The following is a 144,179-nucleotide window of genomic DNA, read 5'->3' on the forward strand; positions in this document are numbered from 1 at the left end:
TTTTTTCTGATAAGGTTTGTGAATACAAAACGAAGTGAAGAAGGCCTAAGTATTAATTCCGAATATTTTTCAGTATTATTATTTATGATCCACTTCTCAAACGCAGAAAGATTGTAACTGCACATGTGATGTAAAAAAAAAATAATTCCGCTTAAGCTACAAGTTAATTGTTTTTTATATGCTATGCTATTAGAAAAGTGACTGAGAATCATTGTAAACCCAACGTGAAGCTGTCAAGCCTACATCAACCTTTGCTTCTGATATGTATAATATGTGCAGCATTGGCAAGCGTGATAAGCGATAATTACTGTGCACGCAACGCCTGTAAAGGAAATGTGCCTTTAATATGGCGGGAATTCATAATGTTACGGCTGTATACAGCTGCAGCAGAAAAGACGCGAAAGCAGTTTTTGATGCTCTGCAACATTACGACCATGTGCGTAATTTGAGGGTTTTAAGTACACGCAAAGAACACGATCTCAAAAGACGACTATCGTTAATCAACTTCATTGACTTTTTCTGCCGATGCTGTCTTTTGAACCCCCGCCTAGAATAGGTTCTCAGGTTCTATTTAATAGGTATTGGTACTTGCTAAACGCATCCTCTTTAGTTTCCATTGACAACAACATGGGAGGAGAATGGAAGCGATGAACGCCCTCGCTAAAAGACGCTTATCGTAAGACGCATTGCGTGCCCGCCTACAATAGGTTCTCAGGTTCTATTTAGGTATTGGTACTTGCTAAACGCATCCTCTTTAGTTTCCATTGACAACAACATGGGAGGAGAATGGAAGCGATCAACGCCCTCGCTAAAAGACGCTTCTCGTAAGACGCATTGCGTGCCTTCTTTTCTTTCTACTGTTTCCTATTGTTTATGAGTTAAAAATTGCGGCAAACCACAACGCAGCCGACACACAACGCGTACCGACTCATTCATGCGGCGGCAGCGGCACGGACACAAACGCGCCGAAGTTTACATTCGGGCTGCCGTATTGGTCAGAATCGTTAATGATAGACCTGTCCTGCGACTGGTTGATTATCTTACATACCCAAGCTATCGCCTTATACGGTAGTGCGTGCGATGGAGCGTAAACGCCGTCGCTAAGCAGGACAGTTGTATTGTTTCGTCCCGTGAAAGAAACAGGTTGTGAGCATGAACATAGCCTGAACTTTGAGAGCGATTTTCTCCGTTATTTAGAAAATCAACTGACATAACAAACGTGGTTAATATTCGTTTTTATGATCTATAGGGATGTCGAAATTAGTTGTATTACATATCAGTGTAAAGCTTAGAGTCTGTAGAATTCACTTATAGGCATAACTACGATTTCATTTTTTGCGACTTTTGACTCATTCCGACGGAGCGCCACACATATAGCACCCATCAGCAAATATGTACATCAAGGCATATGCTCATCAATCGGTAATATTCAACTCCAGTTGAAATTTTTTGGCTGTGTGTGTACTTTTCACAGAGATCAGTGATTAAGCCGTACACAGTTCGTTGCAGGATGCTCAAATATATATCCAGCTTTCCCACTCTGTGGTATCCTTGTGCAAACTTGGTTAAAAACAATTGCCCCATTATGGTGATTTCCAATTTTCATAGATTTCGTTTAGTGATTAGATACTACACTAATACCCCATATCCTCTTGTAATTTTCATACTTTTTTTTTCATGGGGAAGATACAAGTAGGTAAACTAGGTAGACTTTTAGGAAGGCCACATTTCATTCTGCTTACTATGGTGAGTGGAATTGCAGCCTTTGTAGAGATTGGAGTCTGCCTATCTACTCTTGCATGCTTTGTCAAGCATATCTCTGGAAATCTGTGTAATTTTTCTGTTTGATGAAATGTAACCATGCATCACAAAATGGCATGACCCAATTTTACTGAGTGATCAAAAAAGGTGAAATGGGTCAACCTAGTCAAGGTTTAGCTTTCTTTTTTTTCTGACAGAGCAATTCTTTTTGTATATAATTATGAATTTTGGTATCATGAAATGAATGGAAAATTGTCTTCTTTGCAGTTTTCCTAGAACACATTCTTTTACCGCCTGTGTGATCAGATATATTGAAGAGGTCCCCTTTTCACTTCTTGAAAACCCTTTACTTACTCTTCACTTTCAACTCTAGTACCTTTTGAAAGGATAATGCTTCTGCTTTGAAAGTTAGTATTAGTCATGAATAGAAAGTGCTAATGGAGTGTGCAAAATTTCATCTTTATCTGATAATTCCTCTATTGCGGTTGCTATGGTGTTTTACAGTCTACTTTTTGTCCCATTCATTGAACAGAGCATGGCTTGATAAGATTAAGCACTTGAATAGACCCTAAGCTTCAAAGTCTCTTTATTCAGTAAACACTTTTCTATAGTGTGTACTTTCTTTCCATTATTTACAAACTGTAGATGGGTTAAGAAAGTCTATTTATATTGATTTATTTGTCATTTTCCAGCTTAGAGTTTGCTCTTTCAGAATCTGCCCTTAACTGGAAATCCATGTCTGACCACTTTCTGGTGGTGTTGTGATGCATGGTCACAAATGGACTCTAGGCCTTAAAAGCTTTACATAACTGCTACTCTATATGCCATATATTTAGCAAGTCTAATTTTTCACAAAATCAGGACTTCCCAACAATTTCACAAGTGGTTAAATTTGCGATCGCAGAGTACAGTAAATGAAAATAAGAATGTATGTGTGTACATTGCATTGATCATTGATCGACATCAGAGGTAATAATTTCATGTGTTTTTAAATTAGTGAAAAGCACTCGTGAAATTTAAAAACCTCGCAAAATATATGGCGTATACAGTATATTGAGTCCAGTATACACGTATTAACCCGTTGAGGACGAATCCCGAGTATACTTGGGCATCTGTCTATGGGAATTATGCGTGTTGCAGCAAAATCGGTCCGTCCTCAACGGGTTAACTCAGTCATACTGTAAAAGTGGAAATTTTCGCGGTGTTGAAATTTTCGCGCATTTCGCGCAACCAGAAACTAGCGCGAAAATAAAAACACGCGAATATTTTTGCTTGCCATACGTTCCTGTGCGTGATGTCTTGATTCCGCGAAATTAAAAACACGCGAAACTCTTCTGACCCGGCCTAGCGCGAAAAATTAGTCGCGCGAAAATACCCACTTTTACAGTATACCGTAAGTTACAGCACCTGCCACATAGGCCTGCATAATTTCTGCATCATTGCCATATTATATCACATATTGGACTCAACTTTCATAAGCCATTCAGTTAACAAAATTACTCTTTATGTGTAGAGTAATTCTGACTAGTCATTAAGTTTCATCATGCAAGGCATTTTAGTGTTTGCAAATTAAGGTCTTTTCCATTCCCAAACCACGGAACAGGCAGAAGGTATGTCTTGATATGTGTGTGACGTGTGCTAGAATCATTGGTGGGTGATGTCTCCAAGTATGTTAAAACTGCTGCTGTGACTACCTTAAAAACTCCTCCAATGAAGGTGGTCAAAGGACCTGGATCCAAGTCTTCACCAATGGCGGTATCCCTACACTCTATGCTGCCCACTACATCCTGGAGTCGGGATTGCACGAGCAGCCGCTGGACTTTGCAAACCACTTTGCCCTGACGAACATCGCCCTCAGTGTCCTGTGTGGGATAGCCTGTGTGTGTGGGGATACCTGGGCATCGGAAGTTGGCAGTGTGGTTGGATCTGGGGATCCTTTTCTTATCACCACACTACAGAGAGTACCAAGGGGTGAGAATATCATGTATGTTATTCCGCTTTGCCTCTCCCCACTTTTAGACTTTGATATACTTGTCTGGAGGGTTCATTTCTCCTAATTCCTATATCTTCTGGACTATTGCTTTTTTAAAGGGTGTAAATATGCCCCTGTCATGTGTTTGTAACCAATGAATATTAAAGCTCCTCATTTTCTATTGTAATCTTTTATTGCCCTTCTCTTCCACCAAGAAAACTGTGACATGTGATGGAACTGCAGTTCAAAGCCTTAGGATGCTAGTTATCAACATGTTGTTCATATTGAACTTTATTACCATTGCTATCCATATTCCTCATAGCCATAATATTTTCTGCTCTTGTCTTATTTTTACCTTTAGGGACAAATGGGGGTGTGTCATTTGTTGGCACGGTGATGAGTGCTGCAGGGGGCATGGTGGTGGGCCTGGGTTACTTGGCTGGCTCCTTCCTGACGTTCTCTAGGGAGGCGCTGGAGAATTCTCCTCCCCAGTGGCCCGTCATCCTGTTTTCAGGACTAGCTGGGCTGATGGGCTCTCTCATCGATTCACTTCTGGGTGCTTGTTTGCAGTACTCAGGTATGCAGGCATCAGAACATTTCTGTGCACGCTAGTTCATTTAAAGAATGCTTAAAATTTTCATTTCCCTGCATCTCGGCGTATTCTTAGTGATATTTTTCAGCAAAATACTGACAATATACCTTTAAGTTTTAGTAGATGATGGTATTACTTGACAGCATTATTTACTCAGCAGTTTATCCCATTTGATGCCGCTCTGATTTTCCTGTCCTCTATTTTTAAGGCCAGAATTTTACTCTGCTCGTTGAACTTCACTGAATTCTCTTTGTGAAAAGATGGATGTTTTTCAATTTTCATGCCCTTGCCATTATTTACCCAATTTTACTGAATACCTGACAACCTAACTTTCATTGGCATGTTTTATGACATAACTTTGGTAAAGAAAGAGTGTATGGGCTGTTTTGACAGGAATTATTGACTCTTTGGGTCAGGTGTTTGCACTGTGTGTATTATATGGCTTTTTAGCAATTGGTTAACTTTTTGGGTCTTATCAGGATTAAAGTGTAAAGTTCTGCTGTGTGTACATTAATGTCTGCACAATCTGTCATCAACATCTATGTTGTTACATACTTGCGTGTAATTTGGTCACAGTCTGAGTCAAATCCAACAGAAATGGAAAAAATACTTTCGACTTATATGAACTCTGGCTTATACAACAGAATTAACGCAGGTTTATCTCAGTCCGAAGTATAATTTGTTGTTGACTTCAGCAACTTTTTTACTTGTGCGAGGTCAACTTTGGTAAAGTTAACTGTAAGAAGTTTAGTTAAAAATTGTAATTTGACTGTTATAGTTACTGTTGTCATTAATCCTAATCATTTTCATTATTATTATTATTTAGTGATTGCTATCAGTGTGATCTCTCATGGTTTGCAGGTTACTGTAAGAGGCAAGGCAAGGTGGTCCATCAGCCATCATCGACCACCACCCACATTTCAGGGATGGCAGTACTGGACAATGAGGGAGTGAACCTGGTCTCCTGCTGGTTGACGGCTCTCATTATGCCCCACGTCTGTTGCCGTTACTGGCACTGGCTCAGCTGAGCAGATCTTGCATCATGCTTTATACAAATCTATGTGTAGGTGTGTGTGTCTGTGTTTGTTTGTGTGTGTATGAGAGAGGCTTCAAGCTAGCCTTCAAGCTAGGCTTCAAGCTAGCCTTCAAGCTAGGCTTCAAGCTAGGCTTTCACAAGGTCTGTTGGCTTAGTCATCTGAGGACAGCCATGTACTGTGCAGACCAGACTGAAATAGATTGTTCTGTCAAAGGAGACTATTTTCAACCAACAGGCAATGTCTGTACCATCTGGTTACTGCATCAAATGTGTACCACCTGGCACATAGACAAGCAAAAATGCTGTAAGATACTTGTTGCCATTCCTGATATACTGCTGCATCAGCGGTGTATTCTTGCTAGTGATGTAATGAGATGCAGTGGTGAAAAAAAAAATCATTTTCAGTGAAAAGTGCAGTTGCGCCATCTAGTTTGTTACATTCTCCTGGAGGTAACGTGAAAAATAAACTCCATAATGTCTTATCTGGTACAAATAATTATGCTGGTGCATAAATTTCTCTTGGTTATCTTTTTTTTTTTTTTCTTATTACTGAGTACAGTCATAACAATATCTCACAAAACCCACAAAAAGTTACACAGTTCAATTATCCAGTAAAAGTGAAAATGTGTGCTTTGGTCAACAAGGGTTTTGAGTTTTGACTGAACAACACTTTTTCCAGTCAAATTTTGAAGCATTGAATTTAGTTAAAGCAAGGAGGTATAGTTCTCTCATACCCTCTTGGTTAAAGCAGTGTTTTAGCACTTTCTCTTGACCTGTGTTGTTTTCTGCTGCTCAAGTCTGTGTTCTCCATTTTCCACACATGGGGTGTATGGAAAGTGCATGGAATCCCTACAGAAACTTGAAAATGATAGCCTGTAGTAGCTTGACCTGGATGTTGTTATGAATAGAATGTTGTTACTGAGTGCCAAGTTTCAGGTTAGTCTGATTATTTCTTCATAGTGGTTGCCGTGGGGTTTTAGATTTAAGTTTCTTCCACTTTCAATAAAAAATGAGCCAGTGTGCATGCTTAAATAGACCCTGTAAAGCCCTTTTTTTCTAGCTTTCCTACTAGTTGGATTTTCTGTCACTAAGTTAAATGAGTGAGGAATAGCCAATTTGGATAAGGTGCATATCATTTTGAGGCTGAGACTATCCTGTTTCAGAATATTCATGATGGAAGGTCCACTATATTCCAACGCTAGCTATTACAGAGTGCTTGTCTTTCTTCCAAAATGATTTTGGCATGTGTAGCTTCTCAAATATCTCTCATGTTGTAACAATGTGACATTTCTTCCCAAGGAAAGGCCAGCACTGGTTCCCCGTGATAGTGGATCTAGTTTTTAGTTTTCTCTCTCATATTGATAATACTGTCTCTTTCTCTCTGTAGTCTGTTTTCCCTCTCTTTCTCTCTCTTTGAATATCTCTCTGTGACAATTACGAAAACAAAATGAATTAACAGTATTCCAATGTACAACACTCAATCTTTTCTTCTTCTTTTTGAGTGTGTGTGTGTGTGTGTGTGTGAGGCATTTGTGTCATTTGATTTGTGGTAGATATTTCTAAGTGTTATATATTTCTGTACTTTGAAAGCAATGGCCTTATCAGCACAGTGAGAATGTTGACAAACTAAAGGTTTTGTTACAACTATTTCCTTGAAAGTGAGCATTGCAGCTTTCTCTGCTGCTTCCTGTATCACAATGCCTGAAGTTTGGACCAAAGTCTTCCTTGATTTTAATTCTGTTTTGCTACATAGAGTGTGCTATGTGAAGGAGAGCAAATGTTGAGGAAATTACTTTTGTGCCCCTGTTCGGAAACAAAACCAAATCAAAACTCTTGAAAGGGTTGCATTTCAGGAGTTCAATAAAAATCTGCTACAGTAAACTACTTAAAGTTCATGTCAATGCCTGTTATTTTTTTTTATTTTTATTTATTCATTTTTTGTTTGTTTGCCATTTTTATATGTATATTATTTTATGGTAACATCAGCACTGAAAAGAGTGCAGGCTGGAGGAGCATTCGTGGTTGGTTCTATGTGTTCTGTCAACAAGCAACTTGGTGGGCCTTGCGAGCTGTCTGGCCTGGCAAAGATTTGTGAGATGCTCGTGTCTATCTGAGTATGATTCCCATGCTTTAAGTCGATTTCTGTGCCGGAATGGTACTTTCTCACTCCACGAGAAGGTAGGGTGCAACCTGGAGCATAGAGAGACGGCCACAGAAAGTTTCTCCATGCTGGATGGATGCTGTCCTACCAAAGTCTTTGTTTAAAGGGCTCGTATAGTTTTGGTTGAGACCTAACTCCAGGTTGTTATCATTTTTGGGTGAGATAATGATAAACCTCTTATGAAATACGAAAGAGCATGTAATTCCAAGAGGAATTCAACATTTGATGAAAATTGGTTATGAAATGGCTGAGATACCCAAAACAGAGCAATACTAATAAAATGTGGGACCCACATTTTATTATGATCACTTTGTTTTACTTTGTTTTTGGATGTCTCAGCCATTCCAAAACCGATTTTCATCAAATAAACTTTGAATTCCTCTTAGAATGGCATGCTCTGTACCATTTCAGAAGTGGTTTCTTGGTATCTTGCAAAAAGGTTAAAAGCCAAATCCTCAGCTCCACCAATACTGTACCATCCCTTTAATAGTCCACTCTTTTGAAACCAAGCACTTGAAACAAAGCAAGTGGGGTCATATCTGTCTACACTACTTACTGTCTTACTTGTATGTACTGGAAAAGTTTGAAGGTTGTGATTTTTGCCAGGGTGCCATGAGCCATTTTTTTGCAAATACCATGTATGTACATAGGAATGATGACCAAGGTGGTACAGTGTTGATTTCCTGATATTGATGTAAGATGGGATTTGATCTCAAATGTTGTGAGAGTAATGGTGTGTACAGTTTACATGTATATTTTATTATAAAGATTTACCATTATTTGGTTGCTGGGTCTCGTGAGACCTACACACAGAAGTCGAAGTTCTGTACATAGTTATGTGATCGGTCAATCCCTTTCAGTGTATTGGCGCGGATTATTTCCTTATATGATGCTGAAATCACCCTGATGCTTTTGAAGGAACCCTTTAAGAAAAGGGACAGTGGTGAAGAGAAAGGAAAACAAAGTAAAAGTACTTAAAGCTAAAGAGATAGACTATGCAGAATGTTTGTATTTTTAGCTGGATGTAGCTATTTCTTGTTTGTTTTTCTGCATAAGTGTAGTAAGTATGCAGGTTAAATTCTGTGACATATGAACATCATAAACGCTAAAAAAAAATCTTCGATTTAGATTTATTCATTTTTTCCACACATGATTTTAAAGAGGTGAAATCTGGACTGAATTCTGATTGTTGGAGAAAGGATTGTTTTCCTTTTTTGTTGGTTCCAATGTTGCGATGTGGCAAGAATCTGCTCATGGCTATACCTGTGTGATGCCAGGATTACATAAACTGTTGTCATCATCCAGAGGGCATCACAGCTGCACAATTCATGATTTGAACACTATTCCATCTCCAGGCTTAAAAAAAAATCATCCTTTTGAGGAAGTTGAATTGCTCGCTTTTTAATCATTTATGGCAGAGTCTGGGTCATGGGTCTCTCTAGTATTTCAGCAATGACTATTTAGGTCCGACGTGCTCATACCTTAAGTCTTTCTTTCTTTCTTTTGTGAGCATCACATATTTTGATGTATCAGTTTCCTTTGATTTTTCTCCCTCTAAAATGAAATTTGTAAGATCATGTGTCACTGCTGACAACTGAGGGATAGCCTGATGGTTGTGTAACTGCTGGAAAGCAGTAGATGACAGGTTCGATTCTCACTGGTTCCTTTTTTTTTTCTGACATGTTTGTTAAAATATGTAGATCAGCAGTTGCCATTTTACAAATGTCATTTGTACAGAGATTGTACAGACAAATTGAAAAAAAAAAACTCATACCTCAATCTTCACCCCTCTGAGTATTAATCTCTTGCATTCATCACATATCTTGACATGTATGCAGATGTAGCAAGTCTCCTTTGTTCTCCAGGAGGCTTCCTGAAGACTTGCATGTATCTTCATGAGCTGACCAGAAAATTTAAAAGCCTCCTTTTTTTGGAAATTGTTTTGTGCTTATTGAGATGCACATAGTGCATGAGTACCTCCCTGATTGCTCATAGTGTAACCACTCTTATTTTGATGTGTGAGTGTTGGCAGCCCTGTGTTTGTCTTGTGAACTGCTATTTACCTCAAGCATGCAAGGGAAGCAGATCAACAAAAGCTCGAGTTACATTGGGCAAATATGAAAAATATTTTGACTGCACGAATGTGGATAAATTAATCTGTTGATGTACCTAACAGTCACCTTGTAGCATTGTAGTAGTCTTGAAGGTAACACCATAATGTTGCTCACGTAAGTGCTCTTCGTATTCTGTGTATTTAGCTGCTGCAGTTCAATTAATCAGTCTAAAACTTTTGAAATTTCTTCTGAAATGAGCTTTAGTACTAAATCTTGTGTCTATTTTAGACTTGAATCAGCATACGCTTGGTATTTGCGAGCAAAATTGAAAAAAAGGAGACAAGTCCCACTGAAGAGATAGTTTCTCTGATTAGTTGTATGCTTAAAATGATGATGAAGATCGTGACAAGTTAGGAAAGTTATTTCAATCCTTTAGGAATTCGATGTGACAGTATCGTAGCATTATGTCATGTGACAACGTGTTAGCATTATGGCACACTAATAAACAGTAAATACTTCACTGTTTACTAGTATTTTTCACAAAGCAGCTGTTGTGCATAATGGACTTTGCTGTTGTTATTTGTCAATGATGTAATGAAAGTTTCTTTTGTGGAAACTAGAAATAAAATGGAAAGAAAAAGATCGGTTGTGCACAAGGTTTTTGTGGTCTGCTGCCATCTGTTGTTTGAATGCAGACAGTGTAAGCTAGAATGATATGGAGAGGGGAAATGATTTCTGTGGTGCACCATTTGTTGCTATGCCAACAAGGTAGTATACATAGCCATGCCATATGTGCATGCCAATGGTAAACTTCCATTAGGTGATTTTTTTTAAAAATTTAATTTAATTTGATTTTTTTTATTTTTTATATATATATATTTTTAATAGTGGAAGATTGACTTATTGCTGAGGGCATGGGAGTATGGGGTGACAGTTCCACAATTGCTAGATGTTTTGGTTGGGAATTACTGTCACTGATGCTGTATGTACATAAAGAGAAAGATGCTCTACACTTGCAGAGGAGGAATGATGTTGTACCCCTATTAACTGTAAGGGCTACTCTGATACCTGATCATTCCTCTTTAGCTCTTCTTCTTTGATCCATTGAATTTTGTGTCACATGGTGACTCCGAAGCAATGATTGTGCAATTCCTTTTCAAGGCCTAGTGTAAATAGATTCCTTCAAATTTCAAATGGGTTGCCGATTTGTGTAAGAGACTACATGTGTACCAGGGGATGGGTATGATGATTTGAGGCACAATAAATTGACATTACAGGCCTCTGAATTTGTGATGTACACAGTACATGGGAGCAGAGAAAATATGATGAATTTCACTAGTGTCATCTGAAGCATCAGTTAACAAAATGTTGACAAATTTGTATATGGGGTTAGTGGTATTTTAAGTCACCTTCAGTTGTTGACCACAGGTACATTGGTAGAATGATAAGAAATTGACTGCTGATGGTATGAATCCTGTTACTTTTTAACCTTTACTCTATAGAAGATACCTTTGGATTGTAATTAAAGACAAGTTCAGTCACAAATCTTATACAGTGGTAAATTAATTTATTCATGAGCTTATTTGTGCATGAATGATCTGCTACATTACCTTATTGTACCAGCATCTGAACATGCTTGGTAATCAACTATGGCTTGTTGTGTACATGCATGTACTATTATCACCACTCTCGATGGTATTGTTAGAGACAAAGAATAAGATCACTTTGGGGATTTTCCCCCACACTCCAGTCTGACTACAGGTTTCAGAACAGTCAAGACAGTGGACTTCAGTTATAGCAGACATGGTTATAACAAAACTCTCTTTTACAAGGAAGTAAATATTTAGGTCCTAAAATTACAGTCTATACATGTTTATATACCTTATTAATTGGTTATAAGAAATTTTGATATACATGTATCTTACTAGAGAAACACTCTGAGAGCGCAGACCTTTGCCAAGCAGCTCATTTCCACCACTGATCTTGTTCTTCCATAGAGATCAGTGATTTCCACCCATACATCTTGTGTGCGTGCTAAAAGTCACCCGATTTCCCAATATAGAAGCCTTTTATGTCATCAACTTGCAACTATGCGGCACGCCCTGCCTTAGCAGAAACTGGAGCACACACTTGAGTGCGCGTATGAAAACCTAAAAAATGCGCAGCGTGAACTCTTAAGTTCATTGACCCTACCTGCCAAAATATCGAAAATTCTTCGTGATATCCACAAAAATTGCCAGATCACTACCAAAATTTAAGTATCTGATACTTGTGTAATTCTCAACCTTTCTTGTAAGTTTCATCCAAATCCGTTCACAACTTTTTGAGTTATTTTGCACACAGACAAAGAAACTAACAAAGCAACGCCGAAGAAAACATAACCTCCTCCCTTGGTGGAGGTAAAGAAGGTTGGTCTCAAGGACTTCATCATAAGTGGAGTCACCTGTATAGTAGCAGCTGATCAAGCAATGCAAGTCAAGAAGCATCACACACACACAAATACTTACTGATACTGTACCGTGTACCCTATATACATGTTGCATTGTGGGCGCAGGTTAATGCCACAGAGAAATAATCCATATTGCTACTAGCAGTTGTCTTGTGTCTATTGTTTGCAAACTTATGCAAGGTAATTAACATTAAATTTCCGCACTCGGGACCAAGAGGTAGTGAGGCCAAAGGCGATATGTGTGTTGTAAATGTTGACGTACATGTACATGAAAATTTCTCAAGAAATGAAATGGAAAATAATGAGGGCATTTTTATTGCATTGATAAATGCATTCAGTCTGTGTTCCTAAATGTTGACAAAGGGAAGTTACTACTGAACATTAGATGTGAAGTACTATGAATATGAATGATATATTGTATTCTATCAGTGTCATCAGTTTCACAGTCCAACTTTGGTACAGAAAATACTTCTTTCAGGAACATGTTTTAGGAAGATTAATCAGTCATTCCAGCTTAAATGTGTCTGTAGTGATTACAAAGTAAAATCAAACACGAGCATGTACAGTCTGGTCTATATTTGGGTTTTTATGCCTCCGCCACGAAGTGGTGCCAGAGGCATTATGTTTTCGGGTTGTCCGTCCGTCCTTCCGTCTGTCCGTAATGAATTTTGTGGACAGCGTAACTAAAAAAAATCTTTTGAGGTATCCTAGTAAAACTTGGCATGTATGTGTATTAGGGGGTGAAGTTGTGCCTATCAACTTTTGGGTGCACATGCTCGAGGTCAAAGGTCAAAAGGTCAAGGTCAAATACATAAAATTTCACTATTTCCACCATATCTATGCAATGCCTGAAGATATTTTCTTGAAACTTAGTGTATACATGTATTACCCAATTTAGATTCTCTGGTGAAAGTTTGGGGTCATGAGGTCAAAGGTCAAAGGTCAAAAGGTCAAGTAAAAATATTAAAACTTCACTTTTTTCTCCATACCTTGGAAATTGTTAAAGGTATCTTCGTGGAACATACATGTACTGACTGGCAGTGCTTATCTAGACAATTAAGGGTTCATTGGGTCAAAGATCAGGGGTCAAAGGTCAAGGACAACACTTCAAAATTTTACTATTTCCCTCATGTTTATGCAATGCCAGCAGGATTTTTATTATTTTTTTTTAAACACTTGGTGTATGCATATAACCTAATGGAGATTCTCTGGAATGTTTTTTTTTTTCTTTTTTTTTTTTGCCTCAAAGGTCAAAAGGTCAAAGATCAAGTGAAAGTGCTGAACTAACTTTTTCCTCCATATCTCGGAAGTGGCTCAAGTTATCTTGAAACTTACTACATATTTATGCATGTTCTGCCTGACAGTGATTATCTTACGAATTTTAGGGTCAAAGGCCAGATGAAAATGGTAACAATTTACTATTCAGTACAGAAATTGCACTTTTTCTCCATACCTTGAAAATTACTCAATGCATAAACGTATGAATGGGTCAAAGTCAAGTTAAATTCCTTAAATCCCCAAATACATGCTCTCCTATTCATCCAATTAAACCTAGGTCAAGAAAGGTGAATATTCAACACATTTGTGACAAACTTGTCATTTTAATATTTTGCCAATTTTGTGAAAATGTAATCACACATTGTCCACATGTACTATCTAGACCTATTAGGAGAATCATGCATTATGGCAGAGGCATACCAGTCGCCATTTCTTCTTCTTCTTACCAGCACAACTCTCAACCAGTGGAATGAAGATAGTGGACAAGAATCACTAAATGCTATGAGACAAACACTGGTTTCAGATATTCTCGTGAAATATCTACCTGTATGACCTACTCAAGATTACAAAGCATTGTAAAAGAATGGTCTTACCTGCTAATTGAATAAACTTGGAATTTGACATGTGTTAGTTGTGATAATTACACCCTATGATTCTTTCATTATTAAATCTTATGCCTTCTGTCTTCATGATTTGTGCAGTCATTGCCTCATTCTTATGAGTGATTTTCATCACCTGTGCCTTTATTTTCAAAATCTATATGTATCTATACATAAGAAAGCTCACTAAAGTCACATGGGTCAATTTTATAGTCGATCTGAAAGTATTTGTTTGGGTAAAAAAGGCCGACTTCGCATTTTCATTGTCTGAGAGAGAGCGACTTGGTTTTTTTTTTTCTGAATAAATTCAAAGTTTGAAAGCATAACACGAATTACATGCATATAAATAGCAGCAGATTTTGTAGATCTCCCCCCCCCCCCAAAAAAAAAAAAAAACATCTGAAATTGCTTTTCTCTGTTTTTCACCCATATGGTACATGAAGTGTGCATGAACACTCTTAAACTACAGAAATATCCAGTAGTAGATTTGATACTTTAGCATGTCCATGAGTAGAATTTTGTTCATGCATATGCATATATGCAAAGTTTCTGGTTTGTCGTAATCCCTTCTCTATGGTTGCAGATTCTGCATTAGCTGTTATTTTCACAAGGGTTTAATTTTCGTGAATTTCGCACGTCACAGTTGGACCATGAAAATGTCACCATGCGCTTCCATGTATGATGGCCTCTGTGTCAATTTGCGAAAACAACATCTTGTGAATATGTCTGTGACCTCATAGTGAAAATATTAATATGCAAAATTAACAGGGTATACAGTAATCCTTTACTTTTATAGTTCAATATACATTGTAGAGTGTTGGCATGCTATAAAACGCTTTAACCTCGAAACTCTTTTCCTAAAAGGTAATGCTTCTGCAAGGATTTGCTGTTACATGTACTTATTCTAGTGGATTAAAGCATTTACTTTAAGTGATTATCTGTATGTGTATATAATTCTATAAAGCTGAAAATCTATTTCAGAATTTTGATATCTTCTTTTGGGTATTGAGGCAAAGTCAAATATCTTGATATCTAATGCATTTTCTTTTTAGGGGATTGTTGATTCCTTACACATCAGACTTGAAGGAGTAGTTTTTGGTTTTTTTTCTGCTCTTTCACTTATTCAGACAGTTTGAATTTAAAAAAAAATGTCTCATCTGACTGCAGCATTACAACTCTTTAATAACAGTGCTAAGTATCAATTGAAATTTGGGTCTAATCGTCTTCGACATATGTGCCAATATACATGTACTTGTACTGTATACGTGGTGCATCATCACGTTACGCATATAAAGTCAGAGATCATGAAGAGAAAATTTGCATAAAGCCGCCTTTAATAAACAATAATTATAACCTTTACAGTTTTTGTTAATTCTGATTCTGTGTAAGGAAGTAGAGCAAATCTTACATCAATTCCAAGCTAAGCATCTAAAGAATTCAAATCTGTAAAAAAAAAACTCTAAAATACTATTTCCCCGGCATGAAATGACTTTCCTGATGACGCATCACATACAAACACATACATACACACTCACACACAACACCCAAACATCTCTGCCTGCCTGTCTGTCCATATATTTATATATATATATATATATATATATATATATATATATATATATATATATATATATATATATATATAGTTGAAAGAAATTGGACTGAGGCGGGACGTTGCTCCGCCTCAGTCCAATTTCTTTCAACTATATGCATCCAACAATGCGGCACCGCATACGTTTGGGACCCAGGGAACTATTTCTCACATTATATATATATATATATATATATATATATATATATATATATATCTATATATAAATATATAAAAAAAAAAATATATATATATATATATATATATATATATACAGTTGAACCTCTATTATCCGGCCTCCCTTTATCCGGATCTCTCTATTATCCGGACGCAATCTCGCCGTGATTTATATTAATAATTACGGGAAGAAAGGGGGATTCCCAACTCCTTGAGAACTCCTACCCAAACACACATGAATTACATATTACTTCCAATATGATTAACATACATTGCATCAAATTTCCTTCCAAATTGCTTACCTTCAGACATTTCAACATCCCGAAACATCCCCAAATGTAACAATGAAAAGGTTGCAGTATACACATTACTACATGTGGTACTACAATGCGCTACATCAGTACATGTGTATGTATATGTACATGTATAAAGCATTGAGTCTCCCGTATCCGGCCAAATCCCTTATCCGGATGAGCCCCGGTCCCGACTTGTCCGGATACGAGAGGTTCAACTGTATATATATATATTTATATATATATATATATATATATATATATATATATATATATATATATATATACATGTAGGTAGATTGATACATATAGATATATGGAAATGAGCAATATCAACATTCACTCTGGTATTAACATTAACAACAGCTATTTTTATTCCATATCAATATTTAAACACAAATTGTGAAATTCATTCAAGACATGAAAATATATAGAGTGATTACAAGTTCTGTTAAAATTGCATTGTTAATACTTTGTAATAGAGAATAGGTACGCTCCTCAGGTACATATAGTTCATATCTCAATATAACCATGTGTTGTACAGATTTGAGTCAGATATTGGAATCTATTCATATTGGCAGTCAATGTGGAGAAAGTTCATTCTCCTACATACCGGTACTTTTTGATAGAGAGAAAAACCAAGTGAATGGCAAGAAAGTATTACAAAATTACAATCTAATCCACAATGTGACAATGTGGGGAACAAATACAGTACTATTAAGACATTTTCACTCCAATATCCATATATAATACAAATAATCACAAAAAAGAGGGTAAAGATAGCACAAAGTGTGTAACAGAAATATAATAAATAACTGAATATGTGCTTCCACTCCTTCACTGTCTCCAAATATGCAAGACTTTCACAACATGAAGACTTAAAAACATTAAACAATAACATACGTATGCAGCAAATGAAACATATCTATTTTTTTTTGTGCAACTAAGACAACTGAGTCACAAATATATAGGAAACGTTGTGAGAGTAGACTGTTACAATGGTTCCTAGAACACCAATGCTCAGCACACTCTTACCAGTAATCTTGAAGTAAACTGACATATACCAAACTTCTGCCACAATCCATAATTTGCAACATTCTTTCTTGCATTCACTGGTATGCACTCTTGTCAAATACACTGAAACAATTCAAATAACATAATAAATGCTCCTTTTCCTGTCACATCACACTGAACTAGAATCTCAGTAACTTGCCGTAACTAATCAACTTTATTTCTTATTCATTAACAGTTAAGAATATACTTGTTTTGTTTTTTGTTTTTTTTAAAGGGACTGTACAGTACTGTTTGAGGTAGGGATTCATGTTTTGAACATTTCTAAGTGAGATAATGAAAGGCCTTTTATGAAATATGAAAGAGCATGTAATTTCAAGAAGGATTCAACATTTATTTGATGAAAATTGGTTTTCAAATGGCTGAGATATCCAAAAAAGTGCTAATAATAAAAGGCGACATGCCACAACTTTATTAGAATCTCTTTGTTTCACCTTGTTTTTGGATATCTCAGCCATTTCAAAACCGATTTTCATCGAATAAACTTTTGATACCCCTTAGAACTGCATTCCCCCTTACATCTCAAAGAGTGGTTTCTGAATATCTCGCAAAATGTTAAAAGCTAAATCTACACCTCGACCAGAACTGTACACACCCTTTAATTTCAGACAGTTAACTTGTAAATTGATTTGCCTTCATTAAGCTTACAAAAGCCCATCAGAGGTTTGCAACATAAACAAACACTTGATATGACTACCCGTGAGTATGATCACACCACTGCATTCCTGCACATCATGCCAACTGTTCAGTACATCTTCTGTTTTCAGAAAGCAAGGCACATTCACACTAATCTGCCATTGAACGATCAAATCTAATGCTGTATTGATATGACTTTTTTTCTCATGACTAGATCCTATATGGAAAAGGGTGCAAAATTGATACACTTCCTTATTAATATTGACACAGGAAAATAATCAACCTTGCACTGCAAAGGTTCAAACAGGACCCAGAAATGTTCTAAATGCAACAATCTACATGAATAAGTCACTCAACAGTCAACTGATGTTATGAAACGGGTCATTTAAATTACGAAATATAGATATTTTCCTTGTAGAAAATGTACCTTTAAGCTACCCAAAAAAACAACATGAAACCTGTTTTACCTTTCTAATCAAACTTGTCATATTTACCTAGGTTTTTAATCTTCTATGTAGTTGTCCATCACTCAATGGGGGACCAAGAAATACAGAAATTAGATTAACAAATTGAATAGGGTATAAAAAAAGAATGCAAAGGGAAACAATTCACATTCAGTCTATATACTTGAGAAATGTTGCTAACAAAATATTGATGCAGGTACAGATTTGCATTTCTGATAGAATTGTATGAACGCTCGCTCACTCTTATTCTCACATCACACAGCCACTTTTATGCATGTTCCACTGTTTGCTTCAGGTATAAAGACATTTCTGAGCTCATACCTGATCAAATATATATTTTGCTGATTATAAATTTGCTTGAAAGCCATCTTGTCTCTACTATATTTTTGTAAATGCATTTAAAATTCACACATTAGATAGTCGAAGGCAGCTAATAATTCTATTGTAATACTTTTCTTCTATTCTGAAAGATTTTATATCTATTATATGCATAGCTATTATTTCTCCAACATTTCTGCAAAATGTTCCTCACTTCTAGCTTCACCAAATATACTATCTGTAGCAGACCAAGAAATGTGCATACATCGATTTCCATCAGTTTAACAGTTGTCTTAAAAACACATCTAATTTTGATCCACTCATAACTGCAGTATATGCAATTCGTAATAACATCAGTAGAAGTGCTAAAGTCATCAATCAACCACCAATTTCAATGCATCACAGTATCAAAATGAGTTTGACTTTGTATGAATACTTCACAATCAATGCTACATGTGGCTGGAATGCTTACAGTGCTTTCAAGACATTTCATATTATAAACTCTTCAAAAAATGTGACCAAACATACTTTGTACATACCAAACACCTGACAATCATCATACAATAATCCATGAAGACTCCTTCCACTACAAAAATGTATAGCTTCTTTTTTTTTCTGCCAAAATACATCACATTACTTTCATAACAAAAATGATAAAACATTTGATTGTATGAAAAGCATAATCTATGAATTCAGTCCTTGAGCAACAAATCAGTACAATTCTCTAACAGTACATTCAGAGACAAAATGAAAATGATACAATGTACTGCCATTATCACTCTTTTAACAATGTCATTTATGCAAAAATCTTATCACTGGAACTGCCATAGACAAAAGGAGATTACATTTGCTGAAACACTGCTACCATAAGACTGTTGGTGATGAGGTCAGGTTTACACAGTGAACATATCTTTTGTAACACATGAGCAATTCTACATGTACTCCATCCACAGATATTTACAACACCAACAAGTTTACTGAATAACACTGACCCTTGATGGAAAATGTTTGTATGCAGTATGAAATAGAAAAATAATCATCTAATAACACACCTGAGCAACTGTAAATAGCCTGCACGCCATCAATTTCCTCTCTCACACTAATAACCTTACACTGGAAAAAAAGTCCACAAGAATAAATTTCTTCCTGACTTACGAAGTAAAGATAATTCTATTTTGGCAATCATAATTGTGTACATCCTTGCCTTTTGATACCTATACACCACGCATGCTTAAGTCAAGGTCACATCACACTTTAAGAATCTATGAATCATGAGAGATTTGAAGCGCGCTGCTTCAAACAAGAGGTTGAAGTACATACAAATAAAATGTTATTGTTTGTTTTGAATGCTGCAGCATATCACATCACTTCTCCCTTGTTTGTTCAACAGAAACAATCACATGCAATGTTTCAAAACACAGCTAGCCTACATCCTTCAGTGGGTACAGCCTTCAGTCACAAACCGTGGGGGTGGGGAGGCATGAACATTCATCTGTTCACAATCAATGGTATAAAATGCCAAGTACATGATATGAGTAAACACTAGATGTTGCAAAACAGAAGATTAAATAATACTTTCAAAAGTATGTAAAGATTGTCAAAACATTGACATTTTCTTGTAGTTGCACAGGGAGGCTATTCTAGTAATAACTGCTAACTATAGGCCTACATGTTAAATGACACAGAATCAAACATCCCGTAATCATAATATTACCAACAGGGAAGTTGTTGCCCATAAATGATACCAATGCATACAACTCGGCAGAGAGTGAGAAAAAATATGTGCATACATTTTCAGCGCTGCCAACATTGGAAACTAGTTGAGAGTGAGACTCCCATAGGCCAATGCTATAATTTAGGAGTCAAAATGAGTGAGATAATAGAAATGCATGCAAATGAAATAAAGTTTTATAGTGAAAAAGGACCAAAATGAGTGAGAGTTGGCAGCCTTGCATTTTTGTAGGCTGCTGCAAAAGTTAACAGCTACCAGCAGCCTACGTTTAATCTATCTGACCCTTCAAAAAATGATGTATATAGGCAGCTTCAAAGAACACTTCTTCATTATGTTTTCTCATGTCCGTACAACTGAGGGGCATGTCGACATACTGTGCTCTTCAGAGCATACTTAATTTCTATGAAGCATGGCTCATCTACTTTGGAAGGACTTTAAAGTTATCAAGGGGAGAAATCAAAGGGTGTGGCAGGAATGGTGCTGGGGGGGGGGGGGGGGTGGGGGAGACTTAAGAAAGATAGCTGGTGAAAATCTGACAGGAGATGTTAATGATTCAACCTGGGGCAGAATGCAGGAGAAATGTTATCCCATGGGATATGCCCTCTCTCTGGTGACCCAACATTCTTTTCCCTTTATTTTAGTTTTCAATCCCATTAGGGGAAATGTGGTCTTCCAGGTTTAGCACGCTATGCCTGGGACTTGTGTATATAATACACTTTCTCAAATGGCATGACTGGTTTATAAATGCAGCTACAAGAAATCTTAAAATTCCTCTTGAAAAAACAAATATGCACGATATTGTACAGATATCTTATCCAGCAAAAAGAGAAGTTTTACAGGACACGTGAGCACTTGTCAGCTCCCATGCTCAGAATAAACTTGCTGAAAATGAAACCAATTGATGCATTACCAATTTGATAATCTCCTCTTAGCCCTTGTGTAGCTGACTTCCCTTAGAATCAATACTGATGAATGCCCTTACAGATTACAGCAAGAGTCACATGATTAAACAGGTATGCCTTAAATGGAATGAATGAGACACCAATGCTTTTAGTGCAGGTTTGGAATGGCACTTGTTTGAAATGACAATCTCTGGCATTAACAAAATATATGGTTCTTAACCCATGGTTAATGAGAACTAAATAATCTGTGCATTAAATCTATGGAAAATCACTGTGTTTGGGTGGTAATAAGATGAGGTTCTCTCAAATGCAGATACATGTATTTATTTTGATCTATGCACATGTGATAACAATGGTAAATACTTGTGTGTTGGTATGTCTCAGATTTAGTTTGTAACAACAACCATTTAACACTATGCTCCACTCTGCATTATTAACATGACAAAATGCTTTCATATTCATTGCTATCAGTTTTATCAATGGACATGGAGCATCAAACCTCTCAAGAAATCAGGAGGTGATCTAACTGCACACAAGATGTTCAGCTACTCTTTAATATAGTTTTCCCAGAGATCCTTTATTTCAGATTATATCGACTGTAATATCACCTTGCTGTATTTCCGTTCATTCAGCATAACATGAGATACCTCAACAGAAGGAGAGCAACAAGTAGATAGAGGGACACACGGACAGACTACAAACTGGTATTTACGGAAATCATATTCAGAATAAACAGATTGCTAGCTAGAAATGCAAAAATAGGAGAATATGACAAGATATGGCAACAGAAAATGAGAGGGTGAAAGGGAGAGAGAAAGGAAGGAGAGCAAGATTGAGGCAGACAGCATGTCAGAAAAGAGAAATTGAGAAAGGGGGAGGAGAGTGGAGAGTGAGTATTGATGACATTAAAGTGGGATGGGCTGTCCTTTTCAGAGGGCCCTTGGCTAATGACAGACTTAATTACCATCTTCATCATGCAGTTGAGATGATTTTGCCAAGACTAAATACTTTAAGGCGCTGTAATGTGCCGTAATATGTCGAGACAGTTGCTTTCATAAATTCCTGCCGTACCTCGAAGTTAGTCATCAGGGATGTGATTTCCTCTTTGAATTGAAGGAAGAGGGCTAAAATTGGGTAGAGTTGCCATCCTAGGTCAAAACCAACGTAGGTGAGGTACATCAAGGGACAAGCCAAGTTTGGTCATACATGTATTTTAGATTATTTACCTCGTAAATACTATGGTTGGATTGTTAATATGGTTGTAATGTATCAAACTTTCTTCCTCAAGCTACACTCTGAATGCATTTATGTTTGTATGACTTTGACCTTTTCACACATATTTGATCACAATACAATCACTAAATTGGTGATGTTTGTTGTGTTCCAAACATCATTCAATCTACTGATGTGCTTTATCGCGGGTCGCTTATTACAATTGTTTCGAACCATCAGCATTGATAACGAAAGCCATTCAGGTGCCTCAACAAAGGGAAAAAAAATAGCTAAATGGAAACAGAGACAGTTAATCACATAGAGGAAGAAAGAGTCGAGTAGGTTGACAGATAGGGTAAGATGAGTCATATACCATAAATATATGAAAGGATAAATGGATCAATAGATAGAAAAGAAAAGAAATGATAGATAGATAGATAGATAGATAGATAGATAGATAGATAGATAGATAGATAGATAGATAGATAGAAAGCTATCTAGACAGAGAGATAGAAAGATTGGCAGGCATGTATCTGAAGAGATGCACTTATACACAGTAACACTGATTACTGAATGAGACAGGAAGAAAAGATTGGTAAAGAAGTCAAACTATTTCTGTAGTGGAATTGATTAAATAAAAAAAGAAATAACTTAATGACAACACAGGAATATACAGATAGAAAAGGTGTACAGATGTGCTGTATGGTTCTGTGTGGTGTGTGTGCAAGAAAAAAGGGAGAATTACTACAGGTTGTAAATAAGCATAAAGTCTATAGACTTTACAGACTCTACAGAGACAAAAAGAGCAGGTGCACACATCAAGCAATGTCACATCTTACCATATTGGTCTTTAATGTTTTCTCCTCTTCATATCAAAACATTTTCACATTTAAACATTCAACATGCATACAAAACACAAGAAATTGCAGGGCTAATCATTTTTTTTGCAGGTTTTGGCAGAACAAATACATACATACATATACATACATACATACATATCACTACAAAGTTTGTAAAGCAAGAGATAAGGATTTAAATAGATCTCAAAAAACAGTACCAAAAGATTTAATAGCAAGAACAGGCCCCATAAGAGAACCTCTATACGGTCACATAAGAAGCAGAAGGGTCATAACTCCAAAGACTGAGTATAAACTGAATGTCCTTTTGTTTCTCACATGACAATACCTAATTTCCAGAATGTTTAAGCATCAATTTTTGAATCTTTGGGCATGCAATATGAATTTCAATCTGACATGAATTTCTCCTGTTATTCTGTACAATTATTGACAGAAATCTACAGCATCATACCATGTTTTTCAATCTGATTTGTGCTTGAATGTTATGTTTTATTTTTCGATGTTCATGGTAATTTTCACAGTAATTTTGGAATTGTATCACTGCTTTGCCATCTTTCCAAATGTTTTCATTTCAGTCATGTAGGTAACATTTGCCCTGTATTATTGCAAACGTACTTCATATAATACCCTTGCAATTTAACTTGTGATAGCACAACTTTGAAGAAATGTGGAAATATTAACTAAAAATAATCAGTTCAGAAACCTTCTAACATGCAGGAAATTTCTTTATTTCAAACTGTAAAGCCACAAGCTTGTAATTCCTCTGGACTTTGGCTTTAGGACACTGTGGTATTTATCAAGAGAATTAATCATTATACACGGCATACAAAAAGCTCAAGTATACTAATGAGGGATCAATCTAGAAGTAGGTAGAAAAATAGGATAGAGTTGATATATGAGACTTTTTTTTTTCATATAACTGGATGCACATCTTCTGCTCTGCTATGAGAGAAGTCAGTTCAGAAAAGTGATGTAAGGATCTTGACGACAAAATAAAGAGTGTACTTGAACATTCTAGAAGTTAGCTGTCATAAGTGTAGGATGAAGGAGGGCTATGGCTGGGAAGCTGAAGGCAGTGTCTTCAGTGGTACTTTTTATATAGAGAGAAAGGCACTGAATGTGTACTCATGCTTATATCCTGAGTGTTGGTTTTTGTGTGTGTGAATTCTCTGGTGATCTTACCTTTAATAGTGAATCTAGAAACAGAACGTAAATCACACTGTTCACTCACCATCTCGTATCTAGACATCAAAGACAACATAATGATTCATGATCACAAGTTCAAATAAAATCATATGGTTATTAGCTATAAACTGATTTACAACTTTCATGACTCATTTCTCAATGTCTCACTCAACGTGGACTCACGCTCTGCACAAATGCAAACAAAGTCTAGTTGGAGGATTGATCTATGAACAACAATCATACTCAATGTAAACTGAAACACCAAGGTAACTAAAAACATGTTTAACATTAACACAAAATATTTCTGTCAATATGCAAACAATTTGTTAAAAAGAAAAGATGTGGAATATCACTTGAATGATTCGGTGCAGTTGAGGAAACCATCCATTCATCTGCCAATATTATATCAGCGAACAACATCATACCCATTCACAACTTTGACAACTGAAACAAAAATATTTAAATATTTAATGAATAGTTATGAATATAGACTATATATCTTTATATTGTGACAAAATAAGATGTGGTGATATATTTCATTTGTCTCAAGTCTTCTACCACAAAATGTTACAAGATAATTGCACATGGCACACAAGGGTGTATATATAAAGAATAAAGAACATGAAAATCTCTCCAGGAGAAATTTCGTTCTCTAATTCATATCACATATACATGATTAGATGCATCACACCAGACTTTCCAATTACCACTGAAATTCATGTTATACATCAGTCGATTACTACCTCAACATCTGGAGAACCATTTCACAACCTTATATATTATCCTTCTGCAAACAAAAGACTGAAATCACAAAGTCACAAATCAAAACGTTAATCCTTCTTTCCATTATTGGTTTGTCAAAAACTGTCTACAATGTACTCTGACCATGCTATTGTCAAGAACCTCAAAGACCAACACCTAGACCAAAATCAATGTGAACCAAAAGGCAAAGTTGTAGGCGCCCACTTGATCCACCAAAAATCAAGACTACATCAAAACCCAGCCTTCTTACAGTGATGCTGTGACATATTTGCACTTGGTATTACATTTAAAACTGAACCACAAAGAAAGAAAATGATATACAACTCAATATATGCACAATGTATAATGTACAAGAGTCTTTTGTGTGCTGTGTCATGAAACCTCAATCATCTCACAACTGCTGCTCAGAGACCGTTGGCTACTCAGGGATCGTGTGTCAAAGTCCTCCTCATCCTGCTCCAGCGCTGATCGCCCGAACTCCAGGAGCTCACGCCTTGTGCTGACAACGATCTCAGATGCCACGGCCTCTCGCGAGCAGGAACCAATCTCCTCGCAGGACTGGCTTCGGATACTGGGCTGCAGCTTGGGACGCTTCTTATTATTGCACTTTTTCTTGCTCGGGTGTGTGGCTTCTGAGGAATCAGAGTCACTCGCTTCTGGAGAACCAAAGTTACATTTTGTGATATATGTTGCTACACGGTCCATTGCCATTGTGGGCGACTGATGCAGTCTTTGGACATGCCCAGTCTCATCCACACTGTTGCCTGATTCTTTGCGTTTCTGCCAGACGATGCTATCACCGCGACTACTTGGACTATCGTCTCCTTTAACCTGAGGGAAAGCAAATGGGTTCCAACCAGAGGGGAGGACTTGGGGAGTATCCAGGTCAAGCTGTCCTCGCGCCTTGGGATGTGGGTGGGGCTTGAGATTAGCACTGCTGCATGTGCTACTGCTTGCAGAACTGAGATTTACGTCAGGGGAAATCCCCGAACTTAGAGAGCTTTGTCGGTCAAGTATTGGGCAACTGTCCACGGATGGGGATGCTACACTACTCAAACTCAAGTCACTGGTGTATGACTGTCCACTACTTTGGCGGGTAAAGAGAGGATTTGAGACATTTCCTCCTGAACTCAGCACCTGGGATGCTGGGACAGGTGGTGGAGAGTTTTGAGGTCCGAATGTAGGCTTCTTCAGAGCACTTGGCTTTGTTTGGTCCTTGTGTTGCAATGAGTGAGAACCTCTGCTTTGACCTGAAGTTGTGTCATCATTGATTCTCGAGCGTCCAAACTGGAAACCTACAGATATTTCACTGGGTTTGTGACGCTGACTCCTAACCGAGGCAGGCGATGCTGGGGTGTTAGGGGCAGACATCGTCGATGCTGCAGCCTGGTTGGAAAGATTCTCTGCAGCATGTCGATGAACCTCTGCACAGACTGCCTCGTGGTTGGAAATAAGTCCTTCTAGTTTGAGTTTTGTTCTCTCAACTTTACTTTTGGAGCTCTCAGTTTGGGATCTTTGGGCATTCACACTTTGTGCAGACTGCTGGGCATGGAATTTGGCACATGCCTCCACAAAAGGGTTGTTATTGCGAACTTCAGGGGAGTGCATGCTGAGGTGACTGGTGCCCCATGCTAATAATTGATCTAGGACTCCTGAAGGGCTATTGCAAAGGGAACGAGGTTTCTTAGAATCACCTGGGGAGTCTAACAGGAGGGTTGTCTTCTTCACATCAAGGCCTGTGGGCCTTTGTAACGTCCTACTAGGAACACTCTTCAAGTCCAGAGTCAGGTGGCTGGTGGAACGCTTCTCGGGAGTCAGGGTCTGTGTGCTGACTTCTGTCAGGGCATCACGGCTGAGGGACCGCTTAATTGATTTTGATTCTGAGGTAGGTGTGGTTGGCACATCGGCAAACGTGACGCGGGGAAGAGTCCTGCTCAGACGCGGGCTGGCTTTGCCCGGCATGTAGGAGCACTTGAGGGGCAGTGAAAGGTTCTCTAGACTCAGCTTCCTTGAGTGTTGCTTGCTGCCCACCTCCTCCAGACCCTTCTTCAGGACCATGCCCCTCAATGAGTCCTCCTTAGGTGAGCTGGAGAGACTGGCCAACCCACTGGCACAGGCTCCCTCAGCCTTCTTCTCCACGGGTGGGACGATGTCTTCCTTGGGGGGTGCCTTGGGCTCAGCTGGGACCTCCAAACCTTGCCGCCTTCGCAGGACCTTCTCATACTCCAGCAGCTGACCCAGGAAGTTAAAGTTTGGAGAGATGGTGGCCCTTTTCTCCTTGACATACCTGAGGAGGCATCAAATGTGCATAAAATTAACCTATTGCTCAAGAAAACCAGGAATGCCTTGCATAAAATCCCTATTTAGGAAACTTATATTTGAGAGGTAAAGCGTTTGCAACCACAAACAAATAAATCTATGGCAATTTTAAATGTCAGAAAAGGAATCTAAATCAACTTTCACCTAAAATTCTTCATAATCTTCATCACAGATGAACAAGCTTTTACCATTAGTAGTTTTGACCAATGGATTACTCTTGCTGTGTGCAGGATGAATCACCCTGTTCATCACTCCACAGACAAATGACAGGCACCCATGGCCGACCAACCAACTGACCAGCTAAAAATATGCTGGGATCTTATTATTACATCACATCCCATCCCATGACTTAATGCAGATCACTCCCCCCCCCCCCCATTTCCTTATCCTTCAACCTCAGCTGCTGTGATAATCACTTCAACATATATCTGGCAATAGAATCCTGCTTTACAGTAGCATGGATGGACTTGCCTAACAAAGAAGCGAGGAATAACCTTTGCATTTATGGAATTTGCATAAATGGCAGCACACATGTTTCTAAGGATCACAATCTTCCCGACCTCAACCCGGTTTCATGATATATGACAAGTTTCAGAATACACTGTAGGATGAAATCACAGAGTATCTCATATTTTATCATCATCTACCATAATCAGATGTGATGTGGCATCAATACACAAACCTCATCAATTATTTCAATTGTTGCTGAATAGAAACACAGACTTCTGCATTGTTGCACTGTTAGAATTGACCTAGAGCCACAGAAGTCATGAAACCCACAGCACACAGCAAGCACTCTGGTTTGAGGTTGCTAGCAACTAGTAAGGAATAAAACTCACTTGTATGCCTCATCAACGTTCATATTCAGGTAACGCATGATGAAGGCGATGGCAACAGTCGGAGATCTCGAGATTCCAGCCACGCAGTGGACGATGACACTCCCACTGGCTGACCGCACCTTGTCTGCATGGTACAAGTAGAAGATATATCCTCTTTGATAAATACTGAAAACTTAAATAGCCACAGTAAACACAAAAGTCCATAAGAAGGTATTACACTTATTATATCATGACAGAGTATATAAGATTACAAATGTGAACATATTTGACAAAGGTAAATGACCCCTGACTCTCTATGGAATTATTGAAAGACATGATTATTTGATGAATAGACATCCCTTTTCAAGAAGAACAAAAACAGAAGCAGAAAAATTCAACAATACCTTGTAAGAAAGGATCCTAAAGACATTTTCATTGAATGTGTTGTAGGGGGAGTGACAGTAGGAGGGACAAAAAAAATGTAACTCTGTCTCTAGCTGTGTATGCATCTTACATTGTATATGTGAAACTTAAGGCATGATCACTGATTGGCTGGGTGTCCACAAATACAATTGATGCAATCGCAAACCTCAGTAAAAATCCAAGCAGCTTAGATTAACAGCTGCAGACAAGCCACAGAGAGAATGCCTGGCACTGCCAGATTGCCTCTTCATGTTCACTACACGTATCCAGGCAGCTTGATTGGCAACAGGCTGCCATCCACAAACCACTCCTGTGTTTCTCACCATCTATCTGCCAGAAACCTATCATGTGGCACTGAATCTTTCTCTGTATTTCCCCATGCCCCTCTCCCCCTCTCTCTTTACATTCACTTTGGCATGGCTGGGGGTCTATTTTTATGGGTTGAATTATATCCTGCACAGTAACAGACATGACAAAGCAATATGCATGTACATGCATTACACAGGTAGTGACTGGTGCGTAGCCAACAGGCAAAATTTAATTATGTTGGGAGTGCTTTGCAATATCATGGCTGTTTGGTGTATGGATATGGATCAGGGTTGCAATGTTGGAGAGGGAGAGAGATGGAGACAGAGAGGCGTCTTGCTGCCTCTCCATTAGATATCCTAGAGTAGCGTAGAACACAGCTGATGATATCAGCTTTATCAAGTTTGATTCATTAACTCTGAGAGCATGGAAAAGCTCGAAATGTCCTTGGGTATATTCTCTGTTAGATTGAGTGTGTGTGTCTGTGTGCATTGTATAATGAGCAAAATTATCTCACTGAAGGCTGGTTGTGGAGGGCATATTTAGAAAACATTTATAGTGTCCTGTGGAGAAATACTGTACATGTCTAAGCTCAACACAGGACACAAAGTTCAACGTCTAACAACTATGCAAGATTATGTCAACGATGGTTTTTCTCATTATAATATCATTTCCTCTATTTTCCGCCCATGATACATGCTGACAATGACTGTATATGAGTGTATAAGGTTCTCCGAGGACCTATATGTCTCTTATTCCCTCCTTCCCATTGGTGATTCATTCCTGGTTCGTCTATGACTTAGTGTGAATTCCCGATCAGATTAATTAAGACTGCACCATTCCGATGCGAGTAGGCAAGAAAGCAGTGGGTGCTATGCACGCGAGACATGCTGACTGACCAAAACTGGATTTACCTATGACACCATGTTACTATGAATAAATGAGGCGGACAGGCAATGAGAATGCGGGAACTTCCTGTAACACAGGAGCCTGAAGAATCAGTTTCAATGTGAAGTTTACTAAACCCACCCATGAGATTAGAAGCCCCATATGCTCTTTGCCTGTCTCATGATCTTTTATTATTCACCTCGACTGCAATGGCAGAATCACTACTGAATTGTAGCGACATGCATTGTATGTCGCTCACGACATGCAAATTGAGATAGTTGGCTGAAAAGTACTTAACAATTTTCTTAAATATAAACTGGATAGTATGTGGCTGAGAAAGTTTGCAGTAATGCGAGTTGCTGTAGTACACTATGTTATATACACTACTGCAAGAGCTGTGTTCGCATGTGGACTTGCTACAATGACTACAAAGTTTTGACTTTGGGATCTAACAATTACCATAAAACCAGAAATATCTGCGGCATAAAATTTTCATAAAGTGAAGCTGACGCCTGTTTTTTTTGGTGGCATGAAATGTTTGCGAATTGTGCCTGGCATTCAATGCATAGTGTAGACAAAAACTTTTGTGTGAATATGAATTTCACGAATCTTGGCTCCTCGCGAAATTTTCATGAAACACAAGTGATGCATGCAATAATTAGAAGTGGAGACTCTGTGCAGATGCATGATGAAACAGAAGAGAGAACATGGAATGCTCTACTCACCGATGAATTCAAGAGCCTCGTCAAACCAAGGAAGAATCTTCTCGGTGTGGTTGTCAAGGACTGGGATGCGATGAACATGGGTCTGGGGTAGAAACTCTGGGACGGGGCAGGACTTACTAACGTTGAGGACATAGTTGATGCCATTGCGCTTCAAACACTCCTCTGACATCACATCCTGTGTAAAGGAGAAATTGGTCAAGAATCTCATTAGAAATAAATAAAATCTTTTCAGTCTTACCATTTGTCTAATTGTATATTCACATTTCAAGAGCACAGAGAACTGAAAATCTCCTTTGATATGAAAATGTTGTACAGAAATATATTGTACAAGACTATGTATCCTATCATAAACTCATTTATTTCTCCTACTTAGTGGACACTGCTCGAGAATTACCCTTTTGGAAAATTATCATTCTGCAGAGTAAAGATGAATTTTACAATTATTATAAAAAAATATTTGAAAAAAGTATGTTAAAATTTGATACATCAAATATTAGAAGCAAATCTGTACTGGAAATTCATCTGAAATTGGTGTTAGACTTTTCATACAAAATATTTCAGATGAATTCCACAATTTGCAATGCATTCATGACCTATATTTTTTCTCCTGATGGATGAAAAAATTTGTGAATTTTTAGTTCTTAAATGTATACTTGTCAGTTAAATGACTTCCAAGTCACTCAGTGTTTTTCTTGTGTCACCTATAAATGTTTCCCACTTATCAAATGCACCACATGTAATTTTAACAACACACCAGAACAAGGTTGCATCCTTGAAAAGTTTCAATAAATTATAGAGCACCAGTGCCTGCTACAATATTGCAGTATATTTCAACACATATGCCAAAGCTGGATAGAAAGAGAGTGAAAATAAGCCAGCATGTAATATAACAGGGGAGAGAGTTTAGTGTGAAGCCTTATCTCTCTCCCCGCTTCTCGCCTTTTTATTTGATCAGGATGTGACTGGCTTACCTCTCCGTCTCTGACTCACTCCTGCAAAAGTGCATAGCCTTATTGCAAGGCACTCTACCTTTATCACTCACAGTGCTCAAGCATGTAGGCCTACTGGTGAAATATCACTATCTTGTACCAAACATGCCTAAATTGCAATACTTAAACAAACACTACATTTGTACATAGTGAACTTAAAAATTGATATGAATTCACCAGCTTGAAAAATTCCAGCGCAGTTTTGTTATCAAATGCAAATATCTTTGTATCTAACTTTATTCTAACTTTGCCAAAACAACATTATCAACTGTTAAAAACATGTATAAAAATATTATCACTGATCAGTATTCTACATTATTTTACTAGCCATTGTAATATTGAAACTTTGTGGCAAGATTTGTGCACATTTAAGGCATCAATTTTTTGAAAAGATTTGCATAATTTCAAAAGAAATTTATGAACTCTGAACTGATTCATCACTACATTCCTGGAGTATCACACTAAGCTATTTCTTGTGAGGTTTGAAGACTTTTCATGCTCAGGTATTTCTTTTCTTATCAGCAAAGGGTTATAATAAAGTATAAATTTAACAAGATTGTTCTGACATTCAAAATTAAGGAAATGAATATTGTGTTTGTAATATCAAATTTATCTCTATCTTCATTATGATTAAAAGTTGAGTGAAGTGAGTTGACAAGATCTGCTTACCTGCTGTGACCCAAGGTACAAGAAACCCAGCACCCTCGTTGGGCCTGTGTTGGCCACTGGTAGGCAGGGCTGAGAGAGGGGGGCACGGGCAGGGCAAGGGGGTCGGTTCTGAGACTCACAGAGGTAGGGGAAACAAGACTGGAATGATGGGAAGCCACCTATGAGGTGCATGAAAGAGTAAAAAAAAAAAAAATCATATGAATTAAAATGCAATCAAGAATTAGTCACAATCAGACCAACTTTCTGTCATTTACATATGATGGAAACAGCCTGAACAATGTTTCTGAATAAATACCCACTCGAGTCATATTGGTTGTTTGGAAACAATAGAATTTCTGTTTTATCAGATGAAATATTTGCAGTATACACACTGTACGGCACAGCTATACTTGAAACTTTCAAATCATATTTAATGTAGTTTAAAAACCCTCCAAGAAGGCCTTAAACAAATAACAAACCTGCCAAAACCCTGGTCACTCATCAGTAAGTTTTTTTTCATGGCAAAAAAAGACAACATCTGGTATCTGCAACTACCAAAATGACCATATTTAGAAAAACTGAATGAGAGTTATAGTGCGTGTGAGAGAGCGAGCGAGACAGAAAAAAAAGTGACATCACCACAGCCCTGTAATCTGTGGTGGCAGGTACATGCCATGGTTTGGGTGACTTTTACTACTTCCTGTGTGCCAGGATGAGTACGCTTGGCCTACCCACCAAGTAGGTAGAGGAAATACGCACACTTGCGATTTAACATGAACACACAGGAAAAGTGTTGCGCACACTAGATTACACAATACCAGTATCTCTGCCATGCATTGCATGAGTAACTTGAACAAAAATATCCCATTATCAGAGTCTGAAATCAGTCGACATGGTTGGAAAAGAATGCTAGCATGCTCACCACACATGATTTGAAACTGCAGAGATTAGATGTATGATTCAGATTTTTGACAGTTTGACAGAGTAATGGGAATCTCTGAATTTCCAAGCTAAAATCATCAATACATTTTTTTCCTCAAGATCTCAGCCACACAGAAAAAAAAAAACCCATTATGGTCAAAACAATTACATAAAGTTTTAAAAAATGACAGGATTGACAGCTTCGGAGGTATTATATGTAAATCAATTTTGTAAGAGTTTGCAGCAAAAAAAAAAAGATAGATATATAGCGATGTATTGACACGCAATATGCAGATACCACAGTAAAACAGAAAATTCTCTTCACAATTTGTAAAGAAGACTATTGTCAGTCTGAAACATATAAAGTGTGTAGTACTTTCTCCAAGTAATGATTAGGAACTCGGCGTGCTAAAATAGATTGCATACATTCATGTATGAGAAGAACTTACTGACTTGTACACATACCTTATGTTTATGTTTTAGGAATGCTGGCAATAAAACAAAAATACCACATAACATGTCTACCACTAACAAATCTTTAAAAAAGTGACAAAAAATCCTCATCACAAACAAAATAAACTTGAAACTTAAACATGTCTCACGATGAAAAAAAAAAAATGAAGCAGATGCTGCTCTTAAGTCTTACCGCCAGCGGTGACGGTCTTTCTCTCCACCTGTATCACCATCCTGCGCTTATTTAAATCCACAACTAAAGATCCAGCGACATCGAAGGCGATGTCACACTCAGCACAGTGCTCTCTCCAACGATCAAACCAACTACGTCTCCCTAGCACCAAAGTTTGCATCAACAATGCCGGGCTGGGAACCAGAACGCTCATATACCCATTCTGCTCATCTACTCTGCTTGTATGAACCTTGGCCCAGTGTCTGTTCACTAGCAGGAGAATCTCTTCCACATAACATGCACTGCCCAAAGAAGGATACAGAGCATAGACTTTGCATTTTCACACACACACACACACACACACACACACACACACACATGTGGTGCACTGTCAACAGACAGTCATTACACACACCAGATAATCAGCTGAGAGGGAGGACAGCCCCTATGAGTCATCCGAGCTATTGGCCAATCAGAGCAAAGTGAGGTGATGTCATGAAGTGGCCGGCCAATCTGTCCTTCTCCTTTCCCAGCTTCGTTATCCAGCACATGTTGTATTTGCCAGTCTCGTGCCTGTGTGTGCTTGTGTGTGCGTGAGTGAGTAGTCACTGCAGCTTTGTATTTGTGCACCTACTGTGAATGGACACTCATACCTCCAGCAGGGTAGTGAATTACTCAGGGAATACGCATATGTGAGTAGGGAACAATATTGCTGGTACATTCCAGGATAATTCTCTGTATCTACCCTGTTACAAACTGGGTATGGAGGTGAAAAGAATTAATTGATTTCTGGCAAACTGCTTGACAATGTGGGATGACTTAGCTGATCATTATACACACAATGCCATCTTATCTTTCTGTCTGTCTCTCTGTCTCTCTCTCTCTCTGTGGTAATATAATAGATAACTCATATACAAATTCTTCCACCTCAGACTACTAGGCATCACAGCAACCCCACAACCTGCTTCACAAGCACTCAATAATAACTAGTAACAGCCTGCACATATCAGCATTATGAGCAGCATATGAGCAGCATCACAGAAAGGAATGATACATGATGGTTTCTGTGGCAGGTGAGGCTGAACTGGATGATGACTCCCTCCCTAATCAGTGATGAGAATCATTGGTTTTGTCAGACATTACATCCTATCATGCTACATCATACCAGAGCTGAAACATTTCTTTCAACAGTCATAGGGGTTCAATGACGGATCGACTCCAAACAGGGTGGTAGGAAAACAGGGAGATTCCATTAATTGGGTACGCCCAGTTGGTAAGAAGGGGTGTGTTTCGCAGTGAATCAGTGACTCCAGTTTGTGATGACACGATCATTGATCATTAATGTAGGATGGTAGGGGATACAAGCCCGGTGAGGTGTGAAGTCGTTGGAGCGACTCATCCTAAAACAGACAGACAGCATCCTGTAATCATGGATCTCTTCTCCCCAATTGGCAGGCAGGATAATTGCCACTAAGGACAAGGACCAGGATGTACTTACTTTCGCTAGAGATCAAGCTGATCTATAGCTGCATCTCTACCACTATAAAATCAAATGTTGTCATGTACCTCCTATGACCACAAAAAAAAAATAATCATTCACAGAAGAACTCATGCCCTGGTGACAAACAAAACAATATCAATGACTTAATATCACATGACTTTACATGTCACTACCAAATAAGTTAAATTTTATGGTAGGAATTATGTATATGGGGAGAAAGTCCTTGACTAGGATGTTGCATCTTAAGCAATCTGTAGCTCTAAATTCAATTTTCCTTGGAAATAACACTAATGAATGAGAAATGAAGCACAATGATTTAATTTAACAAATTCCTTGTCAATTCATGAAAAAATGATAAAAAATACACATCTTAGATTTGGACAGTGCAGAGAGGATCCTGCTGGAGTTTGACAAAAGCATACACTGCAGTGCCTACAGACATAATATCATGGAAGTCTACAAATTTATATGTTTTTTGATTACACTACTGAAATTTAAGTAAACAGTAAAACAGGCTCTCTTTCGATCAACCATTTATTTATTTATCTATTTACTTTTTGCCAGGAATAAAACATTACTTTCTTCAGATGAATTCATCACTGTTAAGTACCATAATTATGCCATCCATTTGAAAGCAGATGAGCATGATGATTTGAATTCAGCCCACTGGATTCCTGCGAATGAACTTTTTCTATCAACTTTACAACAGCCAAGGATCACTGCTATATCAAGCTTAAATTCTTCGAATCAAAAGCTACGATACTTGAGTCAATTGGCTGCAAACATATCGAAGTTGCTCACTGCCACCTGCATCCCATCTCTGGGGCAGTTACTGGACGTGAAATTGAGAGAGAGCCCTCTGGTGTCGATTCAAAAGCAGAAAACATACACCCCTGATGTTGAGCCACGTCAACACTCTTTGTACACACAGTGAACCACAAATCTGTCTCTGCGTTCTCAAGCTGCGCATTTCCCCTCACTCATGCAGCAGATGGCATTCCATCCAGCTCCCCGATTGGGTTTGCTGCCAACATCCATCTCCAGCTGAAGATGCCATCCCTGGCAGCCAATCATCAGCAAGGAGTGTGTGATACATCCCTCACAGTGCAGCATCTCATCACAGATTATCTCAGACAACATCCTCATGATATCAAATTAGTCCCGCCTCGGATTACAATGGATGATTACTGGACTGCAAAAATCACAGATGTGGGTTTACTTCTCAATACACTGAGAAGATAATGAGATGATGACATGCTGTCTACAATCATGTCTCATCTATATGATAGTGGCTTCCAAATTGGGCTTTCAAACTGTTGACGATTCAATTTCTTGGATATGTGCTATCTCTAGATTAACATAAAAATATCTTTGATAAAAATGACTGTGTGATGCATGTTGTTTCATTATACACACACACACACACACACACACACACACACACACACACACACACACATAAAATTGCACCACCCCTCCCCCCCCCCAAAAAAAAGTATATTTACACATAATTAGCACAAAATCACTTCCAAGGAGAAATTGTAACATAAAATCTGATGGAAGGCAAGGGTCAGGATGAGAAGGAAATCTTGACATGTTTGTCTTTACCTGAGAGGAGAGACACATTCTTGAAGGCATCGTTCAGCTTGCTCAGGAACACCCCCAGAAAATTGTCCGAGGTCAGAGCGGCAATGTCCGAAGTGACTTGATCGTAGACTACCACCTCACTTGCCACATCCATGTCCACTTTGCAAGAAGTGACCAGCAATTCCTTGATGGTCAGCTGTGGAGGTCACAACAGAGCAAATAATATGTTTAATTCCAGTTTGAATACAGGAGTTTACATGTTTGTAAACATTGATCAGATATTCAAATTTAAAAAAAAAAAGTCTTTCATAACAAAACCAAAACAGCTATTTTATACACCATATAGAATAGGATGTAGAATAGGATGACATAGCATTTGAACAAACCACATCTTGAATCAGAAAGAAGGTGATGTAATAAGTAACTCACATTACATACCCTATATTCACCTTCCCCCCCCCCACAAAAAAAATAATAATAATAACACACACACACAAAAGTAAAATGAAGTCTGAATGACACTTGACAAATACATGTAGTACATACTTTTGTATAAGTTTGAATAAGCCATCTTCTTGCAAAATGAAATGTGGGTACCCTCACCTCACAAACTTAGTCAGCACCCGACTGGTGCATCAAGTGTATATTCTCTGATAAAAGGTTAGGGAACTGCTTAACATTCTGGGGATTACAAAAACGAGGGAAGAGCTTGCTCTGTCAGTGGTCATTTGTTTCATTTTCCAGAACTTTCAGCTCACAGAACTTTTCAGATATGAATTGCCACCTGCTGCAAGACATTTTCACAAGGTCTTTCTTTGCAATAGGTGTTGGTCAGGGAACATGGTATAACTAATATATAAATAACACATAATTTGATCAGGGAAAAGCAATTAAAAAACTGTTGTACATTAAAAAACTGTCTAGGATGTTTTAATGACAATGAAAAATCCAACTAATACAAAATAGATTTTTTTTTCTTATTTTTGTTAGAAATGACTCAATAACATTGATTTCTATCTTCTGCTTTTTCTTTTGCAAATGAAGTACAAAAAAAAAATACACAAAACTTTAAGTAAAAAAAAAGCACTCTGCATTTTGACTAGTACCACCACACAATGGACTGAAACATTGATGAAAGCAGGATTCAGAAATGTACCATCACTCTGCATAATATTGGCACATTGAAGATAGATACAAGACAAGACAAAAGGTCTGTGCCAGTATGCATCATACAATCTCCTTCCCCCTCCCCCAACACACATATACACACACACACACACACACACACACACACACACACACACACACACACACACACAAATCAGCTGATCCATAATGCCATCTACATCTCCATTTCACATAGGGCCTACTATAATCTTGTGTTGTGGGAAATCTCTGGCATTATGCTTAAATTCACATTACGGTCAATTCTGACAGATTATAAAAACTAATGGTTTACATTAGCAGAAAAATGATAATCAGTTACGCAGAAGAGATTTTTTGTTTTGTTTTTAGAGAACATTTTGTGGGCAGCTCGATTTCTGTATCTGTTTGTTGATGACTCATATGGAAACAGCCAGTAGCCAACCAGCATATCTGAGTTACATCAGAGAAAGTGCAAAGTCCATGTGTGTGTGACGAAGCTCTTAAAAATAAATGGGGCACTCAAAGCAGATGAGAGCACCTCAGTTAGCAGCTGAACTATTTGTTGCTAGTACCTGCCACATTTGCCTTTTTTTCAGCCTCAAAACAGATATGATAATTTCTGATCTTGTCATACTGCTGTGATCAGTATGTCACAATTTGGCTAAAAATAAACAATGTAGGGTCTTCCTCCCCCCTCTCTGTTTTGTTTATAGGATATATGTACAATATTCTGAAATTGCTAGAAAACTTAAATGTCAGTAAGCTTCCTTACCCAATACATATATTACATATTATGCCTTACACTTTACAGTATGCACTGTTGTCATTTTCCTGCCTTCAATTATTATTTTAAAGAGCATTGCTGTAAGGAATTTTTCCTTCATTTGTTAATGCAGTCCTTACCACTATCATTACGGTCAAATTATAGCGATCGACCATAATTATCCCAATGCAAATTCATCCCTTTTATGATGTATTTAACTGAAATGCAACAATAATGATAATACTTCTGAAAATCTTTTCCATACCTTTTTCTAAAAGTATTATCCTTCTGGACAGTAATATAGATAGACAAAAAAGTGTGTGCATATGTGTGAATATGGACAGGAAAGTGTCAAATTTCTGGGTTGAAAAGAAAATTAGTTACTAGCACAAAACAACTTTGCAAATAGCATTATAAAGAGAATCCTTTATTTTTGCTAAATTCAACGTTTGGAAGAACACAAATGCATGCCATTCTCCAGGTCAAATATTCCCATTGCGTGACAAGTAAATTGGTCACAGCTTGAAGTCAGAAAATAATGTGAGCAGTTCAAAGCACAAGGCAACATCACCTATTTTCGAATGTTGGGCACACACAATTTTTTTTATGATTTTGCACATAACTTGCCATCTACAATTTACGGTATGCCTAAATAGAAATTTGCCTGATCGGTGACACATATTTGTGCTTATTGAATCACACAATGTCACTTACTTTTGGCTAAAACTCCTTCCAGGCAAGCTAGGTATATATATATATATATATATATATATATATATATATATACATATCTTTTATCTGCATTTTCTTCACGCAGAGAAATTATATGCTTCCCAGTGAAATACCAGAAATACCTGAAAATACTGTAAGGATGCCTTGTCATCAGCATGAAAATCTTACTGTCTATTAAAATTTCTTTATGTCCCAGAGAGATATGTGTTCATTGACGAAAGGATATGCCCCAGATGGGAGATGCCAAAGTCAATTTTGTAATGCAGCATTGGGAAATAACAGCACCCCAAAGTTAAACATCACCACAGACAAATCAACAACCATTCATTTTCTGATAGGTATACTTGTATGGTATACTAAGATTATTATACACTAGTTTCACATTTGAGAAAAGAAAACAAATGGGTACATCAGTCATTGACCTCAATCATGTGATCTGCATAACAGAATATCCCATAAGACAGCAGCTTGCCATACCGAGGCTGTGTTTATCTAACTAGAGAGAGAGTCGCATTTCAAAACATGTTTAGAATGTTGTTTATAATGTGGTTAAACTTCAATCCCTAGTACGCTGTTTATCTTAACATCGTATATGTGTGGCGCTCCGACAAAATGAGTCATAAGTCGCACGGGGAGTTTTCCCGTAATGAGCCGAAAATGAAGGGGAAGCAGTGCTCGGGTCGAAATTTTTTGATGACGGATTTTGATTCCTTGAGGTTTTATCTGTTTGTACAGAAAATTTCAGCGTGTAAAAATGAGTACAAGTGTCCCAAATCACAGTTTTTCTGAGACAAATTTTTTCGGTTACATTTTTTTCGAACGCTCGCCTTTGCGTTGCGTTTCGCACCTATTGTTCTTGCCCGATCGAGACTCCGCCTCCGTTGCCAGGGTGTATGCTAATGAGGCATTGCTCTTGACCCCATTAAAGACAAAACAAAGCATGGTGCGCGCGGCGGCGTCGGCGGCCAAGCGGCGAGGGCTTTAGAATTACGCAATAATAGTGAGCTGACCAAGGCTATCGATTGCATGACCAGCGAGTTTCGTTTGATACATGCACTCCATTTCATGAAGTGGTGATTTATGTGACGCACAAATCGCGCTGAAAACTTAATTTCAACGAACGATCACGCAAGATTTATGATACTTTATCTATGAGCTAATACAATTATCACATATCGAACTTGAAACCTCTTTATGCGTGTGTGTACTCTTTCAACGGTTATTAATTGGCCTCATTAATGAATTCATTCAAATAATCATAACTTTCGTTCCCTGGTATGTGACTTGCTGTTTAAAGTTCATCTCTGGAGATATAGTAGGGCCTAAGTTGTCAATTATTCTCGTTTTTATAAAGTCGACAATGCGTGTGATAATTCGCCAAATGTATGTAATGCGTACTATTATTTCCCTGGTTAATAAAACTTATTGCCCTATTTCTTATAATGGTTTGGGCCGTGACGGCATGGAGAGAAATCGGAAGACAAACATTATTAATGCCCAAATAGCTCGTGTTCCCTTTGGAGGATATTCTCACCCTTGTCATCTGTGTATTTATTAGAAGTAGGACCTGTTTGAGAAAGGGACAGAAAGCTGTGTCGCTACTCAAAAGTGTGCTTCTTCATTTTGTTTTGTTTTTTAATCAGAATGTTTGTAATGATAGCTGTTTGTCGTGTATTGCATGTAGCTGACATGTGAGAGGTCAAGTCTGCAAAGAATTTGGCTAACAGCTTTGCGAAGTAGCAGCGCTAATTGCCCATTGAATTTCGTATTCTGCGGAATTTCGAATGAAAGAACTCGGACGACACTGTTCACGCTTTGTATCCGAGTAAACCCCGCATCAACGAAGCCTTAAACAATGAAAGGTAAACTTCCTGCTATCAAGGCGTGGATAGATTACGCAACCAGTATTCTTTCTTCACCATTGATAGCAGAATCAGTGACGGAATGGAGCAACAGTGTTGGAGGATCGGCATTATGTCTGCTAATTTGTAAAATAATTTTTCAGTCCCCTTTTGTGTTCAGAACCACAGTCAGGGACGCTAACTTCCCTATCTCCTACAAGCTATCGTTACTATCTTAAAACGTGAATTTTATGAAAGGTTAAAAGTGATCGCGGAATCAGTTCTTCTGCGTGACACATGCAGGCTTTTATAATAGGATACCAAGCTTACCTGTATAGAAAGGGCGGGGATACACACTTATCGCAATCATCCGGATTTGAGAGTGATACACTCTACTACTTTTCTTCATCTTTCCCCCGACAAAGACCATGGTAGTTCAAAACAAACAAACAAACAAACAAGCAGTTGCATTATATCAGAACGTACAGAATTTTTGTTTCATGTATGTATAGGTCATCTCTTGATGTATAGTAGGCATTTGTTGTCGTTTTTACAGCGTTTCCTAATAAATGCCTATAGCGAAAACCCAACACAACTTTTATCAAGGAGGGAAGGGAACTTAAATTTAGATATAACATAGTTTACAGAAATCAGACATGTAAATAAGGCAATCATATACATCCGCACGGCCGAGTGTAATCTCTTACTTTGATTATCAAACATGATCGCCTGCATTTACGTGCTTTTTTCTAATTTCTTGAACTTTGCCTCATTTTCTCTTTTTTTAAAACAATTGATCGAAACATTTAAAAAACGTAACACAGTCTGCTGTCCCACAACATAACATTCCATTTGATTTGCCACTTATTGTTGGTCCGGTGACGCCAAATGGTGGAATCTCGAGCGATGATACACGGTATTTTGTTTGTTGGTTTTCGTCTCATCGCTCTAAAGAATTTTGACTACGATTACAGAGGTATCATCTACAAGACATAACTGATGGTTTACAGAAGAGATCATCAATTCAGTAAAAATTAGTCAAGTCATGAATTTACTTTACCCATCATGTCTAATCGACCTACGACATTGTTTGGGTAACCGCGCCTTTTTATTCTCATAGTTCAAACTAATTCTTGACATAATCAAAACAAATAATTCTTTATAAAATTTCTCAAAATACTCAAAAGATGGCCTAAGTCAAAACTTTCTACAAAGATTGCATACGGCAATCTTTACTAGCCTAAACAAGTTTTCTAGAGCTATCAGTTCCCCCTATGACGATGACTTCGATTGCGTTTTGAACTTGTATCGAACTACTTTCAAAACAGCTGTTACCTTTATAGTTCGATGAATAAACCAGTCTTTTGAATTCATAACCAACATTCGTAATCGTAACCATACAGTAACATAATACTGCATGTCAATAAAAGTTGAAAATGTAAATGCTAAAATAGTAGCGCAAAATAAATGAGTAACGATTATCTTTATACATTCTAATTCCTAAGTGATGTTGCTACGAAAATGACACATGGTTTGACGACTGCTTCTAGCAAATTAAAAAAAAAAAAAGGAATGGGATATACTTCTAATGATAGTTCCACGCCGTACAATGCATTTCACTGTATTTGGTAACGTTTGGTTACGTTTCTGTGCGCTTTACGTACGGAAAATAAAAGGCAGATTGATGCTATTAACATGCTAACACACAACGCATTCAAAATGTTGTTTTTTTTTGAAATACACCGTGTACTAATGTTTTAGTATACGGTTTGAAACTTTTAATTTGCGAGTCCTTTATAAAGTTATAGCAGGGTTATTACATTATCAAGCAAAAAGTAAAGTATTTAGGGATTCGGATTAGCGCAGAAGACTAACCGTGCTATATATGGCGATCGTTCGCAACAGAGACAATCCTCTTCAATAGATATACAATGTAATTCTGTTTTTATGAATTGAAAGAGAAACGAAAAGAAGTCAACTTTTTAACTTCATTTAGCTTTCTCACCAATTGGACTTGATTTGATCTGCCACGCAGGATCGCCGTGTGTTCTATTAATTCTATCAAAATATTATTTAATCGGCTTGCTTGTTTTTTATGCAAAATGTCACAGGTAAGTTTAATTCATTAAAGTTCATAATGTTTGTACATATGGCGTATTCGTTGTTTTGTATTTTTATCTTTATAATATATCATGTGTCCATTATCTGATTCTGACCACGAAAATATGGCGACTGTTTAAATGCGGAACATGTACTGGAAAACTGTAATGTCTCCTGCCAGTATAGACAAACTAATTTCTAGTCTATCCCCGCTTGAAATGGAAATGAAATAGAAAAAAAAAAAAACGAAGTTCGACTTTCAGTAGATTTCAACCGTTTTGTATAGTGCCTGATTCATGTAATGAACACAATATTCTTTAGCACATAAGCAATCACACAACTTTCGGGAATAGATGTGTGTCTTAACGATTGTATCTCATGGAAGAAAACTCGTCATCTTGCCTGACTTTTAGCTTTTTCCTGTTCAAGCTTGCGTGAAAGAAATAGTTGAACATCAATCGCAATCATTGAGAGAGGCACACCCTTAAAAGTAAGCACAAGAGTACTGAGACACACTACGAAATAAAAACGGGCCTTTCATCACTATTGACTACGCATGACATTGAACTACAATTGATTATTCTGAAGGTTCGTTAATCACACAATGAAATATGGTTCACTATTAGCTTAGGTTCGTTAACAAGAAAATTAAATGCGGTTCCTTTCCGGTCATTGCCGGTGGTTCCTTTACCCGAAGTAATCAAGCAATCATTTTTTTCTAATAAGGTTTGTGAATACAAAACGAAATGAAGAAGGCCTAAGTATTAATTCCGAATATTTGTCAGTATTAATATCTATACTCCACTTCTCAAATGCAGCAGAAAGATTGTAACTGCAAATGTGATGTTAAAAAAAAACATTCAGCTTAAGCTATAAGTTAATGGTTTTTTATATGCTATGGTATCACAAAAGTGACCGAGAATAAGAAGTATATTTATGATACAATCATTGTAAACCCAACGTGAAGCTGTCAAGCCTACATCAACCTTTGCTTCTGATACGTATAGTATGTGCAGCATTGGCAAGCGTGATAAGCGATAATTACTGTGCACGCAACGCCTATAAAGGAAATGTGCCTAATATGGCGGGAATTCAGAATGTTACGGCTGTATACAGCTGCGGCAGAACAGACGCGAAAGCAGTCTTTGATGCTCTGCAACATTACGACCATGTGCGTAATTTGAGGGTTTTTAGTACAGGCAAAGAACACGATCTCAAAAGACGACTATCGTTAATCAACTTCATTGACTTTTTCTACCGATGCTGTCTTTTGAACCCCCGCCTACAATAGGTTCTCAGGTTCTATTTAGGTATTGGTACTTGCATACTAAACGCATCATCTTTAGTTTCCATTGACAACAGCATCGGAGGAGAAGGGAAGCGATGAACGCCCTCGCTACAAGTCGCTCTCGTAAGACGCATTGCGTGCCCGCCTACAATAGGTTCTCAGGTTTAGGTATTGGTACTTGCTAAACGCATCCTCTTTAGTTTCCATTGACAACAACATGGGAGGAGAATGGAAGCGATCAACGCCCTCGCTAAAAGACGCTTCTCGTAAGACGCATTGCGTGCCTTTATTCTTTTTACTGTTTCCTATTGTTTGTGAGTTAAAAACTTGCGGCAAACTACAACGCAGCCGACACACAACGTGTACCGACTCATTCATGCGGCGGCAGCGGCACGGACACAAACGCGCCGAAGTTTACATTCGGGCTGCCGTATTGGTCAGAATCGTTATTGACAGACCTGTCCTGCGATTGGTTAATTATCTTACATACCCAAGCTATCGCCTTATACGGTAGTGCGTGCGATGGAGCGTAAACGCCGTCGCTAAGCAGGACTGCTGTATTGTTTCGTCCCGTGAAAGAAACAGGTTGTGAGCTTGAACGTAGCCTGAACTTTGAGAGCGATTTTCTCCGTTATTTAGAAAATGGACTGACATCATAAACGTAGTTTATATTCGTTTTTATGATCTATAGGGATATCGAAATGAGTTGTATTACATATCAGTGTAAAGCTTAGAGTCTGTAGAATTCACATATAGGCATAACTACGATTTCATTTTTTGCGACTTTTGACTCATTCCGACGGAGCGCATCACATATTAAATGCCGATTCTAAAAATCCTACTATGATGTTCAAAACCATTTGAGTATTTTCACTGTTCAGCTGCTTGCTTTGCACTGTTTGAAGTGGGGAAATAGAGGTCAACTGAGGTGCGCGCTTCTTCACAATCGACGGCATATACACGTACACTTGAAGTTGCCCATGGCATCTCAGAGAAACACATTTAAGGATGGCATTGTGCTTATCTACTCATCCTTTGCCCTTTGAATGGCGTTTCTAAACATGTTTGAAAAAACGGCTGCATTTATCTATCGAGCAAAAATGCCTCAAATGTGCTTAGGATCATGATTCTGCCTTAGGAAATTTTCAGATAAATGCACCCTAAGGCAAGGGTGGGTGATTTGTTCATGTGACTGTCAGATGTCTGGCATTCTATACAATTGTAGTTCTAAAAGAGTAAAAATCATGGTATGAATAATGCCTGTGATAGTGGTGTTGACTCTGTCCCTAGCTTCTGAAAATGTTTCTGAAACAATATTATCACAATGTACAACTAAAATGAACGAAGCTGCAGTCCCACATGGGTTTAGCTTTTTAAGTTTTCTACCTAGTGATTGCTTGAGTGAGGAAGACTTCAGTTTTATTTTGTACATTTTTTCTCCCTCAAGGGTAAGGAATGACACATAGTTTTGATGAAAAGCTGTGATGTCCCATATGGTCAAACCTAAGTATATTACAGATATTTTGGTATATCATCACACATGGCCACACACCTGACAAAAAAGTAAATTATTGTAAAACCACAAACATTCGTGGCATAAAATTTTAGTGATTTGGAGCCAATGGCCTCTTTTGTGGCATGAAACTTTTATGAATTGTCACTGGCATTCAATGCACTGGGTAGACAAAACATTTCACAGGAATTTTACTTTCGCAAAGCTTGGCTCCCCGCAAAATTCACAAAAGTTTCTCGCATGCAAAAATTTTTGGTTTTACCATACTTAATCAGGAGACATTCACCATACTACAGACTTATTTGTCTCCTTATAAAACAAACTATGTCTATCAATCCTCTTCCAAAATTGATTACCAACAGGCCTCATATATCCAACATTTCTATCCACAGTGAGATTTTTAAATGAGACATTGAGAATGGCTAGACTACAAGTGTAGAAGTAAGCGCTCCATTGAAAAAAAAAAAAAGTCCCTCCCGGGGGAGACAGAATGAAGGCAATGCAGTCATAACAAAACCAGCAGCATGGAATAAGTGACCACAAAGGGAGGGTGGAAACCCCCAGCAACAGGAAACCACAATTTTTGAGAGGAACTAGAAAAAAAACAAAAAAAAAAACAAAACAAAACAACAAAAAACTCTCTTCCTCCAACAAAGTCCCATCACCTATCATCTGGTGGTGGAGGGACGTTCCATTGTTGACAAACCCTCCCAGAACTGGCACAAAGAGCAGGACCATGTGCAGCGTTCCGGCAGGTGCCAGGGTTAGGCTGTGGAAATTGGACTTGACTTCCCATTGAAGAGTTTCCCTTTGTACATAATCTACAGTCCATGCTAACCTCACTTCCACCCAATTCTGACTGGGAGCAATTTCATGACTTGCATGAAGTACATTACTCATCTATAAGACATTTTGTTACAAACATATCTTCTATTGTAATGTAGGCCTACATCGCAGTCATTATGCCCATGGCACAAAGTACAATAGAAATTATGGGGAAACTGACAATTGCTCTACTGACAATCAATTCTTTACTGTACCTCCATGGCACAATAAAACACTTGACCACTTCCTGAAATTACATCGTTCCTAACAATGTCCTGGAAAAACTACAATGCCTCACTAGGTTTATAATGTGACAAGGTAGTTGGCTATAAATTCTAACTTTATAAAGCAGGGCAAGGATTATTGTGAGCCCACAGTTGTACAATGTAAGCTCTAAGAAATGTTCATGGCAGGTTAATGAACTCTGACAGGCTCAAAGTAAATAAAAACAGGTGTATACCCCATGGATGGAACCTCTTTGAAAACATTTAGACAAACAATAACAGGAGCACAAACACACCACAACATACCAATTTACAAAGTCAGCATCATCCTATGGGTTATTACCTGAACAGAAACTACCTCTCTCCCTCTCTCCTCCCATCCCTCCTATCTCTCCATCTCCCCCTTTCCTGTAGTTTCTTCTAATCTCAAAATCCCTGCAACAATGAGTCAAGAGAACAAAAACTTGGCAAGCAGAGGTTTTGACCTGGACTAGATACGTGTCTGACTGGTAGATGATGTAGCTGTCATATTAGTCATATTTGGTGAGACCCAGCTGGTCCTACCAGCGCAAAGTCGAAAATTACTGCACAGCTCTCCTGCTGGTCCTAGTATAACAGCCTCTGGTTATGAGTCAGATTTGACAATTGGGGTGGCCCATTGAGTGGAATGCCCCTCTGAGTTACTCCCATCTCGACCGGGATCATCCCAACAGGTGTAGAAGTATGACCAAACTGAAGGCTTACCTGAAGACAAAGCTGGAGCATTCAAGTAGATGTTAAGTGTGTTTTGACAGGCATACAAAAACTATGAAAACTTATGGTGGTATTATCCAGTAACATCACATTATTGACTAATTCTGCCAATTTGCCACCTCTACGCAAATTCTTATCTCTTTGCCATAGTAACAAAATAACTAGGTGTTCAAAGATTAGGTGGATTGGGTGACAAATCATTGGAAATGTGTGGGTTAAAGTCTCCTTCCTTCTTTGTGTTTTTTGTTCTAACCAGCCTATTTCCTTACTGTGTTTGTTAAGAAAACATAATACACACTCATGGACTTGGTTTGGAGTGTAGACCCAAGAGGCTTACCTAGCAAATGGTGTGAAAGCAAATGAAAGAGGAAAAGGTAAGACAGAGAGAGAGAGGGAGAGAGAGAGGGGGGGGGGGGGAGAGAAGGAGAGAGAGTGAGGGAGGAAAAACACAATGGTTGGTATCTGTGGTTTGTGATGAAATGCATCATTCTCAGATATGTCTTTGTGGTCCATGAGTGAGAAAACTTGTTGTATGACTAAGGGATACTACTGGTGGTACCAGGGGGCTATAGCTCTGGCCTGGGATTACTCATAGGGCAACTCACTCCTCCTCCCTAAAAAAAAAAAAAAAAAAAAAAAAAAAAACATAACGTAACACAACAAAACAAAACAAATCTAATCTTCTGCACCTCCAGGCTTCACATTTGCACATATGATTATGACCAAGATTCTATAACCTCAGTCATACCAAAATTCAGTAGATTTCAGGGGACACCAACATACATGAGAAATGCCAGTTGGATGTCAGTTCTCCAATGAAGGGCTAGAACAGGGTCAATTTTCTCCTATACCCCTTTCACAAGTGAAGAGTTTGTTTGCAAAAACCGATAAGTCCATATTTGTCAAATGGAGATATTTGCGATTAAAGGTCCAGAAAAATAAAGAGAATAATAAGAAAATTTATGCTTCTTTTCACCATAACTTCAAAAATGTACCCTTATGTGTAGTGACCAATATATCATTTAAAAGGTATTATTTTGTATCTTATGACAAATACCGTACTTCAAAATCTTCAAAAATGGACTTATCGGTTTTTGCAAACAAACTCTTCAAGTGCACCCCAAATCATCTGCACAAGAAAAATGTGGACAATTCAATGAAAACTGTGTTTACAAACTCTGAAAATAATCCATGCCATCTTTTTTTTTTCTTTTACAAGTACCCATTAAAAAACAAGAAACCCAGTGGATCTAGCGCTCACTTGAGTACAACAAAATATGGTAATTCTTAATGTTAAAAAAAAATTTATATCTGGCAGCTACTGTCCATATCATGCAAAGCACATGCATACTAGTTTATTCATTCCTTCAGAGGAACTCTAGGGTCTAGGATGGAAAAAAAGACCCAATTTCATTGAAACTATGACATGACTGGAACAGCTTGGCTTCTTCTAGCGTGACTTGAAGAAACTCCAGATATTGTTCATTTTTATTGCCATGAAATACATCTTACCCTGTTAATCCATTGATATGTTGTGAGTCATAAATTTGATACCAAGACAGGTCCTGATCAGTAGGCATGTATTCTATTAATATATACACTGTATTTTGATCTCTTCTCCATAGTGTCAATCATGACACATCATAATGCATCATAGTTTGGTTTTCCATATACCCAGCATGACCATTCCCACTTTTCATAAACATTCCAGTGTCACCAGTTTGAAAGACATCATGACTGTTTTTATTTTCAACTTCAGGTACTCACAAAACATAAAATCCTTGAGCTAATTAATGGCTTAGAAGTCAGTTTATAAAATGACAAAATACTACCATAATCACCGATACACCGTCATGACAGAGCTTTTCGAAGCCTTGTTCCGACAACATCAGGACAACCTTAAGAGAACAAAACTCATCTCCCTGGGCAATAAAATCGTAAGAGAGAGCAGAGGTACGTCTTCACAGACACACACCAAAAACCTTTTCCGGGTACATGTTTCCATAACAACCTACCCATTTGTGTGCTATCCAACCTAGGCGGGGGAATGGGATCGCACTAGCCACGCTTTGTACTAACAATCAATGGGGTTGCAATCAACGCACAATTGCATGTTCAGCAAATGGCGTGCCATTCTGCTCGGACTATCGCACATGCACATTGTGCGTATCAGCCAAATCCTACCTCGAGAGCGTCTCAACAGGATTGTTGATACGTTTTCTCTGTAATGTTGGGGTAATTACTGTATACGTCATATATCTAGCGAGTCTAAATTTTCAGGAATCAAGACTTCCTGACAATTTCGCGAGTGGTTAAATTCGCGATCATGGAGTACTCTACTGAACGAAGAAATGTATATGTGTGCATCACATTCATATCGGGATCAGAGTCAATATTTTGGTGTGTCTTTAATTTCGCGAACTGCGGCTGACTCACGAAATTCGCGAAAATAAAAACCCACGAAATTCGCGAAAATAAAAACCCGCAAAATATTTGGCGTATACAGTAGCCTAGGCAGGCTCGGGTAGAATTTGGCAAAAGTTACTGTAACAATGTCCGGACATCACTTGGCATGGAACATGTTAACAGGAGGCAGGGGAAGAAAAATAGTGGGGGCGTTGTCTGGGGTACTGTAAAATATGATATATTCGTGGCATGAATTTTTGGCGAATTGGAGCTGACGGCCTTTTTTGCGGCATGAAATTTTCGAGAACTGCCACTGGCATTCAATGCATATAGTGTGGACAAGAACTTTCGTGTGCATTTTAATTTGACGAATCTTGGCACTCGTGAAATTCGCGAAATTAAAATGCACACGAACATTCCTCGTTTTACAGTAACTCTGTTTTGAAAATCTCTTAGCCTGTTGAGGACGGGCTGATTTTACGACAACACGCATTTCCCATAGACACTTGCCTGAGTATACTTGAGACTCGTCCTCAACGGGTTAAGATGGGGTATCAGAGGGCAAAAAGTAAAGAAAGTTCCATCTCTTCTCTTTCTCCACTCTTGCTTTCTAATCTATTTATCTCTCTTTTGTTCTCTCCTTCACTGTCTGACACTTTTTTTTAGTTTGTGTCATTGATTACTTTCTTTTCTTCTTGTCATACCCACGAAAAGGGCTTTTGTCTATTTCAAGATTCCTACACTAATTTGCCTCTTCTTTTCCTCATCACTTTCCCTTCAACTTTCACTAACCATTTCCCTTTCCACCACAGTAGTTTAATACAGAATCTCTGGGAATCTGAGCAGGTTTCATTGCAATCGTGGTTTTACTTTAAATCTATTGCCTATTACCTTATACTCTTTTTTTGTTCTGGTAGGTCATACATTTAACCACATATGTGCAAGATCCCAAAATAGTTTTCACATTCAGCTGGTAACCATGTGGCTAATTACTGTCTTTCTGTTCTGTCACGTTCGTCAGTGAGGTTCTGAGCAGCGATGACTCCGCAGTGCCGAGCTGAGGCGGGATAGATCCTGTATCTCTTTCATGCTTTCTGGGGATTAATAATTAATTAGTCATCCAGAGAGAATCACTCCTTCAGGGGACCATGCCCTCAGACAGCTGGCAATAGTTAGTCTAGTGATTCAAACTCTTCTGAGGGATGGATATTGATATGTGTTGCCAAGGCATGGCTTGGGTCGAGTATTCCCAAGTGAATATGAAATACACATCTAGTTCCCTGAAGTTAAATGTATCCACACAAACAAACAAAAACTGGTCAGAACAAACATACAGCATCAATATTGTTACAATTGGCTCAGTTTTGTATTACTTCATACTTCAAATGTGTCTATGAGCACATAATGCAGATTGTATAAGTTTGGCACAAAACATCCTCAGAAGAAAATGTCATCAAGCACATGTTTACACACATTTTGCTTGGAAACAAAAATATTCTTGGCACAGGTTGGTTCAGAAAACATACTTGGCACACACATCAGCTTGCACAGTATTGACCTCACGCACATTACCTGTGAAAATCTTTGAAATGCTTGACAAGCTATCCAGTGAATTTTACTCAAAATTGAATCATTACTAAGGCTTTCTTTCAATGGCGGCAACATTAATTATGCCTGCGGAGATAAGTGAGCACATGAGTTATCATGCCAAAATGAGCATCCACAACAGTGCAAGGTTCATGAAGTCACGTAAGCCCTGCCTAGCTAGAGCATTTTGTGTGAGGGACATGTTAAGATTTTACTCCAGAGATGTCAGTCATAAACACTGCATGTTGAGAGCTTCATTCAACTGTGTTCTTGCTAGAAATTTTTGTGCCCAGCATGCATTCCCTTAACACATGCTTATTGCAAAAGGACGTGTGTACCGTGAAACAATTTTGTGCAGGGAATTTAGATTTTCTACATGAACGGCAGGCATATGGGTGATAAACTTTGGCATAGACATGCTACTAAACCTTGCCATTCTCTGACATAAGAGAAATGCATAAATTTTGAATGTATATTATGTGCTGGAGAGTAGCCAGTGTTTAATCAAAGAGTGCTGTAACACTATTTCAGTCAATGACTTCCTGAGTCTATATATGTCGATAAACAGTGAGCTGAAATTACATACACATCTGTGGTTTGGATAGTCCTCCTTGATAAAACGAATATAGAAAGTACTTTATTCAAAATTATGTTGTTCAACATATCAGCATTACTTTCCTCCAGAGTGAATGGGACGCATTTTCCCCTTCAATTAGTGAGTGGGTAACCACACACCATGCAAACATGTCACAATCACTGCATGTTGGAAATACTGAGGACTAGTTCACAGACAGTTATAATTATTTTGGATTTCTGACTTACTTTTCTACAGCTACACAAAGTAAGCCGTACGTATCACACATCAAAGGCCATCAGAGCTGGACATAGCACACATAACATTCTGTGCATTGAACACTTTTGTTCATCCATATTGTCAGTCAAATATTCTCCTTCTATTTGGACTGCAAGAGAATTCAACTGTAACATTGTCATTATGTTACAATTTCGGTGCTTCATGACATGTTTTGTCTTCATTGATTTTGCCAAAAAGAGACCCATATAATCTCAAACAACTTACTCTATAGATTTGGAAAAAATGCATTGTTTTCATATGTATGCTTTCATTCTTTTTCCCTAATGCTTCTGTAACCCTGAGGTCATCCATGATCCTTTGGGAAACTGCCAAACAAGAGGTCTGAAAAAATAGACTGCTTGGCAACCTCCACAGACATTGTGATGTCACCCCATGATTCATGATTGGCTGGAAGTTCTGGGATTCCCTCCAGCCTGGTACGACAGACATCATAACTTGATCTAACTTGATCCAAAACGGCTGTAATAATGTGTCACTTTCAAGGGACTGGAAAACGAATCCCTTTCACTATTTCTGACCTTCAATTGAGCCCCCAAACTGCAGCTGAAAAGCATTCAGGGCATGTCATCAACAGTGCAGCGAATGAAAAGAGGGGATTATGCAATCTAATTTTTGCAGTACTCTGCTAATATTTGGGCTAAAAGGGGGGATGAATGTGCAAGATGAGTCAGCTCTCAATGAGTTGTAAAAATCTTTCCTGCTGTGAATCCTGTCTTCTCAAAGGGGGACTATGTCAGGCAATGTCATAACTTCCTGTCTGACTGAATAAATGGCACTTGGATGAATTATACGTAGTGAGCTTCTTTTCCCTCACTAAACTGCCACCATGGCGAGGAGAAATTTTATGCTGAGCACCAGAAGGGCATAACTTCAATCTTTGAACATTGCTAAAGGCCATTCTGGTATCAAAATATGTGAAATGTGAGTGCATGAAGCGATAAAGTTTTGCTTAGATATCTAACTAAGTGACAAAAAGTTAAAAATGGTAGCAAAGGACAGTTTTAAGTACTGGAGAATAAAACAGTCAATCTACTGCTTACAAGATTCTGAAATTCCTATTGACATTATAATGTACTTTTCATAAGAAATGAAATTAGAGGAATTCTCTCTATATATTTTGTTAAGGAAATCTTGCTACAAACAAATTAACAAAATGGAGCCCAACGTTAACTATACAGGCTTAAAAGATGTGACTGGAATCTGCAAAGTTTTTGCTGTAAACATCTATGAACATTGTGAAGCAAATAGCATCTAGAATTAGTGACTAATGACTTATTTTACATTTGATTTGATTTGATCAATCGAAACATCAATGTCTCATTTGAAAGCAAAATGGCCTGACAGCGCTTTGAGGGCAAGGCCAGTTGCTGAATGAGTGCTCACATTCCTTGCAGACTCTTTGACATTTAATAGCTGAGGTTTTCCTTCAATCTCCATGATTTGGGGTGTGATGATAATAACATTTTACAGTCTCTGAGGACACATACAGATAAACAAAACAGAAACTTTGTTCACTTGGCCTGTGGATGCACGCCAAGGAAAACTAGGCCAGAAGGGTTTTATGTATATCACTGGGCATCAATCCAGATTGTCTTGGAGCACACTATCTGGCACACCTACAAAACCTGTACGTATACATATCACACTGACTACATTGACGCTTATTCTGCCTCCAAAAGGCATCTCACTAAAGCGGGAGAAGGATATTTCATTCCCAACTTTCTCCAGACTGGAGCCCCGGTGACGCCGTGTTGGACATAAATAGCAATTAAGGGCGGGTGAGAAAGACCAAGCCTCGAAGGGAAAAAGCTCGATGGCGCCGAGGAGTTTGAAGAGACTCTCTAAAATCAAGTAGCGGCTAGAGGATGGCAAAGGTGCTAACTATGCACGGTCAGAGTCATGAATACACATGGATTAAAGATAGAAACAGGAGATAGGTGTCATGTGAAATTGGAAAAGACAATAAGAATACAACAAGAGAATGCAAGCTTTGATGGTACTGTTTCGTGTTGATTTACAGACACAAGACAGAGGGAGGGGCCAGGATGGGCATAGAGAAGGCACACCTACAAAAAAAAAGTAGATGGGAGAAAAAAAATAGCTTGAGCATTAAAAACTTAAGTGGAGAGCCTGACATGAAGCCTGTGTTGATTGACTTTAATGTCACACAAGAAGCACTGACTGTTTCAACAAGATCTTGCTTGGATACACATCCTAAGGCTCTGTGTCATAAATTTTCTCAAAGTTTGTTCAAGATATATTTGGCTGCTGAGCAACTACCTTGGTATTGAAATCTATCTTTAGCTCAATGGCAAGTCTGTTCAATTTAGAATTGGGATAATATGAACTTTCAAAATTTGATACCCTTTGCTTCACAATTAGTTAAAGGCTAAAGTAGTGTTTCAGACCAGCCCCCACGATGTGTTTACGAAATGACTGTTTCAACCTACTTCTAACAGTTGATCTGCCATCAAAGGCATTGCCAGTGACTTAGAGAATCTTGACAGCCTTTGCTCTATGACTTACATGTATGACAGACTTGTAAACAAGGTATGACTTGGTGTTATAAGCTTGGCAGAAGTCCATTTACATATTGGCCACTCCCTACTTTCTGTACTTCTACACCAAAAACAGAAATATTGTATGAGCAAAACTATCAACAACAACAAAAGCAAAAGCACCTAAAATGTCTGTTATCACAGGCATTTTGCCTGCAGTCAACAAAGAGCAGAGGATTTATGAATCAAAAAGGTCTTATTCAGACTCTAAATCAGGTGCAACAAACTATTCTTACAGTGGTTTTTCAACAAGGGGGAAGTTTTATGTGAGGACATGGCCCATTTAGGTGAGATGTCTCGCAGTGTTCTGGGCAAGCACTCAAAACACTTTCACATCTTCAAGAGATGACACACAGCCTTCAAGATGGCAGAGTGAGGGAAAGAAGTGCAGAGCACGGGTGATAACCTGCCTGATAATGATGCGGCTCTATGCCTGCTGCTACACGACTGACCTGAAAACGTGTCAAGCGAAAGAGATAGGGAGGCCACGATGGGAGGTACAGTGGACAGGTGAGCACAGGTAGATGGTAATTCAAGGTGAGAACCTACTAGCGAGTGCATGTTAGTCTCACACAATCAAACCTTTTCCTACATGAACCGCCAAAATGAAATTGATTTGGAGCTCAAAAACACAGTTATCAATACAATGTTCTTATCTTGAAGTCACATATGACACAATGTATACATTCTCAGGTCTGCATGCAATAAGAGTACAACATGGATATGAATACTTAATAATAATTCAATTGATTTCCGATTCCTGAGAAAGTGGTGCCTAAAACCAATAGACTAGAAATAGGTAGAACGGCAATAAACTACTGTATAATGAGGTCAGAAACGGGGACTGCAGGGGTACAAACTCAAAGAGGAGCTGTGATTAATCCACCTGTCAGTGGTCTGAAGAAACCAATTTCTCAACTAAAGGAAATAGAAGACTTTTATTCTGCTTTATATACAGAGCTTGGGGTCAATGAACACCAATGCAAACACTTGTGCACAATTATATACAGCAAGAGACTCTGTCATTCCAAAACTTGAATCGAAGTGACCTACTGTAAGTCTCACCTGATGTTAAAGTATTTGGTCAATTTTCCTCAAAACAGAAATAAGAAACATGAATCTTAAATACTAATGGCAGCTCTATTTTATGTTGGTCATTTTTCCTACATTAAAAAAGGGTTTCCTAGATTAGGGGACAAATTTGAAACATCAGTTTTCATATTGCTCAAAAATGTCTAAATACCCTTAATCTTTAATTTTACTAGTTACGGAAAAAATGGTTATAAAACTGTTAAGGACAATAACAATGGTTGAGATGACACAGATGATAAAATATGCACAGGAAGAAGTTGGGAGAATGCTATTGCACATGCAGTTTTTCCTACCAGCTCTCCAGTAATCATCAGTAATACTTCTCCTTAATAGTCTTTTCCCCTAACAATCATTAAACCATACCAAGTTACTCTTTCATTCAATTCTTGCTACTAATGTTTTCTGTTTTTTCTAAACATATGGCATGATTTACCTTCAATCATGCTAAAATTGTCCCACAATTTTCATCTTTCTGATGACTGTTTCTTCCTCAGTTTAAATCTTTTCCCTCACTCTGCCCCTCTCATTATTCTCCCTCCTTTGACGTGTCTTCATTGAAGAAGAAAAAAGAAGAAAATGAACTAATTCATCATCAACTAAGCTCAGTAAATGCTTCCCTTCCCAAACAACAGGCAGGCATCGATTCCCAGGGAGTACTTTTTTTTTGTCACATGAGTGAAAGCCTTCCTGTTCTAATTCAAAGAGATACCTACGATGCCAATAGGAAAGCATTCAATCCTACACGCCACAACCTCTTGTCGAGTCAGCCGTGCTTCCACGGCGATGATCGGAGGTGGATCACTCTAGTTTTGTGGCGCTTCTGGCTCCGCAGCACGGAGGAGGCAATTGATGAGGCATTTCAAAAGAATCAGGCGTATCCCCCTTGTGTGCCCCCCTTCCTCTGATGTCACTAGGTGTGACCAACAAACACTCAAATTTCCTTTTCTACTGATGTATCTTTGACTTCATTTCTCTATGTCACTCATTCCTCAATCAGTTTAACTATAACCATAGCTTTTACTGCCAAAGCTACAAAGTTTATTCCTCATGGTTCACATCATATACGATCTGACACATTTCTTTTGTCATTCTTCCTTCATATATATTGACTGCTTGTAGAATATGCAAATGAAAACACACCCATGTATACATTTGTATCACACTAAGTACATTTACATTTTCAAATACACATTATATTCTCTCTTTTTTAAAAGAATTCTAACCCTCTTGATTGTATTGGAGTTCTGCAAATGACTCCTAACTGAATAAAGGCACATATTGGGTCTCTGCTGCTCGATATCATCTCATCCAGCTATGATACCATACAGCTGAACAAAAATTTGACAAAGTTAGAGAGAATCCCCAAACTCTCAACTTGTATCTTGTAGTTGAGTAAGGGTGAGGGCTGTTCCAGGTGAAACACCTGCCAAGTGCATTTGTTGGTGTTGTAACTGATGAATTCAATCCCTGCAATAGCCTTCCTGCGACTCAACACCTTTCTTCCGCTCAAGGAGCCCCTCACTACCATAACACAACAGTGACAGTGTGGGACCATGACCCTTCTTCCTGTGAGTAAGGTTACATCACAATCAGAAAAGAAAGTAGTCTCAACTCAAGACAGTGACATTCTGTCTTCATGACATACCCATCATATTGTTTTTCATGCATTTCTTCTGAAAGTTCTGCAACTGATTCAAATGCTCTCAAAAGTTCCACTCCTCCTCCTTAACTCTCTTTCACATGACACCATCATTTGCTTTACAAACACTCATAAGAACTTGTTTAGGATTGATTGTTGTTCAGACAGGATCTTATCCAACATGTGCCATCCCATAGTAATTTGTGCTGGAGAAGTATTCTGTATCAATCAGACACTAATAAGCTTTTAGGGTTATAATGAGACAGCTGCCTACAATATCTGCACAAAATGTCCCATTATCACAAGTGTTTGGCAGCACTGCTGTGTCACGCAAGTAATTAGTGTGAGCATCTAAAGCTCACATCATCATCAACCACTGTGGTAAATGCACTTGAGGACTAACTTGCCATCTGCCTATCTGACCTTTTCTAACACTGAAATTAATCGGTTAACCAAGCATTTCTCGTTCAATTCTGCACCCCAGTTATTACACTGATGGAAACGTGCAAGGCTTGACTTCTAAATAATTACCAGCTGATGGCATGTGCAAGATTCTATACGGTAAAACACACACACACAAGAAAAAAAAAATGGTCTTAGGCGGACAGGGCAAATAAAAAAACAACAACAACTATTTGCCAATGGGTAACAAGTGGCATCTGGAAAAGAAAAGCAGTATCCAACTTCATCTGCCATTTCTGCAGTTTCCTTCTCCCTTTGGCCATTGTGTCTGTGTTCATCTATTTCCCCCTGTAATGATGAACATTTTGAATGTCAAATCAAGAGTAGATCTTCCCCTATCCCCCCATAGGTGTCAAACACCAGCTGTGCTTCCTGTATGTAAATAATCAGACAGAAACTAATCAAGACATCCTATCATAATGTACATGGGATGTCTTTGGCTGTACATAGATGGCAGTCTGCGACAACATATGCAATCAGTCTGAAGGATGTGCTAACTGTGCAATGAGCCCCTCTCAGGGCCAAAGACAGAGTCCCTACACCCCTCATCTCCCCTCCCCCCCCCCCCATCCCAACATGAAGCATGAGATCATTCTGACTGGCCCTATGCATTTCCTCTGACTAAGATTGAAGTGCACATCATTAGGGAAAGAAAGGAAATATGGATAGTGGCTGATTGTGATTTCTTGGAACAGTTTGCACACTAGTTATCCTCCTCCATTCACTGCCGTCTTGTCTCCTATGGCAGCCCATGTGGCTTGACGGCTGAATCACACCACCTCAAATTTGTTGGTTTAGGATTTCGCTCCAGGAAGTTGTCTATGGTCTCCATAAGAAATGCAAGGCACAAGGTGGACAGCAATACCTCATATCGTCTGGCTTCATGTGTCTTTTCTCTGAAAGTATTCACCCATAAATAAAAGAACTTCCTCATATCAGATGCTGGCACAAATTGCTAGTGTTATATCTCATGGTATTCTCCCACAAATAGTCCCTAAAATCATTTGGTTTCTAGGTATGGTACACCTTGTTTTTTTCTTGTATACTGAAAACCAAAATAGCTTGCTTTAGTCAAATCACATCTAATGAAGTTCTTTCCATCATCTCTGCATCCAAATAATATTTGATGACATCATGGACATGGGCACTACCACAGCCAAGACACTTTCCTAACCCGTCGAGGATGGACTGATTTTGCTACAACACACACTTCCCATAGACCCCTGCCCAAGTATACTTGGGACTCGTTCTCAATGTTTGGCTGATCGCCTAGTGGAAGAGCTTTGCTTGCTCGACTTTGCTTGATTTCAAGCATGCCTTGGCAATCTGATACCTCATTCATACTGAGCAAAAAGCAGGTTCTGAAGCCTCAGGCAGCACTGAACAGCCTTTCAGCTCAGTATAAACACACAGAATATGGAAAAGGAGATCTGATCTGACAAGGCTCTGAAACCATCTACGAGGTGTGGTTTGAGAGCCTCCTACAGCAGCCTTGAAGAGCCTGAGCTGCAATATAAACATGGGTTTCGAGAATCAGCTATTTTGCTGATCCAGGATTTTATCACAGAAGGTGATCGCTATTAGTTAATGTAAACCACCACTGATACTTACTCACTTTTATGCTCAATGACGTTTGCAGAAAGTACTAAATTCAAAAGCCCACTCTGTTATCGGCAAGAGAACTTGGTTACCATGAAAATAGGGCCACGCTAGCCAAAGCCTGCTTTATGCAGGCAGCCAGAGCAGTATAAACAGGCAAGAGACTGCTTTTATGAAAGGGTTTTTGAAACGGTTAGAGGAGTATCCAAATTTTGGCTGAAGTTTAAATGAGGGTATGAGTGGTTTGATCTCTGGAATACTACTGAGAATATCATTCAGAAAGTGGAACTCAGCTTGACCTTGTATTTACTTACCCCTGGTATGCACCTACTCTGGCATGCAAGCATATCAGGACCCTGTTTTATGAAGAGTTATGACTGATTATATAGTTGCTTTCTATCATAAGTCCATGGCAGCCTGTGTATAAAGGAAATTCATATTCGATTTTATCTTCTGATAAAACGGGGCCAAGGAGTTGGGAGTCATGCCGCAGAGGACAGTGTGTGACACAGCAATTTCAGGAAATTGCGTATATGCATTAATGGTCAGCACAGAAACTCATTCCAGCATGTCAGTGGTTCATAGCTCTGACTTCATGTTGCAGAGCATGAATACAAATCAGCATATATGAAAAGCTGAACCCTTTCTCTGTCTTGTGAGAAGTTTTCAGGGAAGACTGGAAGTCATCTGTCCTCCAAGGGGGCCAGTGAGGTCATCCCCAGTGAGGTCATCCCCAGTGAGGTCATTCCCAGTGTCCCCTCCCCAGCTTCCTGTGAGTAAGCCATGGAAACAATGGCAACAGGGCTGACACAATCACGGCGATGACAGACCGAGCAATTGTAACTGCGACAAGCAGTGTGACACATTTCTAAGTCTCCTCAGTTTTACAGTGACCTGGTCAGACTTTGTCTCATGGACTTACCCCCTCTCTGAGTCCACAATATTCAAATAACATCATTTGAAGGGGGACAAAAAATGAAATGCATTTGCTAGATGTACTGAGGGAGTTCAACAGGTCTCTGATGAAGAACCAATTTGGACATTTGGACATGTTCTTGAGCAAGATACAAACTTATCCTAGTATTACTTCTTATACTTTCCAGGGACATGGATTGATACCTAGTATGAAAGCATTACACAAGGCTCTTAACAACCCCCAGAAAGTAGGCATGGAATACTTGTTCTGAAACATGGAGATGGTGAACATAAATTTTTGGTCTCAAGAAGGTGAAATCTAAATGCAAGTATGAAGCTCTTGCTTGCACCCACTCAGCTGAAACACTCCTCAACCAGGCTCAACTCTGGATGACCTAACCAGAAGCCACAAAGCACTCCACTGGGAGCCAAGGAGTCTCATGACAGACTCCCTGGAGGACCCCAATTATGGCTAAAATGGTTTGATTTGTATCACTCTCATACACTCAGATTGCCCCCCTTGTAATAGATTGTGTCAAGATAAATATCTTGTTTTCATGCTGATTGTCTTTGTGCTTCTATAAGACTATATTCTCTTTCAAGACATGGGAAAATGTCACTCATCTCTGTTGAAGCACAGATATCATGTACACTGGATATGAAGGATTAGATTGTCTTTGTTCAAAAGCACTTCATTATCTTGAGAATACCACCTAAACTTTATTGGTCAATAGCCATTTTTTTTTTTTGCATACTTTTTATCATCTATGGAACCAGAAGAGATGATCAGCTCAGATATAAAATTGAATAGGAGATAGCTATCATACAATAAATTCTAGGAAAAGAAAGCCTCAGGAGTGTAGTGAACACTATTGGCAACTTAAAGGCACCACGAGCTAGATCATCCCCATGGCAGATAGCTCTCCATCACCATACTTCAGGCAGGTGTCTGTAGTTCAATGCTCTTGCACCTGTTCATGAAAGAGCAGGATGTTCCCCACAGCATGTGAGGAGGAGCTCTTCACTGTTCCCTAGACTTAAATGCTTCAAGATGTTGAGAATGATCAACACTAGGCACTGCACCCTCAATGTGCAAGCAAGCTTCTTTGCTGGAGAAGTGGGTGATAGAGTCTACAGGGCTGTAGACAAAGGATGAGAGAGGAAAGTTCACTGACACCCCTCACCGCCAGCCAATCAGCCCTCTGGTGTATTGGTTGTGGCCGGGAGGCGGAAAAGCTTGCTGGGATGGGCAAATTGCGCCAGAAGGAAGAGGCGCACTTGGTCTACACGTGGAATGAAAACCACTTTGTTTTCTGCAAACACTAACAGACTTCCACCCCTCCTGCAGTAAATTTGCCCCTGTCCTATTCCCAGGTGGAATAGCCCAGCCATTGTCATCAGCTGTCACATGGAAACCTGTATGGGTGGGGGCTACTTGCACCCAGGAGAAGTTGTGGCATCTGTCTGAACTTGGGCATCTTTTGCACTTCTTCAGCCTGGATCACGATTTTTCTTTTCCATAAGGAGTCTACAGAAAGTAAGGAAAATCTGCTGTATTATCTCACTTTATAATGGTGAAACAAAACAAAATATTGAGGATAATATTGGGTCAATATATGTCATGTCCATATTTTCATTTTCTTTAGATAATGAAATTGATTGAGATCATAATAACAGAAGTAAAATTTTCAAGAATCAACTAGTCACATAATGGTTCAGATGATTTGAATGTTAGTCACCACATTGTATGTATATAGGGTTGTTAAATTACTGATTTTGGTAATTTGACCATGGTGATGCTTGCTGCATTATATCCATTTCTATTCATATTTCTTTTTATATCCAAAGGGAAAATCAATGTTTTCTTTTAATATTATCCTCCTTTGTCAGTGATATGTACTGCATTACTACTGGTAACTCTACAATCAATGGTAACTACCACAGCAGGAGCACTATTCCACAGCCAACCAAAGCCAAGAAATCACTGAAGGTTACTATTGACAGGAGAGTTACCATGTGCACTCATCAATGTTTTATGCAGCAGAGCCTGGTGTGCATGATTCAGGTTTGTGGATGCAAACCTGTGCACAGGTGACATGCCAATCCCAGCTGAAGGAAGCATTATATACTGTGCATTCAGATGATGTGGGAGATGTGGGAACAGGCCCTGGTCGTGACAGCTAATACTGAAGGCTTCTGTTGACATGGGTCTTGTGACAACGCAAGGTTGTGCAAGGGTGATATGCCATCATTGCATTTCAGGCTGTCACAATCTTGACCGTGTCCTGACACCTGTACAGAATGTACGTGACCTCAGTCATTTTAAGGGTTTTCACTTGGCAATCTTTTTAAATTCTTTGTTGGATTTTGATTACTACAATTTGGCCACTTTTTTCATAATGAGCAATTAAGATACTGCTCTTGTGTCTCTTAACAACCAAAACATATTTACTTCTTGCTGCCATGGCAGATACAGCATGTGTTTAGCTAACACCAAGCTCAGACCAACTCATAAAACCAGAAACATGGTTTGGATATTAGGCTAAGCTTCAAGTGAACCAGCTCATATCTACCTAGCCTTAGCATGAGCTTAGATCAAGTTTTGAACTATACCCACATAGATCAGGTCGAGATCAATCTACCACAGATCAAGATCAGACCCATTCACACTGTTAGCTGTGCTTGACCTCTACGTGACATTTGGCCAGGCATAGTGCCGCCATAAAATTGGTAATATGAATGGGGTACAAAACAGCCAGTAAGGATGACTAGATAAAACAGAGTGGCTCCTTTGTGACAATAACATCTTACGTCACCTAATGATTTTTATGAAATGAAGTAAGTCATGCAGAATGCTGACTGAGATCTGGAGACTCCCTGGCTAGGCCCAGTAGGCTAAAGGCAGACTCCCTGGGCACAAGTGACTTGCTTGTCAACCAATTGTCTGGTGGTCAGTAAAGTGAGCAATATCTCAAGGGGAAGAGAAAGAGATACAAAGAGATACAATCATGAGGCATGTGTGAGAGGGTGGGGTGGAGAGATAAAAAGATAGAAAGAGAGAGAGAGAGAGCAAGACAGGGGGAGAGAGAGAATCACATAGAATGACAGCAAGCTGTGACTGAGACAAGAGATATCAATATTGTAAGATATAAGATATCCCATGAGAAAGAGATATATTTATAATATTTATAATATGAATAAGATTGTGAGAGATGGAGACAGTGAGACAGAGAGAAATATAGAGAAAACACATAGAATGGAGAGAGTGAACAGGAAGGGAAACAAATAAAAGCTTGTGCTGTGACTGTGACTGACAAAAAAAGAGACAAATATGGAGAAATAGGTTGACTTTCACTTTAAATATCACCTGTGTGCAAATGTGCCCATGCTTATAAAAGAATATCATTACTTTTTTTTTCATGAGTAAATAAAAAAAAAACAATATTCAAAACACAAAGGAATGCATCTAACAGCATGAAAGCAAAACACATCTGCAGAATCCGGAATTTAGATTATGACCTAACCACAAATCAATGTTCTCTCTCATTGTTTTTTTTTTTTTTCAGTGATCCTCTTCAAACCAAAGAAATGTCATTAAGCTTCATCCAATCAATGGCAACAGGAGTCAGAGAAGCATTTTTTCTTTTTCTTTTTTTTTTTTTTTTTTAGGTGAAAGCCTGCCTTCCTCCGTCATGTGAACAAACAATTATTCAGCATTCAAATTAAGCAAACTCGATATGTGTTAAAGCGGCCTATGATAGAAATAATGTTACTTAAATGACTTGCTGCTTCCTGAGAATACTGAATATTGTTTCAGTCACTGATGGGAAAAATAGATTACACAACTCACTTTAACACCAAGAATGCTTAAAGTCTATCAAGACAAAATGATAAAATAAATAGGATCTACTGAGAGAGCTGCTTCCATCAACAGAACCTTTCAATGTGAAGTAATTCATTTCTGCCTTTAAAAATCAATTACTTCACGTGGTTCTACAGTGGGTTTTGCCAATGTGTTAAACCAAACGCAGAGTTGTGTGAGACAGACACACACACAGCAGAGTACTGAAAAATCCCTGATCTTTGATCAGATAGGAATGAAATGATCTAGTTTTTGTTTGTGGTTGGGTTTTTTTTTTTTTTGTCAAATTGAGAGCAGTGGATCTTGAGCTGCTGCTGAGACGAGTATTTCCGCAAGTATGCCACAGATCTGACCAGTGGACATTGACCAGTGACAGACTGTCATTTCTAAACCTCAACCACCAGTCACTCTCTTCTCTGACAAGTTCTCTTCTCTAACCCTCTCTGTCTGTCTGTCTGTCTGTCTGTCTGTCTGCCTCTCTATCTATCTATCTATCTATCTATCTATCTATCTATCTACCCATCTCCCTTCGTTGGTAATGTCATGATATCAGACTATATGGAAAGAAAAATTATCAGACAATCAAGTTAGTCACAGGAAATCAAGGCTTTAAAAAAATCAGCTGCCCATCAAAATGTCCTAAAAACAAGTAGATAAAATCCTATCTGAACTGATACCCAATTTATACTAAAGCAAGAAGGGAGTTCTGAAGCCTCCTTTAGCAGCCTTAAGCAGCCTTTCAGCTCGGTACAAACAGACAGAATTCAGAAAAGGAGATTCATTCACGTCGTTCTCAAGTCACCTATACTTGGGGTGGTTTATCAGAGCCTCCTAGAGCAGCCTCAATTAAAGAGCCTAGCTGGTCAAGTGTATTCATGATGTAGTGTCTAGAAGCTAACTGCTGGATCCATTATGACCAAGGCAACCATTTGTAGAATATCACTGGCTGTCCCTGTTGTTCTTATTATCTCATTTATTTGCAAACTCTTTGATGCCTTCCATGCCAGAAGAAAACTTGTCTTTCAACAGCACCTGGCAAGACAGTAATTTTGCCAATTTACATGGAAAGGCACATTCACACCAAGTAAATTGATGTCTATCAATCAAAGGAAGATCCAGAGACAATACGCTCCTGGAGATAGAGGTTTATGTCTGAGGGGACTCATCATACCCCTCACCCTCTTCCCTTGTATGTCAACACCCTCAGTCAGCGGTGAGTCAAAGAAGATGGCAATTTAGGCCAACTTTCCCCCCATGGTATGACCTCCTCAGCACCGGTTCCTTCAGCGTCAACACTAGGGAGTGTCTGCCGTGAAGTCATCTGGTTGGGGAATCACAGCTGAAATGATGATTAATTAAAGCAGTGACTGTGAGCTCTTCAAAATTTGAAGGAGTAGTATGTCCATGACAAAGGCCATTTAGTTAGGATGAATTAGCCATACTTTCCTCTTAGTATAGATGTGATTGCAATTTTGTCTTTATGAAGCAGGAAAGGAATCAGGGATATAAAGATTGGGGGATTTTTTTTTCCTCTCAGCCACTTACTATTAAGTTGAGTGTTTTTCATGTCAGAAGATTCATCACTAAAAAGTTTTCTAAATAAATGGCTGAGGAAAAAGGGAAGGTTAAAGGAGAATGATACAGAAATATATAAACTGATCAAGTGAATGCAACAATATTAGTAGAACACATCAGAGAAGTTTGAAGAAAATTGGACAATCCATTAAAAGTTATGAAATTTTTAAAGTTATAAAATTTTGGTGCCGCTATCACTGGATGAGAACGCTACAACAGCTCATGACGTCCCTGCAAAACAATGACATAAAGAAAACATAAAGAGAATTCAACACATACTCATTTTTCTAGCTTAGTGAAAGAGCACTTGAATTACTTCTTTATTTCAGAAAACAGAAATATCAGTACCCTTAACTTTAATATGTCAGTAACAATTTAAGAAAATTTCATAAGAAATTATATTTTGTGGAACTCTTTTTCCATTTTCTGTATATTGTTGTCCTGCTGTGATGTCACAAACTGTTGTTGTAGTCCTCTCATTCAGCGATGGTGGCATTGAAACTGTAAATATCCATAAATTTTGAATGGATGTCCTATTTTTCTCAAATTTCACCAATGAGTTCTACTAATATTCTGCATTTGCTCAATCCACACATTTTGGGCATCATTCCCCTCTTATCCCCCTCTAAAAAGTTTTCTGAGTAGACAAGCCACTGATCGAACAAGCCTCGAGTCAATAAATGTGTCAGTAATGTTCTTTTCCCCTCTTAAAGGACAAGTCCATCTTCATAGACATGTAGATTGAGTGAAGGCAACAATATTAGTTGAATACATCAGTGAAAGTTTGGGGAAAATCGGACAATTCGTTCAAAAGTTATGAATTTTTTAAGTATCTGCGCAGTCACTGCTGGATGAGTAGACTACCAACAGTGTGTGATGTCACATGCATACAACGATATAGGGAAAATAAAAAGAGAATTTCACAAAACTTCACTTTTTGAATAAAGTACACAATTCTTCGACTTGTTATTGACATATGCTAAAGTAATATAATTCCCCTTGCCTTCTAAAAGAGAGAAGTTGAGTGTTCTTTTGTTACACGAGAAAAGTAAAAATATGTTGAATTTTCTTTGTACTTTCTTTATGTCATTGTACACATGTGACATCACAAGCTATAGTAGTCTTCTCATCCAGTCGTGACTAAGCAGAAACTTCAAAAATTCAATCCTTTTGAACGGATTGTCCGACTTTCCTCAAACTGTCACTGATGTGTTCTACTAATATTGCTGCATTCACAAAACCGACATGTCCATGAAGGTGAACTTGTCCTTTAATAAACAGCATGAAAATCATGTTACAGGAAATAAAGCATAGACTTCCTCTTCTTCCCTCTGCCCTGCCCCAACGAATCAAGCTCTTGTTGTAGTTTTTACATCTTTTCCAACATCTCTTCCAAAATGACACACTGGATGAACTGATTTCACAGCAAAGGTATATTTAAATCAGAAATTCTCCTTATTCATCCTGTCTCATAGCTCTTGCACCGCTGTCTCAGCTGATTTATAGACAAGAAATACCTTTAAATCATTCTTCTGAGTAATAGCAATATTTCCTTTCACTCCAACCGCAGACAGTATGTTGACATTTAGAAGTCATCTTTACTGGAATAAGAGTTAAGATGCCACAGTAAGCAACAACTCACTTGAAAAATAAAAGAAACTTTTTGAGGGCGTGAGTAATATGGTACTGTATACGCCGAATATTTCACGATTTTTATTTTTGCGAATTTCGCGAGTTGGGTGCTATTCGCAAAATTAAAAACACACGAAAATATTGACTCTGATGTCCCGATGTGAATGTTATGTACGCGCGTACATTTCTCCGTTCAGTACACGACTCCACGATCGCGAATTTAACCACTTGCGAAATCGTCGGGAATTCCTGATTCGCGAAAATTTAGACTCACGAAATATGAGGCGTATACAGTATTATCTGAACCTAGAATGGTACATCTTTCCTCAATATACTCAATAATACTATTTTTATTATACATCACACCCCCTCCAATTTTCAATCCCTATAAAGTTCATTTGCATGTTGAAACTGGGAGCGTTTTCTGTTTTCTCCTCTAGTGCACATGAAGTACAGTATGTATAATAATTTTAGTATATGGGGGTGGGGGATATTTACTGAGTTAAATTCATACATAATGACAAATAATTCATATAAAATTGTTACTTCTAATAATCACATGTACAACTTTGTAATGACTGAATAAGTTAGGTATTATCATTTTCTTGCACAAAAAAAAAAAAAATAAATAAAAATGAAAAGTAGAAAACTGGCCAAACGAATTTACAGTATAGTTCTGTTTCCATCTTGCTAACCTGATGACATGTATTTAGACAGCTGTTATTACTCAGTTGAATGGGATTACTACAGAAAAGAGATGTATCATTGAGATTTTAACAGTGCAACTCTAATGCTGTCAGCGCTTAGTCTGTATCCATAGGGCTAGTTTTGAAATTAGTCACCCACCAAATAGCTGTAGTGCTTGCTGCATCACTAGATATACATTACATTGTATGCTACATTTAATTTTTTTCAACTCTTTTAACTACAGACATTGAGTGTAAAAAAAAAAAAAAACAAAAACAAAAACCCAAAACACCAAAACCCAAATATATTAATGTTATCTCCATAAATCAGTGTTGTCTGCAGTTACTAAATTGTGGTGATTAAAAAGAAAAAAAAAAACACTAACAGTGGGGTATACTTTGCAGCATGTGATGACTGGCATGAAAACGAAGTCATCCTGAACGTGGTAAAACTTGAAACGTGTGAAACTATTCACTCAGCAGGAAGTATTCTGAGCTCAGTGACATCACTGTGAGCCAGGAATAGGCTGTAAATATCACTGATTGGATGTTTCAGCAGTCTTGCCTTATACAGCCTTTTTCACATGATCCTAGTCCTGGTTTGACTTTGCACTGCTAGGCTAGGACCTCACCCTATGACAAACTCTCGCGTGATTTCACAGCCACTCTTTTTTTTTCTATTTAATTGTTCTAAAAATGCCCCACTGGGCTAAAACAAGAGATGATAGCATGATGCACAGCCGAAAGGATCAAATTAATCTGTCTTATCATCGTAGAACGATCATATCCTACTATCGGCTCTTCATCACCTCTTAGGGCTTTTGCTCTGTCAGAAGTTGGGTGATTATTGGCGTTCAGTGCCCTTTTGCTTTTCGTCATGAGTAAGAAGAAAATGCTGGAGTGGTGGAGATGACTTCAATCCCCATGATGAAAGCTCAGAAAGTGATTAGCAGGGATAATCTGAGATGACTGTCGAGTATGCGAAGGTGGGAGTCTAAATACAGCTCATTTGAGAAAAAGAACAAGAAAATATTGATTTAAGCCACAAAGTCAAACACCCCTCAAATTGCCCTCTTCCTATTCTAATGCTAATTCCTCTTTTTCCTTTCATATAGAAGACTTTAGATAAGAAAGGCATTTATCACTTTATTTGCAGTAAAAAATCTATTTATGGAAAGGCACCAAACTCTAGGAACTCAGGTAAGTTTTAAAAAGTGACAAATATAGAAAGTTGAAAACTTGTGAGCATTTGAAAGACATAATACATTACAAACAATACTGTGATCAGTTTAAGTGCTATTTGTATGAATATAGTTTTTTTTTTTTTTTTTTTTGTTCTTTTTTTTTTTTTTTTTTTTTTTTTTTTTTACCATTTACCATTCTGATTGGCTCAGGGTCTGCCCTATTAAGAAGACATGCATGCAACAATGATTTTGATTGGCCAGTGACAATCAGTTGCAAGTTGCAATTGATTGCAACTTTCTTGCAACACCCCAGGGCTTGAGGTTTATGGTTAAAGTAATCTGAACTGCTCAAGACTCATCACAAGGAATCTTTTGTACCTTTATCAAGTGAAATCATTACCAGAGGCAAGAACATTGTGTACAATAGCAATGACCTCTGGTGATATTGGTAAAGAGAGGGTTAATGATCAATGTTGTCATAAAACTTCAGTACTCCATAATGAGTATGACTCATCATCTACCCTGCTCATTATATCACGTTGCCACGGCAACAGAAATACATATATACTATACGTCTTGCACACCCTGCACTTAGCAAAGCAAATGTTTGCATGCACAAGTGAACAAACTTCCGCTTTATGTAGGTCAGTCAACATCGGCCATAATTACCTCCTCTAGAAAATTTCATTTATCTGAAGAAGATTCTGCCTTGGGGGTAACATATTTTGTTGCACAACATGAAATGTACACTTTTTTAACTTAAAGCATTTTCTGCAAACTTGTTGATTTTTCATGAATGCTGAAAGACTTTCACCTCACTGAAATAGTTACTCTTATTAACAAAGAATGTATCGCCTGGACAGGTTTACATTACATTATTGTCATAAAATGAATAATTGCCTTTGAAAGGTTTAGTCAATCATATAATTATGTGAAGCCGAGATGCCTCATATTTCTCTGAAAACCAATTAATGTAACAGGCCGGTATCATACATTTGTAGGCTCAATTCAATTCAATTCAATTCAATTCAATTCAATTAAGTTACAGTTTATATCCATCAAACAAAAGGGTAAATAATGACACAAAGCATGCATTTCTAAAATCATAATATTTCAAATATTAGGAAGAAATGAAGAGTTTGTTTGCAAAAATGAAGATATTTGCGATAAAAGGTCAAGAAAAATAAAGAGAATAAGAAAATTTTTGCTTCTTTTGACCATAACTTCAAAAATGTACCTTTATATGTAATGACCAATATATCATTTAAAAGGTATTATTTGGTACTTTATGACAAAGACCGTAATTCAAAATCTTCAAAAATGGAATTATCGGTTTCTGCAAACAAACTCTTCAAATATACTTTGCACTAGGTTATTCATGAAGATTATATCAAAATATACATATAATTATACAATAATCAGAGGAAACACAACTTTTTTATGTGCAAGACTGAGATAGAAGTAAATGTGATGATGGATAGAAAATATACATATAATTAAACAATAATCAGAGGAAACAAAACTTTTAATGTACAAGACTGAGATAGAAGTGAATGTGATGATGGATAGAAATGAGCCATGAAAAACCAGAGCTTGTAAAGCATGGATCCCTCAATAGATGTGTTGATAATAAAATATAATCACAGGTCTATACATATATGTGTACAGCTAGAGTTAAATGTAATGAACCTATGTAATGGACCTGCAACCTATGGAAATCGTTGTTGTAGTAATGTAAAGTACAAAAAGCAATGGGCCAAGCAAGTTTCCTAATGGAACACCACATTCACAGTTTTATTTTCATGGTTGTTATGTACAATACTGGAATCTGTTTGATAGATAACTCATGAACCACAGCATGGCCTTTCCACACACTATTTTATTATGCAATAGTTTCATTTTTCTTTAAAAAAAAAAAAAAATCAGTTCAATAATGTAGTAACATAAGCCTGTAATGGTTTCTTACTTCTTAGAAAATTAATAAAGTGAAATGGTCATATTGAAATTCTTCCATTAGCAATTCTAAAAATCTTCACAAATGGCAAATTACTTTCATTAATTGCAGTAACTGAACTCTCAAGATTATATACTTCAGTGCCACTCAAGTATTTCATGGATTGTTCATCTTAAAGAAACCATACAATGAATTAAAAAGAGATGACATACTCCCATTTCTAATACATGGCCAGGAAAAGTATATACTGCAGAGTGCTTCTCTGTTTACATTATACATACTCATAAAGTCAAAGCATGTATGCATAATTGCCAAATGACAAGGCACTCTAGACTCACCACCATACCCCAACTGTGTCCCAACCCTCACTCAGCAAAAAGGCATTGATGTAATGACAACATCGCACTTGTGCTTGTCCTCAACCAAAATTATGCCATCTCTGGCTCTGTAGATACAGATGTGGCAAGAATGTGGAATCTATATACTACCGACAGCAACATCGTATAGTAATTTCATAAAATTGGCATAATGATCAAAACTTAGTCTTGCAATATTAGACACACTCTATCAACCATGGCAGTCTCAACTGACAAACAGGAAGTTTGTATCCCTATTTCAAATTGAAGATTGAACCTCAATAATTTCAGCTGCATTCTTTAGCTTTTTGTTTTTTTACTCCATTCAATGTTTCGGCATGTCCAGATTATAAAGAATATATCACTGACACTCGAGGGTTTATCCTCATAATTTGAAGAGTTTGTTTGCAAAAACCGATAAGTCCATTTTTGAAGATTTTGAAGTACGGTATCTGTCATAAAATACAAAATAATACCTTTTAAATGATATATTGGTCACTACACATAAAGGTACATTTTTGAAGTTATGGTCAAAAGAAGCAAAAATTTTCTTATTATTCTCTTTATTTTTCTTGACCTTTAATCGCAAATATCTCCATTTCACAAATATGGACTTATCGGTTTTTGCAAACAAACACTTCATTTGATATCCCTCCTGTGTAGGCCCTACTGCTTCTTTTTTCCATATTATTATAATGAAATCTGGGTCTTGCACATAATACTTATTTTGGTTTGATGCAGTTGTTGTTTTTTCATTCATTTTTAAAAAGACTGACACAACATAGACAATGGCTACAAATAGAGAATTGACAGAACTGTAAAAACAATAACAAAATAAATGGGAAAAACAATACCAATGCTACCATTTCTGACTTAAAGATGGTAGTCTACATTTGACAATATGTTTAGGAAGGGGCTCCTTTAATGACATCGGCTTATTGCAACGTAATCAATATGTAATGTGCTCCACACCACAAACATCCAAACTCATGATCATGACATTTTTTTTTTTTTACTTACTCCATCAAATTCACCATTGTTGTCCACAGGTGACTGAAAAATACTACTTTCATTTTTCACAATTCAATACACAGGTAACTGGAATTAAGAACCTTTTTCATACAGCCTATGATCTGTAATGAAATACCAAGATTTGTGTTTTAAAAGCTGATAGATATGGGACTCTTGCAAACAAGGATATAGCCTTCAACCTTACAGAAAACTCATTTTTCAAATCTATCACACTAAAGCATCTATAATATCCTAAGAAAGAGAGAATCATGAAAGAAGACTTTGGCAATAATGATTTTGTGTAAAATGACAATATCCTTAGGGCACTTTGCTTCTAACTCATTGCATTTCTAGATGTTCCTAGATGATTCAGAAGACACCCGTCAGCATTTAGTCCAGGCTCAGATGATTCATAAATCTAAATAGCTTTGCCTTGCTGCAAGCTGATAAACCTCTGACAAACCCCATTCTTCTAGAAAACTGACCAAATATGGAGTGAATAATCGTGATAATGAGCTAGCCACTTCATTAAACATGCACTACCTGCATGAAAAGTACACTTGGATTTAGAATGGCAATCAGGAGATCACAAATGAATCTGAAAGATCTCACAAGTAAAATTTCTAACCAAAAGAATCTGAAGTTTTCACCAGATACATAAACCTACGTATTCTCTGAAATTAAACACACCCATTATTCACAAAGCAAGGACAATGCATATATTGCATGAATTTGTATCAACCTATATTGTTCACTACTGTGATATTGAATGGATATTATCATCACATTCCTATTGACGTCAACACGGGAGCCTGCTGTAGAAATGTATTTGTAACAAGTGCTAACAGGAATCTTGTCTGATGTCATTCAGTAAATGTGCACCCAGCCATGAAAACCACTCAGCCATAAAAACAAAATTAGCCTCATATTGCAAAGACATTGATTGATGCAATTGGCATGCCACACAAATCGGGCTTAAATATATTCAAATTTGCGCCAAACCAAACTGAGAGCTAGGACATTAACCATAAAGGCTAACTCTTGGTTGATTGTGTATTCACATTGACATTTTCATGCAATTTGTCTTACAATTATGATGACAGCAAAGATGGGGAAGTCTGACACATGTAGACTATACTGCCAGCATCTACTACTATCACCGTTACAGAGAAGCCTGTCAGAACCATTGTAAACCAGTGAGGTCATCCTCAAATCTTGCTTGGCAGCCACTCACGCTGGCGCCAATGCAGATTGACGTCATTAGGGACTTTTCGATTTGCACGTTGAGCCAGGCGTCACCCTGTTATGACGTAGTTTTTACGTACTGCGCATGCGCGAGTGTCGACCCTCGGCTCATCGCACAAATTTCGAACGCGTTCACCCCGGTTATCACCGTCCACCCAAATCGGTTGCGCCGCGCTCAACCCACCTTGCTATGACGTCACACTCCTCTCGGGTATCGTGCGAAAGAGCACGATGACTCTCGGGAAATCCGTGCTCAGTTCACCTGTTTTCCTTTTTCTTTCGAGAGAATATTTATATTCTAATTACATGAAAGCTTATGATCTTGATACGTCACAGCAGTATCGCTGACATACAAAAGAAACTACAGCCTCTGGTACCTACTTTATTTGCCCGTTTTCACTGTTTCGCACTTTGCAACTGCCTACCGTAGTCCCACACATGCATTTACACGTAATGCTGTACGCAAACAGATTTTGGTGCTTTTGGCCTAGCCAGTGCAGCAGTGCATTTGCCTAGTAGTCTTACCATGCATCATGTTTTAAAATCCACATAATTCCTCCCAGGATACGCATCTAGTCAAAGACAAAATAAATATTACAAGTACAGAAACGAGTCACAAATTCCGCTTATATGCACGCAAGGCACAGGGCCTGGTTACCTCCTGCACATCACACGCCACGAGACGTGACGCCGGCGCCCGAAATCGAAATGTGTTTTAGCAGCGGGTCAACGTACAGACGTGACGCCTTGACGTACGGTTGCGCTCGGCGGCACGTCCTTCTCGTTCACCCAATCGAAAACTCCCTATTCTGCCCTAGCTCTGCTCACCAGGAGGGGAGAGAGAAAAGGAATCGTCTCCTCATGAACAGAGTTTGATAGGCTGGTCCCAACTGGCCTAGACTAAACCGGGGCTGTGAAAGTGCCAGCAAGATAAATAATTCAAGGAAACTAACACAGTCAGCCCTCTATCCTGGAATGACCTTATTAGGAAGTCCTGGTTACATTAATCACACTGACAAAGCTCAGTTGCATTTCCAAACATTTCTCAACACAGAAATCTTTATAGTACATCTTTTCATTACGTCATCTCCTAGAGTTTTCTCAGGTACCATGACATCATGCATCTAGCCTGTGTATATTGACTCTTATCCCCTGGTCTGCATCAGTCAACATTCATTAAATTTTCTTCATTATTCTTTAAGTCCTCAATGTCTCAATGCCATTTCTGTGATCTGCTCATTTATATCACACCACACTGAAATTTTTCCCTTCCACCACTTCACATATTTCTGACAGCAAGCTCACTCACAATACAAATTCAAAACATCATAACCCGCTGAATATGAAGAAAAAGATTCAGTAGCGACAGGGGGAGGGGAGGAAGGTTGTTGGGAGGGGTATGAAAAGAAATAAATGAATTGTAGCCAGACTTAAAAACTAACTTCAACAGTACAAACGACTATATTCTTGATCATAATGCAATTTTAATATTAGAAATATAGAATCTTTAGCTACCTCTAAACTTACACATTCAGAAAGTATTACAGAAAGCTTGCTAAAAACTCTCATGACAAAAAGAGATATTCAGGCTACATTCATTGTCAAAACCAGAGAAATCCTTCCTTCCTACAATAGTTTTATTTATGGATACATTGAGGAAATGTATTTAAAAAAAAAAAAAATCTGCAGTGTAACATCACTGAAAAATATCCGTTCCTACATTTCCAACTCTGCAGTTCTTTGTTCAACAATTTCATCACTGTCATACATGCAATCACTTTTTTTTTGTCATCACACAGGCTTTCTGAAACTGAAAACCAGGACTTGACTAGATTTGCAGGCTATCAGTCTCCCTCTATAAAGTGCTGGAGTGACAGGATCAAAGCCAAGTCCCATGGGGGCTCATTGGGCCCAAGCCCTGGGTGTGGAGAGGAGGAGGATCTTGATAAAATAGTCAGGGATTTGAGAGGACAGAGTAACGACCATTTAATATCTTGGGCATGACTCATTGTTTCATGCTTTCAAGAGGAATTCTGCTAAATCCTCATCTCACCCTAGACAAAGATGTCCAAATCCTCCCTTGATAATTCCCGGATGGTTCGATGGTCATGTTGGAAACTCTAGCCAAAATGCTGTACACACACATGCAAATGTGTGAGCACACACACACACACACACACACACACATACACACAAAAGGTTCCTCTAAGAGTTTTCGGTCGGTCGGCCATTGTAGGTCCATGGTCTGAGCCACAGCTTGTTAACCTACATTTTCAACTGTGAATTACATATTTCTCTCTGCCTATCATTCCAGCTTCAATCCTCCCTGCCCCTACTGAAATAAAATGGAAAAAAAACCAACAACACAAAATTAGTTTTAGGATCAGCCTATGTCAGTTCACTTCTACAGTCTACTTGCTCTATAACAATATGGCAAAAAATATCAATTTTTTTTCTTTGACTACTTATGCATTGTTCATATGCTGTAGCATTTCTAAATGCCTTATTCCACAAATACAATTGTGAAATGATCAAACATTTCTTTTTTGTATCAATAGAAGTTTATATAGATATCATCCTGTCAGTAGCTAACCATAACCATAATTACCATCAGCCCTCATTTATTTCATATGACAGGACAATAAAGTTTCGCTTTGGTTTTTGGCATATAAACAAGGACATTTTTTACACCCAAGCAAAATATATGTTTATTCTTATCATAAGACAACCACATATCAAAGAAACATATACGGCCTATATCTTGTAAATTGGCTGGTTTGAGGGGTAATGACAATTCCAAGCTACACAGTGAATTGGTTAGCTGTCCTTGACAGATATGAATTAGCAGATATTATGGATCTCTTGTTTATACACTATAGATTTCACTGAATTATCACTGTATGATAAGCATATCTACAGCATTTTGGCATGCCTACTATTGTTGAATTCATAATTCTTTGGAAAACAATGCCATCACCTAGAAACATGAAACATGTTTGGAAAATGATGGATGCTTATGACAAAGAATGATTCAGAAATTACATTCTGACATTCTCTACAACAACAACAAAAAGTCTTCTTTCAAGAAATGTATTTAGACACACGTCAGTCTCCCTTCCCTACTTCTCTAGTCTCTTTCAAATATTTCCATCAATCTACTGGAGCAAAATCGCAACCACTTCCCATTCCGATCACAGTCAATTGTCATCCATTCCTCACAAAGTGGCTCATCTTTCAACACGGGATGAGAGCGAGCCCGCCCATATCCAGAGCGGCACGACTGAAATTGAGCGGAAAAGCTGCCGGACAAAACTGAGCATGCGCTCAGTGTGAACCACTCTTTCTCTTCCCCCATGCCACCGTGTATCATCAGGTACTGATCCTCACATCATATCAGGTACTGTTTACATGCGGACACCTCATAAATGCCAAGCCCATGTGATTGATCAGAGCTGGTAAACCAAATAATAACCCATATTGAGTGCCGATGATGTTCAATGAAACTTCTAGTTTGATGACAGATGAAGGACTGTTAACTTACGGTGGAAGGTAATATTGATGCCAAGCTTGCTCCTCATGAGTGAAAGTAATAAGGGTTTCAGGTAAAATGGTGCAACTATTGATGTCTACTCCTTGACAACTCTACAACTGGGTTTTTTTGCACTGCCATTTATCCAAAAAAAAAAAAAAAAATATATATATATATATATAGATATATATATCATTTGCCCTTAACATGTAGACTTGGTGAATATCTCCACATTTCAAGCAAGGATACCACACTACTTGATTAAAGAAAAACCCTGTGAAAAATATGAGCATTCAAGGGAAATGAACCAAAAAAATGTGTTTAATTCTACAAAACATGGTTGAAGCCAAAAACTGCCTACTTAATGTGGTTTAGCTAAAAAGACTATCTGCAGGTTAATGTTGGTACATGCAGGGAAAAGTGTAACTTCTCTAATTATAGTTCTCATCATGTTACCCCTGTGCTCACAGACAAAAATCAGGAATGGCTGGCTTCCATGCCTGGACCTGTCCATTATTATGAAGATGTCATTAAAAAAAGCAAAATCAATCAATATGAGATCATTAAATTTCATGAAATACAAGTATGATTTTCACTTACACTGTGTAACTTTTTTGTGATAGTTTACATCTGATATTCACAATTGCATTTGATATTTCTCTAAAACATTGACTCAACTATCAAGTTTTGTCATATTTGATATTTTTTCTCCTATTAAGATTGAGATAGCTGGCATTTCAACATATTTTTGACAGAATACAGCCTGTTTAGTGGGTAAAAGCAGGACCTTCATCTCTCAAATTTCTGGGCTTGTTAGCAGACTGTGTTGGCAGGAACTATTTGCTCTGAACCATGGCTCCTGCGCACATTGCTCATTTCCTAGACGGCAGACACCACGGTAACTGCGGGGAGAAGGGGTAGGGGGAGAGGGAGGAGGGGGGAGGAAGAGGAGGATGGGCCTAGGATGGAGTTTGAATGGGAACAAAGGCTTGCAGGTCATCAATCTCCTACCTAAGGGAAATTAAAATTGACTTTCTGAGACAAACGATGTTATCACAAATGATGAATGGCGTCTAATAGTGGCAATGTGGGCTCAATTTCTTGCAAAGATATCAGCACACTTGGAAAAAAAAAAGAACCTGCAAATGTGTGAAATGGGCAAAATGACTGATGATTAATAAGATATGTCGGGGAAATCTGATCAATGATGCTGGTACTTAAAAAAAAAAAACTAAAGCAAAACAAAATATTCTTCTTTCTATGCCTGTTTATCATGAGAAGGAAATAATAATGTAATTGCTGTGTTCAGAAACAATAAAAACCATATAAATCCTATTTGAAGATTACTTTCTTGATGGGCATTACTGTTACTTTTTTGCTATTGCTTTCTGCCTTCATGAAAAATAAAAAAGCCTAAAATACTTACACCTCTATTTGAAAATAAGCCATCAAATACATTTATGTGTTCAATGCAACAATCAACACCTAACCATGAACTACAATTTACTTTTGGGGAAAAGTTGTTTATGGTAAATATTATATAAAAACATCACATAAGTAGATTTTTGATCAGGCAGACAAATGTTACGAAGATATTTTTCAAATGACATGATTTTCTCAAACTATCCTTGAAGTATTGCTACTGTTTCACTGCACAATAATAGAACATAAAATATTTCCTTGGGGCAGGCATTGTTTGAGGAGTTTTGCGCATTTAGACAGGAGTATAGCTTTCTTGGCCCCCTAAAAAATGCAGATATAAAGATGCTTGGGTCGATTGCTCCATGGGAAGTATAAACTTACAAAAATATGAAATTTATTACGTAGTCTAAACCTCATGGGACTGGGTAACCAACTGTGACTTGTGTACTGAATCTCACAAATCAAAACCAAAGTTGTCTCTGAGAATCAGTCTCTCTCTACCCCCATCCCACTCCCTCTCTCTCTCTCTGTCTTTATTTTAAACACAACACACACACACACACACACACACACACACACACACACACACACACACACACATGCCAACGTTGACAATCTGGTTTCACTGCAATTCAAACTCAGTGTTCCCACATCAAGTGGTGGCGCTAAGTAGAAACACAGCGATGAATCATAAAGCTCCTTAACATCCTTAAGTTTTTGCTCGAGAGGGAATTGGTTTTCAGCCAAGAGTATCCTACTTTCTCCAGGACAGACACACATGAGAGAGTGAAAGTATCAGGCTGCATTATTCTTGGGCAGATTTTGAGCAGTTTTGAGCGGGGCTTCAGACAAGGAAACACTCCAAGCAGCAATGCCAGAAGACTTAGTCACTGCAGTACCCTGGCGATTAAATTACAATACAAAAGAACGAATGGGTGGGACTGAAGGAATCAGCAGAATTTCCTGAAGGGAGATGACACGATGAAGACACAGAGCATGTTTTTGACATGTTTCACAAAGATGCAGGCTTGAACTTGGTCCAATTTTCAGACTTTTTGAGAGGAGAGGGGGAAAATAGGAAAATAGGGCCAAGTGATCACAATTGTACCAGGGTGCCATGTTCCAAATTCGAGCTGCCAACATTGACTTATCCAATCCTGGCTATCTGATAAGAATTAGTAGATCTGTTGATGATTCATTGATATGGATGAACTCTTCTTATCTTTGTCAATATCTTTTATTGTCAACATGTCTCTCAACAATTTGTGCCATTGATAAATACTAAACAATACCGCACAGGTCCTCATCAAAACAGTTACAGCTCGTTATTCCGAAGGTTCGTTATTCTGAAGGCTCTTCAGTCCGAAGATTCCTTATTCCGAAGGTTCGTTTTTCCGAATTTCATTTTCGGATGAACAAATCTTTGGAATAACGAACCTTCGGAATAACGCCACAAATGTTCGGATTAACGAACCCTTTTTCATTTTCGGATTAACGAACCTCTAGGTATAGGGAATTTGCCTGTTTCGGATTAACGAACCTTCGGAATAATGAATCTTCGGAATATCGAACAGCACCCATCAAAACATGCTTCAAGACATCACTTCTCACATATGTATACCAATAACTATCAAAATTCACTGACAGCTGGCAATTGTTTTTGCAGGGATTCTGTTGAATCGTTAAGATATCTTGTTCAGTTTTACACAACTATTATGAACCACTTTCTCCTTACACTTTCTAAAGTAATAGTCAACATAACAAACAATGAACATGTTGTAGCTTATTCATAACTGCGAAGGATTATTTGTACCTACTACAAAAATGACATACATAAAAGACATTATTTGGAGAAATTAGATTTTGCTAGATTCCAAGATAAGCTATAAAGAGGTTTTGTTAGAGTGTCGGGGAGGGGGTCCCTGAAGTTGAACAAGTTGTAGCCTGCATGCTGCAAATAAAATTTGATGATGAAATGATCAACGTGCTGCTATCGCATTATAGTGGGTCAAGTAGAGAATAGCTTTTCATACCAAGTAATTTGTCAGCCATTTCCTTTGAACTTGTCTATTTTGGGGATACAATGCCATAATGCAGGCCAAAGTTAAAGCATTCAGTAAGCATGACAATCCATCAAGCCCTAAATACTACTCTTCTGTGGTTTGGCCCTGTGTCATTTTATCCTAATTTTTACTCTTCCATGCTAGTATTTTATGAGGGGTGGTTAAGTAAAAAAAAAAAAAATAATAATTAAAAAAAAATGTAAATCTCTCAGTTGGGCCTTCTCGTATTTTACATAATTGTCACAGTTGCAGACATTTCAGAAGATTAGTAAATTTTGACATTTATACCTGAATCTTATAATGTCTTCACATTCTATAAGATCAAGTTCGCATTGCTCTCTCACAGTGGCACATTTTGTACACTGATTCTCTAATTTGTGCCTATCTAATGAATTTATCCAGTTGCATCTAAACTTTCTCCCATACAAGTTATGCATGTACGGCCTATAGTCGACAGACGTATGATCTCTGCACTCTGGTACAGGACCTGGTGCTGGTAGGTGGTTCCTCTTTCCTTTACCTCTATGGTACAGTATATTTCATGGTAATAATTGGTAATAAGTTGATATATTTTCAATCTGTAACTATTTTGGGTGTAATGATATAAGTGAGAAATCAAGCAGACAGAAGTCTTCTATTGCGGCACAGTAGAGTATGAAATAGCAACTGCGCTACAGACATGCACCTTATTATTATTATCATCGAACAATTTTATGGTGCCAATTTTCTGATGACAAGAGGACACTTGGTACAGCAAAATCCCTCCAGGACTGGATAGGTTAAATAATGTATGCTGAATGGAGCATGTCCAAAACTTTGACCCCTAATCACAATGGCATCCCATAATCTCAGCATGTCACCATCAGAGCACTAGCCCTTGGGATTCACTTGCTGGTATTAAGACAGAGCGGAAATGGCCATGGATTGGAGGAAAAGTCTGCCAAGATTTGACAGACGAATGATAAACAATGCCACATCGGACCCCTTGCAGTACTTAGTCACAGGTTGTTCCTCCTTCTTACAGAAATCTAAGGGTGAGAAATTTGGGTTGAATTGTTGTGAAGTATTGGGGATGGGGAGATAGCTTGCCTCATATAGGCCTCACAGTGTCATAGAAATACATGTAGGTACATTTTGTTAACTGCCCCTTAGAATTGGTTCACATAGACCTAATTTACTGTATTTGGTGGAACAATCAAGGAAACAATTGGTCAAAGACCGGAAATGAGTCATGAAAGAGATAAAGTTGCGCTGCCCGTTAAACAAGTGATATCTGATCTCCAATCAAATCATTCTAATGTAGTACGACATGAAATGTTTTATTATTCCACCAGGCCAGTTTGTAATACTTTCCCCACTTTACTCTTCATAAGTGTGGTTTCAGGTGCGCATTATTTTATTGCATTCATTATGTCCCTTGTTTGACAGTGCATAGTTTCAGTCTGATCTCATCTGCAGCAGCAACAACAACAAAGTCAATCCAGGCAAATGAATGAGTTAAATCTTTTAAATGAAATATAAATGTTTGGTTAATGTTTTCTTCATGAAAAGAGCACATTCCATTGATTTGTTACTGACATCATGAACTGAAGTACCGTATAGTCTTCTTACCCAGTTATGATGGCACCAAATCTTTTAAGAATTCCTAACTTTTGAATCAACCATCTGTTTTCCTCAAACTCTCACTGACATGTTCTATTGATATTGCTGCTTTTCATTCAATCCACATTTTTATTTGGGCTTTGGTTTCCTTTAATATCTATACAGACCTAAGTCACATCACAGAATACACTATCAAAACAGGTAATCAAATCACACTGAATAGAAGACGTCTTGACAAATAAGATAGGACATGCCTACCACATGACTGTGACATTATTTTCTCCCCCTCCCATATGATTTATGACTGCTGGCTGTATTATTCCTGAAATGAACCATCCAACAAAACTATTTCAAATATGAAAATATTTTGATTGGCTGGGGTGACTATGCTGAAAGAAATGCTGTCCCTTGCTCCAGGGCAACCCAACCTCAGAGGAGCTGATCATCTTTGACTGGGTAAGGCTAGTGGAGAAGAGGGTAAGAGGAAGGATGAATAAGGGGAGTGGTATCCTCCCCTCTCCCCCCCCCCCCCATCATCCTATCTGTTTATTGGAGCCATATAAGGGATAGAAGACATGCTGATGTGTACATAACAGCTTGTTCCATCTATTTATCATAACTATGTGGAACACTTGACCAAGTTGGTCATCATCATAAAAAGGGGGATGATGATAGCTTGCAGCATTTTGATAAATCCTAATAAGGACTAACATATCCGGGTGGGGTCTGTATATCTGTATGTGTAAACCTGGTAAGAGAGGAATGAATCTGAGTTGGCCACTTTGAACAAAAACTAAGCAATGATGGTAATTTATCTTAAATGGAATTAAGCTTTGTTCATGTTAAAACAGTCATGAATCAATGACATGTTACAGAGACAGATGTTGTATGCATAGGAAGAGAGGGTTAGTAAGTCATAAAGGGGTCATTGTAACGTTCGTGTGTGCTCCATCCTGCATCGGCAACTTTTACCTCCAAATTTCTCATGCCACTTTCCTTTATGTCCGTTTGAAATCTAGCCTATTGGTGGGTAGCATTACAGCCAAATCCCTATATCAAGTCCAGAGGGCAAGACTATTCCTCATCATGAATGCAGGCATCTTTAAGTGGCGCTGCAGGCACGTGAGGATGGCTCTCACATCCCTGGGACCCAAGCTGGAGGTCCAAGCCTGCAGGACAGACTATCACCAATTGCTGTGACTCACTGCTGGAGAATTCCACGACCCCTGTCACTACACCCAGGGCACTGGCTGTGGAATTCCCTCCTCTGGACTAGAGCTTGGAGCACTTCTGTTTTTAGTCTTACTGTTTTCTGACTGATTGCTTAAAATAAAAAAATAGAAATAGGAGAAGCAAGTAGACGCTGCTGGCACAGCTTTAAGGAATGATAGAATAATGAATAGGACAAATGAAGAAATTAATTTAATCTGTTCCTGGCAATGGCATAGTTTGACTATGTCTGTTGTTAATAGGTCCGGCAAACCTTGGGTTGTCTTCAATTAGCTGTGTGTATGAATCATGCCTAATATTAAAATGCAACAGTCAAGTTGCACATCCTATGCAACATTCATTTGGGCAGAAAAATAGTATTGAACTATTGGTATATTACGTTTCTTCCCTAAAGAACACCCAGTGGCATGGGGATAGAATCCTAGCAAATTCCCATGGAATATGATCAAATGAGACGATAACGTCTGGGCAGGGCCTATCTTTATTTTGCTGAGTGCCAGGTATATTAAAAGAGGAACTAGCTTGACAGGCTTTCAAGCAATTAGGTCTTACATCCCATTCTCATCTCAGTGACATGGTACAGGCTTGGAACAAACTTATCATCATCACCAGAAATGGAACTATCTCTTACAAGTCAGAGGGCATGGGTATCCACTACAGTTATAACTGTATTCCTCTAGGATGAGATAACATGAGGTTGGTCAATCACAGTTGACCACAATTTGCGAAAGTGTAACATTCTCAAACGATATGGAAGGGCACTGGATGATTATAAGGGGATTATTTGCCTCCTCAAATCCATGCTGACAGAAATCACCATTGCCTGACTCACTGGTACACAACAAAAGGCGACTTGTTAGGAAAAGGCTTTTAGTTTTACCGCAAATGCTCGGCAGGCTGGCTTAACACCTCTGCCTTTGGAGGAGATGAAGGGTAGTGCTTATTTCCATCTTGTCTTATTTTCCCAGTGTGCTCCCTAATGGAAACCAGGAATTTGTAGCAAATGCAGCAGCTTCAAGCCTCTTTGGCAATGCAGGAATGTCAACGAACTCTGCTGTGAATGATGTAAACAGTGAAGGAAAAGAGTACTGTGACCTCTACAAAGTGCGACCAATAAGCTTTGTGGGGTTATTCACATATGAACGTGCCTAATGTGGAAAGTTTAACTTAAAATATAGTACAAAATAAAACAACAAAATATCCCACAAATTCTAAACTCATCTCTTTTTTCTTCTCAAGAGCACAGAAAAATGCCAGAAAAAAAAAAAAATCTGCAATTGATAAGCATGTAATTGTTATCAACATCCATTTCAATATGAATAATTTAGTCAGGTGTGCCTGGTGCAATCTCATTTGAAAATGCAGCCATAAAACGGACACAATAACATTTTTGTCTTCTGAATCACAATTCACTGGCAACTGAATAACAATATTAGCATTATTTCATGGCCATTCACGAGTAATGAAGCACAAATTGTAAATAACCAAAGGAAATATCAATTTTGAATCAGCTTTCATAAATGAACTATAATCTGATATTCAAAGAGTTTTATACCCTATGGGATGTCACATGGGATAATACACCTTTACTCATATATATACTAACATTGGCCTAATTCTGCTCAAAATTTTGCTCATTCTGTCATGGTTCCACAGCTCCCATGTAAACAAACTTTTCCACTAGTCAAACTCTCCTCTATCAGTTACGTGAAAACTCCCCATATTCAGCAATGACTTATATGCTGTTGTTATTGTTCCTGTCATACTCTGCGTGGGCATTTTGTGGTGCTGGAGAGATTGTCTAGTGGTTTAGGTTTGTTGCTGTTTGAGGTGTCTGGTGTGCAGGTCACAGCAACAAAGCAAAACCAAAGCAAAAGCAAACCTAGAGGTATATTCTCTGACTCATATAGCATTGTCATGGAGACACAGAGGCTATTTGTCATACATCCCACAGACCACAATATATGATTACATAATACTTTGGCCAAAACCCAATAAATGAAAATTGTGCCTATTTATCTAACAGATTTCAATGGTCTAACATAGCCAAAACAACACCAGGGTGATATATTCCAAGGGGAAAAAGATTCTATAGATATTAAAGGTCCATTTACGTCTGGGAGCAGTGACTTGAAAAATGTTCAAGATCTTGCCTTTCATGCATAAGTATATGTTTAAAGATAATAAAAAGTTTTGGTACCTCAAAAGTTTCCCTGAATTTCCGTGTTTAAGGTTAGAGTACCTTTCAAATAACTAACACTGTGAGACTTACTCGCCCCAAAGTGCTCTCATTTCTAGTAATCATGCAATTAACTGCGACCAGCAGCCCCATACGCATAGCGACCAGCAGCCCCATACGCATAGCGTAATGGGGCTTCGCATTGTAGCATTCAGGATCATGACAGATTTAGTATCGCGGGTTAATATCAACTTGAAATCAAAAAAATTCTTCAATTTGAAGACCTACAAATTAAGTTGAAGTCTTGAAAACAGGCTTCGGGCAACGTTTGGTTCTGACAATAGTCCCTTTCTGTTCGAATTGATGACTGAATGTGACTCTGTCGAGAGGACCTTGGGAGAGCTACATACACTGATTACTACGGCCAGCGCATACGCACACATCACATGCGAACAAATTCAAATCCACGAACGGATAAGATGTTTGTGTGCGCATGCGCTGGCCGTCAATTCAGAGTAGCTCTCCCAAGGTCCTCTCGACCGAGTCACATTCAGTCATCAATTCGAACAGAAAGGGACTATTAGCAGAACCAAATGTTGCTCGAAGCCTGTTTTCAAGACTTCAACTTAATTGGTAAGTCTTCAAATTGAAGAATTTTTTGGATTTTAAGTTGATATTAACCTGCGATACTAAATCTGTCATGATCCTGTAGGCTACAATGCGAAGCCCCATTTAGCTATGCGTATGGGGCTGCTGGTCGCAGTTAGCTACTCAGTATGCGTATGGGGCTGCACGCTGCTGGTTGCAGTTATCATGCAATAATGGTTTCGTACAATACGTGTGCTACCTCGCCGCCGTACGGCGGCGGCTCTGGTACGAAACCATTATTGCATGATTACTAAGACATGAGAGCACTTTGGGGCATGTAAGTCTCACAGTGTTAGTTATATGAAAGGTACTTTAACCTGAAACACAAACTAAGACAAGGAAATTTAGGGAAACTTTTGACATAATACCAAAACTTTATATTATCTTTAAGTCTGTTGTATCACAAAACACCCTCCCATATAAATTTTTAGCAATAAAACCTAGAATATAAGGAGATGTCAGTATTTTTCTCAATAAACCGTAACTGTAGACGGTTTAGTCTGGAAACATTTCAATTACAATTATTGTTCACATTTTGTATATTTGATTTTACTGATTCAAATTTTCACAGTGGTTGTCTCTATCCCTAACTCACATTTAGAACTATTTTAAAGCACTAACGCTGGGTTTTTGTTTCATCTGCAAATGGTAAATTATGCCTTTTACTTACCAGTCTAATGATTTTACAAAAGGCCGTGTCACACCAGCCTTGAGTGCGACTTGCAAAGAACAATTTTGACTACCCGGAGGTCCCCGTAGATGATCCGCACATGACAGTACCTAGCATGTATCTCAAAAGTAGTCGCCCGGAGGTGCGCACGCATATTATTTTACCCGCAATCGTGCTTAGGCCCTGTCACACCTTTCCGGGCAAGCTACTCGGGCTTGTTACGTGTAGGGATTTTCTAGCATACTGGACATTCCTGAGGGCGGAAAAGGATTTGTGCGAGTCAGCACATGTGTCTTACTTGCTGGACGCGTTATACTTGCGAGTATACTGTGTGACCTTTGTACCAGTCGCGTGGGGGCTGACAACTCAGTGAAGGAATTCCTCTAATGGAATGGCTAAAATCTCACAGAATTTCATTATCTTGGCTGCATACGGGACTGCGAAGTACCCGCGTGGGAATTGCCTGGGAAGTACTGCCGCTAAGGGTCTCCTACTGGCGTTCTGCGTGGACCTCTACGGGCATTCCCGCGACTCACCCGGAAAAAGTTTTGGTCATGCTCAAAACTTGGCTGCGGTTAAATTGGACTTGCGTGAGCACCTCTGGGCAACTACGTGCTAGATACTGTCAGGTGCGGACCAACTGCGGAGAGCTCCAGGGAGTAAATTTGTTTCCCCGCAAGTCAAGCCGCAGAAGTTCCCCTGTACGGTATGACAAGGCATGAATGAAAATTGCAAACATTCTTGTTCGCCCGCTGAAAATCTTCTACGTGCTGGAAACTACCTCCTCGCCACAAGCCCGCGTAGCTTGCCCGGAATGGTGTGACACGGCCTTAATGGATTATTCAGTGGCACAAAATGAAGCACATGGATATCTAAGCAAGGTGAACAATGCTAGCATTGTGTACAGCATTTTACCTGTAATTATCCATTCAGTACCATTATGAGTATTTCAAGTTGGGAAATTTCTCTCTTCACTACCAATGATTTTCAGATACAGTGCTCTTTCACTGCCAATCCCCTCTGTGTTCATTTGCTTCACATTGTCAATAACAAAAGACAAAAGAAAAGTCCAAACACCGAGATCCACTAATTCTCATGAGGTGTTCTCCTGTGGAATTGCACCAACCTGGCATTGTAACATCATTGCTATTTTTGGTGATGATGTCACCTTGTTTCCCTCCTGCCTTTCTCTCACCTGGATGGGACTCTGATAAGAGACATCCTCACCCATACATACCCAGGCAGTCTGGCCATTATATTGACTTTTCTGTCAACTCCAGGCTTATATTTAACCTCCCTCCTTATCTCAGTAAATGGGTATAACTACAGAGATCTTTGGACCTGTACATGGTCTCTGTTGATAAATATTTGACAAACTGCCAACAGCTACTTACTGATCTGTTTCCTCTGTATGTATTTCTAATTACATCATCCAGCTACATCACAGTCTATGGACATATGATTCATTAAATGTCTGGTTGCTGATGGAAACGTTATTTGGGTATACATATCAAAATTGATACCTCCCAGCCCATGCACAATAGCATTTTTTTTTCTTTTTCTTTTTTACACAAACTAATGTGAATGAAATTTCTAAGCTCATATACTCTAGCCTGTTTATACCATTAAAACAGTTTCTGTTGCATTTATGCAAATTATGATTAAGGGTCAGTAGATAGCATCAAAAGGTCTTGGAACCTCAATCTTCATAAAAGACATACGCATCTCTGGGATGAAGACTTTGAATGCTACATATTTCCTTCCTACAAGATGAAAACAGGACTTGACTCATTAAGTTGAATATAGTAAAGGGTCAAGAAAAAGACTCACAACATTTCTCATCATCATTATACATTAAATATTCCAGTGGCTTCTTGAATTAGCCTGGGAAAGAATAAAATGGAATATCTAATATTGGCACATGACCTAGTCAATGAAGACTAACAATGTTTCACATAAAAGGAATACTATAAGATGAGCAGATATAAGCATATGGCATAGATATATCAATCAGCAGCATTCACACAGATGGTTGATTTCTCACACAATTTCGCATATACATGACAGAATGTTTCTCTGTACAGTCAAGGTTCGTTTTTCTGTAACAAATGACATTTGATCATGGTCAGGTACTGAAGAAAACTGCTATTAAGTTTCCTTGAGTTAACATGAGTACCGTCTTTATAGCTACATTTGAAGTAATGTATAAAGTAGAATATCATCAGCTGCTTTAGATTGTAAAGAGATAGGTATGGCAATATTTTGAATCACTGCATTTTCTTCTTTATTCTTGTGTAGAGTTGTGATCTTCCCAGTAGATCAAGTTGCCAATGGAAAGGGATAATCAACAGCTGAAACACACATGTATGATTCCCAGGCATCAAATTTCAGTAAAATTAAAGTTGGTAATTCTACAGCCCCCACCCCAAACTTAGTAAACTAAGTTAGACTACCCTGTTTTTCATGTTGTTATCTTCTGATACATAATCAACCTTCTATCACAGGATGATTGGATAGTACTTTATGTGGCAAAAAAAAAAAAAAAAGGTTCTTAACACCCATATGTATCTTCTGTCATTCAAGGCAGTCATGTGATATAAACTAACCAACATATCAAGCAGGCAGTACACATAAACTGTAGACTCCTTTTCTGAACAATAATTCCTTTCTTCACCACATTTCTTTATTCTTGAGTGCATATGCACTAGGCCTATATAACTATGGTATAATTAGTCATCATTCCAGGATTAGTGTTTATGCTTTGCTCAGGAAGTCTGTGGAAAGACAATGAGAGTCCACTCCAGATCCTTGGGGATTTTCTGTCAGGGGAACGAAAATGACTATTTTTTTTTTTCTTGGAAAAGGTAAGGGAGGGGGTTATCATTAACAGAGTTTGGAATACCCCCCTCCCCCTTGATATGTCCATTCCCTGCATGACTCACACAGCTGACCTAATGAAGGTGACTGGCAAGGTGAATACATTGGCCTAATCCTTTGAGGTCAAATTTGCATTATTTTGTTGACCAGGATTTGGGGCAATCGTGTGTCAAACGGGGTCCATGCCAATATTCAGCAGAAGTCACAGAAGTTTGTTTGCATGCAGGGGGTATACTTATCTCTAAACCTGGATGACACATGACTGCTTGGCAAGCACAAGAGGAGTTGTTTACCTCTGTAAGGTCAAAGGTTGTACACTAATACAGTACTGAGATACTAAATGAATTCATACAGGGCAATGTACAAGTGTTCAAAACCAGTCTGTATTTGTGAGCACGATTAAGGAAATAATGGTACCTTTGAGATGTGACCTGCTGATGGACACATAGAGATCTGGGCTGATATTAATCTTTGTTTGTTGTTGTCTTTTTAAATATACATTGTAAAGAAAGAAGAACTGAGAAACACTAGAGGTTGGATGTGCCTTGATCATCAATAACAGACAGATCAGAGACATGAAGTAGTTTTGAGTTTAATCAGTTACAGTAATCATGATTACACAAATTGTAACAACTGGAATACTTGTGACTTATTGGTTGTTGCATCATTACTATCATGAATTCAACATTCACTGTGTGTTGCAATTGTTACAAACTGCTTTTCAGAAAATGGAATCCAGATCTATCACTCACAACTATGTAGGCCTACACATCATGTTCAAATTTCAGTACCAACTGTTCAATCACATGGTACCTGGTGTCCATACCACCTGACCCCAAAACATCTTTTTATTCCCCTTCTCTCCACCCAATGGAATACCCAAATCAAATAAGACTGACGCAAGAGCTTTGGCCTAAGTTTGACCAAGGGCCATCAACTTGATTGACCGGATGCAATCCTCTTAGGTAGAATAATGGCTCTTCTGGTCAATCAATAGCCCCTGCTCTATTCAGGCCGTCTACCTAGCACCTCCACGCCAGATGGTCAGTGCTCTCCACAGCTGACCAGCTCTTGCTCCTGACCATGTTTTACATCTTGAGCTAAAAAAAAAACACAAAAAAAAAACGTAGTCTCCTATTCCAGGACTTTACAGAAACCTATCTTGAGCGTGTGTTCCCAACAACTAATATGGTCATGAATTATAAAATCAAGTATGAAGTACAGAAGTTGTGGACAAGTTTAACAGCAAATTTGAATTGTATGCATATCTTATTATGTTTATCCTGGAATATAAAAACCTACACAGCTTACCTAACACTTGACCAACATGGCCTCAAAGAACAATTTCATGCAAATTGGAAAGTGAACTGTACCTGGTATGGAGTGATTTGATAGCTTAAAAAAGCTCATCGGGGGAAACCTATCAGAAAGGTTGAATATTACAAAAATAAAAATATATCATAATAATGAAGAAATAGAAATAAAGATTACCGATCCAATAAATTCTATGGTCAAACAATACAAATTAGTAATGTTTCAAATCTATACATAAAATGGGTGGTATCTGAACAGAGAGAGTGGGCTGTATGCAAAAAATCTTCTGGCAAGTTAATCTTGGAAATATAGCATGATAACATCTACAACAATTCAAGGTGAGAAAAAGGAGAACACATCTTTCGTGAAAGAACATCCTTGTCAGTTGATATACATCAGGCTCACTGCCATCATTTCCCCCATCAATAGTAACCTTACCTGAGTCAAAAGCATTTAACTCCTTCATAAGATTAATAATATGTCACAGTGCCAAAACACTGGTGAGATGCAAGGTATGAAAGTATGCTTTTGGCCCATTCCCAAACTTATCAGAATCTGAGCTCTTTTGTGCAATGTCATAGCAGCTTTGGTTAAATACAGGCATGCTATCTCTATTATGTAAGAGAAAACAATCACAGATTATGCAGCCATTAAATTTTACAAGACCTCAATTTACAGTAACAAAACCAACATCACATTTATTTCCAAGCCTGTTCCATGCCTAAATGTATGATTACATAGGTGCATCTTTCATGGAATCAGGGCAATACAATATACTGAACGTCAACCACAGACTTGAAATTGTGTAATATGGTCTGTGCATATCAGACTAGAAGCAGGGACGACCAGTGATGACTCATACATGGACTATGGCTCTGATAGCAAGGCCAGGAAAGAGCACTGTAATAGGCTTCCAGCAGTTCTCAGAGTAGTTTACTATTTCAGACTCTTATTTACTTCTCTTTTTTTTAAGGGAAAAATATACATCTTGAAACAACGGCTAATTGATTTCAATTATTTTGGCTCTATCCAATAAGTCCAAATTAATGACTGCTGACAATCAAATTTACTAGGCTTACTTATACAAACATTCCAACACAAATAAACCAACTTCACCAATCCTTTTTAAGGTAAAATATGTCATGTCCTTTACATGTTTTCCAATCATCCATTCATTGCTTCATGGTTCATTCTTGTTAACATGTTCATAAATTAAACAATTATAAAATGAAACATATATTAATACAGAATTGGCAGATAGTAATATACCTGGTGCTGTTCAGTTGAGGTTATAGTCTATCTAGACACTTCAGATGTATTAACTACCATGATACCCTAGATGTATTATCTCCTTCCAAAGTTCACTGTCAGGTACTGGATTCCACTTTTACGTCAACACTGGTCAATATTTGAACACAAATGATGTGTAATGCCACAGACACATACAAATAAACCCTTATGTTACACACGCCAACAAGTTTAATGACTTGACTTACGTCAATTCGTTGCTAGCAAATTGAATTTGCACATATTTTGAGGATGAATTTTTGCTATTTTTGAAATGGCAGAAAGGCACCAATATAAGAGTACAACACAACTAGCCTTTATGGAATAAATTCATTTGAGTTTGTGGGTTGTATCAAAGGATAAGCCTAAGTTTTTCTTGCATTAAACAGTTTGTTTGTCTGTTAGTTTGTTTTCTCTACCATCATTTTCAACCACTGTTCAACTTTTTAAAGAACACCTGGTGTATATAAATAGTGTAATTTCTACTCTGAAGTTCTACACTAATGTCAGATTGCAAGAATTATAAAGAAAAAATTGAATTAAAAAACATGGATAACTTTCTCAGGAAATGCAAACTTGTGCAAAGTGTCCAAATATCCCAGTTAAAAATTTTGAATGAAATGGGTGATATTAAAGTCATGAAAACAGAAGAATTCAGGTTTCGAAAAGTGGGGCAGTAATTCATATGATTAAAAACATATATTGCAGAAAGCAATAAATAAAATATCCTCTCAGAACTTTATATGCCCAAAAAGCCATCACTGTAATATGATCACGGGGCAAATTGTAAAAGATCTATAATTATCTTGCGCACACAAATGATAGAAAGATTATGTAGAATGGTATGAACTAAAAATGTATTTTTGGTCTTGGGAAGATATATGATACAAAATGTTGGATGTTGTGTTCTTGGCTAGATTATAGCAAAAAAAAAAAAGTCGTAGGAGGCATATTTACGACCTACATTTCATTCGAAGCATGTCTGCATTTTACACAAGAGCCGTCAGAGTCAGGTGATCATGTACAATCATCTGAGGTGCCCATGCACAACCATGTTAGAGAGCTTACTAACACTCACATGGTCACGACATGCAATATTATAAGTTGTTCTATTTTCATTGGCTATCCACTGATCAGTTCCTTTTCTTTAAGTGTTCTAGGAATACGGATCTCTTGCCGAGGTTATGTTCCCTTTTGGAAGCAATGTACCCATGGAGAAATCTATTACAACTGGCAGTTACTCAGCTTGAGTTGAACAGACTGAACAGATGTAGAAATAGTCAGTCATTATTAAAATCACCTAGGTCAAGGACTGAACTGCAAGACTAGCTGATTGGCCTATGGCCAAATGAATGCTACCCTCAGTCTGAAGGCAACCACCAGTAATTACTGTTGCCCAGGGTGATGGTTATTACCAGTTATCCCAGGAATCTCCATCTGATCCATTACTTCCTATTTTGCTCTTTTTCCCCATGCTTACTTCCCCCCCCCCCTTTCTGAAAAGGGTTACCATTGGTACCCATGTCAAAAAAAAAAAAAAAAAGGGAAGGAAAGGGCATGTAGGGAGACACACATATAAGGGAGAAATCTTGTTCTCTGCCTTTATGTTTCTTGAAGTTATTGATGGACTTTTGGGCAAGCCACATCCCTGTGTTCTGGTGAGGCAGGGACACTAATAACCCATCAAGACAGACCACAAAAGTCAAGGTAGCCTCTGGTAGTCTCCTGAGAACCTCCGGGGAATCTTTACCCTATATAGCCCATCCAGGGTAGAATAGGGCTGTAGGCCTCAGGAGGACAACCATGGAAGCCTTCTGTAAAGACACTCCTGAAGTAAATCCAGGGAGGTGAGACCACGGTCTCCCTGGGTAAATCTTACCAGTGAGGCCACTGAATGTATTAGGTCAAATGATGATACCGTGGCATTCTGGTTGGCAATTATAAACAATGATGCTGATCTAATATGATCATATATCTTCTTCATTTACTGACAACTATTTCATCCTTCTGAACAAAGAAAAAAAATGTGTTAACAAGGTAGACATACTTTAGAAATGATAACGGTAATTTAAATGTCCTTGTGGATAAAACATGCCTGTACTAGAACATGCACATGGTATACACTATGCTACCGCGATAATGCTGGTGATGTGACATGGGTACACATTCATTTCTAGCATATAAATGACCTGGCAAGAGGGAAGGCTGATGAGTTTACTGTAGTATCATACCCGGAGAAGGTCTGCAAGTGCATCGTTCACCCATGTTTGATAAATATCCATGGAATGTTGCCTAAATGTTTCTTCTAGGGAGAATGCCTGGAGAACATCCGGATAAAGCCTGTAAGTTGGGGTAAAATTGTCACCAATCTCAGCATTCCATCTGGATCAGCTATAATTGCAATGAAATGACACTCGTTTAGGGCATTTTAGTTGTCTATAGGAAACTTTCACTTACATTGGTACTTGGAATTATACAACACCTTAAAAGAGATTCAATCCACTTGACTCACCTGCTCATCACGTTGCATCCACTAAAAATAACAATTGCAAGCTGTCGCTTTTGAGCATGCAATTTTTGTCGAGTAGTTCTGGATAATGCACTCTGACATCATTCTTAAACAATACATTTACTCCTATTCACAATCAACTTGTAGCTCTGCACCATAATACTCTTCTGACATCATAATATACTGAATATACTTTTGCAGCATGCACTCAATCAGTTACAAGCATGCACTTAAAGGTCCAGTTTACCTTTGGGAGCAGTGATTTCAAAAATTTTCAAGATATCATATTTGATGCATATGTGTAGGTCTGTTGTATCATAAAACATCCTACCATATGAAATATTTGCAATAAAACCTAAAATATAAGGAGAAATCAGGGTTTTTCTCAATAAACCGTAACTGTACACGGTTTAGTCTGGAAAAATTTTTATTATAACTATTGTTCACATTTTGTGTATTTAACAACACTTAACATCGATTATACGGATTCAAATTTTGACAGTGGTTGTTTCTATCCCTAACTCACATTTTAGAACTATTTTATAGCACTAATGCTTTCATCTGCAAATGGTAAATTATGCCTTTAATCACTGATATACTGTGAAAATTTCAACTGATCATTTCCTTGTATGACTGTACCATATTAGTACATTTGTATCACCATTCCCCTTTCATGAAAAATGGATGCTGTATCTGTACTATATTTGTAATCACCACGGACCCCATTAGCTAACATCCGCCTTAAGTGTGGTATGACACATAAGTGAATAGTCTCTACTCCTGAAATGTAAGATGAAGGCACTCTATTCAACTCCGCTTTGCCTCATTGAATAGTGCCTCATTTTATGCCTTGTGCAAAATCTTGAACCATCACACCAATGACCATTCACAATTTGTATACAATTGCACTTATTCTTTTTATAATATGAATAAATAATATGACTATCACAAGTATGGTCTTTACAGAGTGATCTCATCTACATTATATATTTTATTTTGCACATTTCCATCTGTGTCGTTTGTTGCTTCATTGTGAAACAAAGTCAAGTCTTAAGATACATTTTTGGTAATTCATAATTATTATCTGTATTCTACTCCTATCATTTGTTTATATGACAACTTATAAAATACTTGTTCTTTCACAGTACAACATTGGCGAGACAGCTTCTAATTTTCATAAATATAGACCTCATTATCTTAGAATATGCATCTATAAAATTGAAGTCTCCAAAATTGTAGTTTACTGCCTATCAATCAATCACAAACCTGCCATTAATTGAACTCTTTGTTAAGGGACTTGCTGGTCCCTTGCTGCACCCCAACAATTAGGCCTGCATGTAAAATTCACTGCATTTTCATCATTTGGAAAAAAAAAAAAAAACAAAAAAAAAAAAACAAAAAAAAAACTGAAAGGACTTATTGATATAAATGAGCAATTTCTGATGGATATAACTAAATTCCATATTCTACATTCGTGCTGCATATCCCAATAAGCTAATTATTTTGAAATTTGTTTGCAGTACACCTGGATTGACTATGATAGCATACTGTATAGTTGAAATATTTATGTGCCATCACACATTCTCTATCTCACATCAAGTAATACACGGTAAACACCATGATTAGAACCAGAATCACCAGGTCTTTTTGAAACCACATGAACAAGTTTCAAATTGTGGGGTTTATTCAGTCTATCATATCCCCACAACATCATCAATTCTCATTTTCACACCTTCCAATAAAGTGCAATGCACTGACCAAGGACGTCAGTCACTGCTGATTATTGCCAAAAGCCAAGGCTTCTGGGTCTTCTCTCTGCTACTTGATGGCCAAATGGGATAACCTGCTCTTCAGCTGGGTGGCACCTATCTATGCTACTCTTGTCAGACTGTTCCCATGGCAGGCATAGGAATTAGAGAGGAGGTATTGGATTCCCAGGGTTGTGGAATGAATAAATTAGTTTCAGTTCTGCCAATACTTGCGTGGGTGGGCGATAGTACAGCCAGAGTCAAGTTGGAAGAGCTAGTGTATGCACACACACATACATACACACACACACACACACACACGCATGCACACACAATCATCTTTCCAATGCTTTTCTGATGGCTCCACATAACATAACATCTGAGCAAACTCAAACATGTCAGTCAGTGCTTCTATGATGGGAATATAGGTTTCCATGGAGATGCAGAGTATCCTCACTGTTTCATCTCTGTGTGATGCTTTCTCCTCCGCCTTCATGACTTAGCAAATTTCCCCACAGACCAGCTTCTTGATTCTGACGAGTCAGTCCATATGACAATTTGCTCTGTCAATAATATTTCTAGCATCAGACCAAAGGACTTAGCAGTAAGAAATTATTAAAATAGCACTTTTTTGCTCATAATAATGAAAAAAACAAAACAAAAATATTGCTGCATATTTCCTGCATCGAAATTCCCTGAATATTCAGTTTTCTCAATGCCAAAGAAAGAAAAATCTGTCAAAGATACCCTAGCTGAAAGATAAAGAATAATTTTAGAATCACTCTGTCATACTAATTACAGTACAACCCTGGGCATCTTTACTGATGTTCTATATGGGTTTCAGTTCTGAACATGTGCCTGGGAACTCAGAGCTTGATGTACAGCAAACAAGATGCTGAATTGTATCAATGATGCAATAACACTTTTCTATCTCATTGCTGAGTCTAAAAGGTCATAAACTGAATGCTGGAAGCATCATGGGGGCCAGTGAGGGAAGAGTATCAAATAATCTTTCTCTTAGAGGATGAAGAACAGGGAAGATGCTTTTGCCTTTACAAAGTATAAAATGTTCACACACAGGCCAATTCTAAAGCAGTCTTCTTCAGTATTCCCACCACTCCTTAATTTTGTGTCTCTCGGAACTTGGCATTCCATTTGGAGCAAGTGAAATGAAGATTATCCCAGGCAGGGCTATGACAAAACCTGACATCTTTTGAAATTGTCAATTGACAGATTCTGCTGCCAAGAGAATAGGTCGAGCCAGAATTCTCCAGACTTGTTTTTCCCATTACTAAGCATCAAAATACCAAAACAGCCTCCACTTGCCAAGAACAGCAACCAAAAATACAGAGTCACTTCATGCACAGTACATTCACAGCGCAGCGCTCCCCATTACCATGTGTGTATGGACAGCGATGTGTTATCGCATCTCTGCATCTCTAGAATGTTTATTAATTTTCTCCTTCGGAAAGGAAATGGGGTAATAGCCAAGGCTGAGGCACTACTTGGGGGAAAAATATAACCATCTAGGGCATTTTTCACCAAGATAGAGAGCATGCAAGGCTAATTGAAACACGTAAGTATCGATTAAATGAAAAATCTCACCTTCAATCCATTTGGTAGATGCTTTATAAAGTTGGATCTGCAGTCATGCCAATCTCATGAATACCACCTGGGGTTGTTGCAACATTGATTATAGAATTCATTTGCTGATTTGATGAATCCAATACCTTAAGGAGGCAGCTTGATACTCCTTTGAACCTTTTCTTCCTTTCAAACCCATTTTTTTTTTTTTTGCAGAAAAATGTCACTAAATGTTAATATTTGCCATCCTTACATGAAGTGGGACATAAGAATCATATCAGTACAACTGAGTGAAACTGAATGAATATTAGTCCATAAGCCTTAAATTGTGTGAGAAATGACATATTTTCAGTTTTCTCGCAATACACACAAGTACTCATTTAAAGTTTCTACTCAATATCCTTCCAAATTACAAGACTGGCACACATTCCCACATATTAAAGGTGGCACACATCTCTACATAGTAAAGAATATGAAGAATAATCAGATGTCAGTCATATTGGAACTACGTGTACAACCAATAAGGCTGCAATGCCAAAGAATTACAGTTAAGAAAACAGTACTGATTTTCAAATTGTCATTCATTTGACGCCTGTCCCATACAACAGTAAGCATTTTTGGCTGATGTAACAACATTTACCTTTGAATAAACAGGCTATTTAATGAAGGAAATGACTGGTATGACAAGTGAAGACCTCTATCACACAAGACACACACACACACAAATGATACTACGGTGATTTTGAAACTGAACTTGCCAATTACGTGGGTAAAAGTATTCCGTGTTGGCCTGATATGAAAAGAGCATTTCGGGCAATAAATAATTTTCCACAATGGCCTGTCACGAATTATTGTTTTTCCTAAGAATGGGCGCATAGAAAATGACTCCCTGGCAGGACAGTGAATACCTGAATCATGAGTCATCTGGCTTGTGTGTTTTTGAAACCTACCACTTTGCTGGATTTTTTTTTTTTTTTTTTTTTTTTTTTTGGGGGGGGGGGGGGAGGCTGGGATGGTGGAGGGCTGGTAGAAAGACATTTAGTACTGTTCCCATTGCATTCAAAATAATGCATTATATCAGGTTGCGATCAGGATCACCATCTGAAGTCTGAAACTTTTACAGTGTGAACCCAAATAAAACTAAATAAAATTATTTTGCTTGATTTGGGTCGCAATCCAAATTGCAATTCAATGTGTGATTTTTCCAAAAAAAAAAAAATTATGTGAAATTGTACAGTGTGAACAGTGACGGTAAAAAAAAAAAAAAAAAATTAAAATTTTATATCCTACAATGCACCGGGTATGTCACTACATGTTATTCTACCAGGTGTGGCTCGCAGCAGTATACTGAATTGACATATTATGTGTAGTCTTTGGAAGTAGTAAGCATATAATCGTGTAAAGGTTCAGATCAGCTCTTTGCAAATTATTGCGACCTATGTTTCGAATTATTTTACAGTAAGAAAGATGAATCAAAATTACCCAAGGTGGAAAAACAACAACGTACATTGTAGTCTCCTGTAGGACAGCTTTTGTGTGGTTTTAAAAATGTTGCTGCACTTTTCTCTTACGCTTGAATCCTGGGTTATGAGAATCAGAGCACAAAAATGCCCCATAGCTTATGGCAAAGTGGTGACCAAATGGCCTATGAAGCTGGGTTAAAGAGTCAAATATCAGTTTATGGCTTCAAACTCTAAATTAACAAGTGCATGTCGGCCATATGACTAACAATGGCAAAAGGGGGGTATTCATTTCTTTAATTCCTGTTTAAACTCATAGGCATTTTTGAACTCATTTAAGCCACCAACATTTATGAGAATGAGCACACAAATAATGTTTGCCAAAATGAGTCGCAACAGCTGATCAGCTGCAATATCATGAGTTAGTTTCTGCTCAAGACAACTGATATCACCCCACCGCAACCCAACTGACCTTGAACATTCTCATGTAGGGCCTACTGATAGACAGCTCTTGATTTGCATGTCATGTACACATGTCCACTCCTGTTAAAACCACTAGTCTTCTAGAACTTCAGGAACAGTTCAATGGTTCATGGCTCATGATTCACCTTTTCAAAAGTGTTGTTGAGGTTCATAATGAGAGCAAGAAAGAAGGAAAGAAAATCAGACATAAATGCACATTTTCTTATCTTTTGACATTTAAGTCATGACCGACCAACACCTTGATGACTCACTATACCCCGGGGTCTTACTCACCATCATGTGTCAAACCATACTCATCATTTATTGCAAACAGACTGACCACACTGTGGGCAAAGGGCACAATGTTCAGTGCCTACATGTAAGTAAATAATGGACTTGAAATACACATTGACTCCAGTAAACAAGTGGTTTACCTCTCTTGGAACTAATTGAAGTTACTGACCATCTTCTTGTTTACTATTAAAGGTATGTGGGTTAGAAGAGAATTTAATAATAAAAGCACAGGGGGAAATTGTATCTATAATTGTTACAACATCTGTTGGCATTTAATGCAAAGACACACACACTAGGTTGGAAAATCATTTTGTCTTGGATGAAAGAGGAGCCAGAGAAGAGAGTTTGCCCCTCAAGTCTATTTTTTTTTTTCGGACAATGTGATTGGTTTACCCCTCAGAGATCTCACACATCTGAATCACTCAAATCCTGCAATCAATAGTGATCAGATTCTCACAGATACTAACCTTACAGGCTAAGGTATAACATCTCTACACCCATCATGGTCAAAACTAACTCAATTACACCTGAAATGAAAGCCCATTTGCAGAGAGAAGTAGACAAATGCCCTACAATGTGGAGTGATAAAAGTCACAACAATTCTTGGGCAATCACCACAAATTCAGTCACTAACAAAATCCCAGAAACTATTTTGTATGAATCATCTCACTGCCTCCTACTGTAGCCAATAAAGAGGGATAGAGACAGAGACGGGGGTGAGAAGTCCTTCAGTTCCTTCAGATCGGACAAGTTTGGACAGGTTTGTGGCCAGCAGATCACGATTCATCCATCATTTATGCCAAGACAGAAGATTGAAAGAAGAAAGGAATGGAAAGAAAGAAGGAAAGAAGGATTGATAGATAGAGCGAAGCACTTCGAGATACAAGGAGATAGTTGCAAATGATGACAATGCATCATTCCCATACACACTATGTTCATATTTTATCCACCAGTAGTTTGATTCATTCTGAAAAGAATGGCTATGTAAGAGAATAGGGGATCATGCAGATTTGTGCAGAAAATAATTGAGAGAAACCAAGTCAGAAGTATCTTTAGGTAATTCTCATATTCTTTTACCATATTCCACCTATTCATTTCAATGTTCCTGATCAAGGTAATAGATAACACTGAAAATATCTTAAATGTCACAAAAGGAAAGATTTTTTTATTATTATTATTATTCAGCAGTCTACACACATAGTGCACTAAATATTACCAGGTGACTATTTTGGGGAATTACACCAAATCAAAGTCCATGGCTGCTATGGCATCTTATTGGCTAGGTCGGTATAATCATTTTGAAACTCCAGTTGTTGTTGTTGTAAGGGTTGATCAACCTGCAGCTATGCGTGACTTGGCATTGTTTGATTTAATTCACTTTGAACTTTGCAGAAGAATAGCCAAGATAAGTGAAGTGAAAAGAAGACTGAACAAATCTTGAATGTGATGCAGGGTTTTTCTCTTTCAATTTGTATTTTCTCCCTCTTCTAACATGTAGGAATATAGCAATGCACCAAACAAAAATGGGCAGATATTTCAAAACAAAGTTCATCTGAAGTACACTCTGTATTGTGTATATCATGTGCATGTGCATATCAACTTGTTTACAAGAAATTTTTACAACTCTTATAATACTAATAAATGAAAAGAAAACGATATGCCTCGGTTGGCCATATAGATCCTGCTATAATAAAACCTACAAGACAATCCTGTGTCATTGTAACCTCCCAATGGGCTACAATACATCAAAGCAACTTTATAGAAATTATATGGGTTTGATGTTATCGGATACCATGAATTGCTCTGTGTGCTTGTTACAATCCAGAGAATTCACCTTATCTACAACTTCAGCCTATATCCCTGGCTGCTGGAATTAATTATAACAGTCTGAATTGCAGACTATAAGCCCAGTGGTTATTGTTCTTAGAACAATATGGCAATTTCATTTCAATTATAATCAGCTTGTACAAAAATTAAATCTGCAATTACAGTACAATTCTAGTGTATGATAGTCATTCCTTCATAATTACAAGGCAGATACTTGATCATTGAAACACCTTGTTATCATTTTCACTCAATTAAGAAAGCTACAGCTGAATGCAGCATTCTACACACACTAAGTGTACGTGCCATTGAAAAAATGATTCTACAACATGCACAGAAACTAACAGAAGTGAAAATAAAAAGAGAAAAACAAAATAATTAATATCCAAAATACTACAATATTGCATATGTCAGTATGATGATAATGCTTGTTAACCCCTTTTTTGAGGGAGATTAACAAGTATTAATATAAGTGTAAAAAGAAAAATAACAATATAGATTCATTAGGATACATTTTCTTTTTCTCTTTTATTTACCATTTACATGCCTGTATCTAGAAAAACTATGGACTATCCATTATGATTTGCCACAAATTTTATAAATGGCAAGAAAAATGACACACTTTGTGGCAATTAAAGCAGGCATGGTACAAGACTCCAAGATAAATAAAAAGAAATTTAGAGAAACAGAAAGAAAAACCCTACTGTGGTCCAGTGTGGAAAAGGAATAGCTAAGTTTCAAAGATGGCATAGTGACAAATACATTTACTTGAACTGCAGGGCTGATTGTTTTAAACATCTTTGTCATTTAACAGAGATCATCACTGACCATTGGTCTGGGATAAGCTAAATCAGCATCCATCACATCCTGCAGGGATTAGTTGAGATTAAAGGAAGATTAATACCACCAAGAGATTGTAAATCAGTTCTGCCCAATGTTACAAATCTTTTGACCATGCATAGCAGACACTACTACCACAGGAAATAATTATGTGCCAAATTTTAAAAATAGTCACTTTCAAAGCATGAAACTATTCTGGCAGATGAACATGGAAGATAACACTTATCAGACCCATGTTAATCTATTATGGATGAATGCTACGTTTACATCTTGATCTTGAAAAATAAATTTATTCTACAAATATATTTTGAACATGTGCAAGTTTACTTTGCCTTTCATGTTTAGTCCTTCCACAGATTTGAGGACTTTGAAGAAAGAAAAAAATTTCTCAATATGATTGACGGAAAGGATTCATGCACCCACTTCATAAGAAATTGAACTTGCACCTTGCATGAGTTTCACAATTATCAGCATTCCCTGAAATTTAATTCATTAAGAAATATCACAAAGACAACAATAATCACAACATGATTAGGACTACGTATCAGAAAGCAAAATGAAACAAAAAGAGGATTTTTCAATTTTTACGAGCCTCTACAGACGAGCGGAGACTGTTTTCAGTTTGGATGATGTCAGCATGACATCAGACCTGAATCAGCTCCAAGAGCGACAGTTGCACTGCCAGCTTGGCACTGGGCTGTCGGGCTGATTGACATGGCTTGACAGACAGCTTCAAACTCACCCCCAATGCAAGGTGGTGTGGCAAGATACTGAGAATTATCATATCATGTAAATGGAAGTTGAAGTCTGTGTAAAGAATAGAGAAAAGTAGAATATACACAGCCATCAAAAACTCGACAAACATAATTACGCGCAGTGACTTGATAGTGGCTATACATCCATGCCAAAGCCAAATAATTAATAGTGAAACTATTTAGTATTTTAACTTTTGTTAACAGTTTTGTTAATTTTGCATACAAAAAAGAGATAGAACAATACAAAGAATGCCATCGTAGTCACATTCAAAATTCAGCTGATGTCCTTATGTTTTTTGAAATGTTATTTCCGGACTTCATACGTCAAAATTACCTTGAAATATCTTTGCATGGATGCATCTTCCATTCATTTTGACAACTTTTTTATTAAAAAAAAATCTATAATTCTATCACATTATACTGTGAGGAATGGAATGACACTACCATTATTATCCTTCATATACCATATGACAATAGACATGACTGCATGAATATCTGACCTTGTGTTCATCATAATCCCTTACCAGTGAATCCTGGTAGTATCAAGCAGTTATGACATGGAAATTCCCTGACAACCACTTGATCATGATGTATGTTTATGATTGTTGACATATGATTCACAATTTTTATCCCTGTGGGGTCTAAGTTAGAATGACTTTTCTGTGAGGTCAGTTCAAGACAATAGACTAGCCGCAGAGTTCAAGAGTAAGGTAAGAGACAAACTCCTTCTGATAACAATGAATCACAAGTCACGACAAATGATCTGAAATCGTCAAGTATAATCTCACATCAACAAGATCCTTAATGACTCTTAATGACTCAGGGATTTATATCATTGATGTGGTTTGCGTGTGTATGTGTGTGTGTGTGTGTGTGTGTGTGTGTATGTCCATGTGTGTGAGTGTTTCTGAGTTCAGTATTCACTGTACTTTATTTCACAGAAGGCAATCAACAACACTCTTACCAATGACTTTTCAGAACTAGCCATCAGTAGGCCTATACGTACACAATTTGTAGCCACAAAAGCATCTAGAAATGCACATAGGTCATTTCATACTATAATCATTTTTCACATTTATTTTTGATCAAATAGATGGTGCAGTATACATCTTTTGAATTCTCATACCCATGATGTCTATGACTCCCTATGGGCTTTTTTATCTTCGAGAGACTGGGTATGTATTTTCCCAGGATATACGATTAAATAAATATGTTGGGAGAGAGCAATAACTTGATGATATGCATCAACAGCACTACATATAAGAAAAACTATTATTTCAGAACAAAATTTGATGCATACAGTGGAGTAAACTTTAGTTGATTCAAGTTTATTTCATTTTCAGTTATCATTAACAAAATATTATTTGCATGTGGCACAAAATAAATATATAAAAAATGTATAGGACAGGTACACTGCATGATTTAGATGGCAAAATGACGAAATCAACATGCCTGATAAAAGGGACCTCTGAATGATAATACAATGCACTTATGAATAGTTATATTCAATGATTTTATGTAATCACACCACATATGGCATGAAAAAAATTCACCAAAATGTCACACAGTCACAGCATGTGCAATGTTTCGTTAATCTGCTGAAGTCATATTTTGTGTAGCCTGTAGGCCTACTGATCACTGCAGAATTCTTGATCTCTGAAAAAACAGAAAAAATGTTTTTAAAAATCTGTACATTTTAAATCTGCATATGTGTGGAAAAGAAGGCAATGACTAAATTCTAGAAACATCAGGAAAGAGTAGGCACACTATATAACAACGTACATGCCTACATACACAGGCCTAAAGGCCTATGTACACATGCAGGGCCTACCTCTAGGCTTATATTACCTACATGCATAAAATGCCTATAATACATGCATATGCATATAAAAAGTAATTTTTGTATAAATAGGGATCTATATAGGCCTATACATATATAAACAGATATAGATATATACAATGCATGTATATCTGCCTGTGTCACTGAGCATGTAGGCCTACTGTATATTTGGAAAGAAATAAATTGGTATCACACATAGAACATACATTTAGGAAAACAAATGTTTAGGTGCCTAGTGTTATGAGTCATCCACCAGGAAGAAATACCATCACAACTTGGTGAAAATTTCATCCCAGTCCAACATTTTACCACGAGGGAAAAGCTAGAGACAAACAATCTAAAAGAGCTCTGCATGGGGCATATGCGGCAAATGTGGGAGTTTCACTCACAATTATCATCCTGCTTTCCACGTTGAAAAGCCAAAAGGCCATATGGTGAAAACAACCAAAGACTACGACAGTAACATGTACAACAAGTCTGCTGTCAGTAACACACACAATCTGAATACTTGTATTTCAACAATTTCAATAACTGATGTGCTACATAATGAAGGAAAAGAAATAGAGAAGAAAAGCATGCACAACAGTGAATACTGGAAATGTCCAGGCTGACCTGTACCATGTGTTGCATCATACAACATCTGCACCTTGCTGTTGGCAAGTGGAGCTCTGGCTCATGAGATTTCAATCAGCGACATGGGGTCTGAAATATGAAACTACACCAGGCTGGAGAGAATGACCTACAAATTTCCTTCACCACTGATGAGTCATCAGCCAAATATGTATTGTACAGTGCTGAGCTCCCTGAGCGAGTGTGTATGCAGTGGTAGGCAATGTGCAGATGCCAGTGTGTGTATAAATGCACAGAGTAGCATCTGGATCCCTGACAAATAATACACTAGCAAACACCCCTTGCATAATGGTTCTGTGTGTTACACACAGTGGCAAGATAAGATTAGCCTTCCTCACAGGCATTTTATTATCATTTTTTTTTTTATGTGGTCAATAGTTTTACTTGGCATCTACCAATAAACATCATGTACTACACAACATACAAAATGTACATTTCCAGTTGATTTGTGAGCAATGTTGATTTGGGTTTGTTTTGTTTCTTTAACTACTCCATGGACTACTGTACCGACACATGTTAGTACACAATTGCACACATAACACATCTTTTGATAAAATGAACTGGAAATCCAAAAATCTATTCTCTTCCAAGTTGTCCACACAATCAATGTAAAATAGTAGCAGTATGCAACAGAGTCTGTTGATCTTCCTATTTTGCATACCTCTGTAAGAATTATCCATTAGACTTTTAAAAGTTGATAACACATAAGTAAACAAAGTTCAAAAGAAAAAGTATAATGGGCATATCATGATATCAGGGCTCAACATTAGCATTTTTCTCCAGTGGCCTGCTCAGGGGTGCCAGATAAAAATGTCAGAGGCAAAAATGTCAGGGGTAAAAATGTCAGAGTTAGAATTTTCACACGTTTTTCAATTGTTGATTTGATAGTATATTTGAACTGTGACTGAACTGACATTTCTACCTCCACCATTTTTTCCTTTAACATTTTTACTTCTGACATTTTTACCTATGACATTTTTTGTCTGACATTTTCACACCAAACAAATTCAGGCCACTAAAATCTCCGAATTTGAAATTGGTGGCCCGAAATGAAAGAAAATATGAAATCTCATTTTTTCTATTTTTTTTAATTTCTAATTGCCAGATCAGGCCCACCAAAAGATGACCTTTTTTACATTTTGGTGGCCCAACATCAATTTTTAGTGGCTCGAGGCCACTGGGCCACCACTAATGTTGTGCCCTGCATATTTACAAGCAACCTCATTGGATGAACATTCATCCAGATTTCATGATACCGGAACTGATAATTCCTCCATGAAAAACTACAACTATCACTGACAGTGATTTGAACACACACCTTTCACACCTGTATTTTTTCAACTAAATATGAATTTGAATAACATTTAAGATCAACTCACTGTGCAAGATTTATTGCTAATTTAAGGGCCATAACGTATACCATCGCAACACATTTCCCGCTCTTGTGTCAGTACATAGAACATAAAGTCACATGTGTGCCAATTTTTTTTTAATCTCTTCTAAACTGGATAAATTGTATTTCCTTTTTCCTGATTTTTGGCCATGATGTGCTGTTACCATAGCAACAAATCTTCTGCTCCATTTGAAAAATGTGTATGCAAAATTTTACATTACAATCACCACGTGTGCCAAATTTTTTACTGAATCATTTAAAATTGGAGAAGAATTTAGATCTGCAAAGGCTTTCTTTCTTAATTTGGGATTATAGTGCACTGTTACCATGGCAACACACTTTCCAGTATTTTACATATTTTGGATTTGGGGCTTTAAAGGACAAGTTCACCTTCATAGACATGTGGGTTGAGTGAATGCCGCAATATTAGTAGAACACATCAGTGAGAGTTTGAGGAAAATCGGACCATCCGTTCAACAGTTATGAATTCTTGAAGTTTCTGCCCAGTCACGGCTGGATGAGAAGACTACTATAGCTTGTGATGTCACATGTGTACAACGATATAAAGAAAGAATAAAGAAAAATCAACATATTTTCACTTTTCTCGTATAATAAAAGAATACTCATCTTCTCTCTTTCAGAAGGCAGGGGGAATAATATTACCCTTAACATACGTCAGTGACAAGTCGAAGAAATGTGCACTTTATTCAAAAAGTAAAGTTTTGTGAAATTCTCTTTTTATTTTCCTTATATTGTTGTACGCATGTGACATCATACACTGTAGTAGTCTTCTCATCCAGCAGTGACTGCGCAGATGCTTTAAAAATTCATAACTTTTGAAGGATTGTCCGATTTTCCCCAAATTTTCACTGATGTGTTCTACTAATATTGTTGCATTCACTCAATCCACATGTACATGAAGGTGAACTTGTCCTTTAATCTCTGAGACAGTGCACAATAAGCCAGTTTGTAGTTTCAATTTGCTCATGAGCAGAAAAAAGATCATTTATACTATTACATGCAGATTAGTTTCTTAATTCACCGAGATAGCATCTGTGACGTAATGATTTGTACTAATCCTTATGAATGGTAATTGTTTAAAATATAGCACATCCACACTGCAGCAACAAAGTATTCATTTAAGCCTAATATTTGGAAATATTAATAGAAAAGGTTTGTTATGCATCCGGCACAAAACAGTGAGATAAATGCTTCCTAAAGGGCTAAATGACGAGCTGTTCTTGTCACTTGGTCTATGCAACATCATTCTTTGTTTGAACATGAATTCCATTCATTGTTACGCCATGCAAGGTTATGCATTATATTGCTTTGAAAACTGAAAAAAAAAGAAAGGTCATTTGTATAAACGTGCACATGAGTTAATTACGAACTAGCTTGTTACCAAAAATATTTGAAGATTCCACAGTTGCAATGAAAGCAACAGCTGACACCAATAGACACAAATAGTTTACTGTAAACGTGGATGTTTTTGCGCGATTAATTTTTCACGCTTGACCGGGCAAAAAGAGTTTCGCTTGTTTTTAATTGCACGGAATCAAGACATCAACTACTGGAACAAATGACATGCAAAAATATTTGCATGCTTTTATTTTTGCATTAGCTTCTGGTTGCGCGAAATGCACGAAAATTTCAACACTGTGAAAATGTCCACTTTTACAGTATGTGCTTTGATCATAAGGGCCTATGGCTTTCCTTTAGTTCATGATTGTAATGTAATATAGTGTTCTCTTTTTACTTAAAGTAATATATGACTTTATACACTTGACCTGCTTACATGTATAACATAACCGGGTTCGATCAGTTTTGAGCCAAGTAATCCTCAGTAGGGAAGGGGTGTAACAGTCCCAATTTAAAGAAATACATTTGTAAATAAGTCTGAAATTTTCTCACCCCAATCGTGATCATTAACAAGTGGGTTAAAATGCATCATACATTTTAAAGAAGCTGATACCATTATAATATAATGGAAATAAAAATAGACATACAGCATCCCTCTGCTTTCTTTTCAGAGTAAATGCTTTCATTTCTCAATTCATTTTTAAAACTTTCCTAGAATTTCTAATCCATCTGCCTGACACGATGACACTGGGAACTGAAGGCATGTATACAATGTACGCATTCATCATCTGTAAATTGCACGCGTTCCAGCAATCTATTGTGTATGGTAGCTATGAGGCAGAAAGCGAGTAGCTAATACAAATGCCTGTAGTCCAGGCATATATCATCTGAACATAACCACGGTGTAATTTGGTCATTATCATCCATGCCAGTGGAAGGTATCCATACAGCAATTTCTCCTCTCCCTAAACACCTCAGTGGAGAAAGGAGGGGAAAAACCGACGCAGTGCGATTTAATTACAAAGCCGATACTGCTTCAAACCAGAACAATCTGGTACAGCATCTCTCACAGCAGTAAGTGACATGCTGGTAACTAGGGGGATAGATGTAACATGCACAGCTTCCACAGCGGGCTGCTCTGGTATTACTAAGGACTCAAATTTGACCCTTTTTTTTGGGGGGGGGGGGTATATGCAATTAGAAAGGGTCATGTGACTCTTGGACCTTGTGCACATGAGACATTTTTTTAAAACTACATGTATGTCAACTACAGAAAAACTAGTTTAAGTAGTTTAAAAAAAAAAATCTTGCAAATTAGGCCAATACTAAATCCTCAAGTCTGAATTGCAACATTATTTCAAAAGCTCAATAAAAAAAAATAGTAGTTTCATGAATTCTCTTTATCATTCACTCAGAAGGACATTTAATTGTGAAATTTACCATAATTTGAATTGCTTATGTGACGTGATGTTTTAACACCAATGTCAAGTTTCAATCAAGAAATCCCTAACAACTAAACTTCGCAGTAGCTAAAGTGAAAGTGAAAAATACAAATCAATATGGAAAATATGTCTTCAGGATAAATAAAAATGCAGGCAAGGTGCTCCCCTTCAGACTTTTTCCTCCTATAATTGTCATCATCATGATGAGTTATCACATACAGTAGAATGTATCTCCCAAAAAGACCTAGGGAATATTTTATGTGTATTCCAATCATTTTTCATGAAATTGATATTTCAGAATTATGTCAAAAAATACTCATATAGTATATATACATGTTATATATATAAATATATATATATATATAATTTCTCATATCAATTTCTCATATCTCATATATAATATATATATAATGTATATTAAAGACTAAAGTGGCCACATGACATATTTTGATTGGATACATTACAATGCAGTAAATCAACAGCTCATTTACAATCTGAGAACAACTGACAGAGTAAAACATGTACGAGTCGCCGGGAATGCAACACTGTTTCTCCTGACATAGTCGGCATACTTTGTGGTCAGGACTTGGCATCAATGAGGGACTCTCCTCGTGGGAAACTTTCATTCTTTGCGGTGATTCAATGATAGCGTATTCAGGCAATGATAACCAGTCAGGTGACTCTGGATATGACCATCCACATGTAGGGTGATGTATATTCATAATGACAAATGCATATTTGCATATCTTATCAAGAAAGGTTAGAGAGGTAGCAATGTCCCTATATGGCTGCAGCAGTTTGGGTTTGGTTGAAGAGTCAACTAAAAGATCATGGAAAGAAAGATAATGGGATAAAACAACTGATATAAGTAAAATCAGTGTTCTGTACTATAATTCACTCAATATTTTGACTCCTTAAATAGCTTTGCTGATTCAATCCTACAAGCAGGAAACATATGCATCACAAGTTCCAGTTGTCGATGATGCAATTATTCACCCTGCAGACCAGACATTAGTAATTTAAATGCCTCGTTGGAATTCATGAAGTCTCGGCCAAATATGCTGTCTCACTTCAGTTTATGGACAACACAATAGGCCCGTTCACAAACAACGAAAATCTAAATTTCAATCGCGATCCAAATTTCGATTTTTTTTTCGATCGTTCATACACAGGGAAAAATCGCACTTCGCAGCAAGGAAAGAACGATCAGTGGCCAAACTGCTCATGCGTGAAACTTGCATGACCGAAGACTGACCCCGTCCGCAGTCCCAATAGAGTTTTGCACGCGCTACGAACGATGGGATTAAAAATACCGATTTCCGAATCTCGATCGCGCTCACACACACGACGCTTGGCAAAATAATCGCGATTATTCTGACAAATCGCACTAATAGTGCGAGTTGGATCGCGATAAGGATTGCGGTAATTAGTGAGATTTTTCTGTCCACACTGGAAAAAATTTCGAAATTTTGATCGCGATAAGAAAATCGATTTTTAAATCGCACTTTTTCCCTTGTGTGTGAACGGGCCTAGTATCTGTGGCAAGTCTTGTGAGCACCACACACTGATAAGCAAGAAAGACTGGTGAGAAGAAATGAATATTCATACATTTGAGCAGGTTGCTAAATAAGCACATGCAGAGATGTTAAAAGACTGAGTCACATCTGACAAAGGGTACTGACTCTGCCTACCAAAGAAACCATCTTGAGAACTTACTCACCAATGCTATTCATATTCACATATCTCACTACTAGCTGGTTGCATGGAGATAGTCTGTTAGGCCTATACAATGTATGGTGGTGAAACCACACTCCCCTCCTTCTCTGGTATTTTACTGATCATCAATTAATTGCAACGACTCAAGATTAAAATTTTTCCACTTAAAAGAGATGAAACGCTTTTGTGAAGTGCAAATGGTAAAAAAAAAATACACATTACACAACAACTTGGACTTGCTCAAAATGCACTGTGTAGGTGAAAATCCTGTGCTACTGTTGAATACATTTTCTATTCTACATTCATGTAATTTCTGTAACCCTGGTAACAGCTGTGAATGCCCATACCTATGCTTTGTTGTACATTAATTGAACGTACTTCCTTTTGTAAGTCCCATTTTGTATGACTAGATGACAAAAAAAATGTGTCTTGTTTATCTGATACCTCATCCCAATCAAGTGGCAAAAGTAACACATCTCTGAATCATTGCTATGATACAATGTCAAATTAAAGTGATGTCCCCCTTAATTACAATTCCAATTAAATGGTGGCAGGTTTGGTTAAATGAGAGCGGGCCCTCATACTACCAAATAACAAAACAATCAGTCGTTTCCCTTTATTGAATCTAACCAACATCCACATCCCCATCCCTTTACCTGTTGGGCTCTTTGCCCATGACCTCCGACCCTTCCCTTTTGTTTTCTTTGTTCTGTGTCCCTAGCCCTCCCCTGACTGTTCCTGTTGTGTGTAGCCTCATCTTTCTGGTCCAACAATCCTCAACTCCCCACCCCACCCCCCTTAACCCGTTGAGGACGAGTCCCGAGTATACTCGGGCAGGTGTCTATGGGAAATGCGTGTTGTAGCAAAGTCAGTCCGTCCTCAACGGGTTAAAAAAATATGGATAGATTAATTAGTCTGATTCAAACATTCATAATATTTTGCTTTCACCACATGATGTATTTTCTTAACAACCTTTAATCCAATGCAAATATTGTTTCTCATATAACATTTTCTATCCATTAATGATGTTCTGAGACTTCAGTGTATGATTCATATGTTGTATTTTCTTGTGTTTAAAAAAAAGTTAAAAAGGAATAACTAAAAATATTGGATTTACAAGCCTAGATGCAGGCTTTATGTATCTTATTATCTTGATGTTATAGCTAAAGAACTGCTCATCTATTATCTCCCTCTCAGACTGACCCATACTAGGCAATTAATTCACAATGTAGCATCTATTGTTCTCTTCACAATAAAGGACTACACAGCTGATTAGACTCTATCTGTCATGGAACAACTTTCTTGCTGAAACTAATTGCCCTTTCTAATTTGAGGCTGCATACAAAGGCTTGCTTGACTCACCACACCACTTAGTTAAATTGTTCTCCCTCCATCACTTTATTTCACCGATGTTTGTCATTCTTCTGACTCCTTATCCTTCCCAAATTGTCTTTATTGTTGTTTGACCCGCAACTGTCTACCAATTTTACCTGCAAATTGTTCTGGATCTTTCTTCCCTTTTGTACCCCTCTCCACCCCTTCTTCCCCCCCCCCCCTTCCTCAATCTCACTCTCTTTTTATATTCTATTTCCACTAAATTATGTGAATTATGTATATTTGTAATGTGGATACTAGATTTACATTACAGTGTGCTCCATGTGATATAAAGGTTTGGAGACCACTCCCAGCTCTACAAAACTACTCTACTTGTACTATCTGGAAGACAGGAACTGTAAAATAAGTCATGGTTAGCGGGAAAATTAACTTTAGATTGTTTGAAACATCACTTGGAATAGACAGAATGAGGTATGGGTGAAAAGTTTAATGATGATTTATATCTGAATGTCTTAACCCATTTGCCATCACATCGAGTACAAGGATATCATCATTATGGCATTTAATGAAAAATGGGAGTGATCACTGAACACATAATCTGGTATTATATTCATAGATTGGCTACAGCCTAATCCCCCTCACATCTTTAGAACACCCTCCACCAGAAATCAGTAGGGACTTAACTGTCTAAAATTCATAAACATCTGTGAAACACACATTATATATCAGCATATGAACTTTGACTCAAGTATGTCACAACTGAGTCCAAAGGGAACACAGGAGATTATGTTTGCTGGAAAAACACATATCTCTGATGTAATTTGAGTCAACTGATTTCTCTCTAAGTAGAGAAGAAATATGCATACGGATCTGATAATTTTCCTCACTTCAGTCACCGGTAGTGCTTGCTTAAACTGTCAGGCAAGATTGGCTACTGGAGCCGTCTTGTCACTTGTTTCAATTAAATGAAATGTTAAGCCAGTAATCTTTAACATTTGCAACTATGACAGGTTAATCCTGGCTGGAAACAAGAGAAAAGTTGTGCAAAGCCGTGACTGGCCAAATTGTTGAGGACTTTGCAACTTCCTTTTCCCCTGTCTTGACGATTGTGTCACTTCAAAAAGTTTATGGGGTGCCTCGGGATGGGTGCAGACCAGCAGACTTGAGGGCCTTGGACAAAGAGGACTTAATGCAATTCTCCAACACTCTACCCATCTTGCGAAACTTCCGCAAGTCCAATGAGAGTGGAGATGACTAATCGACTAATGATGCCAATGTGCTACCAAATCAAAGGCATGGCAAGGAGTTTGCAAAGAGCGAGTTTGCAGGGAGCGAATTTGGGCCAATAAAGTGAATCCCTTGATTTTTTGACTTACCCATACATGCCATGGGTGGTGCTGATTGTGTGGGGTTGATCCCCCCCCCCCCCCATTGGCTGTGATTAATTACTTTCACTGAGTGTGGGCAATGGGGAAACTCCCCATCCTGAGTTATTTCGATCCCCTCCCTGATTTTATGAATTACATCATAGACAGGAGGAGACTGGAAAGACTTTCATTTCAATAGCGATACATTCCAATGCATTTTCATTCCATACAGGAAATAAGGTCTAAAGACAAAATAAAGCTAGGAGAGAGATGATTACTAAAAGTTCCTCTACAAGCAGTGTGACACCAAGCTCGCATTCAATTTCTCTCACATTTTCTCCTACAATTTCTTTCCTTGTCTTCATAGACTGCTAGTCTGATATGCATGAATATTTTTTTTAAAAAGTCTTAAAATAGTACAGACTTACCTTGTTCTGCTGAAGTCGCCTTTTTACCAACTTGGAGCAAGTAATATTGATTGCTTGAGAAATATGATCTGCATTGTATTCCATGAACGAACGACAGTCTATTAGGAGCAGTTTGTTCAGTCCACCAGCTGCACTGTTTAGCATCTTAGCGAGCACTTCCGGTTTCATGAGTCGCGTTCCCCGGCAGCCAGCGGGCGGCTCTCGGCTCATGATGTGAAGCGTCGGTTGCACCGCGTAACGATTCGCGACGGGTAGTTCCAACGTGAGCTGCATAGCCCACAAGTCTGTTCCCTGGGTGAGGTGGGCCTAGGAACAACCAAGGACAGCTGAGGATGGCTACAAAATGTTGATCCTCAGGTTTACTTTCCAATCACTGGCATTTGGACTCCTGGTGATCCCACGTTGTAATCAGTTCATTTGATTCATCAGACAGTCAAATAATCATTACACAGTCAAATAATCGAACATTCACGTGATTCTTCTTCTGAAAATTCTTCTTGAAACTTATCCACACTTTGGATGAATCCAGAACTGTCCATTAATAGCACTGCCTAAAAGCTTCTCAGCCACTCTACTATGGCATTTATCACAGTTCTTGTTAATCACTTGTCTATTTTCACTTGTTGACTTAATATTTTTTTTTGCAGAGAATACATTTGTTGGATTTACACATAACTAGATACAAATATCTGGACATTTACAAACACCCAGTAAACACAGGTCTAACAGGATTTTGAGGTATTTGGCTCACTAAAGATCTTTATAATATGATTTCTCTTCTTGTAAAAAATAATTTCCAAAAATAGAAATTTCAGATTCTTTCCTGTAGAAGTTTCTGGCGGTATCCAGGTAAGTTGCAATCCTGGGACAGACGAGATTTCCTGACACAGATGGATACCTGGGGAGGACAGGAACCGGAAGAAAATGTGAATAATAGAGAGAGAGAGAAAGAAGCAGAAAATGTACTGTATTTGAGAACTGTCAAGGATTAGTCTTTATTTCACTACAATACCCTTCTATGCAAGCCTTATGCTCCAAGGAGAAAAAACATTTAAACAAAACAAAAAATAAGACAAAACATTCTTGCTTTATGGACCAACATACTAATGTTAACATAGATTTTGTGATCCTACTCTACATAATACATAATGAATATGTACTTATACAACAAGCTCTTGTATCACATTACTTTTTTTCTGTGACTAGTGCAATCAATCATACATGTACACACATGGCAGTATGCAAGATGAACTTGTAACTGTTTATTGGTACATTATAATGGGAGTTAAAGGGTGTGTACAGTTCTGGTTGAGGTGAGGATTTAGCTTTTAACGTTTTGCGAGATATTCAGAAACCACTCTATGAGATGTTCAAAGGGATCGTATAGTTTTGGTTGAGACCTAATTTCAGGTTTCTAACATTTTTTGGTGAGATAATGAGAAAGCTCTTATGAAATATGAAAGAGCATGTAATTCCATGAGGAATTCAACGTTTATTTGATGAAATTGGTTTTGAAATGGCTGAGATATCCAAAACAGAGTGATTCTGATAAGTGTGGGACCCACACTTTATTACGATCGCTTTGTTTTACTTTGTTTTTGGATGTTTCAGTCATTCCAAACCCGATTTTCATCAAATAAACTTTGAATTCCTCTTAAAATGGTATCCTCTGTACTATTTCATAAGTGCTTTCTAGGTATCTCGCAAAAAGTTAGAAGCCCAATTCTCATCTCCACCAATACTGTACCATCCCTTTAAAGAGCGTGCAATTCTAAGGGGTATCAAAAGTTTATTTGATGAAAATCGGTTTTGAAATGGCTGAGATATCCAAAAACAAAGTGAAACAAAGAGATCCTAATAAAAGGCGTGGCCTGTCGCCTTTTATATTTATCACTTTTTTGGATATCTCAGCCATTTGAAAACCAATTTTCATCAAATAAACATCGAATCCTTCTTAAAATTACATGCTCTTTCATATTTCATAAGAGGTTTCTCATTATCTCACTTAAGAATGTTGAAAACATGAATCCCCACCTCAACCAGTACTGTACAGGTCCTTTAAAGGCAAAATTACTTTTTGGCAAAATTTTATGTGCCATGAATAGAGGGTCTAGAAGATTTCGTGAAATGTCACTGTGCATGATTTCTTCTTATGGCAACAATGGTTAGATACGTGCTGCCTTTTGACATTATTGTGGTGAGAATCGTTACAGGATGACCTGTTTGTTTGTTAATATGCCCACAACTTAAATATAAAACCATGCATGTCACGACTGAGACATCTCAACAGTATTTTTCATACATCCTGATGAACACAACAAAACCCTGACAACATCACAGATGAATGCAAGCTGTTCACTGCTTTAATTATCACATTGTATCATCCTAACTGGGTTCTTAGAACATGATTGTGCATCTTAAAATGCAACAGACTGGGTCAGGCTTTAATATTTCATCATCAAGATCAACTAGAGATCATGACACTACAGGTGGGATCCTTTAAGAGATATTACAGTTCATTAGGATGCTTCTCTCTTCTGCCTGCTGCTAAGATGTCATACAAATTACCACACAATCCTTCACAAATGAGCAGGCTTGAAGCAGATATTATGGTCTCTGCATTTACAGACCCTTTGCCTAATGGAGACACCTACTGATGCACTCTCACTGACATTTATACAACACATGGGTGAAAAGAATCCTGCTCACTTCATGAAATTTCACATGCCATTTGTGTAAAATATTAAAAAAAATAATCAATCATTTTTATGATAATCAAATTACACTTTAAGCTATGGGGCCTATTTGTCATACCTTGTGTACAGCATAAAATTAACAACATGATGTTACAGTCAATTTTTCTTGCAAATATTCTACACTAATCGTACAGACTATCACAAAATTATCGAGCCATTGAACCTTGCATAGAGAGAATTTGGCCTACACTACAGAATTAATTTGTCATGTGAACAGATTGAATTATAAATGGTCTTAAACACTTGTTTCCTGGTCACGGAAATGTACACTGTAAATTCAGCTTCATCTGACATGCATCATAAGATTTCAATGTAAAAATGACAATGCAAATGAACCAGTGAGCCATTACACAGAGGAGTTTGGATGTGAGACTAGCTAGCCAGAGTGTAACCAGCAAGCAATGGATGAGTCATCAGCTAGCTCAGAACAGCATCTGCACAAGTTCGCAGTTACTGTGTGCTTTGGCCAGATGGCGTTCAGCTGCAAGCTCCCTACATCCATTCGACTTGCGCTATATCAAAAACCATCTACATGAATCTCTCTTTGGGGGTGTTATGCACACAAAACACAGGACAAACAAGTTCATGGTCTGTCCATCGAGCTATAAAAGATGTAGCCCCATGGTCTGTCTTTCCTATGTCATCTTCAGTCTTCACAGGGAAAATGCAAATTCATGACAACTTCCATGTTAAACTACAAAACATGTTTGACACATACTGCTTTATTCTTTTATATCTTTATCACCTTCTTCTTCTTCTTACCCAGTAGATTTTTAGGGTCTATGTATGTCGATGTTGCACATAAGTGGTACTTTTACACAGATGTGATTTTCTATTCATGATGTATTTTTTTTCAGAGCTCTTGCCACAAGTCACTTCCTGAAAAGTTCTTTTGCATTGTAAAACTTGGTGTTATAATGAATATGAAATACTGTATCTATAATTCAAATTGTGTAAATTTACTCCCTCATTTTTCAGAGATGTCAATGTTTTATTTTCATTTCATGCAGGTAGTTATCAAGCACTGAGCCGCAAGTTATTTTCTCCCATTATGGACTCAAGAAACATGCAAAAAACAATGTACACAGTCACAAATATTTGTTATCATTAATTTCACCATAATTTATGATATAAACATAATCAATAATATACAAATGTAACCAATAATTCAAACATACAATTTCTTAAAAAGTAGCGGCCTGACATCTACAGCATTTCTGGTGGCCTGGAGCTACTAATGTTGAGCCTTGATATGTATTTAATTCACAGATTTTTAGATTTACTTGGACATACAGGACTTTCATGGAAAACAGCTGTAATAGCTGATCATTTTAATCTTGTATAAATAGTTATATTCAAATAAGTTGGAGTATATTATGTGCATGCAAGTGGCAGATATCTTTACCTATTATACGCATTTTCTTTTTACAGGTAGTTTATACATTGATGAAATGATCGTTTTGCCATGAGTTGTTGATTTTTTTTCTTACAATGTAAATTCTGTCCTTAATGCCCATTTTCCTCATGCTTTGATCTATAATGAGATATGCTTCGAGAGATGTTTATCCTTACACTAAAGACAAACAGGAATTGGTGCAACACTAATTTCTCATGGCCATGCAGCTTGATAAAAATACCAACCCATCATGCATGTTTACCAGAGGGCATTAAAAATTAGAGTAGGCTAAAAAAAGACAGCAATGCCTGAATTCAAGAGAAAAAAATAATGATACTGACATTTCATTCAGCCAGGGGAGATGGAATATTGTTGGTAATATTAGTAACACTTCTATGTTCTTCAAAACCCGGGGAATCATGGTACAAGGACTTCTATGCAGTTGGGCTGCAGAGAGCAACTGCACACTGCAAATACCCTTATTGTTCATTTCAAAAATAAATGTAAAGAAATAAATTGATCAAGTACTTGTTGAGAGCAAAGTGTAAAGGGATGGTGTAGTTTTGGTTGAGGTGAGGATTCAAGTTTAAACTTTTTTTCAAGATAATTAGAAGCTACTTATATGAAATAATAAAGAGCATACAATTCTAAGAGGAATTCAAATTTCATTTGATGAAAATCAGTTTTGAAAAGGCTGAGATATCAAAAAACAAAGTGGTCTAATGAAAGGTGGGTCCCACCTTTTATTCAGACCACTTTGCTTTACATTGTTTTTGGAAATCTCAACCATTTCAAAATCGATTTTCATCACATAAACTTTGAATTCCTCTCAGAATTCCCCATCTCAACCAAATCTATAATATCCTTAAAACACAGGATGACATGAATTTGAATGATGCTCCATTTTTGTTTGTGTGTCCACATGGGAGAGTTACATGGCAAAGAATTGTCATCATTTTGAACACCAAATGAGAAATAGCATGTGTTGTGAGTATAAAACATTCACTGGAATTTTAGTTAATTTAAGTAGAAAGATAATTGTTTAGTTTAACAGATTCAAAAAACATTCTTAAACAAGAAACCTGATGTTCTTACAGGACAAGTCCACCTTTAAGACATGTAGATTGAGTAGATTGAGTGAATGCAGCAATATCAGTAGAACACATCAGCAAGTGTTTGAGGAAAATTGGACAACCCAATCAAAAATTATAAATTTTTGAAGTTTCTGCTAAGTCAATGGTGAATGAGAAGACTACTACACCTTGTGATGTCACATGTGTACAACGATATAAAGAAAACATAGAGAAAATTCAACATATTTTCACTTTTCTCGCATAATAAAAGAACGCTTGACTTGCCTCTTTCAGAAGGCAGGGGAAATAATATTACCCTTAACATACGTCAGCAACAAGTAAATGTGAACCTTTTTCAAAAAATAAAAATTTGTGAAATTCTCTTTATGTTTTTCTTATATCGGTGTACGCAAGTGACATCATACACTCTAGTAGTCTTCTCATCCAGCAGGGACTGCGCAGACACTTTAAAAATTCATAACTTGTGAACAGATTGTCCAATTTCCCCCAAACTTTCACTATGTGTTCTGCTAATATTGCTGCATTCACTCATTCAACATGTTTATGAAGGTGAACTTGTCCTTTAAAGAATGATAATCTGGTGTTTCAGAATCAAGCTAAATCATTTAAAGCTATGTTTAAATGTCTGATTTCCCTGATAATTGACTGCATATACATACTTCAAAGCCAAGTTTCTCAATATTGGGTTTGACAGGTGGCCAACTTCTCCTTCTGTGGTACATTCTGGTAATCGAGTGGGACAAGTTATACATGTATTATCTTCAGACAGCTTAGAGTTTGAACAACCATGTGTATGTTCTGAAAATCAATATTCTTTGATTTCATTAATTATCTGAATATAAACATTTAAAGATAATATAGAGTTTTGGTACCTCAAAGTTTCCCTGAATTTCCTTGTCTTAGTTTGTGTTTCAGGTTTAAGTACCTTTCATATAACTAACACTGTGAGACTTGCTCGCCCAAAAGTGCTCTCATGTCTGAGTAATCATGCAATAATGGTTTCGTACCAGAGCCGCTGCCGTACGGCGAGGTAGTACACATATTGTACGAAACCATTATTGCATGATAACTGCGACCAGCAGCGTGCAGCCCCATACGCATAGCTAAATGGGGCTTCGCATTGTAGCTTTAAACAGGATCATGACAGATTTAGTATCGCGGGTAAATATCAACTTAAAATCCAAAAATTTCTTCAATTTGAAGACTTACCAGTTAAGTTGAAGTATTGAAAACAGGCTTCGGGCAACGTTTGATTCTGCCAATAGTCCCTTTCTGTTTGAATTGATGACTGAATGTGACTCGGTCGAGAGGACCTTGGGAGAGCTACATACACTGAATACTATGGCCAGTGCATGCGCACACAAATATCTTATCCGTTCATGGATTTGAAATCTGTGCGCATGTGATGTCCATGCGCTGGCCGTAGTATTCAGTGTATGTAGCCTGTTTTCAATACTTCAACTGAATTGGCAAGTCTTCAAATTGAAGAAATTTTTGGATTTCAAGTTGATATTTACCCGCGATACTAAATCTGTCATGATCCTGAATGCTACAATGCGAAGCCCCATTACGCTATGCGTATGGGGCTGCTGGTCGCAATTAATTGCATGATTACTATTAAGACATGAGAGCACTTTGGGGCGAGTAAGTCTCACAGTGTTAGTTATATGAAAGGTACTTTAACCTGAAACACAAACTAAGACAAGGAAATTCAGGGAAACTTTTGAGGTACCAAAACTTTATATTATCTTTAAGTCAACATAATAGAGAGTTTAACTAAGAAAACTGATGTTATAAAATCCATTTGTATCAATTTGACATACATCTGAAATTAAAGCTGTTGAAAAGCAGAGAAAAATGTGATGATTTTGATAATATGTTAAAAACATATATTATGTAATGAGTGCAGCATCATTAATAAAATTTTTTTCTATTTGATGACCTCCCTTCAGCAAAATTAAAAAGGGCGTAGCTGTTTTAGCATTAAAACTCTTAAAATGTAGATACAAAAAAGTATTTTATTAGTAAAATGTCACACTGTTTGTCATTCTCCAAAGACCTAGGATTTCATTGATTTGAGACATGTCATAGCCAGAATGAAACTATTCAGCTGTAAGCCAACAGAAAAATCTAACTAGTGTCACTTATTTTTTTTTTTTATATATTTTTTTTTTGGGGGGGGGGTGGAGGTGCTAATATGGCTTCTGTTGTAGTTGCATGTCTTTCCTCAGATCTTCCACATGCACGCATTCTCCAGCAAGAGGTTAATGAGAGGATGAGTCTCATTGTGTATGCCTGACTCTGGCAATGAGCCCGTTCTGGCCCAGGCCAGCCTCCAATCAGGATGATAGCAGGTGCCTGGGACGATGAGGGAGCAAAGGAGAGAGATGAAGCCCTTGCATCATAGAAATATCCTGCTCCAAACAGAATGTGATCACATCCCGACATATCTATCAAGCTGTTCATAGCTTTGAATTCACTGCTTGGGGAGGCTTCACGATGCTCAATTAAATTTTACCTGAAACAAATTCAGCATTTCCAACTACCTCACAGTGACAAATCTACACTTGACATGGTAGGAAATTCCAATACATTGCGCTATTAGTATGATACATGGGTGAGCAATAAACTTGCTCATGGGGAAAAATGTACATTTTCATTGCATTTTTTCATTATTATGCATGGAAGTCAAATTTTAAACATGATGGATTTTGCTATATAATAGACACCTTACTTAGCACAACTTGGGTGAAATAATTCAATACCATTCATTTCACACACACACACACACACACACACAAATCAGACCATTTCAGACCATGTCGATAACGTGTCTTAAATAATCATAATCCCTTCACTTTTTCCTTTACAAGTATTAAGATACAGCACAAAGTACATGTATATATATTTACATAGTCTACATGCAATTATTTCCTTGCAGTCATTGACAACATCAACCGTGAAATCTCTTTATATTCAGTCTGGGGAGGGTTACTTGGAAAATGTTTATTTAATTCTAAAAATTGCAAAACAGATTAAGCAAAACTAATGACTTTTCACACCTGAATAAAAATAAAAAGACTATGCACACAATAATCTTGTGACTGTGAAATATTTTAGATGACTCAGGAACCCCTTATTCTAATTTATTTATTTATTTATTTATTTATTTATTTATTTATTTATTTATTTATTTTTTATTATTTTTTTTTTTAGGGGGAGCTTGACATTATACTTACTTAATTATTGATATTTTTATGCTTTCACTCCATTTTTTTTTTTTGGGGGGGGGGAACTTTTGGAATACTGTCCCTCAATTCTTTCAGTTCTTTCATTTAAATAAATTTTCCTTTTCAATAAACTTTTTGTTAAAACTACTGCTGTGAACGAGTTCAAATTTCTTTATCATTGGACATTACAAATTGTATCTCTAGAATACTGAGTGGTATGTAATGATGATTAGGTAAAATGCAGCTCTTTAGAGCCAAATCTATATTTGGTGGTGATTTGTAGGAGTGACAGATAAAGATCTTTTTATCATTCATTTTTCAGTCAGATGAAGAACTGAAAGCATCTGTTTAAGCAACTTCAAATCACCAAGTCCTCCACAAAAAGTATACAAAAATATTACACTAAATTAACACACTATCTTGACCTTTGACTTTGAACTTTAGTACATATATATATATATATATATATATATATATATATATACATCTGTGTAGTAAAAAAAAATACACCAAAGCATACAAACAACACAAAACAAAGACAGTGCTTTGAAAAAAAAAAACAACATCAAATATTTTATACAATGATAAACACTCTGCATTCTTAATTCACCCATAACTAATTCAAACACCAAGTACATATTACTATTTCAGCTTTGGACAGTCACAGTCCCTGATGGCAAAGTGTTATCACCAACAGCTGATCATCACAAACTACATGATTGTGTTGTATAGACTACCAACGTGGCAGAATTTTATAACAATATTTCAGTGAACCTTCTCTATTGATCTTGAAACAAATGTTCAAATACAGCATAGTCAATCCACTAGCCATTATGGGTTTCCTCTGGTTTACAGTTCAACCAAATAAAAAAAAAGAGAGGAAAATATCACCCTCAAAAGAAAATATATCCATGGCATACACATTCTTTGGTGTGAGCAATAAATCATGAGAAATTCTTCTCACTGTTATGCTTGGATGCACATGAGGAAAACGTGCTTGTTTACTCAACAGAGCATTGCAAAGAGTACAGCTATACTTCTCCCACTTATACGCCAAATCGGCCTTTGGTCAATGGCCTCATACTTTGAACAAGCCAGTGGCCATTCATTTTACTTGCCCAGCAGTTAGTTTAAGTTGCCTAGGACAATTTGGCAAATGGGTTGAAGCACCCTGTTCTTAACATGTGGATGCTGTGAGACAATGTGCAGAGGCGTGAAGAATTTCCTGCTTGGTTGGTGCAGGTAGTGTGGAGACATATAAATCAAACTGGGTGGGGTGATCAAACACATAACTAACACATCAGTCATCACAACATATTGGCAAGATACAATATGCATGGTACTCAAACACACACATGCATATTATGAACACATGTACACATTCAGATATAATCCACACTTATTCATCTTCCATGGACAATGTAGGCCTACAGCATCACACTCTTACTGGGCTGGGATGTGTCCTGTAAATGTTGGCACTAAACTTGCTTTTGAAGGCAAAATAACAATTCTGCAAAGTATTCAGCCATATAAAAGCTAATTATTCTGACAATATATACTGTTATATTCAAAAGTTCTGGTAGATTTGCAATTTGCATTTTTTTTTTTTTTGCCAAAAGATGCAAGGTTTCTGCACATGGTCTGCATACTGCAAGCTGCAATTGCCCCACTATCATCAAAACTGATGTAGGAAATCATCATATTGACATGGAAGCTCTGCCAAAACTATTGAAACATGAAGCCAAACAGTTTCACAATGAAAAATATAATTACTGCACAATATCTTCCAAGTAGTTACCTTGTCTAATGTCATGGAAGAGACAAAAAAAAAAAAAAAGTGAAGAGGAGTCCCCATCTTTTTTCTCCATTATTTCTCTACATAGCTACACATGGTCAGGTATTACAGATAGGCACCTAAATTATACATATGGTAACAGGTCTGGCTAAGACCAAGAAATGGAAAAAAAAAAAAACTGTTCTTGGAAAATGACAGCTGGGCCAAGTTTGCAAAGCCTTTATGAGGTATATTAAGATGACAATGTTGTAATGCTTATAAATTTCCATTTCATCTTAAAAGGAAATGACAGCATACGCAGATGATTGACGTCCTAGGGACCTATGTGAAAACACATTCTCTTTAAAATTTTATCAATATAATCTATCTATCAAGATGATATCATTTATATAATCCCTTTCAACTCTATTTATGATGCCACCAGTTAAAAATTTGAGGGGTCATTAACCAAATTTCCAACAGGAAAACCTTGGAACTTAATAGTAATGGAAATTCTCACTCACATCTTTGTCTCCTTTGACTCCACAGCATTTTAACAATTATCAAAATTATTAACAACATCTTTCCAGTTCAATGCCTCAATGCCACCCAAACAGACATATAAACAAAAAATACCAGTTTGAGAAGAAACTCTCTCATCTCCTCTCTATGTCAAACATGATGTAGCATGGTAGATGAGGTTCTTTTCCAACCCTCTGACAGTATAAAACACAGCTGTTCTCCGGCATACATGATAACCAAAACTGATGCTGATAGACAAGCTTGTGAAGACTGTATGGAATATGGAGCGATGAGGTATACTTGTAGAGCTAGAGATAGGTGTGCGCGTATCCACGGTAAAGCTATCGTATTCCGGTATTGCTACTTACTCACCTTTTCCACATCTCCGCTTCTCACTGCCGTCCAAATCTCTGACATCCCACGTCTATTGAACCTTCCCCTCTACATAATACCGTCCGTTCTGCCACAACCCTCATCCTCTCGTAATTAAGCTGTCAAACTGTTACATTGTTGCAAAAAATACAGAGCTTCAAAGAATCCTTCGAGTGTATTTCGTTGGTATCACAGGGGTCATTTTAGTCCGGTGCCCACGATACGTTCCTTTCGCTAGCCGGCATGCACGGTAGCGATGGCTGCAAGCTTGCCTGCCACACGCATATCGAGGGATTCCTAGGGAAAAATTGCTACTACTGTGTAGTCTAGTATTTCAGACACGTGATGTCGGTAAAAGGACGGTTGAATAATCACGAACTTGTATAAAATAAATAATAATGCTAACAATATACGCCAAATCCATCTAAATGTTAAATGTTCCAGGCTCAACTAGTGCAAAATATGAATTACAGGCAAACAAGAAATAAAGGGAAAAATGAAACAGTAAAGTACATTAAAAAAAAGACTTATTGGCAGTTGCTTTTGAATTCTCTGTCACGCTGATTAAAGAAATTGTCCTTCTGCAGTTACAGGATGGATTTACTTCTTTAAGGTGGTAAATGCATCTTTGAACTCATTTCTTAACTTGTTTTAAACTCTATTCAACTTTTCATTGTACAGTTTCGATTCACTATTTTCATTATGTATGTCGCACGTACAGACCTTGCACAATCTATTGTGATGCATCTTTTAGGCTCTACAAAGCTTTTCTAATCTATATAAATTCAGTATCCTTCATCATTGCTTCATATCCTAGAATGATTCCCTATCAATGAAGTTCGATAATCTAATTCACACCTGCAAAGTTACAGATATCATACATGATTCTTTGAATGATAAAATTGCATAGCAAGCATTTGCTTAATGATCTAACAAGGCACTGCATGCTGTTTGTTCTATCTGCAATTTACACATCGCAAAATGTTTGTGCTATTACTGGCTTTTCTATCCGTATAATGACATAAATAGTGCAATGAGTCAAAACAGACAGTACTTTCCAGTGTCAGCTAAAATAGCTCAAAAAGTAGAATAATCTTCAAAACATCATAATTAAAAGCACATAGATGAGGTGTCATTTAGTTTCTAGTGACAATAAAGATGTCTTTTCTTGGCGAAGCACGATCAATTTTTGTCCACATTTGCTACAAACTTGTGTCTGTGCACAAAGACTAAATAATGGTAAACCGAGGGATGCTGACGTCATTTTCGACCAATCAAGGTAATCCCCCATGATGTCATCAGAGCCACTCGGCAAGAGACCGAAAACCACTAGCTTTGCCAGACTTTCACGAGTCGTTACGAACAGTTCAGCGTAATCCCTTCACAATGCAGATAGTGGCTTCCATTGTGGTTTTGAATGAACCGTCTGTGGATTTGATCAATTGAGCCAGTCACCTGCTTCATGAATGAACGGACCATGACGACCAACCGAACTTCCCAAAATTATTCTCCATTGTAATTACTCTATGAAAGTTGCATTGGGTGAACACACCAGAAAAATAAGAAAAGAAGAAATAACATATCGAAAGAAGCACACATCCAATGACAACTATGATTTCTCGTGATGGCGAAAGCGCAATATGTCGTGAATAAAAGCATTTCCCATTATTTTTTTTTTATTTCATTTCAATAAAATCATAGATCAGTGACACTTGCTGTAAATCATATACCCTACTTTGTAATTCATATTGGTTCATTATAATAACTACAAACCACAAGGTTCTGCATAATTATTTTATCTAAAAGATCATAACCATGACTCACTCATAATTTATCTCCTTATTTAGGCCCTACATTAAATAGATAACACACACTTTACTTTACACACACAACACACAGATATGCATACGCACACTCAGTCACACGAAAAAAAGGGGGTATTGCGAGGGAACACGAAAACGTTCAAACAGGATGAGTATTGTCCCGGGGTATTGTCATGAAAAAGATAAAAAATTTCTCAATAGACCCATCGCGGTTGTTGCCTCCACGTGCTGCCGACTTTTACAACATCTCGCCGTGTGACATGTCGTCAGGTACAAGAGACGATGAGGTCGTGTTCTATATCTGAAAGTGACCACTGAGATGGTTCGACAGTAGAATCTCCTCGTGGCAATACAACGTAGCACCGCGTCATCGATTCAGTGAGAATATTCAGAGAATTTGTCATAACATGTGTCTCGTGACTATGCCGAATCGTGTGAGATCATTGTCAGACAATGTGATGCTAGTTTGTTCAAAGACATTCTATTAGTTTGAGTTTTTACAGTAGTAAAGACAGTATTCTTTTGTTTTTCATTTCCGTAATGTACATTATTACTACTGTATATTTTACTTAAGAGTGTATTACAGGGCAACATAATGCTGTCGTATATGATATATTTTGTAGTATGCACGTGCTTTTCTTTTTTTTGTATGTGTATTATACAGTAAAACAGACAGACACAGAAAAAAATGATGATAATGATAATAAAATATCGAACTTCAGTATACTGCAAGGGATCAGGTTTCGATTTCGTTCTTCCAGAAGAATGGAAAAGAGACTTACAATTATGCGCAAACGTTTAATTTTTGCTTCCTTACTTAAAAAGCTTCATCATTCTTGCTCCTCTTTCAATAACTACCAATTTATCCATCTGTTGAGTTTAATCTATTCTTTTACCTGTCTATCTCTTCATCTATCTATATCTGTCCTTACGTATGTATAGGCATATATATATATATATATATATATATATATATATATATATATATATCGTCGCTGGGGTGACAAGACCTTGTATCTCAAATTTTGGTGAAAATGACTTTTTTGCATTAGTGGTCAAATAATCGGTTAAGTGATGTCCTGTCCAAATCCCAGCTGTCTTACCTCAAAAATGAAGCCACAACGGTATGTCAAAGGAACGGCTATCCCATTCAGTAGGCCTATAGTGCTTTGGCCGCCATGTTTTTTGGCTCTCCTGAACATTTGACATTTTTGAGATACGAGGTCTTGTCGCCCCAGCGACGATATACATATAATTATAGCTAATACCCTATCAATACCCTATCTATCTATATATCCATCAATCTATATCTTTATATCAATTTATCTATCAATAGATGTATGTAACGTATGTATGCATCTCTCACATTTCGGTCGGGGGGGGGGGGGGGGATAGATCGCCTCTTTCCAAAAAATTTTCCTCGAAACGTTCAGAATCATCGTTCCTGAATGCAGGTCATGTGATGTGAAATATACTCCCATTGTCTTGGCTAAAGAGACAAGAAACTGTAGCGTCTCAATTCCAAAAGCTTCTATAAGTTCCACAAAGGAGGGTGGATGCTCTGAAAGCGAAAATTATGGCCTACTTCCTAGTCTTGTTTTGCGAACTTTTTGTCCACAGTACATACAGAATAAAAAGTACCCTTTCTCATTAACAGTAGGATACCTTTTTCTCATATGGATCATATTAGAAAATTAGGATTATTTCCAAAAGATTGGTATCTCATTATTGTAGCAGTGATGCGGGGGATATTTTGCATTCATGGCTTTTATTCAAAGACTATATTATCCTGTCCGCGGTGGGCTACATCCGAAATATCGCTGGAGTGATGTCGTCTTCTCATTGCCGTGAGAACTTCAGATGTTCCCTGACAATAGCATTAGATTTGATAAACATTATCAAATCAAACAAGGAGGAGAATGAAAATGGACGGTTGGTGTCTTCATCTGGGGTGTATATCGCCCGTTGTTTTGTAGGTAAAGTATACCGTCGATCGTTTTTACTGCCACCTAGCAACGCGCTGCCAGTATTTCTCCACGACTCTGGGGGCATTCGTCTTTCAGGGAAACGGGAGCATTCTTTCGCGATGACTTGCCGCCGCAAACAAGACAAGACTGGTCGGGTTTCGAGCATGGAAGAATAATTTGCCATCCATGTTGCAACATGTTGTTAGGTCTATTTCTACCAAAATACTAGTCCAGATACTGGACGATTTTAATCATCCGCATTCCCCACACTAACACACGCATACACATGCATGCACCCACACAATGCGCCCAACCGCTGATTGAATGCCACACTCCACCAATTGGTACTCCCGAATTAATGTTTCCTTTTCACTCTCTTCCTGCATGAAAACTAGAGATATTTTCTTACAAAATCCATGGACCTACGGTCCATGCACAATCGTACCAACTACAGACTTTGAATATTATAGATATTCCATATTTTTTCATGAGATGAAATATTCCTCCAACATGAAAATGGTGTAAACACAGTCATTCATATTACGATCTATTGCGTGCGAAGGAAACAGATATTGGTATTGAGCATACATTCCATTCTTTCATTGTGTGTTTGTTCAGTGTGTGCTATTTTTTTTTTTTTTTGCGCTCGTCAAGAAACCAAATATGTGTCATGAATCATAGGCCATGCACATCGTTTATGTTTAGCACACAGTTGTAGATATCAATATTTTATATTTTGATTCATGAAATTAAAATCTTGGAGAAAAGGAATACAGTTGTTTTTCTCAATATGGATTTCAGTTAATTGAATGCAATGCGAACTATTTCAATAAATCTGAAGAATCAAATATAAAGATGTTAATTCAATATCATGCTCTTCCTCAGCAAAAAAAAAAAAAAGTCCTCTTTCTGCTCGATTTCACGCCTCAGTTAATTGCAGTCATAAGATAGTTTGGTAGCCATGGTAATACAAATTGGAATCATACTGGTACTGTGCATGGTGTCGTCGTCATGACGTCATGGTGGGTGACTTCCGATTTCTACGCATTTTGTACCATAATTTACAAGATATGTGGAGGCTGTCGGATCGATATCGTCATCCGCTCTGAGGATCGATACAGCCGTCAGTGGGAGTGAACCACCGATCTCTGTGTAACTAGATCAGTGGGAATGAACGGACGGGGAAAGAAAGTAGGCTAGTCTAAGATCAAGACGTGTCATCCTGCAATACCGTATACGCGTATATATCTCAAATACGAGTGAATGTAATACACCTCTGCCTGTAGCCTATACCTGAAGCGGGACTAAACGTTTCGAAGAAGAAAGTGATGTTTCGTGATTATGCCTATTTAGGAGGGATATAGGTATACAATTTCTTTTTTTTTCCAGGTGTCTCACGCAGATTTACACAAAACATTTTGATGCTTTACTTCAATTAAAAACTGTTCACGTACTTGAGCCGCTATGTCATGTATTGCTCTGTCTTTTTTCAAAGAAATGAAAAACAGTTTAGTTCTCTAAAAGATCCCCCAGCAATTCAGCCAAATGCCCTGGACACTGATTCTGGTTATAACAGAAATTATCTAAATTATGCGGTCAAGTCATATATGTATAACTGATATGGTGATATCATTACCTAACGATTCTTCGTTCGCACGCACTTTGGCAAAACAAACATCATACAATGCGGTATATTTACAAACTTTAACAATGCCACCAAAGCCACGTGAGAAGGTCGTAGTACCCTGATGACGTCAGAGGCGGTTCCTCAGACACACACACATACACACACACGCACGAGTATGCACCGATTATAATTATAGTGAGCTACACCTCCCTGGTGTGACGCGGGGTACACTCAATGCCAGCGAACATGAAGAAATCTATTGCGCCGCATAATACGTTCCCAGCTAATCATGCGCTAGGTTTAACCATGCAAAATATATGTAGGCCCTATATAATAGTTGTATCCATAAAAGGATTTATTTGAGTGGAACTTTCATTTCATCTGCATTTCGCGTTTTGCATATTCTTAGAGCTCGATGCATATTATTGACGGCTAAAGACAGGAAGTGCGTTTGTGTGTGTGTGGGGGGGGGAGATAACTGATGTAACAAATTTTACGGATATAGGTATTTCGATAAAGAGAAGCATTTTTAGAAATTGATATATCATATTCTCAATACTATTGTATGAGTGTCATTGTACCCAGCATTATGGAAATGGGAATACGGAATACAAGAAAATATTGATTTTCTGATTACTGTGCAGTTAAAAAAAGCACGCAATTCGTACAAGAAGACAGGAGGAAAAACATCAGAGTACCTGTTACTTTCCTGGATAGTAAGCAATCTGCACTCGGTAATCTAACGATTAGGCAAAGGATGTACCCACTTCACCCCCCCCCCCCCCCTTCCTGACAGGTAAATGCACTGGTACTCGAGGGAACGGAAACAGCCACGAATGTCGTCAGATATTGGTTTCAACCAGTGTTTGGTGTTGGCGGATAGCTGAATGAGATATTTTAGCGCGATATATACTTCGATCTTCAATGGAGTAACAGATCACCTGTTCGTTTTACAACAAGTTTAGTTAATATGACACCATACCATAGTACATGTACAACGAAGACGGACATGTCAAAACAAATTTTTATGTAGAAAAATTAAGATAAATAATAGACGAATAAATAAGATATATAGATAAATGGATAGATAAAGGATAGAATACATGAAAATGAAACGGCTGTATCATCGTGGCCATTGTCCGAATCCAACTATCTACCGGTCTACCAGTCTCAGTAAAACGCCAAGGAAGTACTCCGCAACTGAAGTCGATGAGGGCGTTTTTCCTGAGAGTACAATGTATGATTATGGGACGACTCGTGCTCTGAGCTTGAAGCTCCAGCACGCTCCCGGCAGCGTTTAGACGGCACAGATTGGGGACCCTAAAAATCTATTGGGGACCCTATCCCTAAACCTAACCCTAATCCTAACCCTAACCATCAAACCCTAACCCTAACCCTAACCCCAACCCTAACCCTAACCCTAACCATAAACCCTAACCCAACGTTTTTCCCATAGGTTTAACACGCGCCATGCCCCAATCTGTGCCGTCTTAAAAAAAAACGCCTCCCGACAGACCATGAGATTTTGTGAAGGGAGTGAAAGAAACCATTCTAAACACACCAATGCTACTTGCTTTGCTGAAATTCTTTGGGGATATTGAGATTTCAAAACAAGCAAGTCCTTTGCAAGATAATTATATGTCGAAAGTAATCATAGCTCATATAACTACAAACTTTGATTACCCTAAATTCCGCTCTTATGTTTCTATGATGCCGACCCCTTATCTAACCGGACGTTCCCTACTTCAAATAGAAATGGTTAATATTTTAATACTTTTTTTTTTCGTTTAGGTTCTCTCTTGTGCGTTTTTGCCCGACTAACATAAATCATGACTTACAGTTTGAACTGATGATATCAATTGATTGGTTGTTGGTGAGACTATACTGATCACACCTTGAGTATAAACCCGGCGAAAACTCCCCCGCCAAAATTGTATTCCATTCAGGCGGCGTTGGATGATAAGACAGGAGTTTAAAGGGATATTTCACTCCGTGATATAGTTGAATTTGAGTGTGAAAGAGCAGAATGGACACAAATACATCTGAAAGGTTTCATTAAGTCTTAAAAAAGATAAGTTATAGTGAATCTTTAAGTTCAACATGTGTTCTTGAAAGAGTGATATTAGGGGTGATTGCCATCATCATCACAAGTCTTCGAGATATTGGCACACAAGTAAATCTCCTTTTCCTTCTCAGGGTCAGCATTACTAAATTGTCTTAACTCTGGAACAATTTGGCGTCAACGTTCTAAGTCAATTGTTTTTTGTTTGTTTGTTTGCTTTGGGTTTTTTGTTTGTGGGAAAGCGAATGGAAGAGTTGAAACCATAAAATCAATTTTCACTGTGCTGGAAAAGAATGTGAAATCTTTAAAAATAGAAAAGAGCAAGTAATTTCATTTCATTTCCGCCTGTACTGAAATTTTCGCTGTTCTGTATGTTTAATTTCACTATCTTTTTTAAACTTATTTCTAACTTCTAACTTTCACTGTTGGAATATGCACTTCATTTTCAGTGTCACTATTTGAATCATCAATCCTGCAGGGTATTGGAGTATAGACAGTCAGAAAGGGTGGGGCTGTTGAAACGACTCAAGAAAGCTTAGCAAAATCTCTCCCTATATCAGTATATCTTCCTCCCTCTCCCGATCGCTCTCCCTCCTTCTCCCCCTTTCTCCCCCTCCCTTCCTCCATCTGATCATCGCCGCAGTACAAGTGAGTTCACACTCTGTGGGACGTGGCGCCAAAGTGGCAAGGGAGTGGTCAACCGCGACCTGGTGTGTGGGAGTGGAGTACCCAAGCTACCGTGTCGGTACAAAGGCGAATCGACAATTTGGGAACGATGGTCGTGGAAAATACTTGATATATTGCTAATGCCTATTAATTTCACCTACACTAATTTTTAAATCTGTTTGGGGTTTCGAGTAGAAATCGACTCATAGTAAAGTCAGCTGTTGACTCACAAAGTAAAAATGTCGCAACATTCTATGTACTGACACAGTGTTACATTAATATTAGAGGTTTAAAGGGACTGTACAGTACTGGTTGAGGTGGGGATTCAGGTTTTTAACATTCCTAAGTGAGACAATGTGAAACCTCTTATGAAATATGAAAGAGCATGTGATTTTAAGGATTCAATGTTTATTTGATGAAAGTTGGTTTTCAAATGACTGAGATATCCAAAAAAGTGATAATGATAAAAGACTAGACGTCTACAGGCCACGCCTTTTATTAGGATCTCTTTGTTTCACATTGTTTTTTGATATCTCAGCCATTTCAAAACCGATTTTCATCAAATAAACTTTTGATACCCCTTAGAATTGCATACTTTTTGACATCTCTTGAGTGATTTCTGAATATCTTGCAAAACATTAAAAGCTAAATCCTCATCTCAACAACCAGAACTCTACAGTCCCTTTAATATCTTATACATTTATATGAGACCCGACAACCCTGTGTTTTCGTAGTTTGACACATGATATTTTGATATCACAGGCTATCTTGAATTGAACCAGTAATCCCTTTTTGTCAAGTGGTCAAATATTAACCAAAGTTGGTCCACTTACTATTCAAAAGAGATATCATTGTTAACTGCGATCAAAATTTTCGTGCGAGATAATTATCATGTCTTGATTATGAATTCACAATGCATAAGCGTATGAGAAACAGATAAGATCGTGGTCTCAGTTTCAACGACCTTTGGCGGCCATGTCTTTTTATTCCGGTGAGCGGCACCAAAGATCACTATGGTATGACCTGAAACACTAATTTTGTAACGCGTCATCATGTCATTTATGTTTATTTTCCGTATCTTATTTTAAGATCACAATTCGCAGAAAATCGAGTATGGATAATATTATGCCCACATAAATAGGAGTGTGAGTTATACTTTGTTTTCATTGTAATCACGCGTAGCAATTACACCTTTTATCATCATTACTATACGGTGTTTGTATACATATGTAATTCTTACGGTCAACTTTTTTAAAAATTTATTTATGGTTTCTGCAATCAATATTTATCATTAATATCATTATCTTTGCTGTCCTCAAGACTTTACTATGTTCACTCGACATGAATTTGTTCAAAATGAAAATAAAAGAAATAGACATAAGCCAAGCTAATAAAAAGAATAATAATATTTATCAATTTATTTCGTTTTATTTATACATGGTGGCCCTGTCAGTAATCAAGGAAACAGAGGCAAAGTAACAACAGAAACTAGTAATAAGGAAAGAGAGACAAAGATAATACGTTCTACGATATGTCACGGTCACTGCTGTCAGCTATCTCATAATATCTCAGAAACCTTGGTCCTATTGATAAATGCGGGAAAGTGCATCGATGACTAAGAACTTATATTATCTTGCTCGGCAAATCTTACAAAAGAGATATACGTGTGTGTTCGTGTGTATGTGTGTGTGAGGTTGTGTGTGCACTTGCTAGAGTGGTCACAGTGTTTGCAGTCTTTTTTCATCGCACTGCTTGTCAAGGAAGCAAGATCGTCAGTGCGTTTACGCCAGTTTCGACGAGGAATTCTTTAGTGACAATTTCGTTTAAAAGCAACGATTACAATTTCCTTTCCTGGATGTTCCAAATAGGCATGGCGCTCGACATGAAATGTTGGCATGAACGTCATTCATGCCCTGACATAAAATTTAGCAGAGAGCCTATGAAGCCAGACAATGGAATATTGTGTGTGATAAGTTTTCAAGGGTGACGTTCGTTATTCCGAATGTTCGTTAATCCGTATACACATGCCGCAAATTCCCTATACCCAGATGTTTGTTTCTCTGAAAATCAAATAAAGTTCTTTAATCCCATTATTTTGTGGCGTTACTCCGAATGTGAAACCGTTCATTATTCAGAAGGTCCATCAATCTGAAATGAAATAGGGTTTGTAGAAATCCGAGAATGAAAAGAAGATACGTACAAACGAATTCAACCTTCGAAATTACGAATAATATTTCGTTTTATTGATTAACGAACATTTGGAATAAGGGAACTTCGGACTAATGAACTGACAGTTTTCCATTCAGTGACATGAGTGACAAAAGAAGTGTGAATAATTTCATCTTGATATTGATTTACGTTGAAAGCCTAATCATGAAACATTGATATCACATACTGACGTTTCAAAGTTATTTCATATCAATTGAAATCTTTTGCCCTTCTTATCTCTTAATGCTATGTAATACTTTGAGGAAGTGTACAACGTATAGGCCCTAAAGTAAAGGGGCACGTACACTAAACATGGACTCACTAAACGCATAGATGTTAGTAGAATGCAATACTACATGAGTGACATTTGAGGAAAATAAGGCAATCGGTAAAATGAAAAATCATCATTCATTGTTATGCAAAAATTTTGGCTAGAAAATTGCAAAGATAATAAATCACATTTATAGCTTTTAATGGAAATGTCTCTGTTAGCTTAAATCCATGAGCTGTCACAGTAATATCAACCATTGTTAATATCACTATTAAGATAACGTAGCATTTTCATCCCTGACGAAGGTGGAGGCCCCCTAAAATTTCGAATTTCAATAAACACCAATTGGTAATTCATGCGTTTCTCTAGCGTGTCATTCATATATATATATATATATATATATATATATATATATATATATATATATATCTATATAATATTTGGTCTTTTCAGACAGTTTTGTCAAGATATACTTTATTCACTATACGAATCACAATGTTCGTTAGAAACGTTTCGCTCTTTACAACGAAAAGAAATTCTGTCAAATACATTTTATTTTTCTTCCAGGTGCAATAAATTTCAATTATCATCGAAACCGGCTCTGTAAACATCACAAACACAAAAATACGGCGTGGCGCTATAGTTATCTTTCTTGGACAAACGAACGCCTCGATACACTGAACACTGACGGAACAGCGGGATCCGCGTGAGTGAGTCATCGGTCTCGAAACGACATAGCGTGCCGCTAACCCTCCCGTCGCACTAAACAAGCAATCGGAGGATTACCTACCCTCATTTAGTTGCAGCGTCTTGATGAGTTTGACGCATTTCTCCTGGATGCCTCGCCCGGTCCCTGTTCACACTTGAACTTCGGACTCGTCAGAACCTAGAATAGCGCATTCTATTTCAAGCTCTTTGTCGTCATATTTCAAAAATAGAGAAAGAAAATTATTGACACCAGCAAAGTTGTAAAGATTATGCGCCTGCACGTGGTCAGTCATAGGCATGCATGGGTAAGATGTTCTGCTGTAAATGACAATAGGTGGAAGACTTTCTATTTCCACTTTGTTCAGTTTCTACAGAAGGAAAATGGGAATGGAATCTGAAAGACATATATTCATGCACTTACACATTTATGTATACATAAGTTGAACATATAATCTTGATAAGACAAGATCTCCAAAGGATTATTAGTTGATGCGCTCCACAGTCTTGATGTATTTGAGCTTTCAGAGTACCCTGAGAGTTCCGCCTCAATCTTTACATTGCGTTGTGTTTTGACAGACTTCAATATCATGATTGCTTTAATCGGATATTGATTGCATTAATGAAGCATTTTATCATCATTTTTTTTATATTATCTTGATCAATATCATGAGATCAATGATTCTATACTTTGCGGAAGATAACTCAGTCTATTAACAACAGGAAATAAAGGTGTGAAGAAGTGCAAATGTGAACGCTACCTTCGACAAACGATGAGTAAGACATCATATGCAAGTGATTTCCCCGTTCCCTCGATACCCAGTCTTAATATGTTGTTGCGTTTTTCGTTTTCTCATTAATTAAGACTCCAGAGAACCCCAATTCACTGTTTTAATTCTAACAATAGCGCAGTAAACATCACACGTCCATTACGTGTCCCTTTGTTCGCTTCCCGCCAAAAATTACCCTTGTGTGTTTTCCCCCCTTACATCGTCTTGTCTGACTCATTTTGGAATACTTCAACGCTTCCTCGCTAATTCTGGCGCGAAGTTTTGCAGCTACTTCATTAATTAAGGCACGGAAACAAGGTGTCATAAAGCTTACCAAACTTGTTGAAGTCACGTTCGCGGGTGACGACGGAGTTGCAATATCTTTTGTAAAGAGATTAAAGATTTCCTCGACTTTTAGTTTTATTGGATAACCGTAACTAACACCCTCATAAAAACAGAGTCACTCGTGAAGTTCAGTCCAGCAGTGAAACTGCACCTGCCCTGATGATCGATCGGTCATAAGGTCAGAGAGATGATTAAAGTTAAACTTTAAGGAGGCTAATTTTGTTAAACTCCAGATGATAATGCAACACGGAAGATTTAACCAGACAATAATTGGTATGCGATCTCAACTTTTCTTTCCATGCGTACATCTTTTGTTCGAAAATATTCATGTTATTTTAATTCCTTTTTTAATTCTTCTTCAAGGTTAGTTAAGCTGTGCCAATATGCCCTTCAATGCCATTTATTCATATTTTTCAACTATTTGGGCATTTAGTTATAATGAAACCTTAAAAAGAAAAAAAAAAACCTACGCAGTGCATTTGTTTTAAGAAAATAACAACTGCAGGGGAATCACTTAGGATATATGCGTTATTCGTTGATGTGATTTCAAATTATATTACAGATTCCACTGAATTTCTCGTTTCTCATATTTCTCGGAATAGGAAAGTATGTGAACAACCGTACAATAAAAGATATGATCTTAAAAAGAAATGAATACAAAAACATTAGCACTGTATCATATTGTGTCAATATCAAGTGATAATATCTTGTGATTTTGCTAGTCTAGAGCAACCATGTACCTGTCTTCTTCGTCCTACTTTCAACGAATTTATGCGTGTAGGAGACAAACAATATTATTATATATGCAAATATATATATATATATATATATATATATATATATATATATATATATTCTTTTAAAGTTGTTTTGAAGCTACTTTGTAATGAGTTTTATGATAACATCAATGCAAGCAACTCTTTGCACAGCGCGTTCAAATAACGCTGTGGTGCAGGAATCTTATTGATAGCGAAAGATGTCCATTACAACATATTTTTTCTGTCATTTTCTTAAGTAGCTTGACCCTGTTCACTTATTTTCTGTTTCGCTTCTCATCTATATATGTCACACTGACAAATCTTCCCTGGCAATGTCAGACACAATTTACTTTAAAGCCACTATTTGCAGATGAAAAATAGTCCGGCTTCGGTGAATCAAAATAGTTCTAAAACGTGAGTTAGGGATAGAAACAATCAATGCAAACAATGATAATCTACAGTATAATCAATAATGTTAAGTATATTGTTAAATATACAAGATGCGAAAAATTTGATTAACATTGTTTCTAGAATAAACCCTCTGCAGGTATGGTTTATTGAGAAAATTAGTGATTTTCCCCTATATTTGTGGCTTTATGATACAACTGAACTATGCCAATGCATTAAAAAAAATGTGATAATTACAGCACTTTTTGTTTTAATTACTGCTCCCAATGGCAAACAGTCAGACAGTGGCTTTAAGATTCTACTTGAGGCGTTTGAGGGCTTGTTGAAATTCAGATACTATGTTTTGTATTCTTTGTATTGTAATATTCTGTTGACATAGGGTTTTACCTGATGTTTTCATTGAAACTGAAATCCAAACACTTTTACTTCAGAGAACTGGTTCCTATATCATGTGGATATATTGCAAAAGTAAAGACTCAGTTGAAATAAACTTGATCTCTCTTCGATAATATATGTATACATATATATATATATATATATATATATATATATATATATATATATATATATATGTTTATTTATTTATTTATTTATTTATTTATTTATTTATTTATCTATCTATCTATCTATCTATCTATTCATTTACTAATGAAATCAATGAAGACTTCTATTTGGAATTGTCGTTTATATTCATGTCAGGAGGTGGTTCAATATAATTATGAATTTCTCATTTTGTATCATTGCCACATTCAGCTGGCAGGACAAGTGTACAAAAATTTGACGGTGTGCAGTAACATATCAAGTGTTAGCTATTTGTATATGTTCATGAAATCAATACATCCATGGCTTTAAGCTTCAGAACAACGTACTTCGCATCACCCGAAGACTCCAATGATTTGAGTGGCTGTGTTGCCATCGAGGGATGACCATATTAGCCGCCTAATCCGGCCCGACAAGGCCGGCTGCTCTTCCGCGATCTCAAGCTGTATTCCCGCACATCACAACCGAGCGCGAAACGCTCAGCCAAGCACGTGAAAGCAACTCATGTATCTTTTGAAAAGAACGCATGCATGAAACTTACTTTTTACAACGTTCTTAAACTTATGACACCACGTCTCCCTTCAACCGTTTGAACATGATTCATGGAGGAAAGGTGAATTTCCAGCTTCTTCTGCATACGTGTATATGTATATATATATATATATATATATATATATATATATATATATATATATATATATATATATATATTTACATATAAATAGGCCTCTTTAGGGTGACGAATGCTTGATGTAATTAATTATAAGCTCACAAGACGGGATTTTCTACTACAGACAAGAAAATTGCTGTGAGTTATTAGCTTCATCTGTGTACAACAATTCGTTATTCGTTAATTCACCTGATTTTCATCGTACAGTCAACTATTATGTAGGCCTACTCAAGATAATTTGTAATTTTCTAAAATTATGTTACGTTCTGTATAGAAGAAGAAACATGAAATAAACTTAATTGAATTGAATTTTATATGTGTGTATGTGTGTGTGTGTGTGTGTGTGTGTGTGTGTGTTAACCAATTCTGTCTAAGCATGATAAAATTTCTGCAGCTAGAACACAAGTTATTTCATATCTATGATAGGTGTATTTGTTTTTACTTGATTTGTTGGCCGATGTATTATCGTTGTATACATGCACATACATGTACACACAATGTTGGTACCATACACATACACACAGACACACGCACAAACTAGCAATAGGTAGGCGTACTTGTGGGAGTACCTCGCACACACACCCACACACATACATACATACAAACATACATACGGATACATTTACAAAGTAATTTTATCTCCACTGGGTTTTATAGTAAATGTATCAGCCATATCTGATACATAAAATGTATCAGATATACAGAGAGCGAATGGTAGCTTGATTTGCTTGCAGCCCTTAATACATAATACACTTAGAAAAAGAAAGAAGGGATGAATGACTTGCGTATAGAGATGGGATAGAAGAACGGTGGAAAGGAGAGGCTTGTTTGCTTTCGTCAAGATTCAGTGGATCACGGGTCAGCAAGGCATGACAAAATATTTCCTCCCTCCGGTGCAGATGAGCATAATGCCAGGATATGCATGTGATGTACACTTACTACATAGAGATCAGTGACACATTATGTGAAATACTATTTATCCATATATAACTGTGCATCTATCTGCCTATCAAACTATCTATATATATATATCTAGATAATAATAATAATAATAATAATAATAATAATAATAATAATAATAATAATAATAATAATAATAATAATAATAATATTAATAATAATAACAAATAACACTTAGATAGCGCTTAATACTGACTTTATTGTATATATACAATTACATGACGTGTATTTGGTTATTGATGTAAATATTGATATGAATATGTATTCAAAGTGAATTTTGCCACATAATCATGATTGCGTTTGAAAGCATTGCCAAATACAATGCACAATTCACATCATCCTGGTTCTACTTGAGATGGCGCTGTTTTGTTACTACTTGTTCGTTTACCGTGCTAAATCTCTGTTATGTGTGTCGAACAAAGAGGTATATGTATGGGTGTTGTGTGTTTGACTCCACTAAAGTAATCTCTGTTATGTGTGTCGAACAAAGAGGTATATGTATGGGTGTTGTGTGTTTGACTCCACTAAAGTCTCTACTTACATAATGATCACAGGTGTTTAACAACAAACTCACTTAGCAGCATTCGTGAGAGCACATGAAGTAATGCATTCATTTTCAGAGAGGTCAACGGCATTGGACCCCTCCGAAGTTACATGATTGTCATCAAAAAAGGTAAATATTCATTTGATATTCTTGAGGTGGATGTTGCAAGGAATGCACATGGCAATATGATGTTTGCTTTATTCAAGCACGAACGATGTTTGGTCCGCAGC

At 37.6% G+C, this 144,179-nt stretch overlaps 2 protein-coding genes across 3 annotated transcripts in view; one reads left to right on the forward strand and one right to left on the reverse strand.

The window, feature by feature from the left end:
• The window catches only part of LOC140229190 (transmembrane protein 19-like), a 16,281-nt gene extending 10,928 nt beyond the window's left edge, over positions 1 to 5,353 (forward strand). Inside the window, exons 4-6 of the mRNA XM_072309458.1 lie at positions 3,478 to 3,732; positions 4,095 to 4,310; positions 5,187 to 5,353. Coding sequence (XP_072165559.1) covers positions 3,478 to 3,732; positions 4,095 to 4,310; positions 5,187 to 5,353 — 638 coding nt within the window. The remainder of the gene's footprint in view (positions 1 to 3,477; positions 3,733 to 4,094; positions 4,311 to 5,186) is intronic.
• Positions 5,354 to 23,126: 17,773 nt separating this feature from the next.
• LOC140229192 (uncharacterized) lies at positions 23,127 to 116,875 on the reverse strand. Of its 2 annotated transcripts, XM_072309459.1 has the most exons (6): positions 116,482 to 116,875; positions 36,874 to 37,048; positions 32,240 to 32,397; positions 30,582 to 30,756; positions 28,261 to 28,384; positions 23,127 to 27,389 (listed from the first exon to the last, which is right to left on the reverse strand). In XM_072309459.1, the coding sequence occupies exons 1-6, from the start codon at positions 116,752 to 116,754 to the stop codon at positions 25,475 to 25,477; spliced, it is 2,820 nt and encodes a 939-aa protein (XP_072165560.1). In that variant the 5' UTR covers positions 116,755 to 116,875; the 3' UTR covers positions 23,127 to 25,474. The 2 variants fall into 2 exon arrangements, with proteins under 2 accessions (XP_072165560.1, XP_072165561.1); XM_072309460.1 differs by lacking the exons at positions 36,874 to 37,048; positions 116,482 to 116,875 and adding an exon at positions 33,786 to 33,900.
• Between the last annotated feature and the right edge of the window lie 27,304 nt (positions 116,876 to 144,179).

Source organism: Diadema setosum, chromosome 5, assembly GCF_964275005.1.
Source record: "Diadema setosum chromosome 5, eeDiaSeto1, whole genome shotgun sequence".
Lineage (NCBI taxonomy): Eukaryota > Metazoa > Echinodermata > Echinoidea > Diadematoida > Diadematidae > Diadema > Diadema setosum.

Bases quoted from the DNA above. Each gene is read 5' to 3' on its own strand.
- LOC140229192 (XM_072309459.1), bottom strand. From the start codon at position 116,754: ATGCAGCTCACGTTGGAACTACCCGTCGCGAATCGTTACGCGGTGCAA. The intron at 32,398-36,873 runs GTAAAGACAAAC...TGCACCTCATAG, and splicing joins GAATGTGTCTCTCCTCTCAG to GTGGCTTCCCATCATTCCAG. The intron at 30,757-32,239 runs GTAAGCAGATCT...TCCTTTACACAG, and splicing joins TGTACCTTGGGTCACAGCAG to GATGTGATGTCAGAGGAGTG.